General features: G+C 38.9%; 1 protein-coding gene across 2 annotated transcripts; it reads right to left on the bottom strand.

Moving 5' to 3' along the window:
* Window positions 1-59,447: 59,447 nt before the first annotated feature.
* TRIQK (triple QxxK/R motif containing) lies at window positions 59,448-117,478 on the bottom strand. Of its 2 annotated transcripts, none has more exons than XM_058814294.1 (5): window positions 117,453-117,478; window positions 115,453-115,548; window positions 99,719-99,799; window positions 72,458-72,543; window positions 59,448-62,536 (listed from the first exon to the last, which is right to left on the bottom strand). In XM_058814294.1, exons 3-5 carry the CDS (start codon window positions 99,777-99,779, stop codon window positions 62,423-62,425), a joined length of 261 nt encoding a protein of 86 aa, XP_058670277.1. In that variant the 5' UTR covers window positions 99,780-99,799; window positions 115,453-115,548; window positions 117,453-117,478; the 3' UTR covers window positions 59,448-62,422. The 2 variants fall into 2 exon arrangements, with proteins under 2 accessions (XP_058670277.1, XP_058670285.1); XM_058814302.1 differs by lacking the exon at window positions 117,453-117,478 and adding an exon at window positions 108,149-108,262 and having other exon boundaries at window positions 115,453-115,544.
* Window positions 117,479-144,179: the final 26,701 nt, after the last annotated feature.

Below are 144,179 nucleotides of genomic sequence, written 5' to 3'. Positions count from 1 at the left end.
ATATTCTATGCCATCTACATTCTATGTCTAAACCTATAAAATAACACTCAAGCCTTGGCCAGTTTTCTTCCAGGGTCCTCAAGGCTCAGCAACAGAGTGCCTCATGCTCCAGAGTAAGAAATGATCAATAGAATGTGGCCCCAGCCTTTTTTTTCATTTCACTTGTTCGTGTCAAAACATTAATATCAAATTATTTATTTCCTGTCTGTAAGCAACAAGTTAACCTTGGTTTACCTTAGCTTCTAAATGAAAAATCTGCAAAAAAACAAGTCGAATAGAGCAAATAAGGCACAGCCCCTAAGCCCAAATTTTGCTAGAGCACCAGACTTGCATTTCACAGGAAACAATGGTCAGGGTAAAACCCTTTAGTGCTTTTCACACTCCACTGAATAGTGTTCTAGTGCATTTTCTTCAGGGCTGTTGAAAAGCACACACAAGAAACAGTGTCTGGGTTTTGGAAGTTCAGAGGACAGCAAGGCTGGCTCCCTGCAAGCAGGGCTGACCTTTCTAAAGCATTTATTCTGGCATTCCAGGGGCTGAATAATCTGAGAGACAGACATAGAGGACATATAAATAAATGAATCACACAGAGGAATATGAGAATTCCCATGCAGGATATGCCTTTTGCAATGTGTTAACCCTTTCTGCAGAGAATTTATGGACAAAGATGTTGTGTTGATAGCTCCGGTCATCTCTGCTAACTCTGCCATAACTTCATCCATGTGGAGTGAACTATGTATTCAGCAATGTTTGGAATGTTCCCACATCTGCTTAATTTGTTTCAGAAATGCCAGCAGTATCACAAAAATGTTCATCTACATAGGCTTGTACAGGGTCTCAAGCTCTAATAAATACTACTACTTATGGATCAGTGACATTATTTTTGTATATTTAAACCGATTAAACACAATGAACAACAACAGAGACAAGAAAAGTATAATCCCCACTGCCATTACATTCCCATTTAAACAGATGTTTCCTTCCCTTGTTTTATAGACTGGAAGAAGTAAATTAGTTGCAGAGTTTGACAACACATTTTTTACAGCAGCTTACAAACTATTTAAAATCACTAAGCAGGAGTATTAGCATTGCATTTGCTCCAAGGCTTCTATGGTGGTGAAATAGGTTTAAAGGCACTTCCTGAAGCCTATGAATGATTCAAACCCACTTAATATGTAAAATCATATATACATGCCCTCTCTCAGATATTACATGCTATGCCTATCTGCAAAGGAATACCCACCAGCACCTAAAGTATAGTCTTTATTTTTATTGAGGAGAATTCCAGCTCTGAATGGGATCAGTTGCCAACTACTGTAGAAACATATAATCTCTGTTCACTGTTAATTTATAGTAGGATTGTAAATCAAAAGGCAAAAGGAAGATCGAGTCAGTGAACAAGAGTATTAGAAATCCAGGAGAGGCTGTAGCATCCTAAAACACTGAGATGCTTAACCACTCTCAAGATTCAGGTAGAATCCGACAGGTACATATTGATCTTGTCACAGCATATGATTATCCGGTTATGTCATTCCTGGTTGGCAAAACTAGTCCCTGCTTGTTCAGTTGATAATTATGCTCCATCCTGACATGCACTTTGTCCCCACCCAAAAAGAATAATTGTTATCATCCTGGGAACAAAATATTAGAATTTATTTGCTTTAAGGAATGCCTGTCCCAAAAAAAAAAAAAAAAAAAAAAAAGGAACTTTTGAGATGGAGTTGCACTACCAAACTGTTATAGACAAACATTGAAAAGCATGGGCTGAACATATTTTTATAAGGCTGTCCTGGTTCTTGCCAGGATAGGATTAATTTTTGCAGAGGGGCATGGCTAGGACCTGGAGGTTATTCTATACCACCTTACTTCCTGGGAATGGGGAAGACCTTCCTTCTGTGTAGGGGTAGGGTGGTGGTGGCTCCCTGTGAGACCTGGTGAGCATTTGCATGTGAATCCCTCACATCTCAAACACCTTTGTTATTAAATATCATTGCTGTTATTGCTAGTTTTCTTATCTAATTGCTGGATCCAGTAAATTGTTCTTATATCAACCTGTGCTTTTTACCTTTTGTGCCTCCAATTCTCCTCTCCAGTCTGATGCAGGGGAAGGGGAGGAGTGAGGAAGGGATGAGTAAAAAACTGGAGAGTGGTTTAGAGCAGTTTCAGTGGGAACTCTAAATTAGAGAACACCATTCCTAAAACACAACAAAGGTGGATTTCCATACTGTGAAATGCACAGGTTTCAAAGAATACACAAAACCTTGGTTTAATTCTTGTCCTCACATGCAGCACATGTTGGGTTAGGTCCTGCAGGAAACATTAAAGGTGGAGGGGCATGAGTAAATATCCAAAGGTCAGGTCAATCAGCAGAAGGAGTTTGCACAGAGGCAAACTACCAATTTCAGGTATGCATGAGCAGGAAAAGATTTGGGCTGAGAAAACACTGAAATACAGTTCTTTTGGAGATGGCTGAAGTATTGTGGCAAATTAACACTTTCTTTTCCTGAAAGCTGCCTCATGATCTTTGGTGAAGGAAGTGACAGGAAACTCTATCCTGCTACAACCTCAAACCTCGGCTGTGTGGCAGTAACACTTGCATGGTGTCAAGGACTACCTGGTCTAACAGCCTCCACACCCCTAAGATGCCAATATACTCTTAGTGCAAAAGATGGAATCAAAGATTAATAACATTAATAACATTCAATCTGCACCCATCCTGAAGCAGGGCAGTGAGGTAACCCATGGCGGTGAGACTGAGAGCTCCACATTATGGGATTGGAATCAACAGCTCTTTGTTTTTTTAAATCAGAAGTTTGCTACAATGGACAAGCAGTGCTTTTCCTAATGGCTTCTGTCTTTCCCAACTTTGCAACTTCAGCATAGTCTCAAAGAAAACACAGACAAGAAAAAAAATCTCTGTAGTGCATGTAACAGCTTGTTCAATGTAAGGGAGAGAGACACTGTGGAATCAAAAGAGGACAACAATGTTTCAGAGAAGTCTCCAGATGATGAGAAAACTGAAGTAGATTAAACCTGTTGGCAAACACACTCTTTTATTCACTTTTGCAACTGAACTGCTTGATCCATTAGAGGAACGGCATTCAATGGCCTAGCTGCCTACCTGGAGGTTGGCATTAGACCTCTGACAATATGGTTATGAGGAAGATGCAGGAGACAAAATATCTGTTCTTCACAACAGAAAATTCATATCAGAGACTGTACAACCATATGACTGAGCAGACGGAAAGTTTGGGACACAAGATACATGAGCAAAACTTCAAAACCATTTAAGACAATCTGAAGTCTGTGGAGCAGAAATTCAGGAGAGACATGAAGAAGAATACCATCTAAAGAGGAAGAATTGAAGAAAATCATGTTTGAAGTTACAGCAGGAACACAAGGACAGGAAAGTACTGGCACAGCTAATGCAAACTGTTACACTGTGTCTTGATCTAGAATAACTCTGGATTTGAACTTTTTATGCATTTAAAGAAGGCAAAGAATAAATAGCATTGAATTGGTTTGAATGAAAATATAGTACTTAGGAAATGAGAATTGAAATCTGGCTAAGAAAACCAATGGTCCCACAGAAAAATAAATGTAGATAACACACCTGTAATTTAAATTGCAATGCCTGAAGTGACTCTAGCAGTGCTGTCATGGGGTCTAAGAAACCTACAATGCAGCTGGGTGCTCTATGTGTAGCTCTCCCACAGCTCTGCAGATTTCTATGCTAAGAGAAGCAGCAGTGAAAGTAAGAGAAATTTGAAGTACACTGTGAGTTTAATTCCAAGAAAGGACCAAACAATCACCTGCAAATGATTTGGAAAACAAACAAAAAAACAAAACCCAAAAATTAAGAAAGAAAAAAAAAAAGAAAATCAAAACCAAATCCCCACAACAATGATAATGACAAAACAGGAAAACAAATTGAAAAGCAGTTAAGTGGTGCACTCTGAAATGTCTCCGCTGAATTATGATAAGTATGTATTAGCTGCAGTATGTTTATCTATGTCCACAGGAGAGGATTAGCTGCAAACATTCTTCTGAGATAAACCAGAACTATTTGGTGCTGGCACTGTTAAGTTTTTGTGATATGCAGGTGTTTGAAGTATGTGTGCAGCTTCCTCATTGGTTTTGTTCCAGGTATTTCCACTGAGAGCATTTTTAAACACTAGATGTGACAAGGTACATAGAACAATGGCAAACACTCTGTGCATCTAGCAAAAATAGCTTTATTCACATTGAAGCTTAAAATAGTTTTGTTTATTAAAGGCAATGAATGTAAATATTCCCTTGGGGTCAGTGAATTTCACCCACTTCCAGTTGGCAGGCATCCCCAGAGGCTGTGCAGTGCAGTGCTCCTTACAAATGGATGACAGCACAGCTGCCCCATTTCTGACAGGAGAGAGAGAGGGCATGGTGTGAGCAGGGGTTTAGGGGCCCTTGGGCAGAAGGGTGGGTGAAAACAGTCCTCTCCCCAGTGCCTGGTATCTTTGCAGTGCACCTGTGCTGCACCAGAGCCCTTCTCCCAGCCCACTACAATTTCTGTCCTGCTCTAAATGGCTTCACACAAAGTCAAGATCTGCAGTTTGTCACCTCCCACCTTTTCCTGTTCCCAAAGCCCTTCAGCTTAGCTAGGCTCCAAGGGTCCGATTTTCCTAACCCTCTTGAGGTGGCAGACCTGGAAGATTTCTCAGTGACTTTGAAAGTCACCTGCTTTCTCTCTCTGCTTGGTTTCTTTCTGATGTCCTCTGCATCCTTATTGCCCTAAATGCAGTAGCCATTATTTATCAGTAATTTAGGTATTTATTTCAGAAGTGGTGCTCTATGTGACATACAAAATCTAGGCACAATTCTCACTGATGACTCACACCAACAGCCTTGGTGCCAATCTAGACACCTGAAGAGGAGGTCAGTTAAACAAACCCCCTGAAATTTTACAACTGCACATTTTTAACTTCTCCAGTTTTCACCAAAAATCAATGTGTTCCAGTTAGAGGATTTTTCCAAAAAAATAACTTCCTACACCAGCAAATCTAATCCCTACTATGACTTGCAAGTATTTCATTCTCCAAGGGATTACTTGTTAATTGTTCTTCTCCTGCTGTTCCAGCTGTTCCACAACTGCTTGGTCTACACTGTGTGTACCTAAGATGTCGAGGCGGCTCTCTACCTTCAGACTGATGCATGTGTAAGGCCACTATAGACTTTTTACACTACATGTTTTAATCTTTTTTCTTTTGCCCTGCTGAAAGCCACATTCTCAACCCCAACACAATGTGACCTTTTGTTTACATGTAGTTTCCAGTGTGTTGGATGGTTTATTTTTTTAAAATCTTCACTTGTCAGTGTTCCACTTTCTAAAGCACATTATTTTGTTCTATGGTGCAATGAGACCTTGAAGTCTCCAGTTATTTGTCTACATGTACCCTTCTCCACTACAATCACCTGTCTTTCATCACAGGTGATTCCCACTGGAATTTTGAATTATCTATGAGATCACATTGATATTTCATTACTAGTAACCATAAAAGTGTTTCATTTTTGTTTCCTTAAAATCTCACATTTAACTTCTCCTTGAGTTGTACAACTTTCTGATGAAGCCATCAAGGATTTTTTGGCACTGACCATGAGATGAAAGAAGTGTATTTCCAAACATTAAAGATTACAAGTTATTGATTAGGTCCAATGGACTGTGGATCTACTCCTGTGTCTCTTGGAAGTTAATGGGATTTTTACTTCTGGTCACAGCTGGGACTCCATCTGGCTTTCATTAACTGTAATGCTAGAAGCATTAAAAATTCAGAACAATAATTTCCATTAAGTAATACACCTAAAGTGGACAAAGGTTTACCTAGACTAATTACAGGGCAAGAATATATATATATATATGTGTGTGTGTGCGTGTGGTGTGTGTGTATGACTTGAAGATAAAGTCTTGACACACTTAATCTGCTCATAATTAAAGGAACAGATTTATTAGTGCTACTAGAAGTTGAAGGTACCTATGTCCTGATGGAACTTATGGACTTATAGCTTCCTAACTTTTATTCTGAATTCTGTAAATAAGAACAAAAAATAATTTCATATGGCTTACACAACAATGTAGCACTAAAATATTCTTCTATGCATCTTAAAATGACAGAACAGAACAAAATTGCACAAAAAAAAATTAATTTAAAAAATTATCAGCCCCAAAATCTCTATGGTCTTAATTCTGCAAACTATTTCATCATGTCCTTTAGCCCTTCCACACTAAACACAGCACTGTAGCACACAACCAATTATTGCCAAGAATATCAGAACTGGATATCAGGGTAGAGATACAACATACCAGAACATCAAAAAAATATCAGGAGATATGCACTCTGCTCAAGGCTTTTGAACTACCAACCTGAACCATTCTCTCATCTTCTTCCTCTGTAAGTCTGTAGAGCATCTTACCCACTTGTTGGGTTTTACCAATGGCTAAGACTGAGAGCCACACTGTATAAAGTAATTATTACATCTCTAAACAATTAAAAACCTACAACCTTTAAAAATAAATATTTTTACGTGATTTTTAATTCCTACATTTTACATGAGGATTCAAGTTCTGTGAAACTTCAAGAATTTATTCTGAAATAATCTGACAACTTTTCATTCCATTTCTACCTTCCTATATGGTCTGGTCTGCTTATAACTATTGCCTTTAATCAGTTTTGTCATATTTTCAAATATTCTTTCCACTTTCTGTTTTTTTATTCCCCTGCTGGACAATAACATGTTCCTTCTCAGTTCTTTTTCTGTGAAGCAGATACATCAAGATCTTCTAATCTCTTTTCATAAAAGCAATCCATCATTCCTCCCAGCAACCATTATTCCAGTTTGAATTTAACTGTCTTAATATGGGTGACCAGAAGTGCAAAAACTTCTCTGTATGCTCATAATAAGTCTTTAGGGTGAGACATGAGGCTCAGCTGATTTATCTCAGGGCAGAGCCTGCTACTTTCTTGGAAACATCTCTTGGATTTCTTAGACATATCCTGAAACCAATGAGGGTATCTTGCTCCCTCTCCTCTGCCATTTCCTGCCATTGAACTTATCAGAGAATTCCTCCTAGTTCCTCCTCTAAGTGACTGCCGTTGCACATTTTGCTATTGAATTACAGCTCTTTTCTGCTATTCCAGTCCTCCAGGTAACACAGATCTTCCTGCATTATGTTTCGATCTTCTCCATATTGACAAAACCTCCAATTTTGTCTCATTACCACACTGCCACTTTTTATGCCTTTGTCATTACTAAAGGTATTAAGGAAAGGTATGAGGAGAGGAAATAGTTACCAGAGGGAAAACCTGAACACATAATTTACTGTGCAGCAACTGCCCACATGCATCCAACTACCTGAAACAGAGTAGCTGTCTCCTATTTATCTCAGCACACTGAGCAGCAAGTGTCTTGAGAGAAATAGGTACTGTGCTTAAGCTGCAAACTCACACTCTTGCCCATGATGTTCATGACAATTGATTAGGTATCCTTAATCAGTCCCTAATTATCCCTCAAGAATCCACAGTACCTCCTTCCAGCCTGATGATCCCCTTCAAGCAAGAGCTGTTGCATGATGCTGTTGTCCTCATTCAGCTCTTTAGCTTTTTTCCTAAATTCCTTTCTAACCCCCATTATCCCTATCACAATTACTAAATTCCAGTGGAGCACCATGTGAGATACCCTGCTAAAGTCCAAGCAGATTTGACCTATCCTACTTCTTAGATAAGTCAGTCAGAACCTGCAATTGCCCAGATCACAATTTTTCCTTTCTTAATATGAGTTTATACTTCCTACACTCCATCCATGCTCTCCACCTTGTAACTTATAAAAACAACAGCTATCAAACTCTTACTGTTTCATGTATCATTGAAAATGAAGTTCATGTTTACTCACGATGCATGATGAAATTAACTTTCCAGATTCTGATTTTACTTCAACTGTGGGTATTTCAGATTCTCTTCTTTTTCCCTCGGGTACTGTGGTTATTTTTGAATCTTGAATCTTGTTATTACTGAACAATAATTCAATAATTACCTATTATTGAATAATTATTCATCTTCGTCTTTGGCAAAAACTAGGAAAAACCAAAACATTTTGTGCGGCGAGGTGTATGCGGCCAACAAGGCGATGTCCAGCTAGCAGAAGGTCAATGGCTGACACCCAGCTGCATAAACAGCCAGCCCCCCTTGGCATCTGTTGGCCTAGGGCTGAGCTGGCTCGCAGACGGAACTCGCTGCCGGTGGGACGAGGAAAGGAGTCGCACGCTCACTGGGGGTGAAGGTCAGTTTATTGATGAACCGCAGTAGCCACCCAAGGAGCACCAACCAGAGAATGTCCCCAAGGGGAGGGAGAAGTGAGGTTTTAAAGGAAGGGGGGGGGGGGGGGGGTTGTATATGGGAGGGATTTACAGGGAACCAATAGGGAAGGGTGAAGGGATGAACTTAACATAACTGACATAAGGGGGAAACCAATAGATACAAAGTAAAGGAGGGGCCCCGGGACCTCAGCCAACCACAACCCCCAGAGAGAAGATTCTGGAAAGCTGGGAGGAGTGGGGGGTGATTGACTGGGCCCAGGGAGGAGGAACCAATATACATATAAGGGAAGGAGAGGGAGGAGAAATTATATAACCAAAAGAGCTGACAGCCCCAATGGCGGTAGTTGCCATGGGAATAACATAACTGGCAGGGCTAAACTGGGGGAGGGCAGAACCATTTACATTAAACAGGGGGATACAATACACAAAATGGGAGAGTAATACATTAAACTTAACAAACACACTACAACAATTTTGGGTCTAATCCATAGCTAAATCTTAACCTCATCCCCTGCAAAGAAGAATAGCTTTCTTTTTTGTTCTTTTGCTAGCTTTACTACCCATAACTTTCTGCTGTTTCATAGAATCATAGAATACTATCATCTGATCCAAGCTTTCTTGGCAAACAAATAGTCTAGACAACATGGCCCAGCATCCTGTCCAGCTGAATATCAAAAGTGTCCAGTGTTGGGGAACCAACCATTTCCTTAGGGAGATATTCCAGTGGCTAATGATTCTCATTGTGAAATATTTTCCCTTCTGTGTCCATCTAGAATCTCTGCACAATTAGAATCACAGACTCATAGAATGGTTTGGGTTGGAAGGGATCTGAAAGATCATCCAGTTCCAAGCCCCAGCTTGGCCAGGGACACCTTTCACTAGACCAGGCTGCTCAGAGCCCCATCCAGCCTGGCTTTGAACACTTCCAGAGAAGTATTCCACAGCTTCTCTGGGCAATCTCTTCCAGTGTCTCACCACCTTCCCAGTAAATAATTTCTTCCTAATATCTAACATACTCTCTTTCATTCCCCCTTGTCCTCCCACGACATGCCCTTGAAGAAAATCCTTTTACAGATTTCTTACAGATTGCTTCAGATACTGGAAGGCTGCAATAAGGTCTCCCCAGAGCCTTCTCTTCTCAAGGCTGAACACACCAAGTTCTCTCAGCCTGTCTTGGTTTAAGCCTGATTTACTTTCAATGTATCTGTACCTGATGTATTTTCTATATTTTCTCCGTCATATTTTTAGAGAGCTTTTGCAGTTTTGACTTTAGCATATCCTAGGGCTCATCCATATTTAAGACACTGAATTTTTAAATTCAGCACACTCTTCTAATTGGGTTCTTAATGTCTTAAACAGTAAATAAACCTTACTTAAGCACCTATTTTTATTTAGATTTCATTCAATTAAAAAAGAAATCACTGCTGATCAGAATAGGATGTTACTGTCTGAGACCATAATTTTTGTAATGCTCTCGCTACTCACACCAATCCATAAATTCTTGTTGGCCTGGCAATTTTGCATCAATAGGGCAGCCACCACATCCAGAACGAACTGCACCAGGCAAACCTGTCACATTAGGTGGCTCCTTCAGCTGTGGCTGAAGTCTCCTTGAACAGCACAGCCCTACAGCTCCTGGCAGCACTCCCTCTATTCAAGAAGCTGTTTGTCCGTTCTGAATCTAAGTGTGCTGATTACCACTCTTACTGCCATGTGGAAAATAAGGTGTTTATTACCCTTCTCAAAAACAAATTTATTCCAAATATGTTATTTTGTGTGCTGTATTCTTTTTGAACACTTTATTGCACTGTTAGCATTTAAAGTCTTGCACTAATTTTCTTTTATTTATTTTTCCATTTCCTCTGAGGAATTTTCTGTCCACTCCTATGGATTGCCACATTCCAAGCTCAGGTTCCCTTTTACCAGGGTTCACATAAAAAGTTTCAGGTGAGTAAGAAGTGTTCCCTGACAGCCAGGGGTGCCAACCTGGGGTGCATCAGGCACAGCATCACCAGCCAGGCAAGGGAGGGGATTGTCCTGCTCTGCTCTGACCTGGGGCAGCCTCACCTCCAGTACTGGGGGCAGTTTTGCATAAAAGCATAAAAAAGACATTAAACTATTAGAGAGTGTCCAAAGGAAGGCAGTGAAGATGGTGAAGGGCCTTGAGGGGAAGCCATGTGGGGAGTGAAAGGCACTGATCCTTTCACTCTCATGACCAGTGACAGGACCTGAGGAAATGGCCTGAATTTGTATCAGGGGAGATTTAGGTTGGATATCAGGAAAAAGTTCTTCACCCAGAGGGTGGCTGGGCACTGGAACAGGCTCCCTGGGGAGTGGTCACAGCACCAAGCCTGACAGAGTTCAGGAAGTATTTGGACAACACCTTCAGGCACCTGATGTGATTCCTGGGGTGTCCTGCACAGACACAAGTTGTACTCGATAATCCTTGTGGGTCCCTTTCAACTCAGGATATTCTGTGATTCTAGGTTTCCCTTGTCTCTGGATTGTCTGCTTTCACAATCTGTATCAGGAAAATATATTTCTCAATTTATGGTCAAATACTTATTTCTCATAAAAGGCACACATTTTTCTAGTCAAACAGATAATACACTGTATCACTCCAGCTACTTAATCTGCTTAAATGATCCTTTTCTTCTTAGTGTCCATTCTTTTACAACCTGCTATTTCTTTATCTATGAGTTCAAGAGACCTATATGCACATGAGAAGAGCTTTTATTTTTGAACTGTAGAAATGGCAGCAAGCTGTTGGGATTTTTTTTCTTAGTTGGTGTTGATCCACCAGCAAAGTGTTTTTCTCATGTAACCATTCATCTAAGTATTTGCTGAATGACTTTTAGTTTTGAATAAATGACTGCAACCCAATTTATTGTAAAACATCTCCACATTTGATACTCAGTTCCATAGTCTGAAAAACAAATTTCTGTGATCAGAAGCTCTTTCTCCAAAGCCAGAATTTTTTTTCCTCAGATGAATTAGTTATATGTCATTAGCATTGCCAGCAAACAAAATACATTAAAACAGCAGCTGAACATAAACAAGAAACAAAGTTTTAGTTACAAAATTAAAAATACTGAAAATATTTACAAAAGCATTTTCTCAGATCTGATTTTTTGTATTTATCTCTTTTTGATCCAGCCAACATCCAGAACACACTGATACTCAGAAAGAGTAATAAGAAAAAAACAAAAACATCAGTGGCTAAAAATCCCAAGCATCTACTCTTCAGGAGAAATGGCATTTTGAAGAAAAAGGCTGGAGTTAGAAACCATATTCTGTTTATTTTCTCTAAATGAATTGGACACATTTATAATAAAATAATGCAATTTTTATCTGTTAAATTAATTTAGGTAAATTAATTATAAAACAATTATCTGAGGTTTTTATGTCATGCAGGAAGTGTCATTTATATGCCAGTTGTATGCAAAGAGAGAAAAGGTTGCCCTCTTAATTTATTTTAATGCATGCAACAGTGGAACACGATTTAATTGAAACAAAAGACAAGAGGATGAAAAGAATTTTTTTCTTTTTTTTTTTCCCAGAAAAATCCAAAGCATTTGCATTCAGGGCCTTGAAGCATTTCCACATTATAAATTATATATTTATATGTAAATGGACTTCTGGCTTCTGTTCAGAATATTTGGCAAATTGAATGTTAGATTCTGCTGTCTTTATCTCCATTCAGTTGTGAACTATTCCCTGAATATTCCTATAGATTTCTAAAGCTTTCCATAACTTAAACTACCATATGTAAGCTACATGTGATAGATTTCATGACAAAATGTGTGCATCTGTGAGCTTTCTACTCCCCATTTGAAAAGTAGGGTCTCATACCTGCAAAGCTGAATCAGTTGAACCTTGAGATCAAAACAGAAGGTTTAGACTCCTCTTTTAATCGTAAAAAAATTTTCTCCACTGGCATCTCCTCCCTTCCATGTTGGCATGAATTCGTGATAGCTTAAAATCAGTGTTTTTGAGGAAGAAATGGGAAATGAGAATTAAAGAAAAATCCTGGTGTAATTACAATAGTCCAGCAATTGACAAAGAATACCCTAATCACTGAGAAAAATTGTGATCTCTCAAAAAGGGGACACAAGTGCTGGAGGGAAGGAAATTAATTCAGACTATCCAACAAGGTTTTTGTTTTGCTCAGAAATCCCAGACTGAATCTAAGAAATCTTTTCTGAAGAAACCACTTCATATCTTCACAACTTGAAGATCAATTAATTGTTTCCTGTAAAAATTATTTTGTCAGTGCAGTTCCTGAGCAGTTCCTAATTATGAGCTTTATTTCACAATCTTCCATAATGATCATACTACTGGAAAGACAACAGGTTTAAATTACTCAACTGTGACTCCACAAATTGACTTATCAAGTTAAAGGTGACTTGTTAATAGGAGCTATAACTTCAATACCAAGGAAGTGTAGGAAGACATATAGCAGAATACACTTTACCATACTTCTTAAATAAGGGAAAGTAATGTATTACTGAATCTTTTATTGTTAGTGGAAAAGCAGTCATAGAAAATGACAATAGTGTGGCAATATAAACAATAATGAACCTTGGAAAAATCTACCTTTTCTAGTTATTTCTTACCACAAATAATTAATAAAATATTTGTTTTGTTGATAATTGATGCATACTTTCTTTATAATACTTCTCATGAAATTTTGTGGTTGTTTGAAAAAAAAAAAAAAACAAGAGAAAGAGAAAAAGAAGGATTTTCCTTTGTTTAGAAAACTGTGGATCTCCATCTAGAGATGTCGAGTTTCAAAGGAAAAGCATTCCAGGTAAAGGTTTGAACATAAACCCTCTACCCCGAGGCCTTTTTAAAGAAAACAATTCAGTGGTTTTCTCTTCGGAAAACATTTTAAGTACTGCAGTCACAGACCTCATGCTGCCATCATTTGTCTGGGCTGGATTCTCTATCACTACATTTGTCTCCACCACACTACTGATAAAAAAGTAAGAGTATATTGTAGAATAGCATAGAAATATCCAAGTAAGTTTAACACTGGAATTAATTAAGCTTTATAGCATATTATAATGTACAGGATAGAATCCCACACTCTTTCTGGAGCCTGGGCCACCTCAGTTCCTGCTCCCTCTGCAGTGCTTTGTGAGAGTCCATCTGAGCACCAAGCCCACAAGAGCAAGAGAGATGGAGGTACCAAGACATCATCTCCACCTAACAAGTCCTGATGTATGCCAAAAGTTGAAATTTTCCACTCCAAAGAAAAGAGATCTCCAGCAAAATTGCTATTTCACAATTTGTTGATATAGATACAAAAATTTGACACTAAATGATAGAGCTGATACTGCAACAATGACACAGAAACAGGAAAAATGTTAGTTTCCTATCACAGAAAACTATTAAAAACAATATTTCACAAATACAAATCTGATAGAAAGTCTGTTGGTTTCCATATGTAGATTTCAGAACACTACTTTATAAAGAGCTTTGTTCCAAAAAGCTGCAAAACAAGCATTCTTGGTTGGAGTTCCATAATATAATTTTACAGCAGAATTTAAGACAGTAGCTCTACTTGTCAAAAGTTCCAAGGGAAAGGTAGAAGCTCCTGCTGATGACTTAAGATGAAAAATAAATTGTGATTTTAAACTAACACCTTCTATTTTGGAACATGTATTTGCATACAAAATGGGGTTTGTCTCATTTGAGCAAAAGCCGTTGCCTTGCAATAGAGAACAGGGGGTGGGCTGTGTCATGAAGCTCAGACAGTAAATCTGGAGCCATATTTTAGTACTGGGCTACCCACGAGCTCAGAGACACAGCTGATCTCCTTCAATCTGGAGTCCCTCCTGTAGTGTTAGTAAATAACTAACTGTTCCACTCAGGCAGGTGCTGTTACAAGGCAGATTATAATTACATCTACACTGCGGTTGCATAAAGAAAAATAAACCTTAAAATTGAAACCTTAAACAAACCTTGAAACCTTAAAATTAGAATGACTTCAGGTTCAACCAACTCTCTTTAAAATGTGGAATACAGCACAACTAGAAAGCCCAATAAAATAAAGTATCACAGCCACCTAGTATAATTAAAGTGAGTCATGCAAAAGATTTACTGGTTAACTGGTATAATTCCCCCTGGATGGGAATACATCTGATCTGTAGCCAGCCCTGCTACAAACACTATTCCTCTCTTTGGAGTCCAAAATAAATATCTCTGTTGCATTTTGTGGGGGTTACAATCTCCTGCAGGGCAGGAGGTCAGTGCCCTCTTCAGTGTGACACTAAACAGAAAAGGGGAAGTACTGTCAATGAGAGTTTTGCTATTGACTTCATCTAAGCCAGGACTTCATTCCAAGTGTTTCACCCACTCTTAAATTTTACTAACACTTATCTTATCTATCCTAAGAAATTTAAGTGGCAAAACAACATCTGACATGCATGTAAATCTAGAAGCTTGGAATCTGGGGTGAAGGAAGACAAGTTCTCAAAAATTGGTTCCACATTCACTGAGATATACTCAGCCTGCTCTGGGACTCTCCAACATGTTAGTGCTTGATCCTACCTTTCCCCAATGTCAAGGGCAACATCTCTTCAAATTTCCAAAGGAGAATGTGGTAACAGGCATGCAAAAATGAGTGAACTCTGCCTTTTTCTGGTATCCCTCATAAATCACCTTTGTTTGCATAAAGCCCAAGGCAAAGTCTATTGAAATCAGTATAAGCCTTTTTCTTTTGGATCAAGGCCATTATCTGTGTTTCTCCTGCTTCTTTCTCTTTTGGCTGAAATGTCACATCTCACTTAAGCATAGAAGGGTGGCCAACAGAAGAAATGGAGCCAGCTACAGGAGTGTCATGAGAATACATGAATGAGACATGTATATTCATAGAAAGATTCATTTTAAAACAGAGTAGCAGAGCGAAGACACATCAGTTGCTCTTGCACACTGATAATTTACACATTTTACACATTAGTACTTTGCTGTTCTACAGCAAAAATGTAGTTACTATAGCAACTGGTTTGTCATATGACCAGGATTCTATTTTTAATATCACTCAAAGGTACACATTAACATGCATAATATACGGACTACTTATGGGGGCTGAAAACATATATATTAACATTTTAAACCTTAAAAGAGACAACCCTTGCTAATTTCTTTGACTATCTTCATTGTTTTATTAGGTTACCTATCTTAAGACTCACAAAGAGTGATGGAATGAAACTGTTATTGCAGCTCCTAGTGAACTCAGGCAGTTTTCTCCTTTGTGGTACAAGAGACCAGAGGTGTCTACGAGGTTGAGAGCTCCTGAGTGCCAGGGCACTGACAAAGTCCAGATGGATGTTTCCAAGAGCTTTGGCTCCTGTGTATCTTTATCACCAGCTTATCATCTTCTCTTTCTCCCTTTTTGTACCATGCTCCTGAGCAAGCTTATGTTTTTGGATGACTTATGTTGAATGAATCAAGAAGACATCTTAAAGCATCAGTTTCTTTTCTCTGTCTCACATATAAATTGTTTCTGTAAAGATGTCATCCATCTGCAACAGACACAAATAAACTATCTCCCAGTATCAGAGAGCTCCTGGAGTCCCTTTCACAAGATGGCTCATATGACACCTTTCTCATTGCTGTTAAACAGAATTTATCAAATTGTAGATTTTCAGTCCAGTGGTCAAAATTAATGTAAAAAAGGATGTTTAAAGAAAAAATATTTTTAGAAAAGGGGTGGGAGTGAGTTGTACCTTTTTTCTTCTTGTCTCATTTGACTTTAACACTGAAAAATTGTGTTAAAGTTTTGTTGGTGTGGGTGTAGGGAGGACTCCTACTGAATTTGAAACTCCCATTCTGGGACCAGAATACCCATACAATCATTTACTGCAGCAGCCAGGGAATACACTGCAGCAGAGCTTCTCAGGTTGCGCCACTTTACAGTTTGTTTTGGAGGCCAATGCAAAGCACTGCTATTGCTCTATTGAGCCTTAAACTACTTAAAATTGTAACTGGTTAGGGAGGGGGAGGGATCCCAATTCAAATTATTTCAACCTTTTTACTCCCTGTGGAGACTTAACATGCTGTCAAGCCCCCTCTGACTTCAGCTGACGGCAAACTTAGATGGTTTCTACTCCAATATATAGTTTTAACCTTACAGATCCCTTAACACAGAACTCCATCTATACCATGCCCTATAGCCTTCAGCAAAGTTGTCCATGTTGCAATTCTGAACTCTCAAAGGTAACCTTGAAGTATAACTCAGGTTCTCTCATGCTATGGGAGGCTTACAGGAATCAGTCTGCATGTCACTGACTTATGGGTAGCAGAGAGAGGCAACAGATGCAGAGCTGCCAGAAGTCAGGAAGGAGGACTTGTGGTATTGCTCCTGCATGTCTGAGCCCAGAGAATCAGGTCAGTTCTCAACATCCTGCAGGAGAAAAGTGCATCTGTCTCTCAGCATGCTCATGTCATCCATGGAGCCTTCGGTCTGTGGTTGATGCTGCAGCTGACATTCACTGGCTGTGGGACTGTGTTGCTGGTTGTCTGGTGAGGCTGAAATTATTCTCACATTGACCCAAACTTGAGCACCAAAGGAAAGTGTCTCTCTCCTGGTGTCATACTGCTGCAACAAGTGGCTTCTAGGGTGCCCACCAGTATTTTTCACATGAAAAGACATACAAGCAGCCTGTGCAAAGAGCCCAAATTAAATCATCCCCTTTCCTGACTGAAAAAAAAGGTCCAAAGGCCAGCATCTCAAAAGGTTTGGGATCACAAGGAGTGTCACAGTTAAAGAAGGTTTGTCGTATTCAGTGGCTAAATGGTTCCAACAAGTCAAAAAGACCTTGCATTAGATGGCAGCTCTGGTATCTTGGCAGGAGGAATTTGTATGCAATTATTTGTGCAGGAGGAGAGAATCATGAAGAATGTCTTATATAAATCCCAGTAAATAAATCAAAACTGCTATCGCATGCAGCTCTGTTTCCATTTCTTTGCTATTATCATGGTATACAACAGAAAGCTTCATTATCTATTTACATCAACACTCTCATAGGCCAGAATGCTTTTTTGCTTTCTGTTGTCATTATGTTGTATTATGTGTGGCAATGCCATAGCAACCCAAGATAACACAAGTAGTGTAGGGCAACAGTGTAATATTTTCTGGCTTTTGTTTTGTATGAGACAGAACACAGCTACCCACTCTATGCAAGCTATACACAAATACCAAAGATTTAGCAAAATAAGTAGCAATTAGCAAACCAACAGTACTTATTGCAAGCTAGCATTTGTCTCCCTTGTGTTCTAAAGGTTTAAAATCACTGATGGGTACCACTACAGCATCTCAAAGGACTGAGCAACACATACAGCAGTTGTTCATAGGTTTGGTGCATGTCACCATCCACTGATACATGTTTGATCTAATTGAACATACCTATGAGATGTCTGGGCATCCACATTGTATCCATCCCACCTGAACTGGGTCAGTTCTTGAATTAATAAGCTAAAGGCTGAGGATACCTTAGGATGTGTTTATTTGGCAATCACCACAACAGTGCTATTTGTAATAGAACTTGTTGAGAATAAATAATCAATATGTGCAGGCAGAGTGAAATGACATTTTCAGTCTCCTGGGACAATGAGTTCAGAGTGCCTTCTCTGAAACATGCACTGATTACCATGCCATGACCTTCTGTGAATAATGTGTTTGAGCAATCAGGCACAGGAAAGTATAGAGAGTATGATCAGCCAAAGTACCAAACTTTCCTCCTGCTTGTTTAGCTTGTGCCCAGAAATATCTCTGATACCCTGGGGATGATGTAATCTGCAAGAGTTTAGCTTTTCAATATACTGGGACATTCACCATAGATTGTCCATTGCTAGTGGTTTGGTTTTGTGTGTTCTTTCTAAAAATGACACACAAGCCACTTCACACAAGCAACATACACTCTTGCAGTAGGTCACTTTGCATTAATTTGACCGCTTTTTTCCCCCTTCATCATTAGAGGGTTTTTTCCTGTACTGAACTAACTTAGTTACATTGGACAGGGACTAGATGACAACCATTTTGCAAACTCTGACCTATAGATGCTATGCACAGAAAATAGACATCTAAAAAGATTTAAATATGTTTTATATGCGCCAATAAAAATGGTCTTACTGCCAATGAACAATGCTAAAACTAATATACCATTAGAGTTAGTATTAAGCATTGTTAAGGTTGACTTAGGTAGCTACTGAGCTGATGTTCAGATGTTTGGGTGGAAGCAAGAAGCATATTTGGGCAAACAGGTAATGACTGAAACAGCTTTGTAACCCAAAATACAGAAGTATGCAAATACCCACAGGAACCTAACTTACATGAATGCCAAAGCTTTTCTGACCTCTGTGTGTAGGAATGGATGAGGATGAAAGAGAAAGAAATGTTCTTGGAGGCAGACAAGGCAGATTTGGTTGGTGCCAGAATTAGGATTACAGTGAGCCTCAATGGAAAAGCCCATCTGGAGCAAAGGGTGCTGTCTTGGATAGGCTTAAAGACACAGATAAAAGAAGACAAAGTAAAGCCCCTAAGCAATCTGGAGTAATTTGATCTTCCTGTCCATGGAACAGGATATTGATATTTTCTTGTAAGCAAAAGTAAATGTACCTGACGAATATGACCTTTTTCCTTAACTGGTGTGATCTGTAAAATGTTCAAACTACTGGATAGTTTCTTGGGTTAAGAACGGAAATACACTTTATAAATATAGTTGAGTCACAAGATTATTCCACAACCATTTAAAAGTGCTCATTTTCATAGTGCAGGTGAAGCCAGAGTTAATTAGCATTAGTCACTGGAGAGAGCAGTAACTCACCTAATTTTTTTTTTTTGCTTTTGCTAAATGGATTGCAATTACTCCCCCAGTAATACTGTGATAACAAAGTTTAATACATAGAAAAAGTATTAAAAGCATCAAGAATGCATCATGGGAGAGTAGTAACTAAAGAACAAACTGAGTTAAGCTTTTTTGTTCAAATCTGGAAAAAAATATTCCTCCTAATAAAGACAGGTACTTTCAACATGGTTTTCATGGTTTTCTTTCAACCATGAAAGACTGCAAAGATTAAAAACAAGAAATCTTAAATAAGCATTAAATATTTCTATAATTACATCCATCTGTATTATTTTATACAGATGTTTACAATTGGGAAGGCAACATTAGAGCAACCAAAGGTCTTTTCTGTGTATAAGCAAGCAGGGCCACATGTTCAGGAAACTGAATAAAACCTATTTATTGTCCCTGTAGGTTTGAGGTTTGGGGATTTTTTCCCGTTGTTTTGCTTTTTAATTCTGGTATTTCATTTTAATACAGTTTGTTAGCAAAAGTTTAAAATATCCTAGTTCCATCCCATCAAAAGTTAATAACACTGTTAAAGAATTGGATATCAAACATTGCTGATGGGATCCCAACAGTCATGGAAATGGCTAAATCGTTCCATAGCAGCACAGTATGGACACTGCAAGTACAAGGCCGTACAAAATCCAGGGTTTTCATTATTGTCCCTAGAAAACAGTGAGTAATGCCACCATTGTCCTCCAGATCAAGCTGAAAGATGAAAGTAGTTTTGCAGTTCACTCATCATTAAATTTTTTTATGTCATGGAAAGATAGGTTGCTCTGTTTAGCTCAACATGCAGAGCAAGCCTCTCACAAACCCTGCTGTAGGTAGAAGTTGAAGTCTAAAGAATACAAAATGCTTTAGATCTGTATCTATTTTGCAATATATAGTATTTTTTTCCTAAGGACTGTGTTAGAGAGACATGCTGTAAAAATCCAGAGATGCTGCCAGCAATTAGGCAGTTGGGCGACCTGGAAATCTTCTCTGTTTCACTTGTGTTTGCTTGCCAGTTCTTCATGTTCTGTCCTGAAAGACTGTTTTGTTTTTGTTTACACAGCTCTTGTAGGCAGAATGAGTAAACCTTTTTTTCCCTGCATTTGCCAGGTTTCACTGATACAGTATTGGCTTCTCAGTTTAGAGGCTTTGGATGGGCATTTCAGAATATTTGGTTTGACCAGAAATCAATTTTCATATCACCTAAAAGAAAATGTCTTTTTAGAGCTGAAAATATTTGGAACCATGAGTCAGGTAAAGCTGACGATGGAGTTTACATGTGGTTTAGAAAAGAGATCCAGATGTAAACCTTAGTTAATCTGAGTCAGGATCAGTAAGGCACCTGCTGAAAGGAAATTCCCTGTGGAAAAAAAACACCTTTCCCAAAAATATCCCAAATTTCCCATCTCCCTCCTTCCTTCTCCCACTATGTTTTCACTGTAGGTGTTATGTCTGTTCTGCTGAGATATTTATAATCTCCCCATTCAAAGCCCTCCTTTGGGGTTCTCAGGCTGAGCAAGGAAACAAGGCAATGGGAACTCTCAAAGGAGAAGCAATTTTATTTGCTGCCTGAAATATTTTGGCAGAGACTCATTAAGTGTGCATGGGAAGAGCTTAGGCAACTGCCTGAGATGTTTGTGTTATCTTCTGCTCACACTGTCCAAGTATGTGGTCCTCAGTGAAGACAACAGTTCAAAATTCAATAATTTTTCTTGCTTCTTGGAGTAGCAATGATTAAAATTGTACATTTTTGACATATGGAGCACTTTCTCACTTGCTATTGTCTGAACTGATAAGAAAACAAAAAGGAAATGATTATGGGCTTTATTTCTAATTTCTAATTCCAGAATAACTATTCTGGAAATTTCTATTTCTAATTTCCAGAATAACAGTGTGTTCAGAGTAAGGGGAGGAAGTTTCAGAAACTTACAAATTCCAAACATATATTTAAAAAATACATTAATTTTTCTCTCAATCAACAAATATTAAAGCAAAATGTAAAAAGAAATAGTTACTAAAAGTATAGATATAAGTATAGCAGAGGAAGTATAAATTTAAACAATTATAAAAAGCAGAACTCATATAGCAAATTTCACTAGAAGATCCTCAAAATATTTTAAAGATTAAAAAGCTTAAGACTTCAGTTGCAGTATGTTCTTACACTGAATATTCAGAAAACTTAAAGTTCTACTATTTAGAATAATATGCACAACAAAAAATAATGTGATGCTGCTACAGAAATGTTAACACTTTCCTTATCAGAGCTTGTCATTTAACATACTCTGCTAAAGAGTACATTTTTATAGGCACCTGGAGCAATCACCAGAATTACCAGAAGAATCACAACAGGTTTTTTGACATTAGATGTTTTATTTCATATCACTTCTTGCAGATTCTGTCCACTATTGAACATTTTTAGACATTTCCAGCTCCAAAATGCTCTGAACTTCCTTCTCTGCTCTGAAAATTTCTGCAAGTCTGAAAACAAATGAAAATAAACTATTTCACATTTTTGAAGTGGAATAGATTTTATTTTGTAGCAGATTAAAATTAAATACTCCAAAGATAGTACTTAGTTTGCCACAAGCAACCTACATGACTATATTCAAGCCACTGAGTCTATTTCTCTGTGTTCCTATAGATAGCAAAAGATACTTCTATATTTGCCAACTGCAGTGCTTTGTGCATATACTTAGCTGTCATCTCACAGTTCTTCCGAAACCCATGAAAACCTGGAAAGACACTGAATGCATAAATGCTAACTCTCCATTTCCTTTTGCAACCATTTTCAAAATGCACACAATCCATATCCAAAAAACTTAAGGCTGGAAAGAGGACATGCTCTAGGCACTAGTTTTAGAGGAACTTGCAAGTGGACCATAAATTTTACAGCATATATGAAGCAGAAGCCTGCAAATAGCAGGCAAACGCTTGCTCAGTTTAAGACCAAAATATTTTTTTTTATTTCCAGATGTAATCTTTCACACTGCTGTGTGTACCTCCAAGACATATGAGTACAACCCTTGCACCCAGCACAACTGAGGCTTCCCTCATACTGCAGTCATCCATCCATCCATCCATCCATCCGTCCGTCCGTCCGTCCGTCCGTCCATCCATCCATCCCTACCAGCAGGACCCAATCTGTGCAAGCTGCCTTCTTCCACACACGGATGTGCACTGCTTTGAAGCAGTTCATCACCTGGGTAAATAATGCAGCTGTTTGTTTTGACAGCTAAAAGCCATCACTGTATCACTGACATGCCACTGAAGATGTCAGAAGCCAGGCCATTTCACTGTGCTGAAGTGCTTTTCCTTTTATTGCCAGGCCTATAACGAGATTATTGAAATGATTCAACAATAGTCAAGCTGCAGTTATAGATACTTGTTGAAAGTAAATAATAAAAGCATTTTATCAGAATTGCTGTCATTTTCCTGTTGAGGGATACATCTGTTTCATAAGTATATTTTTATGTGTGCCTGCCTTATGTGAACCTGCTCTAATTTAGTTACACTGATAGGTACAGTTGTAGCTTTCTTTCTAACAATATTAACAGATGAATAGGGCAGTCATTTTCAGACAGCAATTTGCCACAGCTACAGTCAAAGTGGATTGCATTGAGACTGCAACCTAGGAAGAACTACGATTTTATTATTATTGTTGTTGTTGCTTTGCTGTTAGGTTGCTTTTTTTCTTTTTTTTTTTCCCTTCTTTTTTCCTTCTTATTTTTCTTTTTAAGCAGGCTACTTGTTTGGTATGCTTTAATTTTAGACAAAAATCCATTGCAAGGAAAACTAAATGGGGATCAAAAACAGTCTTCTGAGACCACCAGTGGTAAAGTGCAGCCTATGGATAGGAAAAGGTACCGACAGCATCACCTTTCCTAGTCCCAAATAATGTCCAGAAATGCAAGTCCTGATCACTCAATGCAGCTGTCCGAAAGACATGGAAACAGTCAGGGACATTCTTAGCAGATGACAGCTAAGGAGAACTGCAAAGCAAGTGGATGCATTTCTGAGGAGAGGAATCTGTACCTGTACTTGGAGATACAGGGAAAAAACATGCAGTTTTGAAAAGCAAGTGCTTTTGTACTCAGATCTAAACCTCTGAGCTATGCACTTGATAAGTCTAGGTGCTGCTGTTCAAAATAGCAATCCTACAAATCCTGCCCAAGCACCTAAAGGTAACTAACCTTCTACCCAGAAGCATTTGTCCACATTTGCTGCCAAGAATCAACTTGACCACTTCCAATCAGTTTTAACTGACAACAGTCTGAAACCTACGAAGTTCCACCCAGCGTCAGTGACCCTACAGGAGAAAGACACCTGAACCAACATTTCCCCTACCTAAAGAAGTGGGGTTCAAGAGCATAGGTTCCCCTTTCTGCTTGACTTCCTGGCTAACTTGCCAAAACACTGCCAAGTGTCCTGGGCACGGGTGGCCTGGGGCTGCCAGGATCTCTTACCTCAACTTTCTAGATCCTTTAAGCATCGAACCTGTGGTCCTGCAAACATAAAGATAACTCTATCTAATTCCATGTTTATGTACTATAGGTTTTCAGACCTCTCCCTTCCAGGGCAAGTAGGAAAGCCTTGTTCTTTGAACACACACAAGGAAAGCCCATGGAGCTTTTCTCCCTGTGCTTTCCTCACAGTAAGCTTGTCAGGGAAGAAGACATTTCACCCAAGTCTTCACCTACACACATTACTCCATCGTGCAATGTTGCATCAGGCAGCAGCATCCACCTTGCATCTCCTTCCAGTGGTGAACAAGGCAATGAGTGATAACGAACAGCTCCAGGAGATCATCTGCCTCTCCTCTTCAGTGAAGGAGTGGTTACAGTGACACCCCTGCCCCACCACCCCACCCCTCCTGTGTGATGAGGCACAAGGAGAAAGATGGGCATAAAAAACCTATTTTATTGTTAAACAAATAATTACTTCTTCCTGAGTTCAGAGGCTCTAAAGGCTAAATTTATTGGAAATTAAAATGAGCCAATGAGCCAATAAACAGTAAGATAAAACAAACACTGAATTAACAGCTTTTCAGCATACAAATTTCCACTGCTATGAGTTTATAGACATCAGTGTTTAACTTTCTTCTCTCTAATTTTGTAGATGCCTATTCTTAGCTAGCAAAATCTGTGAAGTGGGGAATTCTGTTGAAGCCCTCTTTCCTTTAATTTGCAAGGAAAGAAGAACAAGAGCCCAGTCAGCCTCCAGAGACAGTGGATTCTGAACAATATTGCAACTTGGCAATAATGAAATCCTTTCATCCTCTTTAATGTTTGCACCTGACAGTTAAATTCAGAAACTCTCAATTACTGGAACCTAGAAATATCAAAGAGTGCTTCAATATTGATTGCTACTACTACTCCAAGAATATCTATTGGGAGAAACATGGGCATAGGCTACCCATCTCCTCCTCTGCTCCCAAGAGATATGGGGCAGTAAAATCTTACAGGGTGAAGGAAATTGCATCATTGCAAAGCCAGCTTGGACTGTGTCAGAAAAGTTTCTTTTATCAACTTTTATTTTTCAATATCCTTTGTTTTGCTTAGAAGAATACTGCTTTCCCTCACATTTATCTCCATCCTCTTCTCCTTTTAAATAATTTCAGAAGAAGAAGGTTAAGCAATCAACAGCCCTGAGGGACCACCTAAGTCAAAGGTTACCTTCAGGGTTATTTTCCTTAAATTTATTTCTATAAAAATATGCAATGGAAACAAGTTATCTATTCCACAACAGAGAGGAAGGGAGAGCTGCAGCTGCATGAGCTCAGAGACCTGGCATGATGCAGGCTCTAGAGGAAAGCCCCCACAAACCCCACTCCAGAGCACGGAGGAAGAAATGAGCTCCTCCCTGCTCCTGGGAGTCCTGCTTCTGCTTGACTTCACAGGAGCTGGCAGGAGCACTGATGGGAGCTTCCACAGAGCCAGAACTTCTCCCCAGGATATGAGAATCAGCACAGTGCTGTTAAACACATCCTGAAAATCTGCCACGTCTCATGAAAAAAAAAATTGGAGGTGGTTTCCCCTTCTCCTCTGCAGAGAGGGAAGCTCCTCACGCTGTTTGTATTACATCCAAATATCTTCTTCAAACAAAATATTTCCCTTGTGAAGCAGTGCAGCCAAAAACCTGGAGGAAACCTTGGTACAACTTTTCCTCTGAGATGACAGTCCTTACTGGGAAAAATAAGAGCACAGTTCTGTGGCTGGGGAAGACACTGACATCAGCAATGTGGGGTGTTCGATTAAGAAAGGGAAAATATAGTTGAAATCCTATTGTTTCTAAAGTAAAATCTGATCTTTTTGCTGCTTGGCCTATTTTAAAGAACTGAAGACACACTCAAATTTTTTATGCATACACATGTATAGATAAATAGTTAATTTATATAAATATATTATGTATGTTAAGCATTAAAAGCCTGACTAATTGTGGAAGTTTGTTTATTTTACCCAGAAAAAACAGATAAAGATCCTTGAAGATCTTTGCCCTTGAGGGCATTTTTCTTCTCAGTCATACAAGGATCAGCACAAGGAATCTTGGATAATACCAGAGGTTCCTGGACTGCACAGTTGCATAAGAGGTAGGTTACCTTTCTTGTTCCATTGCATTATTTGCTGTCACTTGTGTTGATAAAGATACCCCCATCTTTTTCTTCCTAGTTACTTCTCAAAGCTTTGCTCCTCAGCATTTAAAAAGAAAATTTCAGTAAGCCAATAAAGATAATTTGCTGTGCTTTAGAAATCTAACTTAATTGGGGTCCCTGTTTACAGTTGTTGTACAGACAGCTGCTTGTTGTCCTTTTCTAACTGAAGTGATAAGACTGAAAAGACAAATTTTGAAGCTTTCCACCCTTCTTTTAAGTCATCTGGCCTGTGAGGTGCAGAACCAGCAAAGCCCTAAACATTACTTCCCAGCAACCCACACTTACATTCACATCCAGCACAGATCTTCCCACTATACCTTCAGCTCCTCCTTCAAGTCCTCCCACTTGCTGGGTCTCATCCCCATCAGAGGGACAAATCAGTAGTAGCTTGTGTGGTGGCTTTTTGTGGAACAGGCATCCAGCAGTGTGCTGAGGAAAACACATCTGTTCCTCCACTGGTGCAGCTACACAGCACACAGCTGCTGGGCTCATGCTGCAGACACACTCTCAGCTGAGGAATTAATTTTGTCTATCCACTTCTATCCACTTAGTAAATGTTCATTGATTTGGTATATTTACATCTTTGGAGTCAGTTTTGGTAGAAAGTAGAAAATAGGCTCAAAAAGATAGGGAAGATGAGAGGACTAAGATTTTGTGATTGCTTAAATCTTTTCACATAGAGCTAAAAATTACTACTCTCAAAAAACATCCTTTAAAATATATTTCATCCACCAAACATTCCATGCAAGTGGTTAATGTGCCACAAGGAACAGAAAATCTGGGAAAAGATGTTTTCAGACTAGTTTTCTTGGGCCCAGCGTCTATTTTTTTCATTTCCACATTAAACAAAAAAGCCAGTCATATGTAGGTTAATAAAGTGAACACAAGGGAGATGTACCTCTAAATTGGAGCCAGACGGTGAATAACAGAGCAGGAATGTACTTAAACCTCGGTACCAGCTCGTGACAAGGTCTGCTCTCTGTCTTAGCCCGTGGATTTTGGAAAAAAGCTTCAGGAGCTAAGAGAAAAACTTTCAAGCTGACAAATACTCCTTGGCTGGAAAAGGCTCCTGTTTTAATTCAGCACAGATGTGACTTTTAATGAAAGCATTATGGCTTTGCAGCTGCATGGATGATACAAACCTTTTTAAAGGAATAAATGACTCAAAATGCTTTATTTTCACTGCAAAATTATGCTTGACCTTTTGCTGGGGTACAATCCTAAAACCAACTACAATGCTGTTTATGCTTACCTGCCTGTTATCCAGCCTAATCTTGGGAGAAATGGGGCAGCCTGACTCCTGCTAGATGAGGAAAGAGAACAGCCCCTACCTCCCATGTGGGATTTAACACTTTGCAAGATTAGGTGTCTGGTGAGTATAGACACCAAAGGTAAACAAAAAGGAAAAAAATCTAAAGGCACCAGACAGGCAACTGCAAAGAAATACTAGGTCACATTAGCACAGAGTCACCAGATAACTGAAAACTAGGTCAATGTGAGGAACACTGGGAGCTTTTGCTGCAGGATTCTCCAGAAATTAAGCTGGATCCAAGGGCTGGCTATTTGGCTCGTATTCAGACACCTGCTTCACACAGGCACAGGGGTAAATTGTAAACCTAATTTCTTTCCTTTGTTTCATGTCTTAATTCTGCTGGGCAAGAGACAAGACAGACACCTGTGTAATAAACTTTTTTTCCTATTTAGTCAGGTAGCATCTTCTTTATCTCACCTAGCTTCTGTCTGATTAGAGTCCAGTAGTTTCCTTCCATGCAGCAGCATCTCTGGGGGTAATTAACCACACACCTTACAACAGGATAAATCAGCTCCTAGAGAGAGGCTGTCTCTTTCCACCTATAGAAGCTCAGACCAGACAGCTTTCAGATAGCCATTAAGGTGCAGCAAATCCCACCCTTATTATATACAACCCCACTGTGTAATTAAAAAAATAATACTGAAGTCAAGTGTATCTTTCCATCTCACAGAGCGAGCACTGTTGCTCTGAACATACAATCTAAGGTTAATTTTAGGTAAAACCTTTCAGTCCATCTTCTTTCCTGCTACTATTTCGGTACATTTATTTCAGATTTGTTCCCCTACAAGGAAGAAATCAACCCCCTGTGGTCAACATTTTCTTTCACCCAAAATGCCCTATATTGACACTGCACTAGTCTGGCCCTGAATCAGCAGAGCACTTATCCTTTTATTTAAAGACTGCTGAATCAAGGCCAGAGGTACCATCCTGTGCTCAGCAGTGAACTAATAAGCCAAATATTGTGGAGTCAAGTTCAACATGCTGAAAAATTCACATTTATCAACTTGGATTCCTGGAAGTCTCCACATTTCTGAAAAAAATTTGGACTTTCACTGATTATACTCTCTGGAGGTTATACTGATTATACTCTCATACTGGAGGTACAATATGTTGCATCTTCTTACCTACTCAGTAAAGTTTTAAAAGTATTTAACAATGCTCCAGTAAATCATTGGTACAACAGCCTCCAATAATTGACACATAAAATGTGTGTAATATGCAGAGCATATGGAAATAAAGAAAGCATTGTAAGAGACCAGTTAATTTCTAGGGTAGCTAGAGAAGGAAATAAGGAAACCCTGGACAGCTGATGAGACAGCCTAAACAATTCTGTTTAAAGGGAGAAAGTTAAAAGTTATTATTCTTTAGCAAATCATCCTGAATGAATTTCATCATTCTTGATTCAAATGTGTTTTTTTGACACTTTAATTATAAAGAAACCATTCCTGAACTATACAATATGAACAGAGATGCCATAAGTTTAAGTAAAATGCTATTACCAACTCATTTTGCAAAATTCACAGCCTCATTCAAATTAAACAGCATTTCTCTACAACAGATGAAATGAATATTACAAAAATGAAATTGTATGCATGGGTTCAGGAATATTTTAACTATTTTATACTTTCTATACATATGCATGCATGCGTGTGTGTGTATGTGGCTGTCAAGAATGGCATGCTGGCAACTTGCAGTTTAATAAGTATATTTTTTTCCCCACAGTAAGATATACTCTTATGTTCTTGTAAATTAGAAACATTCACTACAGCAGTATAATGAAGCAATGTTTATTAAAACAGGATATGTAGGTAACACATTTCTATTACCACATTACAGCATCCACTTAACTAAAATACAGACGACTCTATGAATTCACCTAATTTTTTTTGCTTGTATTCTCCTGCTCTTCATTTATTATTGAGCTACCACATTTATATACATTTGGACAAATTTGCTCCAGAATAAAGCACAACCAATCTGAACAATACAATGTTTACCTCTCACCCCTTGTCTTTTTTTTTCCTTCTCTTCCCTTTTCTAGTCACAAATCATTTTCACGAGCTCTGACTGATTAGTTGTCAGTTTTCTCCCCATTTAAAATTCAACAAAAAACCAAAGTTGAGCTCAGTTTGTTTTTCTTTAATAAACACATGCTTCTAAATAATGCAGGGTAAGCAGTTACTTCAGATATTACATAACACTGTAGCTCAATTGATAACATTTTCAGCCTGTAAATCACTTTCTAAATTTGTATGACAAGCACGGTTCATATGACATTTAAGCTAGTGACTTGCTTTACAAATTTATGGACTCTTCTCTTCCTATAATGCTAGAAGAACAGGAAGCTTTAGTGCTAAAGTATTTTGATTCCCAAATGTTGCAAATTCTGTTCACACTTGCAGGATCTATGTCCCTCTGCCATGCAGTGCATATTCAGGCAGCAAAAGGGCACTGCAGAGGGTACAAAACATAACAGGAGACAAACTCTAAGAAGCCCTTTTCAACACTATCAAGTGAATTGGAGGCCTTTGCTCTACCACATATAAAGAAAAAAAAAGAAAAACAAAAGCAAAAACCTTAAAAAAAAATCTTTCCTTAGGGAACAGAGCAAACATTTGTAGAACCTCTTTTCTTATAAGGTGTCCTCAACTCAATATTAGCTGAGGGAAAAAAGCAAGATGATAGCTGCAAACAGAAGCAAAAGCACAGCAACAAATCTAATGTCCCATATTACCTCATTTCTCCATTTTCACATTCAGGGTCGACAAACATGCAAATTTAAAAAACTTGTCTGGTTACACTGAAGGTAAATATGGTGATATTTTTGTCCCATTGGCATTAAGGCAGCTTAGGCTTTCCCTGAGTTACTCAATTCCTTACTGTACCTCCTTTGTCCAGCTCTATTAAAATACAGCACATGCAGAAGCATATTAATTCAAATTGCAGTTGTATATACACAGACTGACCTGATTTATAGGAACAGTCTTCAGTAAGTACTTAACACCTTGAATCTCCAGCTCAGCTGCACTCAAATAACATATATTGGACTCAATTCTCACCTCAGCTTGCTCAAATACAAAACTCCCTGTGGTTTGGGGGGCTGGTGGCTAATCAAATGCCAACCAATTAATGAAAAATAAGAGGTAAGATATTAGCTACACTGAAAACCACCGGCCAGCACAACAGGAAACAGGGCTGAGTGAAATTATAATTTAAGAATGCTATTAATTATTTGCAACTGAAGAAGGAAAACCAGTCTTGTGGTTATGAACCTGTAATAGGACTTGGGACCAGACAAGTGACTTGCTTCTTGGTTGTGTAGAAGTTTCTCTGAATAACTTTGTGTTGGCCAATTTCTCTCCCATACCATTTTCTTATATGTGACATGATAATACCTTTCTGCTTCTCTGTCCTCTTTCCTCACCTTCACCCATAGAAACAGTGGCACGGGAGGTACCCTCTCCTAAGTGCCTGTCACTTTTTTTTTGTAAAAAAATACCCCATGGGGTTTAGGTTAAAGGAATATGAAGTGCAAAATTTTACAGTAAGATTGTTTTTTTTTTTTTTTAATGTCTGTTAGACTCCGTAGAGAAAAATGCTGAGGTCTCAGTGAAACTATATCTATATGCTATTCAAAACCCACAAATTTTATGCATATTAAGATATTACATATTTCAACACTATTCAACCTTACCATATCACAAGTCCTAAACTTGATTGAAGAAATGCTATTTTTCAGCAACATTGAACTGCACAAAACCTTCTGCAAAATAAATAGAATCAGCTATGAATTAAACATTATTCAACCTTAAACAAGTCTGCATATAAAATTTTACTATAAAATCAATAAAAATTTCCATTTTTTATTAAACAATATAGTCAGCATTTTTCTCTAAGCAAGACTGTCTTTTGGTGAGGTTCTAGGGCTTATATTATGCAAAACATCAAAGTCCAGGGCCCATGTCATGAATATATATACCTTTTCTTCCAGCAACCTCAGCAATTATAAAACTTGCCTAATTTTTTTTTATTCTGCACTGAAATACATTAATTGAATGGATGATATGCCTGCTTGTTAAACCACAGGGGGTTGAGTGACCAGATAAAAGCCTTTTTTACCCTTATCAGGAGGCCATACCAATTGACTGAAAGACTTAGTTATCTGCCCACAAATATAATCAATGAAGTTTAAATTTAATATTACATAAGACAAAAAAATGCAGAACTGCTAGAGTACACAGGAAAAATAAAAGGCTTTTAAATAGTTTTCCTCTTTTTCAGCAGTCTGTACAGTGTGACATATCCCAACACATTGACTACATTAATACATGTATGCCTTAATAGATCAATACCCAGAACACACTTGCTCATAATGCATTACAGATGGTTCTCTGCTAATTATTTACATTTTGCTGTATGGAGGCTATGCTGCTTACTGCTTTGATGATACTTTGAGTTACTGTTTTGATGACTCCAAATAACTTTGAAGACTTCAAGGTGATGCTGTGTTCCACTTACAAGGCTTCTCTTGCTCTTTTATATGTGCTTAGCATGCAAATTGGAAGATTTCTATTTACAGGCCAGACACTAAGTGAAAAACAATCTGTATCAGATAATCTAAAGAATATAGTAACCTATGCTTCTCATCCATTGCTTCTATACTTGACCAGTCAATAATTAAAAATCTAAAACTTATTTCTCTTATTGCAATGTTTGTGTTGCTTTCTTAAGTCTTGTGAATAACTACATTCAATATCTATTCCAAGTTTTTCAGGAATAAATCTCCCTTATTAAGTGTCATCCTCTGTCAATTAGTTTTCTCCATTTTATTAAAATATTTGTTATAAAAATCTTATTTTTAATAACAAAAGATACTTTTGAGGGAGAAAATTATATTATTTAATGTAATTGAAGAGAGCAATGCTATATTTCTGATTCCAAGCATGTACATTTTTTAATATACCATTTTCATTGTTTAGCTAGAAATATGAAGTCAATTTGAATTTACACATTCTTTTCTGATAAGGATGAATTATATAAATCAGAAGAGCAAAACACTTCAGAAGCGGTCTTGTAGGAGTGGAAGAAAATACTTTTTTAGTTTAAAGGTGGAAGAAGGCTTCTGCAAAAACTTCCAAATTACTTTGTTCCTCTGAGTCACTTTAATCTCTTGCAGAGAATATCTTCTGGAGTGACCTCCTTGAACCTTTGTGACCAAGGCAATAAAACACCAAAAGACCTAGAGATTAGAAAAGAGAGTCTTGAAACTAAAAAGGGTGTTCCTCAGGGCTATAAGTTACACCAACAGAGTGAGAATGAATCCCAGTGGGAAGGGAAGATCCTGTATCCCTATCATTAATTATCTGCTTAGTAATCTACTTCCATTATAATTGCAATACTTTCCAAATGCAGCTCTCCTTTCTCATGCCTGCAGCAATGCACATTGTTCCCTGTCTGACAAAACCAGTCTTTGTTTGGGAATCACAAGCTATGTAAACTGCAGACTAGTCTTTAGGAAAAGAATCAGATCTTTGTGGTGTTTACACTACACATTTCTCTTCAGTGTTTTATCCACATGATTTGCCCACAGAACCTCACTGATATTCCGATAGCATAATTTAAGAAATATTGATTTACATGTCTAAAGGCTGCTTTGTTCTTTGCACAGCTTTACTCACCCCATGTGTCTTCATTATTTGCTCGTTCTTCTCTATTATGCTTGTTCTTTCCTGTTATTTAAAAATAAAGAAAACCAATTTTATTCTGGGGCACAACTGAGGCCACCAAAACCTTGCTCAGAAGAAGCCACGAGAATGATTTGGACCACAGACAAGCACAGTGCATGTGTTTAAGAGGAGGATTGTGTTTAATCCTGCAGCTCACACAAGCCGCCTGCACCGCGCGCTCGGAGCGCTGTCCACCCGTCCGGCACGAGCTGCACTCCTGCACAAACCTGCCAGAGGCACCACAGCCTGGCCCCCACCCTCTGCCGACCACCCCACGCCACACTGCCCCTGAAGGCACCGAGTGCTGTGCCCTCATCTGCAGGAGACCACCCTGGTCTTGCCAGGGCTGCTCTGGCTCTGTTACTGCTCGTGCGCTGATAACAGAGCATCTCTCCCAGGTGTGGTCCTGGGCCTTGAGAAATACAGGAAAGAAAGCTCTCAATGAAGACAATAAGATATGAAAGGCATGCCTGCAATTTCACAACAATATTTAATATTTATGCCAATATTCTATATGGCCATATATAGTGTAGACAGATTTGAGAGGCTTTTATAATTTTTTGCTCATGTTTTTTTCCTTTCCCAAAGAGTGCAAAATTACTGGAACACTCACACTTTTTCAGTTGGCAATGTTATTTTTGCTAAGGCTAACTCCTGATTATATCAAGTATAATTCAGCAATGGCTCAGCTGTTAATGAAATATAAGAAAGAACATTTAAAAAAAGAACAAGGCCTGTGGTTTATGAAAGGATTTGTGGGAATTGGGGAACAATTACTATTCACAAAAACACTTGCTTTGCCAGCTGCATACATATATTGTATCTCCTAGAAGACCCCTAATCCACAAAACTGAAACAGTCTTTCGGGAAAGGCAATTGTTTTGTGAGGTACATTGTTACAAAGGCAAGCAAGATAATCAAGCACTGATCATTTATAATTGTATCTTTTAGTAATAGATATACTGGCTTGAATCTGGAATGTTTCTAAATTATATTTTAGTTATTCTATGTCCTTTTTGCTTCTTTGTTTGAATTTTTTTTAATAACTTGGGACATATTTTATCTTTAAAGTTTGCTGTTTAATTTTCTAATACTTTTAAACACAGAAGAGAGGTGGCAATAAAGTAATCATTTTACATTAAGCATCAGGACAGGAGTAATGAAGTGGAATCACAGTGTTCAAGTCCTTCATTTACAAAACACTCTTTTATCCCAAGCACCTGCATCTGTCCCCAGGCTAAGGGAGTATTTTGACTTAGAATGTTAGAAGCTGTAGTACATTATCACTTCAGATCACCTACAGCCAACTGATTCTGGATGCCAATTAATGTTATTACCACCTAATCAAATGCTACTTAATGCAAACTGTGGGCTATACCCTTGGCTTTGTATACAGCTTGAGATTCACAGCTGAAAAGAAACCATTTGCCAAGGGCAATTTACAACAACTGCAAATATTACACTAATTTCTAAACCAAGACAGAGAATTAGAAAGTTATATTTATTTCAAGAGGGACATCTTATTATAATTACTTTCAAGGTATTATATGCAAAGGTCATACTGTCAAGAGTATCACAGGTTTAGAGGTTTCAAAAGCATAAAGCTAAGTAGGACTCACTCCCTGTTCTGTAGGAATATTCCCAAAACTGGAGTGGGGGAAGGGTGGACTAGGTAATCTCCAGAGACACCTTCCAACCTCAGCTGTTCTGTGATTCTGTAATAATTAACCTTCCAGGTGGTGGGCATGCAACTGTGATATACAACCAGCTATGGTACACAGCCTTGTGCCCTCTCACAGCCATGTGAATGGCTGTTCACATACCAAATCCAAGGCATCTCCCTTTTCACCTTCATCTTCCTGAGAAAACATCTTAATCAGCAGCTTGTAGTCTAAGGTGGCATTTTCTGAATTTCTCCTATCTTCTCTGCAGGTGTTACTACAGTATAAATGGTAAATGAATGACACAGCAAGCTTGGGCTTCCTGTGCTCAGGAGAAAGCCCAAACACAAAAGGATTAGCTGTAGCTTTGCTACATTCATGTTATCATATGAAACACCAAAATATGCACTGCAACATGTTTTGGAACTCAGGAACTGAGGAAAAACTTTCCTGGGTGATGCCAGAACCACCGAATCTCCTTGTTTTTTTGTCCCAGGAACTGCCAACAGCTCGCCTCCAGATCCCATAAGGTCCTCAGACACTTGCAGCTGTCTCCTGGGAGTTTGCTGGCAGAGTGTCATATCCCTGCAAATGAACAAAGAGGAAACTAAACCAAAGTCAATATTTCCTTGCAGTTATTCTCCAACTCCTGACGCTGACAAAGAAAACAGCAGCACCAACTCTCTCCACAAGTATAAGCACTGGTTAGCATGGTCTTTTCCACCAGATCAAAGTTCACAAAACAGAACATGCACAAGCTATAAATTCTGACGGGGCAAAACCTGCAGTAGTCATATGACAAAAAGAGCTAGTCAAGCTTTCACTTTCCCAGTACAAATTCACGCAAAAGTTCTGACAAAACTTTCTGACAGCCTTTGTCCTATTCTTTGTCCTGACAAGGAATGACATAAAACCACGAGATCTAAACCCTAGTGCATGTTTGGCTAATTTATCAGGATTGCTCACATACTCGGTTTTGATCCAGATCAAATGCGTACTGTGCAGCCACCACCTTCCTGCAAAGGGGAGTAAGTGCTTCTCACATTCCCAGCAAAGACCATCCTATCAACATGCTTTCAGGATTTTGTGTGTCAAACACACAGCACACTTCTCCTCTTCTGACTCAATTTCAGAAAATCTTGCACACAGATTGAAATTTTCTGATATCTTCCCAGAATGCCATTCAATTTGCATGGGAGCTGGGCTTCAGTAGCTGGGCCTGTAAAATGTGTTGGGTTAGCTGCAATCCATTCACAGAATATGTGATCACTATCTGATACATTATTTGAAACCCTGCCAAAACATACTTGAGAAATAAGTTATCTCACAAATTATTTCTGAAGAATTTCTTTTCTATTATAATTAAAAGCCCACTTTATATACACTAGGCATCTTATTTCCTTAATTATTATCAAACAGTTCCTGAATGGTTTATGCATTCATCCTCAAACACCTCAGCCTGTTATTCCCCACTGGAATTTGACATATGCTGAATAATAATTATATGAATATCTAAATGACAAATATTCTTCTCCAATATCTGTTTGGTGACCAAACTTTTCATTATCAATTAGGCAAGACTAAAGAAGGCAGAAAAGAGCAGTGTCATCCAGCAGATATGCTCTATGTGCTCTGTGATGCCTTGAGTATAGGCACACTTTGGACAATCCTGTAGCTGATTTACACTTGACATCATTGCCAAAGGTTCTCCAGCTGGAAGGGCAAAGTCCACCAGTAGACCACATTGGGTCCCCAGGCCTTGCAGAATTAATTCTTCAAGTTGTGTTTGATTCAAGTTCATCATGCCCAGACCTTAACTGCTGCCACCCTCTTAGTCTGTGTGATCGTCTTTGCTTGCCTTTCAGATCCAGAGTGAGAAATTTCTCTCAGAGTTGATCACAACTCAGTTTTGATGCCTACTGCTTTTATTCTTCTCTTTACAACTATTTTCTAGTGAAATATACACACAACCATATGCATTCAAACAAAATTATCATTATTCTCTTTTGATGAAATGCCAAAAAACTTTAAAATTAATGGCATCCAATCCCTTAATAACATGTTTCTGCAATCCCTTAATAACACTTTTCTGCAAACTTGAATATGGCAAAGAAACTCTGAGTTTTCTGGTTTAACTGTTTGGATTTTATTACTGTGTCACACATGACAACAATCTTAACAAACCAGGAAAACAATATTTTATTATATAATGACTTTGTTTATTAACAAATTAAATTATTTTTTGTAAAGCTTCATGCATCTATCAGAAATCCTAAGATTCTGTGCTTGAAATGGCATAGAAATATCAGAATTATAATCTTAACAAAAGAAAAAGGCAATAAAAGTCTGGGATCTCTGTGTACTCCAAACTCATATTTAATTCTCAGTCTAACTTCATGAGATCAGTGCCTTGATTCTAATTCTCAAAGAAGATAGCAGGTAAAGTCATTGCCATATTAATAGCTGCTTCCAACTCAGACACCACCAAAGTAGTTGCAACTCCATGTGCTAAAGTTTACTGTAAATGGTTGCAACCATAATGAAGGCTATTGAAATTTGGAAGTAGAATATTTTAAGAGGTGGAATCTGAGAAACTAACTCCTAGAAATAGGTCAGAAAAATGCAAAGTGCAACTATTTTGGAATGGGATTTCATATTCAAGGTCCTTTTGACTTAAGCCTGCTTTTGCTGCAATGCTTCCGAATAATTTAAGAGGTATAATTGTAAAATATTTGTACCAGAAAAACACAGTCAAACTGAGAAAAATGTGAAAGTAAAAAAGGGGTTTTATCTGGCCAGTGTTTGAACAAACAATAAGTTTGTTAATGCAAATTGCAGACCTAGTGTAAAGATTTCTGTAGTTTTGGCTTTTAGTCATCGGGGCTTTTTTAAATTTTGTTTGTTTCTTATTGAATTTTTTTTAGGCTCTTTTTCTAGCCTATTAAAGAAGTGTGGTCTTGCTGTAATTACAAATGAAATTTTAACTCTCACTTCGATGAAAGAGCACAGCCAGTTCTTTTTGAAGTGATATAAAAGACAAGTCCATGTAAAAGAAAGGAGTCGTATGTTGATGTAAGAAAAATGTTGGCTACAGAGTTTCTTTAGAGAATGCTCAAAAGCAAACAAAAGTTGCTTGGGAGTTAGATTAATTTTAATGAGCTTCTAGGAACATTTATGACATATCCACCCCAGTGACCACAGGTGGATATCCCTGCTGGGTAACACTTGGCTGCTCCTGAATAAAACAGCAGAGAGCAAACAAACAGAAGAGACAAAGGAAAAAGGAAGATATTTGTGTCAGGCTACACTTAATGAACACCTGCACTTCACAGGCATGGGTAACTATTTACCACCTTCTTCTCTCCAGATAAATATCTACTAAGAAATTAGTCCTCTTTCTGTATCAGTGACAAATTAAATGAAACCCTTGAAGACTGCTTGAAGGCAAACTACTCATAGGTTAATTTTCCTTTTCTGTGTGCCAGGAAAATAATCATCAAGGGAGCACGTAATTAAAAAGGACTCAACCCTTTGAGCACAGTCATGCTTGTTGCTTCATAACAGAATGACTATTTACCTGGACATGGAGAATGCAATTAAACAGAACTTCCAACTTTAGTGGTCCAGCTGCTTGGCATCAGAGCACCCTAGCAGGTATCCATCAGAAAATCGCCTGTGTAAACTTCGAACTCGCCACAGTAAGAGAAACCACAAGGTATTATTACATATGGAAGAAAGGTCTCAACATCCTTTGCATCACTGCCAGTTTGAGACCTTTTCCCATTTGTCTGGGTCCGCCTCCCTCCCTCTCATTTGCAATGGTGATTTATGCACTGGGGGACTGGGCTTGTGCAACATATTTATGAGCCCCAGACAAGTCACCCAAACAGGGCAGCAGCCTGAATACAAGCTGTACATGTGGTCCATGTGCCACAGCTAACAGGGGAAAACAGACTAACAAACAGCAAGAATGCCCAAAAACTAATTTCACAGATAGTGTAGAAGGGCAGCAAAAAAAGCAGTACATTCTAGATAGTGCTAAATAAAAGTCCTGATCAAAGCATGGGAAGCAACCACTCTCCGCTGTATACTGCAAGCAAACTAGTGGCAATTCAACAAGGGGAAGCCATAAGTTCCTCCAAAGCTGCCCAGAGCAGAAGCTGAAATTCTGGCATGTCCAGCACACTATTGTTCACAGACTGACATCTGTCCCCAGCAGCATGTGCCATCCTGCCCATCAGGAGTGTCTGTAAAACACCAGTGTCCTTGTGGTGTGACAAACGTGTATGCCAATACAGGACAGCGTGTTTTTCAAAGATGCTCAAGGACTGACAGGAATCTGGAATAGCTGAAGAGTTGATTTTAAAGGCTAGATGTAGAAGTCATCTTAGTGAAATTTACTTAGGTATCCAATACAAATTAGCCACCTAAGCACATCCAGAAATTTTATTCCCACTTTGTTTGAAATCCTGACCACTGATTGGATGTCATTTCCTCTGGAGAGGACTGTTCATATTCAATGAGCATAAATGGAAATTAAACATGGTCCAGAATAGCCATGGAGGGCCAGATGGTTTAGACTTGTTTTGGATTTAGACACTTGCATTTAGGTACTCAAGTATGGATGTCTTAATATCAGACTGAACACTGCCCTGAACTTCTGGCCTGGCCTAGGACAATATTGTCTTCATGGGTTGAGGAAAAGGCACGTCCACAATAAACTTCTTCAAGATCTGCAATCAAGCAGAAGTGTGTGCAGGAGTTTTTTGGCTCCTGACTAATCCAAATGGGTCATTTTCAGACTTTCTACTTTATGAGCAAAGAGCAGCTCACAGCAAAATCATAGAGCAGTTCTTCCTCAGGTATTAATCCCTTATTACTTTTTGTTTTGCCTTTAAAATATTCTAGAGGAAATAATTTCATTTAAGTAATATTAGCACCTCTTTCCTTCTATTCATCTCGGTCCCCTCTTTATTTCTGCTACACCATAAATGATAGCATTTTTGCATCACCTTCTCTCTCTTCTTGTTTCATGGCCTCAAATAATTCTTTTTATAAGTGGTTACACAATCTTCTGCTGCACTGACCTGGATCTGAAGAAAACAGACTTTGTATTCCATGTTTTAAATGCTAAACAAGGAGAAAAAGAATGAAAGTTTCATTGGCAAAAGATTTTTCACTCAGATCCTATATTGTATGTACTGAGGGTTTTGCATTCAAAAATTTTGGATACACAGTAAGAAAAAAATACTTACAGAAAGTAGCAGTACTGGTATTATTGCATTATGTCAAAACAAATGTTCCACACTCTGATAGCAAGCAAATCAATCCATCATCAAGGGTCAATTGCTTTTGCTAAAGGTGGCTTAGTTGTCATTAAAACAAATACACTGTTGTGACAAAAGCATCATAGGAATTATGCTCTGTGCCCCTTACAAAAGGAGCCTTGACATCCTACAACAAAACTGGACCTTTGGTACAAAAGGCCAAAAGCTTCAAATACTCTGTGTATGACAGAAGAGAACAGGAGAGGTCAAAGTGCACCTCCTGGTGTCTTATGTCCTCATAGTAGCCGCTAGTGAAAAAATGGATTATCCTAGGAAATTTGCCATATCTACAAAGGCAGAGAAAGTACTCTCAGTGTTCTTTGCCAGCCTGTCAAGGGAAATCCTGACCTCAAGTCCTCAGTGATTGAACAGCCAGGTACCCAAACTGCTTCAAAATCAACTTGGGACACCCCCTGTGCCTTGCCCAGTGTCCCAGTTCTGACTGTGGCCAAACTCCAGTGCTACTGGGAAGTATATTACAGAATTTGAGATTCTGCCTCATTTGGGAAGTGTGGATTTGCAGATTCTTTCAAAAATATTGCAAGATGTTTATCTCACAGTGTGTTGATACCAAAAAGATCCCTGCTACACTGTAGTCTTCATAAACAAAGCATATGTTGTCTAAAACTAAAATAAGACAGTAATTCAATGCAGAAATTTATAGATAACATGTGACACTTGAGTTAATCTTAAAGACTGCACTTACAGTCCCCCTTGGATTAAAGCTTTTCTAACACATCAGGAGAATCAAGCAAACAAAGTCTATGTTTCTGCACAGAGTATTTTATGTTCAATACTTCAATATTTATGTACAGCATTATTTACCCTACACAAAAATCCAGGTTTTGTGCTTTTCATTTATTCAACACTTTAGAATTGCTAATACCTATGGGTATATCACACCCACAGGTTTATTCCTCTGACAATGCTAACCTCAAGAAAATGAAATTTTACATTTTAAATTAAAGGTAGCTCTAATTTGCAATCGTAATGCACTGTAAGAGATTATTATACAGTATGTGTGCCAAAGGACTACCTTATGCTGGTAAGGTACACCATGGTGTATGCTGCTGTGAATGAATGTGACCCATGAGAATGAGGGAAAAGATACATCAAGTAGCTCCAGCTTCTGACTATAACAACTCCACACTGCTAAAGTAATTTTAGATGTGGCTGATAATCTGTCAGAACCCACCAATCTCTCCAGCCTGGCAAAAAAACATCACTCACACACTACTCACCTGCAAAAACAAACCATGTCTTTGTAACTATGCAGAAAAAGTGATGTCCCCAGGGTATCTCCCTTTTTGAATGGCCTTGGTGTTAACTCTTCTGTCGATGAACATTTTGTCAAGAGATCTTTCTGATTATATTGCATGAGCAGGAAATTCTCAGTGTACTAGTTATTCATATTCCTACTTAGCCTAGATCTATGCTGGGTGTCCATGTCAGTGATCCCTATTCAAAGAAGCCATTCTGAAACAAAGTTGCTAAGGGTCTTCCCAGACAATTAACAACTGAAATGCTAGCCTGCTAAACTACCATTGTTTAATTCTACACCCACACCAGGGAAGCTCCTGGTGCATCACTATCCTCTTCCTTCAGAGCTAGGAGCAAGAGACCCCCAAAGAAGATGGCTGTACCTTCTCCTGTACAGACTCGTATACTGACAGAGGTGTAAAAAGGCAAGGTTCACTCAGGATGATGCTGCACTATCTTATTTAGAGCTGCCTAATATATATCAAGCCTAAATTGCTCCCTGAATCCCAAAGATCACTCCCACAACCCTGCTACAGCACACAGTAGTTAATAAATCTTCAGAGTGCTACCATTTCTCAAGGTGTCGTTTGTTGTCCTTAACGCAGCAGGAATAACAGAGTTCATGTTCCTTGACAGCCTTAAGTGTCCTGCAGGAAGAGACTGCCCATCCCTCATAAACAACCACAAGGGTTCGCAGGATTTGTGGCCTGAAACGGGCCAGATGCTCCCTCTGAGCACTTCCAGAGGTCAGAGCCAGCGGTGCCAAGGGTTCTCTTACACTCGTTATGTGTATTGGCTGGTCTTATATCAGAAGAGTGTCTTAAAAAGCCTGTATGAAAACAGACCCCTTTGCCTTCGGGCATTGTTTGCTGCCAGTGATCGCAGCATCAGAGTTACTCTCCCTGATGTGGTCTATCGAGTATTTCCTGCTTAAAACTAATAAGCTGTGAGAGTGTTATTTGTTCCCCCACCTCCCACTTTTTCTAATTTTCACTGCAAACACAGCTTATTTACACTCTGTCTCTTTTAAAAATAAAGTGTCAACCAAGTGCTAAACTGCTGCTATTTGCCAACGTTTCATTAACACCTTATTAACTTCCAACAGCTGAAGGTGACTGGACCCTCACCTCTGTTTATTTCCTCAAAGTAACAGTTAAGTGAAGCATCAGGATGGAGGCACCCCTGCAAATATGATTGAAAACAAATATGCATGCGGAATATAATCAGGCACAACTTCAGCCAGATCTGCTGACACATCTAGTTAATTTTATGCACCGTCACATACTATCGAGTTTGGAGCTCAGATTTTTATTAGAGATGATAATAAAGATCTCTGCTTTTCTCCCCTAGTCCATATCAGAAACGGGCTAAAACAGAAATACAAACTTTGTCCAAATTAGGCCACGAGTAGTTTGCTATTTCAGTTTAAATACCAGGTACAAAGGTGTGATCCTCTTGTCATGTAAATCAGCATAGCTCCACTGATTCCCATAAAAACCGTAGTGGTTTACACAGCTGAGCCTCCCCCCTGTGTATATTCTTCTATATTGAATTCCAGTCCATGTAGATATAACTGTAAAAGAAAGGAGGGGAGAAAAGAAAAAGCAAGCCCCAACAAACAGGACTCCCAGAACAGGAGGATGGGAAACATCCTCCTTCAGAGGTATCTCTGAATAAAAGGAATTAAATCTTCAGCTTTCCCCAATTACTTTGCCCTAACCTTCCTCTCCTAACACCCACTTCTGTGTCCTTATTTAATTTTGAAAGGAAAGGGGCAGGAGAGCTTAGATATGTATGTTTGCTATATCAATCTCTTTCTCTGTTTTTCAAACCACAAAAAAATCTTTCCTACCAGTATTTTTTTTTTTGATCTCACCCTTCTAGACTATAATTTTGCACACCTGGAAAAAGTAACTGGAAAGCAATATAGATATTTTTGTTCCTCTGTCCAAACATGCAGGGTCATTGAGCTCCAGTGATGCTGGAGGAGCTGGAGCAGTTATGGTTGCTCTCCAGTTCATACTTTTATTTTTGAATGGCATATTGTTTTCTACAACTGCATCACATAAATATTAACTCTGGGAGCTCAGCTGTCAGAGGGCTAGTTATCACTTTTCATTGTCCAAACAGGAAGAATACAGATGTTTCCAATAAGCTAAAGAGGGGGAGGTCTCTTCTATGAATAAGCGTTCAAGAACTTGAACTAATTGACAATAAAATTTTCATGCATATATTAAAAAAAAATCACTTTCTGAAATAATCACTGGAAAAGCTGGTAAATCACAAAGCAGCTAAGGTGAGAAGAGTAAAAGGAAAGGAATTGGCCAGTATTTAGTCAGAAGTCTGAAGTCCACAAGTACAAAGAATCATATGGGTGATTAATAAAACATGGATAAAATGACATTTAAAAAAAAAACATGGATAAAATGGGATGCTGGTGCCACTAACAAAAGTAATGCATGTAGTTATTTCAAGGGCGGATCCTTGAATTATAGTTCTCATCTCAAAATATTGTGTTAAACTAGAACATTTAAAAATATTTTCAAGCTCATATGAAAATTAATGTAGCTCATCTGATTTTTTTATTTTGCATCTATCCAGGAACACTCACAGGTTTTACTAGTTTTGGTATAAGCTAGTGGATAACTTTTAATCTTTTATTCTCTTAGTGTTCACTTTGTTTATGCTTAGTGTTACACAGAGACTTGTGTTCAAGGATTTCAAAAAGTCTGCAGGGTGGTATTTTTTACTTGAGGATTGAAATGAATGCTTTGCTCTCAGATCTCTGCAAGTACATTGGACCGAATTTTGGTCTCATTATCACCAATTTAAATCTGGAATAGTTCCACTACTCTCTGTAATGTTACTCCCAATACATGCTGATTTAACTGAGTTCACAAGCTGGTCCATTGACCTAAGTGGTGTCAGTGGGAATGTACTGTGAAGAAAATTTGATCTACTAAATTCAAATCCTCGAGGTGTTGTTCTAGCAGCCAAGTTGTTTAGAAAGAAAACACTGAACTTGAATGTTGACCCTTTATCCCAGCTGGATCTCCACGTAAACTGTGCTCCTGCTGTAGCCTTTTAAATAGATCAGCAATTTACATTTTAAATAGATCAGCAATTCAAATTAGTGAAATGCCAGAATGTAGGTGGTGTGTAGTGAGGAGATTTAGCACTACCTGAAATTTCACCAGTGTTCAGCAGCATAACTCTGCACATTTTCTGAGAGCAGGGACTGGATGGGCTGTGAGGATTTGGTGATTGCATGTCTGTACCCAGGAATGGCAGAGGTGGCTGTTAGATAAGGGGCAAGCAGAGATGGATATAGTGTCCCAGATTGTCACCAGACCTCAACTGGTGATAGCAGGTGGGATGAAGCATGTATTTGCTGGGGAGAAACATGCTGAAGAAGCATTTTGGACAACTGTGGGAGGCACAACCATGTTCTGGCCTAGCTTGATTTGCTTATGTGGATGTGTTCCACAGGTATTAAGAGTGTGGGGAATGTAGTATATGGAGCAGGCATGCCACAAGATGATGGCTCTGTGTTCCAATTTGTACTCCTTCAAATGCCCAAATATTTCCAAGAATAGGAAGCATTTGCTCCTGGGAGTTCTGGGATCTACTTAAACGGATGTGGGTGCCTCTAGGTTTAAATTACAGTGGCCTAAAGGTTTTTATATCATATTCTTGAATTTTAGTGCCACAGTAGGTGGTCAAAATCACACCAAAGATAAATGACTGGTTGTGAGAGCACTACATAAACAGAAGTAAATGGAAAGGCCAGCGTAAAAGTGTAGCTTTGTGCTGTTTTCTTCTGAAGGTCCCTGCCCACGTCAGTCTGTGTCACACAGTGGCTCATCAGGCCCTGCAGACAGAGATCTGCCTTCCCACAGAGCCACACACACAGCAACAGTCCGTGAGGGCCAAACGCGCACTCCGTACAATAATCCTGTGAGATTGCTTTTAAGGTAGAAGCAGCCATTTCTTCTGAATTAGTGATGGGAAAAAATACAAGCATCACAGAATGAAATTTTAATGAGATGTTTTGTTTGCTTGCTGCTTTTTGCAGCGCTTCCTAATTTATTTGTCCCTCTCTTCTCATATTTAACCATGCTGCTGGGCGGTGAAAAGCCTTGGAGCTACATTATGTGCACCTTTGACCTTCAGCACTAATCTTACTGTGAATGGGTCAGATGATTTGGGGCTGATAAAATGCTGCTGCAATTCTCAAGCCCAAATAATTTTCCCCTCAAAGAAATGGTGAAGCTTCGGTACTTACGCTCATCTACATCCCTTCCTTCACACACATAAAGAGAGTTTAATTGCTGCCACCAATTAAAGGCTGCAGAGGCACGCAGCCCTCACCCCCCACTGTGCTAGGTCCGTCTGTCCTTGTGTCGAGGAATTCCGCTGCATTCTATCGGCCTCCCTCACGGCCTGACACACAGGCAGAGCAGTGTCACACACCTCCGCGCCTGCCTCGAAAAGCATCTGCGCCAATCACAGCACAATTATTCTTAGTCCCTCCAGCTCTGGCATTTGTTCATCTCACACCAGGAGGAAGAATAGAGGGCATTTGCTTGGGATAAACACGAATGACTGTGGGAGATCCTCTCAGGAGCAGCTCTGTCAACGAGGACATTTCCCTCCTTGACAGCCCCACGCAGCCTGCCGGCTTGGCTGCTCTCTCCACAAGAGAAATGGCAGCATTTCAGGCTCTTAAGGGTGTGATTGATGGGTGTTGTCGGTCCCTACCTGTCAGCTCATTGCACTGACAGGAGCGAGATCCCCCAGGGGAGGCAGCCTTACACCATACAGCCCAGCCGTCCTGCTCAGCAGGCCCCGCTGTCCCCGTGCAGCGCTTCTGGCAGGTGGCAATCTGCCTGGCAGGACGGGGGAAGGGCAGATGAAGAGCTGGGAGCGCAGCTTTTGCTGGCAAGGGCAGTGACATCTCTCTCACAAGTACCTGGAGACGCTGGAGCGGGGCTGCCAGAGCAGCTGAGGCAGGCTGGCTGCTGCAGAGCGCTGGTTCAGCCTGGGGTTAGGATAGATCCTGCTGCTGCAGCTGCAGCTGAGGGGACGTCAGTGGGAGAAGCTTGTGGGATGCTGGCACGACTCCATGGCTTTGCATGTGCAAGATTAAACACGTGCAGAGGGTTTGCAGAATGTGCTCCTGAGCCCAAGGGATGACAGAGGTGATAGAACCATTTACCCCCGCCTGGAGGAATGCCCCACAGATGCCCGTGGCAGAGCTGGCACACGTAGGTGTGAATTCCTCACCCCTCAGGAGCAAGGCTCAGTGTCATCTGACTGTTTCTCTGGTTTTGCATCTAACTACATAGAAGAGGCTGGTCAGAAAAATAACTCACCCTAGGAACCAGGAGCTTTTTTTCTGTTTTGTGTTTGACAAGCAGGAGGTTTAGGGCTGTTTTTCAACATCGAAGTTTAAAGAGGATCTTTTCATCCACAAGAATATACAAAACCTCAGACCATTCAGCCAGTGTTAACAGGAACAAAGCAACCGCAAGAAAATCTAGCTGCCTTTCAGCTGTCCATTCCCTTTCCAGCCGTCCCCTTATCTTCCCCACCCTCTGCCCCTCCAAACCAGCAGTGGTTAACCTTGAGCAGCTTGACCTGCCTCTCCCTGCACCTGGCTCAATCAGCACCGATGCTTGGGCCAGGAAACCCCAGTGGGGCCATCCAAAGCCCAGTGAAGTCAGTGGAAATACTCCCATTGGCTTCAGGGGAGGCTGCGGCAAGCCCAGCTTGAAGCAGAGCCATCTTTCTTTAAAACTTTTGCTCGGCAGTTCGGAGCCCGCAATGTCTATGCATTAATACTTTTGGGGACTTGCTGTGGTGCCTGCAAGGCAAGCACTGACGTCACAGCTGGATTGCTCCTTTCAGCTGGTGCCTCGGATAACAGCCTCACAGCTTCCCTTTCCCCTCCAAATCAAAGGCAGCGGCTGCAGCTGCACAGACCAGCGAGTCTGTTTAGTTTCTGTGGGCCAACAGCCACCAGCTGTAGAGGCTGCTGTGCTTTTTGCTGGATGGGAGCTTTTAATTCCAATAGACAATGTGTACAAATATTTCCCATACCAAAATTGTTCCATATCTTCCTAAGTTAATTAAATGCTAATTTTCTAATGAGGTGGCAACAATGGCAACAACCTGTTATCAACATGCTAGCTAGTGCCCATACCCAACCGGTGCACACAGAACCCTTGTGCTGTTATTAAACTCATTCCTATATTAATTAATTACTTTTGCAGCTGTATTATTCTGAAGCTGGACACAAATGTGGATAGCAATTAAATGAAAAAGAACATTTACATCATTTGTAGATTCCAGGGTTGCTTTGTGGAATTTATTATTTCACAGTGTTGTTATAGAAACCCCTCATGTGTTTTCATGTCTGCTGTATGCTAGTTTAGCAAGAAATGGTGAAAGGAAAACTCAGGATGAAAATGCTATTTGTTGTGGTCTAAATCCAGCCAGCAGCCAAGTCCCACACAGCTGCTAGCTCACTCCCCCACCAGCAGGATCAGGGAGAGAATCCAAGGACAAAAGGTAGAAAACCCATGGGTTGAGATAAAGACAGTGTAACAGGGAAAGCAAAAGCCACGAACACAAGTAAAGTAAAGCAAGGAATTAATTCACTTCTTCCCATGGGCATGCAGGTGTTCAGCCACCTCCAGGAGAGCTGGGGCCCATCACACATAATAGTCACTTGGGAAGACAAATGCCATCAATCCCAACATCCCCCCTTCCTCCTTCTTCTGACTACTTTGTGTACTGAGCATGATGCCACATGGTCTGGAACAACCCTTTGGTCATTTGGGGTCACCTGTCCTGGCTGTGTCTCCTCCCAGCCTCCCATGCACTCCCAACTTCCTCACCGTTGTGGCAGTACAAGAAGCAGAAAAGGCTTTGGTTCTGGGTGAGCCCTGCTCAGCAATAACTAAAACATCTCTATATGATCAGCCCTGTGTTCAGCACAAATCCAAAACATAGCCCCATACGAGCCACTGTGAAGAAAATTAACTCTATCCTAGCCAAAACCAGCACACTCTTCAATATACATTCAGCATAAATTAAGGTGTAGAAGTTTCCTGAGTTGTGCAACAAGAATGAAATCTTGGAGTTCAGATGGAAGAGTGTGGATGTATCTGTCACGGCTTTATACTCAGAGGACTTAGGTGCTTACAACCTGGCAGAGTTGGAATTTATGTGCTTACATCCAAAAGAGAGATTCTGCTGTCTGCTTCAGGAGGTTTCCAATCTCTAAGCTCAGCTGCCAGTACAAAAGCTTCCCAGGCATCTTGAATTTGGGTCATACTCAACAGCTTTTTGGTGTTGGAAAGATCAAATTGCCCAGCAACCACTTCAGGCAGACCACCTTAGTTCAGACACAAAAATATTTTCTTCTGTTTATCTTCCTTCAGGGCTGGTTTGAGCACTCCAAGAATTTCTACCAAGGAGCTCTGAAACTGGATTTTTCATAAAACACAATGGCAGCTATGATTTCTTTTGAAATATGGCTGCTGGAGTCCTCCCCTGGTCTAAGCTACTGTAGTATTTGAATGGGATATCAGAGATGCAGCTCAATGTCTTACTATGCCCAGTCAGAGCTCATAGAACCACAGAGGGTCCTGAGTTGAATGTGACCCTCAAGGATCATCAAGTCCAACTCCAGATCCTGCACAGGACCATCTCCAAGAGTCACACTTTCTGCTCGACAGCATTGTCCAAACAATTCTTGAACTCTGTCAGGCTTGGTGCTGTGACCACTTTCCCAGGGAACCTGTTCCAGTGCCCAACCACTTTCTGGGTGAAGAATTTTTTCCTGATGTCCAACCCAATCTTCCCATGACACAAATTCAGGCCGTTCTCTCAGGTCCTGTCACTGGTCATGAGAGAGAGATCAGTGCCTGCCCCTCCTCTTCCTCTCATGAGGGAGTTGCAGACTGCAATGAGGTCTCTCCTCAGTCTTCTCTTCTCCAGGCTGAACAGACCAAGTGACCTCAGCTCCTCATGCAGCTTCCCCTCAAGACCCATCACCATCCTTGCTGCCCTCCTTGGCAGCACCTCCTCCCTCTCTAATAGTTTATTATCTTTGTTCTCTTGTGGTAGCCAAACTGTCCCCAGGATTCAAGGTGAGGCCACTCCAGTGCAGTAGGACAATCCCTCCCTTGCCTGGCTGATGATGCTGTGCCTGATGCACCCCAGGACAGGGTTGGCCCTCCTGGATGCTGGGCCACTGTCAACTCATATTCAACTTTTCACTGACCAGGACCCCCAGAGGAACATACTCCTCTTGGGATAAACTCTAGTGAGAGAAGATTTCATCTCGCTGGAAGTCATTGTGAGATTTTCATCCCTTCTCATAGAAAAAGATTGGTAATTTTCATCAGGACCACAATTAAGAGATCCAACAGGTGCTCCACTTTTGACAGACCTGGCACCTACCGCCATCAAGAGAGCATTCAGATGGTGGGGACATGGACAAGTCCTCTTAATGGCATTGAAATTAAAAGCCTGTTGAAAATTCCAAAGTGGAGAAGGGCATGGGATTTCAGACAGAGTCCTGACTTCCACATATGTGTGTCCTGTCATCAAGTATGCTCCACCCTCCAGCACTTCCATGTGCTGTTCATGGGCCCTGGACACCCAATCAAGGATCAGGGAGTGAGAAATTGCATATATCAGTGGTAGAGTGTTGTGATGGCTAAAATGCACTGGTTCTGAATCCTCTTAAATCCTGGAATTTGTATTTGGGAAGCTCCAAATATTTTTTTGCCAGTGGCCAGCATGCTACAAAAGTACAGAGGACAAACTTTGCACCCGCGGTTGCAAAACAGACTATGTTTATAATGACTAACAGATTTTATTAGGAATGAATTTTATGCACTATGTTTAGATAATGAGGTAATGCACTTCCACATAGAACATGTTACAGCCATTCTCTTAATGGTATGAATTTCATCACAATGAACAGCAGGTGAGATGCACCTGTAAAATATTTATTTGAGGGCTTCACACAGCCAGGAAAGTGCATGGGCTTCACAAAGCCAGTGTCCTACAAAGGAATAATAAAGACATAATGTAAAATTCATGTTAAATCTGTTTAAAACAACTTGTTTGCTGAACTCAGACAAATACCTCGGAATTGTTTTCATTACATTTACTACTACCTGAGTTAAGTAAAAAAAACCACAAAGCTGATAGTAAACTGTGTTTACTATCTATCACACTAAGGAATAGGCAGACAATTGCCTCCTCTGTATTCCTGTGTGTTGTATTCTTTTCTACTCCTAATGTGGATAGAAAAATTCTTAGTATTCACCCTAGTAGTTGATGACAATGACAGTAATAATAATGATGATCATGATGATAATAGTGAAATAATTTACATTGAAGTAAAATGTTTCCATTAAATAATTCCACAAACTTTGCAAAATGATGCAGTGGGACCACTTTACTCCGTTACTGAAATGCAGCCACCTCTGGAATGAATCACAACATCTGCTCAAATATGGGTAAGGTCAATCCTCTATGACAGATCAGGAGAAGGAATAAGTACTATTATGTAACAATGAAAGGAAAAGTATTTGAGTTCAGGTTTGTAGGAAAACAACAGCTAAAATCCCTTTGCTTCAGAGAAAAGTCCTACAAGGTGTTTAGTAATTATTATGTTTTTGAGTTTTACTTCAACCTAATGGCAAAATCTTAAGCTGTGCAGTGATCCCTACACTATACTGGAGGAAGGAAAAAACCTGGCTGTGACATACCAGCATTGTAACTTCCCTGGCTGTCAAACATATCCTGAGGAGGTTTCAGGGGGAAGCCTGTTGGCATCATGCACTGAATGAAGTGAACTGCTTTTTAAGATGACTCCTTTCATCCCAACCTATCACTTTCATCTTAATGAATTTGGTATTATTCAGCACAGTGGATTTAATTAAAGATATTTAAAGTATTTAAATTATTAATGTTTTAATAATTAGAAATAAGTATTTTAATCAGTGACTAAATAATGTATATAATTAAATTCATTTTTTTTGCAAATAATGGACTAGGTTTATTCATTTCTCTGTATTTTGCAATTCAGCACTATTCAGAAGTTGCAACTCCATTATATGGGCTTGTTGCAAAATATAGTGAGTGCAAAACATCTTATTTAATGCAGCCCAAGAAAACACACATACATGTGGGAGAAAGAATATGACAGTCTACTACAGCTCTGCTAAAATCTCAGTGGTGATTGGATACAGTGGTGTGAAAAACACTGGAAAAAAACAAATCACAAGTCATAAACAACAAGGTTATAATTATGCCAGAGAAAATTTACAACTTTTATACCATTAGAGATAGGACAAGATGTAATGACATTAAATTGGAAATGGACAATGGACAGGTTTTCATATTAGAAAAAAAATTCTTTACTGTGAGGGTGACACTCTGAGACATTGGAACAGGTTTCCCAGAGAAGTTGTGGATGTCCCATCACTGGAGGTGTTCTAGGCCAGGTTGGATGGGGCTCTGAGCAACCTGGTCTAGTGGAAAGTGACCCTGCTTAGGTCAGGGGGATGTGATCTAGATGATCTTTAAGGTTCCTTACAGCCCAAATCACCCTATGCTTCTATGTGTCCGGAGTCCTACTCAGGACATGCTTAACGTGTATTCATCCCTCATACAGGCAACAAACATAGGCTGGCCTGGGAGCAGCCCTTCAGAGACCACACACCCAAGCACACCCACAAGTAAATTTAATATTGCCATGGCATGAAGTGGGTCAGACAGGTTGTTGCAAAAGTCGCCTGTGGTTCACCTGTGGTTCACTGTGGACTGGGAGCAGACATCCTGGGGGATGGTGGCCCTTTGGTGTCATATTCACACATCTGCAACTCCAGACTGCCTTCTGCTCTACAGAGACTTCTGGTGTGTCCAGTTGTTCACTGCACACTCAGGATCAGCTGAGAATCAGCCTTTAACCAAACCAACCTCTAAATTCTCTTCATTTCTGACCAGATTGGATTGGATTTAGACACCAGCCTCCTGACAATTCAGCAAATCTAGGTTCTGTGTCCCCTGTGGCTTCTGCTCACCCTGCCATGAGCATTCCTGACTTGGTTTTGTCTCCAGGATATTGCTTGCTCAGGTCCACTGCAGAGACCAGCCCTGCCAGTACTAAAAGTGCCTGGAAGGCTGATGCAGCAGCAGGGAACACATCAGCTGCACTGGTCCTGCAGGGACTCTGCTCTCCCAGAGCATGCAATACCATTGGGAGAAGTGTGTCATGATGGCATAACCATGAACACACTTCTGCCTTCCCCAAAACAAGTTGCCCTGCCAGAGGCACTGCACCCATCTCTGTGCCAGCCACAGTGAATCAAGCCACTATCTGCGTGGGCTTTTTTCCCACTTTAATGCAGCTGCCGTATAGGCAAAAAACAAGTAATTAGGAACATAGCAGTATTAGTCAAATCAACTTTGTTTTTCAGAGGGATGAAAAGCAGTGATACAGTTCACAAGTAGGGAGTGTCAGTGGGTGGGAGTATTACACAGTTTTCCAGGCTATTTTCTTCCCTGTGAGCAAATTTTCATTCTTGCAGAGACCTCCTGCATAATTGCTGCTGGAGGTCACACAAGGTTTGTTTTTCCCAAGCTCCCAAGCAGAGTGAACTGGCCAAAAGCTTGGGATTCAGATGTAGAGGAAGTGCTGCTCCTCCAGGCCATGGCAATACTGTGGATTTGAGGCTCTGGAAGAAGAGCATGTTCTGCTTGCTGGTTGCTTTCATTTCAATACCATCTATTCAGCCACATCACTGATTATTCTTCCACTGGGACATAGATGGCCCAAAGCTTTTTCCACTGGACTTTTCATAGAGGAATAACAGTGTCTTTCCCGAAATACTTTATTCCAGTTCCGCCTCCAAGGACAGCTGTGATATCTGCCTTCAAATATTAAGACTAGCATAAAGTAGAGGTTTTTACAGACTATCCTCTTTTTCCTCCTCATTAGCCTGCCAACTTCATCTCTCAGCCATGCTGAGGTCAAGAAACACCTTGTGAGAGGACCAGCATATTACAAAATCTCTCACAGAGTCTCTGTATTCCTCAAGACTTCTGAGACACAGAGGAACTTGACAGAGCACGAATATGTTGCTGGTGGATCTGATTTGATATTTGTCTGTGAGGGATGTAATAGTGGGGTATCTATATAAGCTATTATTGAATGAACTGAGAGCTTTATTTCCGCAGGTCTCTAAACCAGGGCAGTGAGGTAGCCTGGTGTTTTCTAATCCTGTTTTACTCAATTAAAGTATTCCTGTTGGCTGGGTGGAAAGATGTGTTACCCTATGACTACTACATGATGAAAGGAAACATCAGGAGCATACATGACTCTTTCCTCAGACTCCATCAGAGCTAGGGCCCCTGTAGTTCCTCTGGAAGAGAATTAGCATACTTCTTATTGAAATATTTTTGGGGTTTGGTTGTTTGGTGGTTTTTTTTTGTTGTTGTTGTTGTTTTGTTGGGGGTTTTTTGTTTGTTTTTGTGGTGTGTGTTTTTTTTAATCTCATATCCAGCTGCATCAATTTCCTGACTTCAAGAATCAAATTGTTTAGTTATCTGTAATGTGCATAGACTTCTGTGAAGCTTTACGAAGGAATCTTTGCTGTTAGGCTAAGAATGGTTTATCATAGCACCTGCAGTTCCTCTAATCCTGAATTGTTAATGAACTGAACAACTTTTCCTCCTTCTTAGCATGAGAAACACTTCTCATGATCTTACTCATCAAAAGACTGCATTGGGGTCCTCTCATAAGTTTTCTTGGGTTTCTGCCATTGGAGGAGGGAGTCCATAAGCAGCAGCATCTGGCAGAACATCTGCATCTAGTCCCTGCTGACATCTCGAGATCTGTCTGCCCAGGCTCACTCCTCCCTTGATACAGAACTTGACACATCGTGTACCCCACTGCCAGAAAACCTCAGCAAATATTTCTCTCTAAGGGGGGCTGAGTCAGTTTTTCAGTGTGTTCATCCTGTGTTACCTCATTGCTCACCTGACGGAAGACTACTCAGACCCTTTTCAAACTGCTTAGGCTCTCTGGAAGGAACCTGATGAAGAACCTTGATCTGAGCAAGCTAGAAAGCCTGATCTAGGTGCAAAGATCAAATCTAGCCTTCTCCAGACCAATGACCAAGGAGTTTTAATTTTTCACAAATGACAGGAAACCTCAGAAACTAAGATAAATGTCAATGAGTGGATGTGACCAATCTGTTCCTCAAGGCTTTGCAAGGAAGCGCAAGGAAGTGGTGAAGGTCCCCACGCCAGCTCTGTAGCTGTTTGGTTGAAATTCAGTTATATTTTCCCCCTGTTATTCTACATCACTTTGAGTTATACATTATTGTAAATACTCCCTGGTAGACCCTTTCAAAGCAATTGAATAACTCAATGTTTAACAAAGATAGATTAATTTTCTTGTTTAAGTTTTGGGAAATACAAGATCATTTTTCATTCTGAGTTGGCAATGACAATCCTTAAACCAGTGGTGGAATAGGGGGAATAATAGCTTTGTGGAAATTATTCTAGAGATCTTTACTGTAAGGAATGGTGGATCAATGAAATCTTCCTTTCTATATTTGTATTCTGTTTTAAATTGAACATGTTTGATGCCTATGCACAACTCCTGTGCTGCAGGAATGATTCTTATTTCTAAATGTCCTTGCTCGCGGGGAACATTTTTTCTTTTTTCTATCTATAAAGAGGTATAAAACAGAATCTATCTTTTTATGTAGATAGGAATTAATTTAGTAAAAGATATTTCTTCTGTGTACAGGAGCCTAATATAGTGTAGAAGAAATGCTTGCCACTGTGGCTTTGAGGGCACTACATCCAGAAGCCAAGTGGGCTGTCTCAGATGGGCTCCCTCTCCATCACCCCATAACACTGACAAGCCCAGTCACAGCCTTGTGTACATGAGAGGTTGAAAAATGCATGGCAACAGTCTCTTGAGCATTTATTTTAGTCCTTTCATTTGGCCTTCAGGCATTTCCCACTCCATCCTGATATCAACTTGAAAATTTCCTAGGACAGAAGGTAAAACCCATTGAAGGAAAAATTTCAAAGCCATTACTTTTATTGGAGTCATACATCTGATATTTCTGTGGAGAATTTACCAAATTTCATCATCACAGTCTCCAGAAAAAGTCATACATATTACAAATAATTCTTATTTTGAGGTAGCCCTTAACCAAAGGGATGTAATTACCACTCTGTAACATTTCATATAAGAAGCTATATTTGACCAAACTGTATCACTGAAAAATAACGGCCACTCTTCTATTAATTAAAGACAGCTGATTTATGAGAGGCAGTTAATGAGAAAATAAAAAATTCAGATGTATTCTCATGAATAACACAGTCATGTTTGCAACTTATTTTAATGTGAACTCAAAAACCTCCATGCATAAGTGCAAGGACTGTCAAATATAATTCACAAGAACAGGCTGCTCTTCAAAATAAACATCTATACAGTGTACTGGGAGAATGCCTCCACATATATTGACTAACTTTAAATTAATCTGTGGCTTTCGTAATGATCTAAAAAGTACTCTACTCTCTTTTCTGTTTAGTGCATCCTGTTATTACTGGAGAAGCAGAGATTGACTGGAACAAAGGCAAAGTACTGCCTGAGAAGAGCAGTTCAAGAAAGGCTATGATTAATGAACACATAAACATGAACATGGTCACCTGCTGTCATGAGCTCTTTAGGGCAGCAAAAACCCATGATACTGTTGTTAAAACAGCCCTGCCTTAAGTAGACAAGCATAGCACCTTAGCTCATCTTGAAGGAAGTCATCAAAAGGGAAGTGGGGAAAAACCTGAGTTTCACCATGCTTGTGGCTCTAAAAGTTCCTCAGGCAGGAAAGACTAAATAAAGCTGCCCTGAATTCACAATTTGCTGTCCTCACCAAAACAGAAAAAGTTTTACTACATTACACAGCAATAGTGACTTGAGGCCTCTTCAGCTCCAGCCAGGTGAGAGCAGGGGAGATGGCAGGTCACTCCCCAGCCCCTCCTTGCAAAAGGATAAGGGCTCATACTACCAAAGGGCAGTAGGCATCAGTGTGGCATTCTTTGACTGGAAACAAGTCCCACAGACAGTAAGCAAAACAACTATGCAGAACAGTTTCAAAAGAACAACAAATGACAATTTATCTGGCACCTTCCTGAGAACCTAATAAATAAAAGTGAATTTACTTGTGGTAACAAATCAGGCATCAGTAATTGTAGGAGATTCACCCTGTAGATAAAGCTCTGCTCTATTCTTTTTGTAGCCTGTCCAAAGCAACCCAGGACTGCAGTCCTATTCTAAACACCAGCAGCTACCCACTGAGCAGGAGAGATGCTTTAGGAGTGCAGAATCAGCAAAAGGGCTCCCCTGCCATTTCCCTCCACATCCTCCCTCTCTGCTAATAGTCACAGGAGAAGGTGTCTCTAGAAAAATGTGGACATTGCCAGTATCAGAACATTCACATTTAAGTCTGTAACAGACACACAAAGCTACTCTGTCTTAGCATAACACGACTTTTATACACATGAAGGCAGCAGCAACTACTCTGACCTATGCTTTGTGTAAATCCCCAAACCCTGTTTCTTTCTTACTTAAATAAATGACCCATTGGTCCAAGAAGAAGCTGCTTTGCTCCAGACACCTTTATCTCCTTGTAGCCCTTTTATCGTCCTATGAAAAAGAAGAAGTTATGGTAGCTCTGACTTAGCTCTTCTTGAGCAACATGAGTTGTGAGGTGGTTGGCTCCTGGAAGAACTGGCCATTTTGCTTTGATTTTAGTCCAGTCTTGTTTCTGGAGGACGTGCAATAGAACTGTGACATCTTTTTGTCACCAAGCTCCATACTCACCTCCCATGGCTGCACTATTTTATATTTCTACAGTATCTTTGTGAAATGGCAAAAAGAGTACTAAAGATCTTTATGCTGCTCAGTTTTTCCATGGTCCAGCAAAGCCCTTTGTAGCTCATATTTGTAACTGATGTGGACATACACTTTTTAGGGAGAGTTTGGGCAAGGCATGAACTGTGGTCCAGGGTGGACAGCTTTTCTATGCTGTGTGTAGCTATGGAGAATAAGACAACAGAATCAAGCCCATTGATTGACTAGTCAGGTATTTATTTGTTTTTAACATGCAAAACCAGTACAACAATCACAGAAGCTAGAAAAAATGTAGCACTGATAAAAGTATTCATGCAGAATGAGTATTGTACTTGAACTATCCTCCACAATCATCAGTCAGTCTGTCCCAATATTTATAGTTCATCATTACAACTGCCAAAACTGGCAACCACAAGGATTGTTGTCTCAATTAAAGACAGTAAACAGATTGTCCCATTTTTTTTTAATGAAAAAATCTAAAATGTAATACTTCACAGTTTAACATGTTTATTCATTTAAGCGAGCTAAAAAATAGTGGTGTGACATCTGCTTGAGAGACACTGGTACCTAACATTTTGGCTGTCTCCCCACTAATTTGATTGGGATTAAGGGGAGATAAAAGGATGAGTAGAGAATTCTGTCAATTAAATTAATTGATGAATTGCAAAAAAAAAAAAATCACTCTTGGAAATGTGTATAAAGAAATTCATCTACAAAAATGCATTACCGCAAACTAAGAGGATGATGGAAAAAAGTACTGCAAAATATCTCCACTGGCTCTTTCAGGAAAAAATATTGTAAGCATAAGATCACAGATAATCTTTGCCAATTTATTCATCTCATGGCTTCACTTCCCAAAGTGCAGGCATAATCCACTGTAAAATCTTTTAGGATGCAGTTCCAACATCGCATTTCTGCTGTCTTATTGATGTGCCATACTGTTATTTTCTTAGTCATAAGCACCACTAATTACTATGCTACTGTAAGTAGAACTTGAAATGCAATCAAGATCTGTAGTATCTCTTTTGTTGGCACTGTAACTCGCCTACTATGCTTTTCAAGTATAGCTCTCTGCAGAGGATTGTCCTGAATGCATTTGACCTTCACAAGTGGCTCAGTTGTGCCTTATAGGGATGACAATCCCTTATCAATCATCACTCTGCTGGGAGCTCCTAGCAGCGTCTTCCTTCTGAAAATGGCAGCATACAAAACTTGGCCCTAAGTCAGCAGATGAGCCTTTTCCATGGTAGCAATCTTCATGGAAGAGGCATGAACCGTTTTGTAGGGCTTTCACTGTGCTTTCCTTTAGTAGACTTGTTTAAAACCTGCATTTTCAAACAAAACTTTTAGGTCAGCTGCTCTAGAGGACACCTAAGTAAACAGATGAGTTTGCTCTTGTAGCTACTTGCAGTTATGTGTTGCAGCACAATCTCCCAGTCTACATGTCCTGCTACAGCTGGTCTGATGCATGGAAGGAGCTGATTCTGAATCACATGGTGTCTATATGATATGCAACAGAGAACATTAACTACAGCATTCTTCAAGAAAAGTTTAAATGTTTCTCTAGGGTCTATTAGGGAAATGCTTAACATGCCTCCTAAGCTTCCAGTAAAATATGTTTATGGACTCTAGCTAATAGAGCTAGAGCCTTTCCTTGGCAATGTTCACTAGAAGCACTAGTAGAAATACTAGACTGAGGCTTCTGTCATGAGATGGTCTACATGCTGGTTCTGCTTTTGAAGAATCAAAGAAAAAAGGAAAACCACCTAGGAAGATTTACAGAACAAAATCACTTCTGGAAGACTGTTATGCCTTCCTAGGCAGAGATTATTCCAGACAGGACATCTGCTCCCACCCACAGCACAAGGACTCAGTATAGGCATCTCCTCCACAACATCTGCTAGAAAGAAATTAAATTTACGACAGGATGTACTCCATTACTACTGATGTCTACCTTTTCCTTCAGATGAATATTTTTGAAAAAACTATCAAGCCAGGTGTGCTATGTAAATTATTTGATCAGCAATCCTTCTTTGAAACAAGCATATAAAAATACTAATTTTATAGTCTTGTACAACTGAAGTGATAGAGCTGCATGGATCAACTCCAGAAAGAGATCTGATCTATTAGTATTGGGTAGGATGTCAAAGGAAGTTCTCTTCATTGTCTTTTATGCATTCATAGGCCACATTTAGTTTTATATGGGTTTAGTGGCTAGAACTGCCTAAAGTGATTCAGATATTCTAAAACTGACATCAGTGCTTACTTTTCAACATTGTGCTGTTTAGATGGCTTTAATGTCCTTTCAAATGTATACATAGTTCAATGTGGTCAACATCAATAAGAGAACCAAATAGAAAAAAAATCATTTATTAATAAAATAGACACCAAGCAACTCATACAACGATAGATGGTCCAAAATCCAAAAGGCATATTTCAATCTCAGATATAATTAAGGGCAAAATAAGCCAAATGTCCCATTAGGAATTATTGTACAGTTAAGAGATGTGTATTTGCTGCAATATTTACTACATATTTCTACATACACTGAACAGAAACTCTACCTACAAAAAAAAAGATGGACTTTTTACAAAAGCATGAAGTGACAGCACAAGAGAGAGTTGATTCATACTAAAAGGAAGTAAGTTTAGATTAGATATTAAGAAAAAATTATTTATTCTGAGGGTGGCGAGGCACTGCAACAGGTTGCTCAGGGAAGCTGTGGATGCCCCATTCCTGGAGGTGTTTGACACCAGGACGGGGCTTTGAGCAATGTGCTCTAATGGAAGGTGTCTCTGTCCATGGCAGAAGTATTGAAATTGGATGATCTTTTGCATCCCTTCTAACCCAAACCATTCAATGATTTCACGATTCTATGATCTTTCATGCAAATGAAAAGACCTAATCCAAACAAAGTAAATAGACAAACAGCAAACTGTGGGCAATAAGGACTCATAAGCTACACATCAGTGAAGCTGATAGAATCACATATACAAGCACTTCAGATTTGGTCTGATTCACAGTTTTAGGAAATGGAATATTCCTGTTCTAGGAACTTCATGTTCACAAATTTGGCAGTAAGTAAGTAATTGCTTGCTTTTTAACACAACCAATTGAGAGAGCAGGTTATGAGAGAGAGAGAGAGCAAGAGAGAGCAGATCATTGAGAAGGATGACCTGCATGAAGGAAGTAACTACGTATCTTTCTCAGACCATACATGACCCAGAGAGCTATGTGCTGACATTAAGGAAGCAATCCTTCCAGCATGTTATAGAACATGAAAATTGCTAGTGTAAAGTAACAGGAGAGGAGTAACAGGAGAGGTCTGCAGCTTCTGTGACATGCGGTTGGGTGCTGGTGGAGTGAAAGGCATGTCACATGCAAGGAGACGGCTTGTCATATGCTTTTCCCTCCACTGGAAGTTGGGCCATGTGTCAGATAACGCTTCACCATAAATTCAACATGTTGCAAGGTGTTTGGTCAAGTAGGTGATTAGTAGCAGACTGTAAGTCATATACAGAAATGTTAGGATTTTGTGCCTGTAAGAGTCATACATAGAAAATGAGATATATTTGCATATATAATTTTCTCTTTCATATATTCTTCGGAAGACTGTTGTACTCTGAATTTCTAGAGTCGTTGTTTTGCATGGCATAAAGTGAATGAACACTATGACAAATATGAAGTGGATCCTTGGGGACTCATAATGTATATGGTCATAGTTACTACATGGTTTAAAAATTAACTGTATTGATCCAAGTTTCTTAAGTGGTGATAATGGGACTGTGTCAATTTAAAAGAAATATATTTTCCATTATAATATTTGCTGTGATTTGTATCCCTTTGTATTCAAAATCAGTATAAGAAATCTTAGCCAGGCATCTCAGGAACAAGACAGTAAATACCTCAGTTGCAATTAAATCTAACATTCAGCTCTGAAATTTATGTCAAAGGCAAAACCAAGCCTCAGAATTATGAAAACTTTTCTGAAAGTCAGCCTGTCTAAATTTTCTTGTGACATTCAGCACCAGTGGCTTTACACATTCTTGATATCAAACGGAATCGGAACTGAATCTCAGTCAGAGAAAGACTGACCACACTTTTAAGAGGACCAAAACTGAGTCTTTACATCCACAAGCTCAGTTATATGGCAAACTCAAAGCAGAACAGGATAAAGCCAGAATTTTAAAGCTCCCTGCAGCTGCTCTGACACACCAAATTCTTCAAGGGGCTTTTGGCTATGAAAAGGAAAAAAATGCTATCTACAGTGCCTAATTTGAAAGGTATTTTGCAAGAACTGAAGGATGTAATGGAGCCAAGATTTACCAGTTATTAGTATGCCAGGAGAAAAAATGTTTCCTTATTACTTACAGCTTCTCACATTAGTTAGATGATTAAAATGATTGTATAGCTGAAAAGGAATGTTTTTATACAACATGCCCCTAATAGGTAGAGCAAGTTGATACCAAAACCATCAGGAAGAGCATAATTAAAACACAATTTTGACTTTATATTAATAGTAGACCAATACACTAATTAAAACCAACATCAACTAAACTTTCTATTTACACTAGTTCAGACAGCACAGGAGGCAAAGAACTGTGTTTCAGAAGCATATGTGAATGTTAGAGCTTCTGTCATCCAGGTGCCATTTCTAACAGAACACATGTGTGCTGAACAGTTGGTAAAAGAATGAAAAAGATTACTGCAGATATATGGGCACACAGAATCTGGAATGACAGAAAATTAAGTCCATATAGAAGGTGACAGACTGCTTGTAAGAATATATTCTTTTCCTACAATTTCTTCCATCTTCATGCATGCGCACACATGCACAAGAAAGATTAAAAGGGAGAGAAAGGATGAGGGTGTTTTGATATATTATAAACACAAATGAAGAAAAGACTTTTTATTTGGTATTTCTGCTTCCTTTTCAGAAAGGAACAGAAAACTAATTTGGTTATTAGGAAGCTCTGATTCCTAAATTCAGTCAAGGCAGACACTCCTGTGAAGTCAGCATCAATACCCATGATAATAGTAGCACCTGTCTTTTGACATCAAAGTTTTCTGCCTGAGAAAAACATAATGTAAACAATAAACTTCATGTATTGTACTGTTGCTCCTGGCTTTGATGTTAGACAAATACACTTGGCCAGGCATAAGTGTTCTTATGTTGGAGACCTGGAATGTGACTGACGTAGTGCAAAACTTTCTTATGAATTTGGACTGAAGAAATGGTATATTTACTGTCTTACAGTGAAGGGACTGTGTGTTCCTATGTAGTCTTGTTGAAGCTGAAGAAATCTTGATGATAGATTCATTGCATCTGCTAGTTTTCATCTGGATCCAGATCAAGGTCCACTTCATTGGAAACATTAAGATAAAAAAAAGCATAGAAAGCCAACAAAAATACCAGTATAGCTGCAAGGACAAGGGCAACTTCCTGTAGAAATAAAAGAAAACAAAAACCTGTTAGAAATAATAACATATTTTCAGATTAATCAGGATTAAATGTTATTTCTCTTCTACAATGCACATCAAAATAACATCAGACATAATATAATTCCGTAAGGCATTGATACTTTATTGATTTCTCTATTGTGGTTACCATTCGAAGTGTTGTAGAATCCATTCACTCACCATTTAGTGAGTCTGATATACCATCAGAAAGAGGATATTTAGCTTAAAAATCTTTAGTCTTACCTAGAAATAGGAGCTTTTTATCTTTTTATTATTCAATTCCTTCTTTTTTAAGGAAAAGACAGAATTCACAAACTACAGTTTTGAACACAAATTTAAGTTATGAATTTACACTGTGAATTTTGATGTTTTCTAGCAATATGTTACTGCTTTTTGCCAACAAATTTGTAATTTTTTAATGAAGCAAACACAGTATGGTGGAAGTCAATGAAAATTGCTACCTCTACCTCCCAACCTCCTGGCATGCAGTACAACATGGAACTACATACTCCCTCAGAATTGGATGAAACTTTTCTTTCTTCAGCTCTGCAATAAGGCAAAAAGCACAACAATTTGCACTTGCCTCTCTTCCCATAAAATATTGCAACTTGCTGCATCTTCCTTAATTAACATAAAAGAGACTTCCAAAGTATACATGATTTATAGCAGCTTTCAGAAACAGAAAAATGTTTTTATACTACATATTATACTCATTATGTGACCGCCTATCATCTTAAGGCTGGACTCTGTAAAAATGCAATTATAGTTCAATCATCCTCTTAATATTTCTTCTATTTCCTGTATTTCTTTCCTTTTAATTTCATTCAAACACACCGTATTACTAATTTTTAATTTTTTATTTTTTGTAAGGCACAGCACACTTTCTATAGTTGACCCTCATTTTCCTAGAAAATGAAAGATGAAAGATAAATTTGAGAAAAATCCTTATGTCCCTTCAGCTTTCAGGAAGTATGACACTATAGCTAACAACTTCTACTGCTTGACTCCTGATCATCATGATGAACTTTCAAAATTGTGCACTCAAGATGCTCCAAAGGTTAGTTTGTACCTCCAAATCCCACTCTCTCTCTAAGGAAAGAAGCAGAACTTCCCCTCAAATTCTCAGCTTCACATTAAGCCACAAAACAATTACATCAGAATGATCCCAATGTACATTTAAAATGAGAGAAGAAAAAAAAGTTCAGTGATTTTATAACAACTGATCTGAATTGGTACAGAAGATGTCACATAAAACCTATTCTGTCAGTGAGACTGAAAGGAGATGCCTACACTGAACCAAGACAACAAGACACCCTTTACTGTCCAAGGAAAAAAATCTGTCCATCTTGTGTCCTCTAAGAGGCCAGGTGAATTCTTCCCAAAAATTACCATTTCTTCCCTTAGACTAGAAGGGAGTGCAGATGGTACCTCTTGTGTGCACTGCGGGATTAATCCTACCCAGCATCTCTAGGTCGGTGGTGGCTTTGTGACCAGCATTGTGTTCACTGACATGAAGGAGTTAAAACTGTGCATTTCATTTTTTAAAGTCTAGCCCATAATCTGGCATTCTTCTATAGAGCAGCATTTAATTTGCATTTACATGAATGCATTATATAGTTTATCAGAATGTTGGATCAATAATTCAACATATGCCATCTAATAAATTTTGAAATACTACTGCCTAGTTGGCATATGTTCTATAGGAGCATATTCTTTATTCTATAGAAACCTTTGCTTTCTATTTTATATGGATGATTGAGATGTATTTTAAATTTGTTTTACCACATTAAAATTGCTCCTGCAAATTTGCTGAGGCTGTTGGCTACAGATTTCAACTACATTTCCCTCTTAGAATTGTACCATCCTCTGAACTTCATCCTCCTGATTTCATGATTTGATTTTTAAAAAGTACATCTAATTCACTCATACGTTAAAGGAAAGTGATTTTTGCTTTGTTGCAGTTGCAACACATCAGTATCTCACAAAAGGGCATGGCAGCATCAGACAGGTTTCATTTATTTGCTTGTATCCACAGCTGTGCTCCCAGACCCATCTGGCCACACAGCTACTAATCTTAAGAGGATGTAATAAACAAGTGACATACAACTGCAGGCTCCATCTGCTCAGGAGAGTGGACAACAAAACCGCACAATGCAGGCACCGTTCACACTTGACACAGAGAGCAAATTCATTCCAATTTTAAAAAGTTTTTTCTGTGTTTGGATGCCACACTTCCCACGCTTTCTGCTTTACAATAGGTTCACCTTTCCCCTCCCTCCTCCCCAGTATCCCTTATGAAATGCTGTGAGTAGCAGCAGCAAATTTTCAGGAACCTTTGCATTAAAAATTTTTTTCAAAGGAAGTGGAATTGGGAAAATCTTGAGTTTTACTCTCAGGCTGCCCAGTAACTGCTTGACAGAAGCTGTTCTTTAATTCCTCTGCCTAAGTTTCACAGTGAGTAACACTGTGATAACAATACTATTTTCCCTGCACAGCCATTAGGAACTGTGTGGGTGCATCAGTATTTATTATCCCTGGGAATGAAAAGTCTTACTAAAACTCCAGGTTCGAGAGTTATGCAAGAACCTCAGTTTTGAATTACTGAAAAAGGCAGAGTAACAAAAATATAAAATAAATGACCTTACAAAGGACATCTGGCACACAGCTAGGGATATGCAATCTCTTAAGAATTGCATCCAGGTTATGGACTTTTATAAACATAAATTTTGCAAGGTAAATAGCAAATGAGATGCTGCACCACTGTACTGTATTTGCAACAACAGATATATATTGTCATTTTAATTTGTTTTATACTTTTCAGGCTTTGCTATTTGTATTTTAAGTCATGCATAGAAATGAAATGTTAAAATACTCCCTGCTTGGCATATACAGCTCCCTTTCTCTTGCATTTTATGGATCATCCCCATCATCCTCTGCAAAATCCATTTACTCAAAGGATTTTACCATGAATAATTAAAGAATAGATAAAAAGTTCTATAGAAACAAACTTAACATGATCAGAGGGCATTTTCTCCTTTTTTTTTTTCTTTTATATCATGGTACAGAACACTAGGAAACAACATTACTACTCTCAAATCCCAAAGTACAGTCATAGAAGCCTTTAAAAAGGAACAGAATTTTCTATTTTATTCTCTTACATGTAGAATAGCATATGTAGAACCCTACTGATTTCAGTTTGGTTAAGTTTTCCAGAAACTTTTCATAAAGGAAATGCATACCATTACAGCATGATGTAGATTTAATTCTCCTATCATTTTTTGTTAGTTTTATGTCTCTCAAGCCAAAATGCTTGGATTATGTCCTCAAATTCACCTAATGGAGCAAGTGGCAGAGCTGGGATCTAAACAAGATTAATCAGGAGAGGGGGTGAGGAAAAAATGTTGGCTATGATAACAAAAATCTGGACACTATGTATGGCAGCATCCTATCCTACTCATATAGAGAAATATCATACTTCCAGGAAATGTCAGGGGGGTTTTACATGTTTTTTAATTGTCCTTCAAATACAATCACACCATTTTTACCTGAAACCTGCTTAAAATTAGGTGAAAGAGTAGCACAAATTGTTCTCTTTGAATTGCTAAATTCTCCCTAGTTCTTTCTGAAGAGATGAAAAGAAGATCATTCTGACCAAGGACACTTGTGCAAATAAATGTATAGGAACTCACAATCTTTTTACCTCATATAGTTTTTAACTGAAGACTTTAGGTGGATATTCACTGCAACCATGTTTTAGAGTTTCAATAAAATTGTGTTTATAAATGAATGTTTACTTCCTTAATGCAAGACATTCTACAGCTAACAGAAGGCAACAAAAGTAATTTATGAACTTTAATCCACACTTTTAGATTCCAACTTTTTACTGTGAAAACTTCAGATGGAAGAAAGATCATTGTTGTCTTAAATAATGAGAACAAGGTACTATTAGAAAGTCATCAAAAACACCTGGCTCTGTGCCTGCAAAACAACAGGATTCATTTTAAAACAGCTAGATGCAAAATAGTGTGTACAGGTATCAAAGATGCATACAGTACTTTAAAGTGGAGTGCTCTGCCTTGAAAAACTGTGACTCTAAGAAGGTCTTCGGATTTCATGGGTAACTACTCCCTCAGTGTGATTTCTGGATGCACAAAGGTGGAGGGATTTCCAGCAGGGAGATGACCAGTATTTATTTTACCATAGAGAAGAATGAGAGGTAGTTTGGTTACAGCATGTAACTATATACACCTTTAAGTAAAGCACCTATTTAAGTAAAGCATTTCACTGTGTGGGGTCCTTTTATCCTGTTTACAAGAAACTTTCAAGGCCCAGCTGCAGTTAGGTCAGTCTTGAACTAACACGCCATTTTCTAGGAGCATGAATGATTGAACATTCTTAAGGAAAATATGGACTTCCATATCTGTGAGTCCTTAATCAGCTGATCTCCCTCAAAAAAAAATGTTTTTATTTAGCAATTGGAAAGAATACTTCAACTTTGGCTTGTGTGAAAAGAAGGACTTGGCTGCCAGGAGTCAGCAAACTCAGCACTCCTAGCTGCTCCTCTCCTTCAGGGCCCCAGGAAAACTCAGATTACTCCAACAGACAGTGCTACATTCTGAACCACACAAGTATCAGGTTATTAAAAGTAATAGCACCCTATGTTTAACTGCTCAGACTTTTTTATATAGCATCAAAAGTTTTCTGATGTTGACATTTTCCTCCAATTGTATTGATTTTGTTTCCAGGATTTGAGGTTTTGCTGTTGTTGATTATTCTTTGAAGTGCTACAGACTGGTCCTAAGTAGAGACATAAGAAGGTTTGAGAAAGATGGTCTACTGCTCCAAGCTGGTACAGGAAATCCTCCTAAGATTTTGGTGGGTACAACCTCTTCACATCTCAAACCACCATGATTACAATACTTATGTGTTCAGGTGAGGTAAGGATCTGATTTTGTTCTTCTCTTTGTTGTCTCCCCTCCCTTTGATTTCAAGGTCAGGGATCAAAGTCTGACTAAAGGGATAGCTGGGAATATCACACTTTATCCACTGCTGGCACATTAATCTGCTCTGCATTTTGTGAGACACATAAGTTGGTTTGAAGACCCACAATACAAAGTGCTTGGACTTTGCAGAAAGTATTTGGATGAAATTTTATGATCTGTAACATACAGAAGTGCACATCAAATGATCTAATAGTCTCTTGTGGCCTTAATTTCTACAAAGCTATGAAACTGTATCTTGAAAAATGTAGTTCACTAATTTAGCAGATTATGAATAGCATGAAATTGGAGAATATCTTTTGCTAAAATACACCAGGAATGTGTTGTTATCTATTCCTATCTAACTTGTTCCAGATGAAAGAAACTCTCCATAGTGAGGATCTAACTACACAACAGATGAAGAAGATATGTAAAAGAATGACAGACAGTAAGCTCTCACTTTGTTTAGGAAACATTTTTTCCTTAGCTGAATCGATGTACTGTGTTGCTAATAATTCTCTGTGGAGTGATATTCTGCAGTCAATAATGTCTTTGCAGGTACATTGCAAATACTACTGTTTTGTGCCTACCTTTCAAGAAGAGAGAGAAAACTTCATCACTTGTTCCATGGACTACTAATTTGTTCTTGCAGCCTGTGAAAAAAATCTCTCCCCAAGAACTCCCATAACTTTTGGTCTCTGCATACTAAACTCCAGCTATCTGGGGGCCAAGCTTCCACACTTCTCAAACCATTTTCTGCCTGTCACCCTCCTGCTGGCATGTTTTCCTCACCCAATGAGAGCAGATCTAGCACCAGTGGTGGAAAGGCCTTCCTGCTCCACTTGGTAAGGATGAACAGCTGGGCTTCCAGCAGGACAAGCCCCATGCAGGGGGCCGACAAAATGACCCAAAGAAAGCTCAGAGGCTCCCTTTTTGGTACTGCTACAAAGGATTTTGTCTTATCCAAACACCAGGAGACATACAGCACATTGCTTTCTCTTGGAGCTGTTCCTTGAGACTGGGTCCTGCTTTTCCAAGAGACACAATATATTTTGGCACTGTCTACATTAGTGTCACACATACGAACAGAGCCAGTACAATAGCTCTGCTACAATATTTAATCTTTAAACATGTTTAAAGAGCAAATATGACACACCAAGTACTAGCATGGTCACCCTGCTTGAACTAACTTTGGATAGTTATTAGTACTCAGCTGCTTCTCTGACATTATCAACACAGATAAAAATCCCTCATTGGGGAAATTAAAAAGTACTAAATGCCAGTGACTGGAAGAAACTTTGTTACTTTAAACCTTGCATTAAAATGACAAGGCAATCAAAGTTTGACAAGACAAGCTAATTAGTATGCCAGCGATGAAATGTGAAGAATCTCCAGGGGATTGGTTCTGAAAAGTTTTATGTCATTTATAGGGCCTTTTTTTAAGCTAATGTTGTCAGCTTTCGTGGTGAAATACACAACAGTTGAATTTCATTATCCTCATTGAAATTAAGGACTAAAATCCCTTCACTATTTTCTAGTCCTCTATTTTTTCTGCCCTAAATACTACATTAAGTCTTAGTTTACAGCATGTAATTTCTTCAGGACACTAATGCAAAACAACCCTAGAGTTATCAATGACATAAAACAGCCTATTGTTTTAAGTGGCTGTATGGTGCTGATTGTGTTAGCTTATTGTGTGTATGTATTTCACAGAACTACAAACATATACCCCTTTCCCAGAAAGTTTATACTTTTACATTTATCCTTCCTCTACAATATTTTTATTAGCTTGAACTTAGCTTTTTTTATAATAAAAGGTTAATTTATTTTGAAATGCTGCATACTGCATCATGTACTGAATAAATACGCATAAAGACAAAGAACATGCCAAATACACATATGTGTCTGGTTTCTTCTCAAAGATTTACAAGAACTTTGGACATTTCTATTTAAAATGCCTACTTATTACAATGCATTGTAGCTCTATCACCTTTTTTTTTTTCTCAACACAGATTTAAGTTAATCAATTGCTACATCACAGAATTAGGGCCTACATAATAAAAAAAGACTAAAATCTCTGCCTTTGGAAGGTGAATCATGTTACTTATTAGCATTACTCATCCCAGGGAAAAGGAGGAGCTCTTAAGAGACAGTGGGGAGTAGAAATGGTTTTCTGCTTGGGGTGGCAGGTGAATTCCCTGCTGACCTACCTCACCTCTCCAGGTGCCCTTAAACAACAGATATGAGACCCTGGAATCTGAGGACCGGGGAGATGAGAATGTGGATGAAGATCCATCCAGGTTAGAGGGGTTGCCTAAGGCAGGGCAACCTACCCTGCACATCAAAACCTCCTCAATTAAGAAAAAAATAAGGGTAATAGTCATTGGTGACTCCCTTTTGAGAGGAATGGAGGGCCCAATATGCCAACTGGACCCAGCTCATAGGGAGGTGTCTGAGCCTTTGGAAAATCACCAACAAACTTCCCAGCTTGGCATGGCCCACTGACCATTGCCCACTGGTTTACCAGGTGGACACATACAAAGTTCCAGCAAGACTAAGGATGATCAAGTGGGACCTCAAGGCATTGAGACAACTGGTCAAGGGATCTGAAGAACAAATTGTGTTCTCGTCTGTCCTGCCAGCTGCTGTCACAGCAAACATAAGTTGTCAAGAATTATTTCAAAAATTATCCAGAAAACAAGAGAGGAGGATTTCGGATAGGTGCGGAGGATGGAAGTAAAAAGATGGCACTTGGCAGCTGGAGGATCTTAATGCCGGACTGAGCAAAACAAGTCGTGCTCCAGAGAGGGGTTATGGGGCTTCACAACTAAGCAGCCTCTCCAGGGGTAAAGGAGATTTCCCTACAGATGCTCCAGGAGCATCTACTGCCCATGGTGAAGTTCTGCTGCTGGAGGGATTGAGCAGGGTGAAGAGCTGTCACTGTGAGGTGGGAAGAAGTGCACTTTTACCCCAAGACATTAAATACACTTCGCTTCCATGCTGAGCACTCTGGGCTCTGTAAGCAGAAGTGCAGAGTTTACTCTACAGAAATTGCCCACGTTCTGGTAGAAGTATTGGAAGTATTGTAACATTTACTAAGCCTGAAGTTGTTGGCATTAAGCAGGCTCAGTGAGAAGGATGCATTTAAAAGCCCTGCCTTCCTTCCCCTACAAGCAGATCCCCAAAGGGAAAGGTGCCCAACTTACCTTCCTTTTTGCTTCAGTTCTGTCAGTTTTTCTCAGCAATTTGGAAACAAAAGAAATTACTATGATGTATTTGGGAATGATCCAGATTTTTTTTAAGGTCCAGAAGCACAAAAAATATTACAGCCAGAAGAAAATATGTAAAATATTTTTTTTTTTAAGGCAGAAGCAGAATTGTGAACCTCAGACATCACACAGTGCAACTAGCAGAACCCCAGAAACACATCCACTCAGGACCAGGAGAGCACATGTGCACCTTAATAGCAAAAGTCCTTTATTCATTAATCCTCAATTGTTCATTATTTATATCACTACACATATGCTTTCCCATTCACCCTCATTTTTAGGAAAGAATTACTTAAGAAAATAAGGAAATTAAACAGGTTTTGAAGGACTAAATCTCATACTCTTCTCACTTGTGAAAGACATGCAAAAAACATGTTCATTTTAAAAGAATTAGGCTGTACACTAAGCCTCCAAGTAGAACATCACTTTTAAAAGGTCACGCCATTGAAAGAAAAATGAAAAGAAAAAGGAAAATTTAAAAAGAAAGGAAGGAAAAGGAACTCAAAAGGTTAATAATTTATCCTTTAAACAAAAAAGGCAATCTACTTTTTCTCATTAAAACCTGACACACAGCACTAACTGAGGAGATTATGTTGTGAAAACATACTGCATCACACGGTAATGCTTGATCGAGATCAGCAATCAGGAGCAAAAAGAAAGCACTGTTTCGTGATTATAATAGCAAATTCTGGAAGACAACCAAATACATCATCTGGCAGCCTAACAGCTGTTGCAGCTTGGTAGTAATACCTTGGCATTTGCTATAAGCTATAACTTGAAAAAATTGATTTCTCATCTGCCAGAAACAAGAAAATGTTCTCCTTTTAACATTTCTGAAGTTTCTTTTACTAGAATACCCAGAAAATGGATCTACTTTTTTATTTTCCTCGGGTTTTACTCTTGCTGTTAACAGTGTATCAGTTAGATTAAAAAAAAAAACAATTTGAGGAAAAAATACTGGAGGCAACATAAATAATGTGTGTTCAGACAGATCCTGTTTTGATGACATACTGGGTAGTAGATAACAGAGAATATTTCTAATTGTCCTCCTTGCTCATATTCACAGCTGTGATCCAAAGTAATTGTTATACTTCATACCTGCCTGAAAAGGGAACACTTTCAAAATAAAATTTAGTACCTTTCCATATGCTTTCCTTTGCTCTTAGTTAAGCCTTCTTTTTCCAAGTCAGAAACACTTCACAAGGATGCAGACTGAGACAATAATGCTGAGAATTAACAATACTTAACAAACCCACTCTAATTACTACTAGCATAGGATGAGAAGAGGAACATGAGAAATGTTTATTGTAATTCGTCTAACTATATGAAATAGTAAAGAATTTGTTCTGTGTGTAGACAGGCTCCCTGAAACCATCAATTTTCTAACCACACAAAAAGGTTTACTTTTTAAACCTTAAAGTAAACATGCATCATAACAAGGACACAGACTACGTAAAATCTTTCAGCACTTCAAATATTCAAGTCATTTTAGGGTTAAGTAAAAGCAGTTAATCATAAATATTTCAGATTCTAGTATTCTACTTAGATTTTCAAGTGTCATAAACAATATCTCTCAGAAATCAATATTCACACAGTACATCTATGGGGAAAAGAAACAAACACAAAGGTGGTTTGAGCTATCAAAGAAGTCTCTACCTTTACGCCTAGTGCAGTTTTCTTGGCCTCTGCTTTTAATCTTGTAGCTCTTAACATAGGCCTGGTTTTCTTATAATCTTGTTTCCCTAGAGTAAAAAAGCATATTCAATGAAAACAATGTAAAAACAATGCAAAGAATATGAGCATTTATTTCAGTTGAAAAGTTAGATACAACATATTAAAAACACCTCACAGTCCAGCATTTTAAACAACAGCTACTCTGTCACACAGGGATTCAATCTGTGCAACAGCCACACTTAACACAGACAGTGACAGAAACAAGATCTGACAAATCAGAACCTGTTACTACAGAGTGACATTGAAATACATCTATGGATAGATACCCACTACTACAATGTTTAATAAATTGTTCCATAGGAATCAGTTAGCAAATAAGTTGATTAAAGGTAGATTATACTTTTCCCTCTCATTGAAATCAAAACAAAAATTTCCATTAGAATTTTTCTTGCTTAGTCATCTCTAATGCACATATAAATGTGGAAGACAAGACATTCTGGTAAATGTAAAGGTTTGTAGTTCTGAACTGGAACATTATTTGCAGGTATCAGAACTCAGAGATATGGAGATCAGTCTAAGTAAATGCTAATAAAATCATTGCTTGACACCATCTGCTTGTAGAAACATGTTACACAAAATCTTCTAGATTAACTTTCTTCAAGTTACAGGAACTATCTCTTGAAGACACAAAGAGTGCAGCCCAGGGCTTGATCACACTGAGTCAATATGAACTGAGTTCAGAGGAGGACATGTAAGCATTCAGAAATGGTATAAATCATTTATCTCAACTTAATAATAAAGCATAAAAAACCTGATATCTCTCAGGGATATTTCTGCTGTCTGAAAGGCTTGTTAGTGTTCTATCATGAACTATTAACCATAGCTTCTTTAGGTTAACAGAAGTCAAGGTACAGATACAGTCACAAAAGGAGAAGAAAAAGAAGAATCTGTGAAGAAACTGCTCAGAGGCATACAGCCTCAGTACAACTGCTTTGGCTTTTTAAAAAAGTCCTTTTTATTTTTTCCCTCCTAATGCATACATATCTTTTTTTTTCTTTATGCCTAATTCCAAAGCTAAACCATAATGCTTAAAGTAATGTTTGGCCTTTTTTAAATCACTAAGTTCACCTATTTGTACATTAGCTTTCATTACTGTTACAGTCAAATAGTTTAACCTTTCCTTTAAAACTTTGTCCAGTGGTTTGTACACAAAAATCCCATTTATCCAAGCAGATGTGATTTTATATTCATAATCAATAATGCAAACTTCTCATTTTATGGCCACCTTGAAAACTGGGATATTATTGTGTAATGATGAAATACTGAAATGTGTCTCTTTCTAGTAATATACTGGATTCATGGAAACCCACTTCTGGCTTTGTCTGCTCCTTGTATTACCCTGCTCATACTCAATGCAGAGATGGTCTGTGCAGTATAACATGAATCCTGAACTCACATTACAAATTTGCCTTCATTATATCATCTCTCCTCAGCCCTACGGATTATATATTGGGAAGGTCTCCATACTGTTCTTTGTTCTTTGGTCAGATATTATTCATTATAGACTTGAAATAACTTAAAAATACTCAATAACAAATGGAAAAATAACTGAAACCATATGCATTAGGAATTAAAAAGAGGCAGCATATATCCAAGCAAACTCAGAAGACAGAGTGAAGAAAGGATGACAGAAAGATGATTTATGTCAGAGGCTCCAAAATATTCATCCAGTCAATACATCTTACTAGCAGGAAAGGACCACTGCACCATTATTTTTCAGAAGTCAGTAATATCTGATAATAGGATGCATCAGGAGTACAGTAATCTTTTAGAACAGCTGGAGAAAGACTTGCAGAAACCACAGAAATGGCTAAATCATGAGATTACATCAGCCAAAGAAACAATGTTGTTCTTCTCCCTAAAGTCTCACATTCATACTTTTGCCATGAAATAGTTAAAAGATCTTTCAGAATTTCCATTACAAATGGCAGGAGTTTATTACTCATAAACATACACTCCAGGCTGAAACTTGGCATAGACACACCCCAGCCTTGAATTTTTTGTTTGTTTGTTGGGAGCCAACTTTCATAAGTGATGCAGCTATTCTTACTTACTTACTTGTGAACAAACTATAGAAATGTATCAATCTGAAATGTTTAAGCACGAAAAATATCTTCATTTAGAACTATATAACTGACAAGCACTAAGTTCAATCTCAGTTCTCATAATTCAGGTTTGCTGCTATTCAGGGGTAAATGAAACAAGACGGTCAGAAATTTCCCTTCCAGTGATGCAACAGCATTAGCTAATGAAAATTAGAAAGCCTGATAAAGTCCACCAGGAATGGGACAAAAGTCAGCTAGTAAAACCCACCTCCATTTCCTTCCATTGCCCATTCTCCCTCCTCTTCTCCGCAGCTCAAGTGCGAAGGTGACGTGAGCAGGGGCAAATATTGCATAGCAGACCCAGTTTGTGAAATACATGTATTGGTAGAACCATGTTTATTCATCCAAAGCTTACCGGTGCTCTTTCACTTGGTTTCTGGCACCCTGCTATTCCTTTTTCCAGTATCATGGCTACAGCTAAGACTGAATTCTATTTACCTAGAAGAATACTTCCAGATTTATATTAAGTCTGATATGAACAACTAACCCTCCTGTAACAACCAGGCTATTTCAGTGATGACTCTGGAACTGGTAGTTCTCCAAATCCATGCACCTGCCATTAATTTACCACTCTCCTTGCTAAATGTAATAGCCAAAAGGAAAAAAATACAGTAGGGAAACAGTCTGAGTCCATCAAGTGCAAAAGTTTAAAAAGGGCATCTGTGGACTTCTTTGTAATGAAAAACAGATTCAGCAATCATACTAAAAGACTCTTAAAACGTGAACTTTCTGAGGCCTTGGGAAAGACATCTGCACTACAGGACTACAAAGAACAATGAAATGCAAAGCTCCTATCACGTGAATACTGATCATTACCACCTGGAAAACAAGCAGAAAAAAGTAATACAGGCTCCCTACAGCCTCCCTTCTTTTGGGCTTGCAAATTCAGCCAGTTGGGATAAGTATATTCACACTCTCAATGTCTTCTAGTTTTATCTCACTTATCCTGCAAGCTGTCTTGTACATTTATCTGTCAGAGTCATCAGTTTAAGCTATTTCTTCTTCTCAGGAAGCGATCATCAAAGCCAGTTGAGACAGACCCATCAGACAAAGCCCCATTTGTCTGCTTTATCTGATGCCTATCTGAGACACCAAGTTTTCCTGATGGAATATACGAAGGCAAGAAGAAGCCAAAAAGATACCACTGGAAAATTTCCAGACCAAATCTTACTTTTCGTATTAAACATAATCCTTACCTCTTTGACTAGTCATTATTGTTATCAATTTGTCATCTCTTCCCTCAAACTCCAAACTCTAGTGCCAGCTTCCCTAAACTTTTTTTATAACTACCGTTATTTATTTGTTTATTTTTAAACAAATGCACTACTTCTTTCCTTTTTCAGGTCCACCACTTCCTTTCTATTTTTAAGGCCAAAGACTTTAAGTACTCCATGATAAGGCAACTCTTTTTACTGACTGCAGTTCTCTGCTTGTCCTGCTTCCTGACAGTGCCTCCAAAGACCATCCACCTTCCCATCCAGTGCCTGAAGTAGCCTTTGCCTGTCAGAAACTCTACAGAGCTTGCCTGGCACCTCCTCTCTTCCTTCCATCCTTCTTTTCCACTCCTTTGGTGGCAAAGTGACCTCAGTGGCACCTGAAGTGAGCTGTGCCATGTTTACAGATCCTGTTTGGAAAACTTTCCTGGGACAGAAATGAAGACTATTTTACTAGCTGTAGGATTAGAACAGCGTGAAGATAAGGGAGCTTTTTGGCTACTAAAACAGCTATATTGTGAAAAATTACAAAGGGTGCCTCCTTCAGAGTGGATATTAGAGATTCATACAATATGCAAAGTGAGTTTGTTTCTCTTCATGTAACTAGGAATAAAAATCTACACATTTTACAAGATTTTTTAAATTTAACTCTGCTTACAAGGGAAATTGAGATCCCATAATATATTATGATCAGAGATGACCTGATCTTGTATATTCAGTATTCTTTTTAATTAAAACCTCCAATGGCATGACGATAAATGCAAAAAAACCCTAAGTAATATGTATAAATTAGGCAAGTTATTTAAGTTCTGGATTAATTTTGTTGTGCAGACTATCTGGCAGTGTCACAGAAATATTGCACAACACTGTCCCTCTGCATACATACCAAGCTCCTTTATACATGCAACTGAGAATGCAGGATGTTGAGCACTGTATTACAGAAAACTGACCACATTTAGGATTGTGTTTAAAGATGCTGCTGTTTAAGACACAACCTGAAAAAAATCTAGAGAATAACTTCAAGGAAAAAAAACCCTTGTATTTCCAACCCTTCTAGATATTTACTCTTTCATTCTAACAATAGCTCATTACTGGAATTGAATAACAGACTAAAGACTGCCTCTCTGCTTTTCAATTCATCAGGCTTAAGCAGAAACACGACTGCATCTTTGGCCTTTGTTGATGCTGCTGTCCAAGCTTATTATCATATGAATATCTAGTTATTGTTTTATAAATGTTCACATTTCAGGAGCTCCCCGCTTTCTTTTCTCTCAGCAGACTTTACAATATCCACCTTCATTATCATCATGTGGCAGCATTGCTCTTCGCCTGCATTTGCTACTTTAAAAATTAATGCACTGCTATTTTCTGAATACTGTACTGCGTAAGCTGCTTATGAGTACATTATGCTATCAAGCAAGCACATGCAGAAAAGCTTCCTAAACTGTTATTCTTTCAATGAAAATACAGCTGGTTCTGCTTCAAAGGCACTTCTTTTCACCTGCAAATGGACTTGCTTCTACACTTATTCCTCAATTCATTGTCTTTTATTTGTGTCTGCAAATCTTTAATTGCCTTTAATTAGAAAGAAGTAAATTCAAGCTTTAATCTTGCAAATACATTCAATCATAATTCTGTCTGGGATGAATACCAAGTTCTATTCACTGACTGATCTTTATAACAAAGGTATATAAATTTATTGTCCGTTTATATAGACCACATCAATTAAGCCACAATGGAAAACCAAATAGATAAGAGTCAAAATATTTGAAATGAGAAATGTGCAATCTAAATTTAATTACTCAGACAAATAATTTGAAGATGAGTTATTTATAGCATGCCAAAAAACCTGACAGATAGTTAAATTTTTTAATCACACTACAGATTTAAAATTCCTTTCAACACTTTCAGTATAATTTGTAACAACCAACAAACTGCTGTCCTGAATCTTTCTGTGCTGGTATTATAGTCATACTCAGAACATTAGTAAGATGTTTTCCATACATTAGCAATCCATTTCATATGTTAAAATACTGCTTAAGGATCAATAAAACTACAACTAGAGGGTAAATTTTAGTTACCAGTACCAGTTTAACTAAAGTACTTTACTGTAACTGATACTGAAAACCATACTAAAATACATACATATCTAATTAGAACTAAAGAGAGATTGTGGCAAGACTTACTGACAAACTGCAAGTGTGAAATCACACGCCTAGTTAAGCTGAAATCAATTGGTTTATCGTGATTACTGATATGAATTAGTGAAGGTTCCAGGAACCCTCCACAAAACCCCACAGAACAAACAGAACAAGAAAATGGACTTCTGGTCTTTTCAGGGTTTGACTTCAAGCATCCCATCCTTTTACCTGCAGTAACAGGGGTAAGGGAGAATTAGAACTCATTAGCATGGAAAAAGGCCCAGGATGGAGGAAGGTTCAGTCACGCCATCCTCCACAATCTCCCTATATGCAAGACAGAGAATATCACACCCATTACACCTGAGTTCAGTTTTAGGTAATTGCAAGTTTAGGTCTCTCTTTAACTCCCACAGAGAGACTTCTCCAAAGAGTCAGTGACAGCAGCCTAGCACAACCTAAAGAGCTCCCTGTGCTGTCTGTTTCACTGTCAAGAACAACTAGAGATGTTCAGAACCCAAGTCAGGTGGGTTGGCTTAAACTCTAAGGTTAAGGAGAATAAATATGAACCAGGGAAATAGCTCTAAGCGATAAACAGAGAAGAAGAACCAGTTCCTACATGACTTTATCTTGATTCAAGACATTAAAAACACAGCCAAATTACCTTTGAAGTAATTATCTTTGGTATTATTAGTACTATAGAGAGAAAATCCCAGAGCGTTGAAGGGACTGTGAATTGCATTGAAAACCACAGCCTGAATTCCATCCCTGCCCAGCTATGAGGTGCTGGTTCCCAAGCCAGTTAGCTATGCCTGTGCTACAGAGCCCCTGCACTCTCTACCATAATTAGCACACTGCCTCTTCAGAACCGCTCCCCTGTACCACCTATGGTCCTCCTTTAAGCCACACTCTCAGGGGATAGGCTAGAAGACATTCCTGGGGGTCACATGATCAATCCCTCTGCTCAGAACAGAGCCAGTTTTTAAACTGCATTCAACCTGAAAGTCAGCTCCAGTGAGTCTGGGAGCAAGTCTAGCTGAGCTTATCCAGCTGAGCTTTTAGTATTTCCAAAGGTAGAGATTCCACAACTTCCCTAAGAAACTCTTCCCAACATTTGGTCATCCTTTTAGTAAAAATATTTTTAACCTACCTACTGAGAATATTCTCTAACTTGCCTTTTGTCCTACCATTGTGCACCTTTGAGAAAAGTTAGGCTTCACCCTGCCTGTGGCCTCAATCTATTAAGTACTTGTAAACAGCCGTAACATCTCAGCTTTCTCTTTCTAAAGCTGTAAAGATCACTCTCTCAGCCTCTTCTTGTACATGCTGCACTCCAGATGGACATCCTGACCCTTCACTAGATGTATGTCCATGTCCTCCTTGCTTCTGCATGTGCATGGCACTTGCCTCTTTCAACTATCAGGGAATCAATTCCATACAACTAGCTGAATGGCTGACAGCTGAGAGAATTTAGCCATAAAATCATGTTGCCTGAAGTACCTTAATGCCACCATTGCAATGGAACTAAAGTGCACCCAAGGAATTCAGCAGGGTCTGCAAACAGCAAGTCAATGGACTAAAAGGTTCAAATCAGTTTGCACTACTATCAATTCCCTAACTTTAGAGTAGTTTGTGTTTTAGTAGGAGTAAAGGCAAGCATTTATTTTCTTACATGCCCTGGGATGTATGAAAAACTGAGCATAAGCTCAAAACTGAGCTCTATCATCTCATACATCATCATGCCTTAAGTGCCTTTCTAAATGCCAGCAAGTTAGGTGTCTGGCATGGGGAAAGAAGTGTTTTCTAAAGTGCTTTGTAACACCGTTGAAAACCACAGAAGCACCTACACATCTGCCTCCTAAAGTGCATGAAAAAGTATTTAATTCTATGATCTCTGAGAGATTTTAATTCAGTCATTGTATACTCACTGAATAATAGAATTTATTTCAACCCTGTGAAACTCTACTCTCACAGAACACATCTTCAACATGCCTGCTTCATTCTGAAAATAACTATTTATTTAGAATGTTGAGGAAACTCAGAAAAACAAGGTTCCATGGGAATTTCAAGCCTAACTTCAGTAAAAATCAGTTGGCAAACCACACAGCAGTAAGAGTTTCATAACCTCTATCTGAGAATTGGCAACACAGCCCTAGCTCACACCTATGGAAACAAGATCAAGCTCTCAAGTATTTATTATTGTGTTTTGTGTTATGAGTGTCACACAGATAAATTCAATGACCATTCTTTTCCTGAGAAGCAGAAGTAAGATTTTCTTCTTTTTAATTGCTGTGATTCCAAAGGGAGTTTTTAGAGTCCTAGGTTAACAGGAAGATTTTTATATGTCTTATGCCTACACAAGACTGTGTCTGTACTAAGAAAAGGCATGAAAACCCCCCACAGCCTCTCTATTTTATTCAGGTTTAATGGCAGCTCAAATCACTGACCATTTTTCAATCTTGAGAGACGGAACAGCTTGACACTAATAATACATTTGCAAAGGACACATGATCATTTAACACAACATTAAGTGCTCAGGGACAACTTTTTACTGTAGACACAATGTGCTCTGAGCTCAGGGTTGACATTTAATGCTACGAAGATAATCCAACCAGTCATTCATGAGGGGTAAATTAATTTTCAAGCAACTATATTTCAGCTTTAAGCCAACAAGAAGGACGCATTAAAGTGAATAGCTTCATTTTATGCTGCATGCAAGATTTAAAAATCCCAAAATATACTGCATTCTTAAGTACATCAAAATATACCCATTTAATTATTGCTATCTTTCCCTGATTCCAAACCAGAAGTCTGGTAATATTTGTTAAATATCGTATTCTGACTGGAAGCAGAAAATCCCTCAAATTTTCTATGAGTTGCCATGACAAGCAGCTTTTCATTAAAAATTGGTTTACATTTAAAATTTTATTAGCCATACTTTGATTGTAACAAGTAATTAAGAACATATATAAATTAGCACCTTTTCTGATACTTAAGGAATATTTTAAAAATCTATATAAATATTTAAGAAAATAAATTCAGGAAACCAATTATTAATAATGTACAGTCAACAAACAAAAACAATGAATCAGCTAATTATTCAGGAAATTTGTTTTCAATACCTGCAGAATATACTCAATTAACTTTAAGACTATAATGAAAGATCTGAGGAACAACACTAAAATTATTGATGCTTACTACTACTATTCGATAGGCAGTCCTTTTTAATGCCTTTCAGTGCTAAACTATCTGTTGCAATCCTGTGCTTAAGTCCAACATGTGCATACCTACAGTCATTAAACAGCACTGGCTCCAAGTAAAAGGAGCCTCCACACACAGGATGCAGCTCTTCAGTTAACCTCTCCAACAATCTTGTTAGCATTTCCTACTCAAACAGACAACTATGAAAACATTAAACACCTTTCTTAAAAATAAATGAACACAATTAATTTGAAACAGAACAACTGAAACTGGGTGGGCATTTAGCTTCTTTCTTCTCCACCTACATAATATATACATACATTACTTCCTACATGTTGTTTTGAGTACATTTGTACAACTTTGCTATGGAACAACTGCTTGCAGTTACACTTGCATATAAGCAACCACATTTTAGTATGAATTCTGAAAATGCAGAAAGCAAACCAAAACTACTACTGCAGAGACTATTTACAAGAGCACATAGTAACAGGTCAAGAGAGAAGGGCCCCAAAATTAAAAGAGAGTAGGTTTAGATTAGATATTAGAAAAAAAAATTCTCTGTTGTGAGGGTGGTGAGGCTGAAAAAAGTTGCCCAGAGAAGTTGTGGATACCCCATCCCTGGAAGTGTCTAAGGTCAGGTTGGATAGATCACTGAGTAACCTCATCTGGTGAGATGTATCTCTGCCCATGGCAGATGAGATACATCTCATGGCAGGGTTCAGAACAAGATAAGGTCCCTTCCAACACAAACCCCTCTATGATTCTGTGAAGTATTCACTATCAATGCAATTAAAAGCCACATTTTTATCAAACAGTTGATGAGATGATTTTTGGGGACCAGCAACTATTGTATTGTTTTTTTGATTATAAGAGGTGTGGAAAAGGCAGCATAAGGTGTGGTAGGAGAGACACGCAGAATACAATGAGTCTTCCTGCCTCTGATTCAGGCTGTACCCAGCTGCAATTTGGCTTACAATGACTTTATTAATGGGTGTCTGCAAACAGAGGAAATGTGATATAGCCCCCTCAAAAGTGGAAGCAGATCTTCTTGGTATCTTTTATCTTTTCTTACACATTCAATCACATTCAATCACACTGTAGAGTCACAGTCTGCCTGTGACTCTACTCACTGTTATAAAGCCTTTCTCCAAGATTATTGCATAAGCATTTCTTACCCTTAGTTTGTAGGTTGAATATTTATGCCACAGTTAAGAAACTTGCCCTTCTTCTGTTAAATTTTATTTTATTTTTCCAAGACATTTCCCTGATTTCTAAAATTTAGTTTGAATTTACCTCTCATACTGGTATAATTCGCAGACTGAAATCATCGTCCCACCGCCAATTAAAATACTGGGTCCAGGCCACTCTGGATCCACTAGTAACTACTGAGAACAGCTTTCATATCAGTTTGGTACCCATCTTGCAGTAGCTTAATATTCATATTTCTCTAGTTTTTTACCAGAATACATTGACAAGGTCAAGGTAAAAGGCACGTCTTCCTCTTCCCCATCAATGCTAAGTTTGCTACTCTATCAGAGAAGAAAACTGAACTGATTTGACAAAACACATTGGCTGTTGCTGATCTCCCTGTTGGACTGTGGATCCTTACAAGAAACTGTCCCTACTTTGAAGAGCTTACTGTGAAGGATGAGGAAGCTGCTATCAATAATTTATGAATATTATATGTTCCATCTGTCTGCTTGTTACTGTGATGTTGGCTTTATAATTACCAGAGGTTAGCTCCAATAAACACTGGCCTGTGCTTAGGCAGGAAGGTAGGAAAATACTACTCACAGTTCTCTATTGACAGCACTTAAAGACAAAAAAGGAAAATACAGAGACTGAAAACCAAGTCATCCTATTCAGTTGCCCCACAATCAAGCACATCTATGTAACAGATGTTCCACAAAATATCTTCTCTGCTCTTCTTATCTCTGCAACTCCAGAGACAGAAATTTCTACCATTGTCTTATATTAATTACTGTCTTTTGACCTTGAACAGAACAGAAACAACTAAAATCACTAAATCAATAAAGGAGGTCAGATACTCACTGGGTTATGTTTTTAGGAAAAAAATCAACATATATATGATTCTATATGTATATGATTCTAGCACCAGGATCAAAAGGATCCTGGTCAAAAGGATGTCGCCTTCCTTTATTCCTCACTGAATAAAATCTGTTCAGCAGCCCTAGCCTAATTGAACTGTCAAGAAATTCTTCCAGACCACATCTCTGGCATTAAGCAAGACCAAATCAACCAGTGCCTGAAAAATTTCTTCACTAACAGTAATTTTAAACTTCTTCCTAATTACTCTGGTGTGTATTGTGCTACTGCCAGACAACACTACTAAGTCATTCCAAAAATGGTTACTGAATAAGCACCACATCACCAAGTACTGTAGCAACACTGTTAAACCTTCTGGCTGAAGAGTCACTGGTGTTTCAGGAGAGGAGGCTGTCTCTCTGCTGTAGCTGACAACACACTACCTGACATGTCCAACCTTGTTAGGTGACTAGGGCCAGTCCCTGGGGCATGACCCAGGGACTGTGTCATGAGGGACTGTGGCACCACAGGAACCTGAAGTCATCCTTTCTCCCATGTCTGATGCTTCTCCACAAGCACCCTCCAAGGAGGCACAGATACCCCCAACAATACCTCACTAACCTTTCTGCTGTGGGGCTTTGCTTAAAGGAGGGATGGTGACAACTCGTCCAGGAAGGGAATGACACAATCTGTCACCCACAGCTTCTTTTTCCCAACAGGAACAGAGAGGTCTTGGAGGTGGTATGGAAAACCTGAGCAACTCAGGGAACAGATGAGGCCACATGAAACATAAAGAGGACTCACTGCAAATACCACATCACATCTGTTTCTATCAGCTTCAGTTTTCTGTTCTCACACACAACAGGATGGCACTATTTGAACAGTATTAAAGAACGTATCTGACTATGAGAAGCAAACAAAGCCTTGCAGTAAACAAAGATTAACAAAGTCAGATGATGAACCAGAGACAGAGCACCAGAGACAGTACAGCTCAGGAGAAGCCAGGGCCACTTCTCTGTAACACCTGCTTTGTTGGGCAGAAATCCCTTTAAACGTTAACCTGAGACTTCACTGCCAAGTTTACATTAATTCACCACTGGTCACAACTTGCTAAAGAAAATCTTCCCAGGTCTGAACCAAACAAAGCCTGGACTGGAGCTAGAACTTGTGGGGAACAGACTAAATTTCTCGATTTAGTACAAGGGATAGGATTCATGTGGTTCACCCAGAAGCAGAAGACCTGCAAGAGCTGAGGGGGATATCCTATGAATAATCACAACCATGCTTGGAAAGTGAAAGGAAGAAAACATCTGAGTAAGGAGACCTGCAAGAAGTCAGGCACCACAAGAATAGCAAAACTGTGATCCTGAATACCTTAACTTCTGATCCAGTGTCTTATCCAGTGGATAATGCTTTTCTCAGAATTGAAAATAAATAGAATACTCTCTGCCAAGATGCAGATTCATTTCTTACTAGTAAGTCATATCATTCTGGACCAGCTGTATATAACAAATCCATCCCAAAATACAAGGTGTAATTTATTAATTCTGCTTAAGGAAAAGGTTTCCAGTAATGCTGCCAGCATTTGCAGTTCTCACTTCAATGAAGCACATTGCAAAGGACGCTTCGTCAGACCTACATATCACTGTCACTCCAGAAGCCAATGCACTGACAGTCGTAGCAGAGGTGGATGTCACAGGATACTGGGAAAGTGATTATGCAAGATAGAAAAGCAGATTTTTGGAGTCTCACTCCAGCAATGCAGAAATCAGAAGCTTTTAATGGAATTAGGCAAGAAGGGAACATCTCTTATACACATCACCATTATCCCTTGGGATCCTAAAATTACTTGTGAGGAATAATCTCTACAACTCACTCATAATTTTAGCATGCCTAAGAACTACATATCTTCAGTTCACCCATAATTTAAACTTCTTTCCTTCAACAGAAACACCACCTGACAGGTCTTAACTAAAAGTGAATGACAGCAATAGCAGCTTATTTAAAAGTGTAAAGGAAATGCATATTTATGAGCACCTAGAATAATGGTTTATGGACCTGAGAACTAAAGGTGTAATAATGTCTTGAAGGCATATTAGGAGACAAAATTTTACCTTCAAGAGCCAAACCAGATTTCTGTCAGTGATGAGATGGGTGTTAAGATAATAGGACAGAGGAGCCTGGCTAACTTTTAAATTTAATTTTTCAGACCTTCAACTCCATCCTTTTACCTTTCTGAAGGCTCACAGAAAAGGAACTACACGTGTGTATAGTTAAACAATGACATCTTACTCCTAACTTTGGGACTGGACTTACTGCCTGACAGGTGAATGTCTGGAATCCTTCACAAATACTGCAGTCTAAAATACACAGTGAAGAATACCTAGGCTTTACTTCAAACCTTCTCTTTGGAAATACAATTTTGTCAAGTAACCGATATGTTTCATTTTTTTCAATAACTGATATCACAGTGATGGTAATGATTTTATCTGAAACCTTTTGATTTTGTTTTACCATTTGCATCAGGATCACTGCTCTGTTGATATTTTAATGAATAAAATCAGTTGGTTTCAGTAATAGCCTTACTTTGAACATCACTATATTATAAATTATTTAAATGGTGAAAGGCATGTATTAGGGCAATCTATTCAAAGAATCAAGGGTTGCTCCCAGTATCCTGTTTTCCAAACCTTTAGTCCACAGGATGATCTTTTAAGTATGATGTCTCTTGTAGGAAACAAACAAAAGATGGAAAGACTGTTTAGGAAAAAATTCTACCGTCTGGAAAACTATTTGATTAGATCAGATAAAGCATGGAGCTGTCTTCTATTCCTGAATCTTTCATAAAACTACTGTATGACCTTGGGAAATCTCTTTTCCTTGCAAGACTTTGGTACTCATCAAAAACTCTTGAGATCATAGTCTAATGGTATAATAGAAGTAAAAACCACACATGAATGTTATCTATTGGAGATGATTATCTGATGGCCTACATTAATTTATTTTTAAAGATTTTAAAATTACATTTACAAATATAATGAGAAATAATTAAACAAGTACCTGAAAAAGTAACTGAATCTGCTACTGACCCTTAAATTCAATTTCTTATTCATTAAAAATGTGTGTTAAATATTTATAAACCTATGGACAAAGCAGTCTCAGTTTCTGGAATTAAAAGCATACAAAATTAAACAGAATTAAACAGACAATTAACTTTTAGCTATGTTTGGTTCTTCACAAACTGTATGTGGACACTGCTCTGATCACAAAGGTCCTATGTGCCACCCCCTGCATTCCCTTGATGAAGTCCCTCTGTCTAGAGTCACCTAATGTGGTCTAGCATGTGACACAAGACACAGAATATCAGCCATGCACCATTAGGTGGCCAGTGACAGTCTCAGTTCAACTCCTGTGAGAGAGCCCTGATGCAAACCATGAGCACAGAGGAACCCCCATCTCCCAGCAGACAGGACAGGCAGTGATCTGTGCAGATGAGAGTTTATTTGTAAACTCTCTGAGTGGTCCTCTATTGACATTCCTCAATCTGGCTGAGTCTGTTCTTTAAACACACCAGAAAGGACACTTTCATTATACATAACATCCAGAGTGAAAAATAGTCAATATATTTCTTTTACAAAGTAATTTTCCAGTTCTTTGCAACCTAGAGGTTTGTCTCACATTTGGAATGAAACGTTTCTGTTAATGTCTCATTTTGCAGATAGATAAATAGGTAGATACAAGAACACATAACAACAACAAAAAAGCCACACCCCCTCCCTATGGTCAGTTTTTCAACAGCTCCATTCTTCAGAAGAAAAGAGACACAACGTCACTTTCAGTAACAACACGGTCCTTGTGACAGACATGCTTTTCCTAGAGCCACTGAATCTCATTATGTCAGTTCTAAGAATTTAGCAAAGGGTTTTTGCAAATGCAGAGCAGACAACACTAAATTATTGAAACAGTATTACTACAACATTTGAGTTCAAACACTGCTCAAATGGCAGTCCAAGTTGACACACCAGTGTGATATGTTAGTGACCAACAGTCCCCAGACATACATGTGTCTTCACTTTCCATTCCAGGTGTTTACTCTGCTATAACCCAGTCTAGCCAATATATTAACCTATTCCAAGATTTACTGAGAACAGAGCTCTTCCAATGTCCCCCACACCTCTGTACACTTCCAAGATATGAGCAATTCTGTGGGGAAGATTCCAGTAACTGCTGCACACCTGCATGAATTTCTTTCAAACTGTGATAAACTAAGTTAAAATAATACTTGGCAAATTGCTGGCTTTGCATATGCTGTGTAACAAACAGGTGGAGAAAGAAAATTCCACCTAAAGAAAGCACCTCAGCCAGTGATATATGCAGTGGAGATAGAACATATTACCATGCCCTTATGCCACCACCTTTGGCGCCTGCTGTAAACTGTTTGAAAATCTTCCTTTTTACTTACTAAATAAAATATGTTCTTAGGTTCCTTGTCAACCTACATACACTATGTGTTTTTCTTTTCTGTCACTCACTGGAGATGAGCTAATTGCTGGAAGTATGTGGTTAGGAGCTCCTTTTAGTTTCCTACTGAGATTTTTTGTGACAAAATACCCGTGTCACATCCTGCCACTGGGACATGCTGTAACAGCTAGGACCAATGGGTAACACAGGAAAGTCCTGTCTAAGATGTACAACTGGGGATCCTCTGATAAACTGAACACTATACTTACCACTAGACTATTAGGTACTGCACTTCTGTAATACAAAGAACAAAAAGTGCAGCAACACCAAACATACACTCAACAATTTATGAAAAAGTCCCCAAAACAAACAGAAAAAAATGATGCTGTGGAAATATCGTGATAGCTTCACCACACTGTGTTGAGAGCACAGGCACTAAAAAACAAAGTTTAGTGTTATGATTAAAATGTGTTCCTTCTCCCTTATCTCTCTCCTTTCAGCATGAATTTCATATTCTCTCCAAAGGAAAAAGAAAAAAGAAAAGGAAAAACCAGTGAAATTCAAGATTATGTTGTCAGCTCTCCTGAAATCTTGATTTTGGTAAAAATATTCAGTATTAATTTTTCCACAAGTAAAACTTCAGTTAGAAAGTTATGGTAATCCTTCCAAATGCATTCTCTTGCTATAAATATCTATGAAAGCTGCTCCACTTCACAGTGAAACTTTGTCCATATGGAACATATGACTAGGAAGGACGTGGTGAACTACTGAAATCCAGTGCTTTGCTAGAGAAGGCACATGTATCATTCTGTTTTCTTTAAAACTGATCATAGAAGATGATCAGTTGGAAAACAAGTTAGAACTTTTAGTTTGGGAGTTTTTTGGCAGGGGGTTTTTTGGTTGTTTTATCTTATATTTTTTTCTTTAGTCTACCAATAGGACATTACCCAAGAAACTCAATCTCCTATTGGTAAGAAACTGCCTTCTGTTTCCTGTTATGTTTCTTTATGAACAATTTATACAGTTATGGACTGGATATATATGGACTGTGTCTTTCCCATGTGTTTACTTTGGAAGTTCCAAAAGGAACCATATTTGTCTTAATTTGTGTTCAGCTCTTCTAAACAAGGCTCTTCTTGGTCTTCCCTAGTAGTTCTTTCAGCATTTCTTCACTTCCAATTCATCTTTCTTAAACACAGATGAGCAAAACAGTACTCAATACTTCAAACTCAGAGTCCCCAGTACCCTATTTAATGGCTTCAATATCTTTAATCATTACTTTAAATACATACAAGGATGAAATACACTTTTTTCAAGATCATGAGTAATCACTAGGAGCAAGGGAACCTTTCCACTAAGATGTCCAGCCAATGAATTGATATCACTGGTTGTGAACTTGCTGGTCATCAACATCCACAGTTGATACCACTTTGGCCATAAACAAAAAATTGTGAAGAAACATAATTAGCTTTTCCAGCACCAAAATGTTATTCATTTTATCTTCACACTTATGGATTGGATTTTGCTCCCAGTTACAAGGATAAGCATCTGAAATAACTGCTAAATTCAGTAGTGTGATACCTGTCCCAAATTTCTACCACGAGAGAATCCAACCTTCCTACTCATGGTCTCTTGACTGTAGGAAGTGTTTCTCTGCAGACTAAAAATTACCTGAAAGGTAGCTGAATAAAGCAAAAAAAAAAAATTATCATTAAACTATACTTTTAATTTCTCTTTTTTCATCTGGGACACTAATAAGATGAGGAAGACAACCCTCTGTGGGATACATTTTTTCTGCTTTTGTAAGAGCTAAAATGTTTTATTTTCCCTCTCTGAGGAATACATGAAAGCATTTCCTTCTTTGTCTTTTCATGATGATTACTCATTAGAATTTGATAATTTTCTCTACACGAACATGAGTTATATTTTTTTCTTCCATTAAATCATTTGGATAGAAGCTCTTCCATGGAATATAAATGCTACAAGGTCTGTGGTTTTCAAAGCTGCCTATCAAGACACACAGAGCCTCGTGTATCACAGACATGAGTCTTTCTTGTAACTTTACCAATCTTTTCCATCTGGTATTGTACTTAACAGGTGGATTTTCTGAGACACTTCACACTATGAAGTATGTTAAGGATTGTACCTTCAGTTCTATTTGATTTGCAATTTATTCAATGTTTCTCTCTCTGCATTCTAGTTTGCACAGTCCTCATCTATTCCAGAAAAGACAGAGAGGAGAGCAGCTGATCTTTTCTGTAAAAGTATTTCTTCAGAGACAACCCCACTAGTTGGGGGTTGCCATTTCCCTCCACTTCTTTCCACTGCTTAGCAGGCAAAACACCACTGCACTACGCCTGAATGTTCTGGAAAAGGCTGTGCCAAAAACAGGACTGCATTCAGGTTTTGTTATGCCTTCCACATGTAGGAAAGGCAACATCATTGCTTACTGAAGACAGTGTAAAATACCTCTAAAAATATGTGGATTTAACCTATTGTAGTTATTATTCATAAAGTAACATGGCCTGTAGGCCTGATCTGACCTACAGAGGCCACTGGATTGAGATCAAAACTGATTCTGAGAAAGCGAGGGAAATTAACACAGGGCACAAATCCTTCTTACGCTTCCTAATCTGTTCAATCTGCATGTTATATGGAATAACAACTCTTCCTAAACTCAGCTGACATGTGGCTCAGCTTTGCAAAGTGTTCAACAGCAATACTGGCTTATGGCACTTGCTGGCCTGAGTTTTGCCACACCAGTTCCTGCAGTGTGCTGTCCTGGCTTTGATGTGTATTAGCTGGTGCAAGCAGCCAGATGATGAAGCAGATCAGGGAATTCACTCAACCTCACAAACTGCTCAGCACATGTTTTACTTAAAGCTGGATCAAAATGGCATACAAACAGCTCTGCCATCCCAGAGGATGGTAGACTATACACTGTGACATGGTGGCAGGAACAAGGAGAGAGAGGTAGGCATTGTTAAAGGTCACTTTGTAATGTTGAACTGTACCCTCTGAATATCAGGTTGCAGGTGCACCAATATATTTAGACAACGGGAACTGGAATTAAAGGGTACGCTCACTCCAATTGTTACAACAGTCTCTGACACGTGTCCACTGTCACTCTCTCCCAAGTAATTCCTACACGTGGCTTAAGTAGGAACTGAAAATTGCCTGGAGCAATTTTCTATAAGCAGAGTGCAAGCAGCCCCTCGGTTTTAGGGATAAAAGAGTTTAAGGTTATTCGATCTCTATGCCAGAAAGCAGTACAATTCTTGCTTAACCTACAAGCGCAGAAATGAATCATCAGCCCAAAACTCTCACCATTCACCTGTTAGAACAGAAGCCTGTAGAGATTATTCTTACACATCTCCACTCAGTGCTTGCAAAAGGCCCTGCTTACATTCTACTTTAACTTAAAACTTCTCCCTGCTCTTCAGTTCACAGTGACTGCAGATCCCTCAGGCCAGGTCTAAACTGACAGCTCAGACTCATTCTGCCTGTAATGTGAACTAGTAAGGTGCAAGCAGGAGATGCATTGCCACAGTACACAGCATCATGGCCAGGTTAATTAGTGCTGATAAGAGACAGATCAAGTCAAGGATTGTGCTCAAGAGGCCCAAAGCTGAAGAGTTTAATGCACAGTGTGAGCTCAGACTTGCTCAAAACAGCTTCACTAAATCTGGGCCTCTTACCAGTATGCTGTAACCTTGAGCTGAAGGGACTAGTCTATTGCTGAGACACTGTTTCACTCCATATGCTAGTTCATTATCCAGCTCCTCTCTGTTTTGACTGCCAACAAATAATGATGTTTTTCAACACTTCTCCACTAGGAACTGAATGCACAAACATCACATCATAAATGCCACCCAACATCTGCCAGGCAGTTACCAACTTCCCATGACTATCACCTAGGCTGAACCTGAGCAAGTGATTTACTGACAATCTGTGTCACATCCTCTTACCTATCACACCCTAGATCATCCAAACACCAATGCTTATGAATGGCCCACAGGTATTCGGTTAAAATATCACAAGAAATTATTTCTAACAAAAAAACTCCCTATGTATTCTAAAATTATTGTTACTTAGGTTATGTAAAACCAAATATTGCAACTGAAAATATCAGTTTTGGTACAAATCTTACATCACCAATGCAAATATGCTGATACTGATAAGATATTCACAGAAAATAAATGAACGAAAAGCCAGGCTTTTTCACTTTGCCTATTTAACAGGCAGTTAAAATTCTTGAAAATACTATTGCTTACTCTATGAGTTATTCTAGAACAGTATCAGTAGCTTAGCTGAGCAAAATCCCTCAGCTGGTCCCATAGTGAATAGGGTATCTATGTAACTGAGATAATGACAAGGACTAGATTTCAAGTAAAGTATTTCAAAAATTAAGCAACAGATTAGTGACTTGCTTTAGATTATCTGCAAATTTATTAAGCAAAACCAGAGTGCTCAATCAGGGGAAATTATTTGTTTTCTCACATTCCACTTATTGTAGAGCTCTTCGTGCACTTCACGGTGCTTTTCTGTACTGATTCAACATACTACACAAATGAAATATCTGAAAATAACTTTGAATGTGTGAATACTTTCAATAGTGCTTATTTTAATCAGCCTTAACCATCAAATAAAAGCTAGTCACATTATGTTTGAGATTTCTGTAACTGTAATTCAAATCAAGCAAATGCCTTTTCTTATTTTCATTCTAGCAGTTTGAGCTTCCTAAGACCATTCTCCTTCTGCCCTCTAAGTTCTTTTCTTATCCAACACTTTAAGCCTGCAAGCAATATGTAGAGCTGAGCAGACAATCTCATAAATAGTTCAAGACCTTGAAAAGCACAATGCAGCCCGTTCCTAATTTTCTTCCAAAATAAGGCACAATACAAGCAAAAGCTTCCACTGAAAAGAAAAATATTTTTAATGCAATCCAGTTACAGAAATCCATGACAACACGCAATTAATGGACTGCATGATAGCAATCGCTAATGTGATTCATTACATTCAATTCATTACAAAAGCCAGATGACTATTCTGTGGTCATGCTTTTCCTGAACATGGACATCTAACACATTCTTTCAAGGCCATAAATAGGTGCAATACCTGATGAACTATGTAATGCATGTGGTCACATCCTGAAGCATGAAATACAAAAATCCCTTCAGTTAAACCACTTGACTTGATCCAAGGTGACTTTTATGTCTTTCTTCTTAGACCAATGCCCCTGCAAAACTTGTCAGACTCTGCTGCCTTCATTCCTGCTAGCCCAGACAGGGAGGAGCAGCAGAGACCACCACTTTCCATGGTAGGACAATGGCTGGACAAAACTTAAATGCACCCAAAAAACCCAGAGCCACTTTTCATAGCATTGTAGCTAAAGAAATGCAGTTACAACTATGAATTATGTTCACCTTAAATATCTATTAAGCACATCCTGAGAGATGTATCTGTGCTGAGCAGTTCATTCTCATGCCTGTTCCACTGCTTTGTTATGATGAAATGAGAGGAAATCCAATTTGTAGTTCACTGCCCAACTCTCCTTGCATTTATATTAATGCAATAGCACCTACAAATATAAGCACATGCACCACACACAGAGAATGTGCATATGTGAACACTGTACACACCGAAAAATTATGTCTGGGATTTTTTAGAAATGGGTGCCTAAAATTAGATTTACATATTCACACTGAGATGAGAGTACTTTGAAGTCCAGCTTTCACACATGAGCTAAGATTTTCAAAGCCTGGTGAAAGAATTTCTAAAAATGTTAAACTGCTCTGCCTCTGAATGTAATATATACATGCTTACATGTGTCTATAGTGAAAATGTTATGTATTTTGTAAAGGATTATAAGAGTTTTTTCTCGGTTGACTTTGACTACAGAAATGAATTCATTGAAGAATTGAATGAAGGTGAGAGTAAGTACAAACACAAATATATAACATTGCAACAGCCCTGTAGACACCGCACACCTTACAGGAATTGCAAATGCTTTAAGTAACACCATGCTGAAAGCCAGTTCAGCAACTGGAAACATGTCAAATTTCACTCTCATTTACACCTATACCAATTTGTAGCAACTCCATTGAGTGAAACAGTGATATTGTTGATGAGATTAAAATAAGAGCAGTCTATGAGCCTCCATCTGTATATGAGTACTAAACAAGTGTAGTCTGAACATATAGTAGAAGTAGTATAATCAAACAAGCTCAAAGAAACTTTGCTGTGGAGAAGGGATGGGAGCCAAGAGTTTAGATACACAACCCTTCTCCTTAGCTTCTCTTCAAGGTGTGTGAACACATTTCCACAGTCCTCTGGATCTGCAGCCACCCCTCCCACTCCTGCTCAGACTGAGTCTATGTCTGCCCAACAAATGAAAACTAAATAATATCCTCACATATGTAAGTACATATCCAGATCTGCCATCACCTTCTATGCTCTCAGCCAAGGCAATAAAACACAGCTCTGCAGCTTTGGACTTACAAAATATGTGATCACAAGCTGCATGTGCTTAAAATTCGTCATCAGCCTTCACAGAACATATTTAAAAACATCCCAATCATCACAAAATGTGGATTAAATTAGTATAGCCAGACTAGGCTTTGCTTCACAGCAGTGTTTTCCTCAGCTTCTCCTGCTTCAGTTTCCAGAAAGTGATTCCACTGGCATAAAATTAAAATCAAAACAGCACTAACTGACCAAAGGATATAGTTTTTTTTTTTTGACACCTATTTCATTCTTCATAAAATCTCCTCCCAAGAAAAAGGAACTACACATGGTATCAGTGGCCTATTGCTGTGAAGTATACAATTCAAATTCCAAAACTTGCCAACAGTCACACATAATAGCAAAAGGAATGGGTTTTTTCCCTACTTTTCTTTATTATGTGCTTAGTAATAGATTTTTATTAGAAAAATTCAAGACAGCAAATGTAATGTTCCATATGCAAAAAAAAAAAAGGTACACCAGAACTGCTATTTCTGGTTTTCTTTTTTTTCCAATATAAATAAACAGTAGGAGAAGACTTTCTGAGTAGCCAATATTTGTTTCCCCTCCTTTCCTTTCCCACAGTAAAGAGGTGACTGACATTAAAAAAAGGGAAAAAAACTATGACTAGTTAAAAAAATAGACTGGAGAAGTTTTATTCCATTGACATCTGTCCTGCTACATCTTTGCTTATGGCAGAGGAGAGCAATCTCAATGATGTAGATGTTGCCTTCTGGTTCCATCCCTTTTCCTAACAGACAAAAGATAGGGGAATTGCTGTTTTGTGAGAAATGGGGAAATTTTGAAATTTTCCGTACACATTCAAAAATGTCCAAACATTTTTTGCTGTTGCTATTATTTCAGAAATTATATCTAAAATTTTCATTCTGATAAGCATTTCCTGATCCAAAACAACCAAATTTCATGTCAAAGTATGCAACATATTTCAAATAAAAGCATCAAAATGTAACATTTTCCCTCTTTTAAGCTGAAAAGGAAGGCTGATAGTGGCCAGGTTTTTTTGAGTATGCAATGGCACTACTCAGGACAAGGAAGATAGAGGCACACTACGTTCATAAAAACACAGAGAAGGTAAACAGTAAAAGAAAACAGAAAAGTTGAAGTGGTAAGAGTAAAGACAACTCTTCACTAGTAGGGTAGGTAGAAATGGCAATCTGCCACAAGAAGGGCTTCTCTATGGAGACAAGAAAACAGGTCCATGCTCCAGCTGGTAGCTGGAGGTGGAACCCCAGAGATGTTCGGGCCACCACTAGTCCCCAAGCTCTTCTCCATCTCAGAGCTACAGTGACATCACAGCCTCAGCCCTAGGATGAGGCACCTTTCTTCTGGACAAGTCAGTGTTCTCCACACCACAGACCTATGTCACAGCATATGTCACAGCTGAGACATTCACGATACACAGAGCATCACCATGCAATGTCAGAAGGCTTTTAGCATCTGCCCATACAGACTAACATCATATCACTTCAGAGGGCTGCAAGTGTCTGCCCTTCCTGTTCTTTAGCCCAACCTTTTATACTTTCACCTTACATGCATTGTACCTGTGTGCCTTCTGTTCCCTTTGGTGACTGGTCAGTGCAGCTCAGCACTCCATGGCTCATTGCTGTCAATGCTGTTCACCTGCTTCTCACAGCTGCAGCCCACTGGGGATGAGGCTGGCTGCAGCCCCACTCCCAAATACCACAAACTGTGTGCCTACATACCTACAAAGGCCCAGCTTTACCCACAAAGTTTTATCTGTTAGTTCAGGTGGGCACTGCTCTTTCTCCTCCTCCGCTGCCACAGCAGGACTCAGGAGTCCTACCCAGTCCCCTTCCCTGCCCCATGGCTCCCCATGCGTGATGCCAATGAACACCACCTCCATCACCAAGTCACCGCTCTCACTCTACCAAAGTGAGTAGCTTTGTGCTTTCCAAAGCAAAAAGAGAACACATTTTCATTCATAACTTTTACTCCTTCCCAGGGGATTTGCTCCAAAGAACCCCCGGGCTATGCCTGTATAAGCTCCAGCTCCAGATCAAGCTGGCAAGTCAGGAGATATAGAACAGACAATAGGCAGACCTTTGAGTCTACAAATTGAAGGTTGAATGATTGGCAAACAACCTCTCCTCATGAAAAATTATGCTACAGCAACACAATAGTAATGGGAGCCAAAAGTATGTCTATTCCTGATTTGTAGACCAGGTTTTAGTTATGCTATAATCCTCTCAGTATGCCTGCTTAGGATCCCACAATCACACAAGTCATGAACACTACCCACAAATCCTGCAGCTTCCATGCCGAGCAAGTGACACACCAGATGAAGAGGGATGGAAAATATACATGTGGAATTGTTCTGGGAACTTAAAGCACACATAACAGTAAACAAAGCAAATATGGTACAAAACCTGTTGCTATTTTCACAGCATTTGTGGAGCTAAGCTGCATAAATGCAGAAGGATGCATACTGCCTCACACCTTTCCTCAGATTCCAGCAAATTAAGCACAGCAGCACAAACAGCAGCAGGGAGAAGGAAACGCTCTGCAGAAGAGCTTCCCGTTTGCTGCTGCACTACAGGTACATATTTGGGTATGTGAGTGAGAGATGAGCAAGAAGTATTAAAATTACTTTTCCTCACGGTTTCTTCTACAGCCTTGGTTGCTCGTGGAGATTTGAACAGGGAGAGATCCCTTGGTGCCATCCTCCCTCCTCCAGGTAGAGCTAAAGCCAGTTTGAAAAGGTTGCTGTGGTTGTCCCCTGTCCACCTGGGGCAAGGCTTCACAAAGCCATTGCCACTTTGGTCTGAAATAACTAGAAGGCTCTCTCTGCTCCCCACTGAGAAGGCAGTGCCACTGTCAGATACTGGAGCACTAGCTTAAGTGGCACTACAGACAAATTTTGGCTGGTGTCAGGAGAGATGGCTGAAAGCCAGTTGACAGGGAAGAACAGTATCAATCTCTGTGCTGGGGGAATCCTCTGAAAATGCTACTGAAGCAAACAGCAACTGCTAGTGGCATAGAGGCAAACAAAACACGAGTGATCCTGTTCTCATGGAGAAGAGAAAAAGGCAAACGGCTGAACTGAAGTAATCAACATGAACTTGAACCATGGCACAGGGCAAACATGTGGCACACCGTATGGAAACTCAGAACAAAACAGAAAGCTTGGAACAAAATGAAATTAAAAATCTGCTTCTATTTCAAATTACTCCACTAAACATCTAACTGAAAATTGTGTTGGAAGTTGATATGACTTTGTGACATGTTGTTCCTTGAAGGCTGCCATTTTCCATCAAAAAAAAGGTATGAAAAACGTTTCAATCTGGTTACCTTCTATCCAGCCAGGCTAGAAAACATTAAGTTGTAAGCTAAAAAATAACATCACACCATTAGTCAGCATGAAATAGCTGTTCAGCCAGCATCTATCATAATGTTTTCAACAATTCATAGATACCAAATGCCTGGAAAAGAAGGCCAGTAATCACTCCAAGCATGGATTTTGAACTTTAAATGCATTTGATGAATAAATTTTTTTTAAAGACAGGCCCTGTGCAGCCTCACTTTGCTTACTGTTTCTAGATATAATCTACCTTAGAAAAGGTGACCAAATGTCCATCTCCAAAACAACAGAGCCTGGGTGCTCTGTGTTCTGAGGGATCATCTGTTGAACAGCTTAACACTAAAACATCCCTGCAAAAGTACCTAAGTGTCAAATCTAAGTCATAAAGAATGACTGCATTTAAAACAAAATCTTTCTGTGTAATTTCTAATAAGTATTTGAATGAAATCAGGCCAAGGAGAATCAGGAAGATTTAAAATGAAGAATCTAGAGCATCTCTCCTGTGAGGAAAGACTGAGAGATCTGATAGTACTTACCTAGGAGAAAAGAGTAGGTTCAAAGAGGATTTCATCAGTGTATAGAAATACTTGACAGGAGGGTGCAAAGAGGACAGAGCCAGGGTCTTCTCAGTGGTGCTCTGTCACAGGACTAGCAATGGGCACACACAGAAACACATAAGAAAAAAACCTTCTACTTTGAGGATAGTCAAATACAGGAAGAGAGGTTGTGGAATTCCTATACTTGGAGATATTTAAAAAACATCTGAACACTGATCTGGGCAACCAGCTCTAGGTGGCCCTGCTTAAGCAGGGCAGATGGATGAGATGACCTCCACTGGTCTCTGTCAACCTCAACCATCCTGTGACTAATGGATGAATTATTACCAGTTATGCAAAACTACATAAGAACAAAAAAATCAAGCAGTAATCACAAAAAAAACCCACTAAAACCCAGAAAACAACACCACTTTTATATTCATTAGGGCAATATTGGATTGTATTTGTCAATAATACACCTATTTGTCCTATAATACACCTAATGGCATAATGAGACTACAGGGCTCACTCCACCAAGCTCAGCTACCAGGCCAAAAGACAGCCCAAAATGGTTACACATAAAACTCAAACACACCTGCAAAACTTGAGTTTTAAATCATATCCACACATTTTCAAACTCACCTTCTTACATCAATTAAGTTCAGAGAGCTGATTTCCATTGGCAAACGCTATAGTGCTAACAGTGAATGACCAGAGTAGGAGCTGAAACAACCATTATCAGAGCAAAAGGCAGAGCACTGTCTATTCATGCTCTCTGTTCTCTAAGGAGTATTACAATCACAGAAACACCTCCTAAGTTATGTAGTTTATTTGCCTGCCAGCATGAGATTCTTCCCTACAATAATTTTTAACACTTGTTTTCACCAACTTAAGAGCAATGTGTCTAAAGAAAATGAGTTTACTATGAATGCACCCCCATAACCCTAGCTCTTTCACCTTGACAATGTATGTTGTAAACAACCTTTTTTCCCCCAGACACTTGTTGTTTTCTGCATATTTAAACAGATGTGTGGGCTTAGTAACTGTAAAACAAAGTCATTTACTTAAATAACTGTGTACAGATTAAAGTATTTCATTTTATATATAAACTTTCAAAATACTGTGACTCTTTTATATTATTTAACATACAGAGACAGAATCCTCATATATGGATTTCAAAAATAACTCACCTTTGCGTTTAAGCAAAGAAAGAGGGATTTGCATTTGCAATGTATCTACATGAAGGTACATGTGTGCATGCACATATTTTGTATACATTTACCTAAATAAGTATTAGTCAAGGATAGAAAAAGTCCTAAGGAAAAAAATTACCATGTTTAATACATCCATTAGTGTGAGAAATTAAACAGGAGAATCAGGAAAGTTCCAACAGGTCAGAAACATTGTGAAGCCACTTTGCTGCAGTATTTCCCTAGTGTTTCCAAACACACAGCATATACTTTATCTGAAGTCACTTAAAATACTGTCTTCAGAAAGCTGAATGACTTACTCAACAGCATTTATAAAATGAAGTTTTTAAAGAGGAATGCTACGTTTTGTTACTAATGGGCCTTGCTGGGAAAAAAAAAAAGTTATGTTTTTATTTTAAGCACACAAACTTTTCTTTCAAACTCTTACCTATTTGTTTCCTGTACTGGTCAACGGGAGTCCTTGATGTGGAGGCATCTTTTCTACCCATTGTTTTCAATCCAAAAATCACTGTCAGTATCAAAAAAACCAAACAAACAAACAAAAAAAAAAACCAAAACAAAAACCACAACATTATTCCTAAATAAATTACTAACAAAATCAATTGCTTATAACATCAGAAAAATGGTAACAAGCAACATTTACATGATTACACACAAAGACATAAGCCTTCCCAGAGTACAATGAGACACTGGAGTTAATCATCACTATTCTGAAGACCATTAGATACATTCTAAACATACCTTTTTCTCCATTGCATGGGTTATTAACATTATAGAATGCCTGTTAGTTTGAATGAAAATAAAGAAAAAAGAAAGTATTTAAAATTATTACACTGTAATTCAGCATTTGGTACCACTGTAATTCAGCATTTGGTACCACGAATTATATTCCTATATAATTTATTTCTTTAATAAACCAGGGAATGAATGTAGTATTGTGAGCTGTTTCCATTATTGAAAATACATTTACACCACACTTAGGAGTCGGAGGCAGGATTAGTCTGTGTGCATCCACAGGTGAAATTGCTCAGGAAAACCACCTGCAGACAAGCAGATACTTAAAATACAGCAACCCCACTCTCTCTTATTTTCCTGCCATGGGCTCTAGATATCTGTGAATGAATAGAAAATGGAGAACAAAAGTGAAAGCTGGGGCTGTATGCATTTTACACCTCTCAGGCATGGTATTGATAGTTTAAATTACCTTCATTGCATTTCAGTAACAAGCAGCCAGATTCTTGAATGGGATTCTCATGTTGCACAGCCATGTTGCACACATCCTCACAAGGAGGTGACACTAGGACTGCACAAGGAACTGCATAATCATCCATACAAAGATGTTCCTTCTGGTATACTGGCGTTTCCACACCATTCTTGTAACTGAACAAGCATAATCTGAACACTGCTCTAGTAAATTCCTGATGTATCTTTTACCATTCAAAACCTTATGGTTTTATATTCATCCCTCACAGAGCTGCCTCTCAAGTGGCAGATACTACAAACACACTCATTTCACCTCTTTTTCCCTGGTTATGAACTAACTGGCTGTTACAGTCATGCTTATTGCTCAAAACACTGGGATCGAACCATTTTAGCTGGGCTGGAGACATTACTCACCACAGTGATGATAAGCCCCACCATCTGACTCCCTCTACAACACAAGAGTCCAACATAAACACCCACACTCATGAGAGGCCTGATGTTTTCAAGAAGTGTCAGATTTACTGTTCAAGCACTGAAGATGCACAGCAGCCAACCCCTGCCTTTTCCCAACTGGCCCTGGTGAGAAGCATGCCAAGGGCAAACTTCGGCTGAATCATCCTGGGTAGCCACAAACCATGTGCAGATCGTGCACATATGGCCATGGAGTTATCTGCAAGAGTTGTACTTTTCTGTCAGGCATAACCAGCTGTGCTACAGCAAGACAAGAGTCCCTGGTTGCTGCCAAGGCACACTTTCTGGGAAGTGCAACCCTGGAAGGCACTGAGATGCCAAATCACGGCCCAAAAAGCATGCCATGGCACTGCTGAACACTACTGCCAGCATCCCAAATTTATTTTCTCCATAGCCTCAAACATGATTTAAAATATAGCCACAGAAATGATGCCCACTAGTTATTTGTGCATTTTAACACCACAAAGTTTATTATTTTATTTTTATCTGTTCTTCTATTATGCTTCACAGGATTGGGATGTATTTCATAACATTCACATCACAATAATTAGAATGGAAAAATAAAAGTACAATTTGAACTTTCAGCTAACTGAGGAGGTAACAGATACATTTTTACGCTGCAAAACTAGATATTGGCTTTTTTATGCCACTGCTAAGAGACTGTTTTGACTTGCCTTTTGCAATTTCCATAGTATACTAATGGTTTATAACAAAACATCAGCTGTGAAAGATGTTTGCAGTTTTAGCAATGCCAATACAACAGAAGAAGAAAACACAGGCAAAGATTATTTCCTGACTTAAAATAAGCCACAGAGATACTGGCATTTGCCTGTGTGGCTCAGTGTCACCAACTCTGGCATCTAGAACCTTGAGTCCTCTTTGTTCTTCAAAGGGATGCAATCATCATCATTCATTCCCACTGCTTTGATGGTTACATAGCAAATGCCTGAGAAACCCATGGAGACACTGGCACACAGAGCCCAGGGTCTAATAAGACAGCTATTTGCATAGAAGATCAGCCACAATTTAGAATGTGTTGTGATAGATGTGGAAAGGGAATAACAGATCTATACTAGCATGTTTGAAACAGATTTTTTTCACAATTTAATTCGTTGGGGACTACGGCTCATCACCTTCTCTTGTAAAGAATCCCACATTCTTGGGCAACTTGCCATGAGGTAGATTTAAACTAAAATATGGATTAATAAGAGGTAATATTTATTATCTATGAACCTTGCTGTAGGAGTGGTTTTCAATGCAACTTTCTAACCATTTTTTGATTTTAAAAAAGCCTGAAACCTTTGCTGAGTTACAAAACTAATCTTCCCCATTTAAAATAGGAGTGGTCATCCTACAATAATTGGTGATCTTTACTGTAAAAGAAATTTACACTCAGGTCTCTGACCCTTTTGCTGCTTCTGACAGCAGCAAATGGAGGATCTTCTGGAGATTCCTCCTGTATTTCTTTGCCAAACCAAAGGGGTAGGCAGCACACCATGCTGCATCATGCATCCCAAGCCTCAAATCCCTAAAGTTTTAATGACCACATAACCATTTAAAAAACCATGTAAAGGAGCTTATCACTGCTTTTACTGAAAATACTTGACAAGTAATTTCAGATAATATGAAAGCAATGTGAGCTGTCCTCAACTTTCAAGCTTTTATAAAAGATGGTCTTAAGAAAACAAAGTGAGGCCCCAGTGATTTTTGTTTACTTCTGCTTCAGAGATGCTACAAGATTAAAAGACATCATTGTTTTTGTGGTACCCTTCACAATTTTTTCACCCCCTTTGGCTTTCCCTCTAGTAATTCACCTTTGAAAATTACTCATTCTGAAAAACTGAAAACTCTTCTTTTACTCTTAAGCAGTGGCTGATAAATTGCTTGTTATAACCTCTAACTGTCAATAGCATTTGGTGAGATAAAAACCAGTCCTAAACATCCACTCAAGGTCTGGCTACACTTTAAATCCCAATTCACTGTTCTTGATGTATACATAGCATTTTCTGCACCAGTTTAAAAAAATTGAAGAAATTACATTAATTAAATAGAAACTTACTATAAATTACTTTAGATATACTAATAAAAAATAAGAATAGGATCTATATATACAGAGATTGCACTTTGTACATTATTGGTGCAATACAAATGATTAATAACAATGATAAGTCTTAAAATGTATATCAGTGCACACTCACAAGACATGCATATCTGCATGTGTATAAACTTTCCCAGCATGATATCTGACAGTATGTCTGCACTCTCCCACTAGGTTGCCCAAATATTAACAGTGGGCACATTAAAGAAATAATCAATGAAATTACTGGTTTTGTAGCTGAGATAATGTTAGTCAGCTGAGAGAAAAGAAATATAACTTCAGGACAGGAAAGAACCACTACAGAATGTAAAGCTACTGAACCAAGTCTTTGGCATCTGTATATATGCAGAAGTTCCTCATCTTTAATTGCAAATAGATATCCACCTTAAACATAATTCTTTTTTTATTTGGTTTGTTGGATGTAATGCAGGTTGATCATCTGAACTCATAAACTGATTCATTTTAAACATGATTCAAAGATGCCATGAAAACTTACTGATATTGAAGGAACTGGTCTTCTCCGAGTTAATTCCATAGCTGATAGTTTAATAACTAATGGATGGTAAAATATTTGCAAGTTACAAGAAAGCAAAAATAGCCTTTTATCTACCTCAGGTAAAATTCAAGGAGCACATCAGATCATCTGGAAACATCAAGTTATCTCAAAGAACTGGTAGCACTACATTTAAAGTGGGAAGCCATCTGCACATAGGTATTTTGGAAATTGTTGCTGCTGGTTATTATAATTGGCTTTTTTGTTATTGTACTGCTAAAGTACAGTAACTAAGGTCTGTCTACACAGCAGTGGAAGCAGCCTAGAGCTGCTAAGATAATGCAGATTAATTATTTAGCTATACTGTAGCCAAGAAAAAGAATTTAAAAATCTTTACTACTATTACTACCTTAAAAAACAAAACTTCTACAAACAAAATACATTCATGTTCTCTTGGTAAGCCTTACAGTAGTGCTCCATTCCTCTGGAAAGTCTCTCTCAAAGAATGAGACTATTATTTCCAAGGAAAGAGTCCCCTGCCCATGCTGCTTCTTGCAGAATCTATCTCTGCTTTATCTGGGGATTTATTTATTCTTCTGTTAATAAAAGAAATGCAATACTTCTTTACTTAATTTAACCTTGAAAGCAGCAGAGGTGATTTAAATTTAATTAAATTTAGGAAAATTAATCAAAAACACAGGATCCATAACTCCAGTCAGAACAGATATTAAAATAATTTCAACATTCTACACAAGGAGAAGAAACACTGTATCACATCCCAAGATTCAAACCATATAGGAACTACAACTTTTACTCAGACATATATGAGGCTGTTTCATAGCTTCATGTAAACACTAGGAACAAAACACACATTGTTACTTCCAATTAGTACCCTCTGCACTACAGGGAAAGGAGATGCTCTGTTGTTTTTTAGCTATACAATACCTACAAACTGCATGAAATAAGCTCTGCATTTATTTAACAAAAGTAATAAACAGGTAATAGTTCATAGGAATTTTGAGCATATCCTCATGAATATTTCCAAATCCTAAAGCAATATATTCTGAAAAACTAATTTAATCAACAACCCAGATTAGTCCCTAAATTTCAGGAACATAACTCAGACACACAAGCTACACAGGAGGTCATCTCCACTCCCTCTGCAATGGGCAAAGAAAGAAATGCAATAGTTAGGAGTCCAAATCACCTCTGGCAATCTTGCTTTCTTGTTATGTTCCTAATTCTCTTCAGAGTGCCTAAAATTTGGTGGGATTATTTATACCCAAATATGTGCATTTTCTCATCTAGTGAAGAGTCTACATAATTTTGCTAAACATGGAATGTTTTTAAACATCTGAAGAGTTGAAAAGATTATCCTTAAATGTACTCACAGCTAGGAAAAGAGTGAACATTTCAAGGGTGGCAAAACCTGAATAAGATTTTTTTAAAAGGACTTCATATTTATGTAAAATTGCTTTCTTAAGCAAAAATAGGCTATTAAAAATGTTAAAAGGTTCCTTCCATTCCCAGAAGATTATAGTTTGCCTCTGCTTCTACAGGATGAAAATGCAGTAGGCCAAAACACACTTATAAAAGCACTACTTACCCAGAAGAGATCTATTTCGCAATGGGTATTATTCTTACTATAAAAAATAGGAAATTTTGCAGAAGAATATTCCTAACTGTAGTGATTCTATACACCTTACATTTTATTTTCATTATTAGGTTGTTATGCTTTCAGAAGAAGATTCCCTACTTACTTCAGAGATGTGTAGAGCTATAGCATGTGTGAAACATATATTCAATTTAATATGAAGATAGATCTTCATCTGAATGAATTTAAAATTTCTAATGTCCAAAGAGGAACTTTCCCCCCCTCATTTTTATTAATCTATGATAGCACTGATGTGTCAAGAAAATATCCTTAAAGAATTTCACGAAGGGGAAAAAGCACACACATTTCTGCCTTGCCAGACAGTTCAAAATGCAGTACTTCACAGAGAAAAGAGCAATCTCCACTAAAGGGAAAATTACACAATAATTGACACCATATTTCAGAGAAACATTCTTCAAAATAATGGAATCTGTCTAAACATTTTTTGGGGGAAAGAGAAGGACATGGGACTATGGTAGAAATCAGAGCTAAAATGGATAGAAGAATGCACACCTAGACCACCCCATTGTCCAGAGGCAGATCCACCAAGGATGGATACAGCTTCCATGGGAGCACCTGCAGACGCTGTACAGACACCTCTGTGGCACGAGGTGTAGGGAGGATGTCACCACCATCACCCCACAAAACAGAGTGAAGCACAGCTCTCTGCCTCAAGAGTCAGAAGTTCATAGAGACAAGAGCAACAATGAGAAACAATTATTTGCCCTGTCTCAGTAATTGACATGTCAGCAGAGGACACTTCTGCAGTTTAGTTAAATCCCAGGAATTTTACTCCCTCTTTGATCCCCACCACATACCCCTTCAGCACTCATTTCCTTTGATGAAGTAGGGACTAACTTAAATACAGTATAAAGCTAGAGGTTAAAGACCTTAAATTTCAAAATCAGCTAAGTCTGCCTAAGCACTTCACTTCCAGTAAGTTATGAAGGTGCCATTCTCAAATGCAATAGTCCCATATGGTTTTACTGAAGTCTTACTCCAAAGTCTCAGAGACTGTTTTGCCCTCCTAGGTGTTACAGCAAGGGAAGAATGACTTCTTTCCCTTCTTCAAATGTGAAATTAAGCCCTCTGCTCTCCCCTCTTTAGTTGTGGGAACTGACAAAAGTTCTATTTTTCCTAAACGCTACTTCTTTCCTGGGACTGCCACAAGCCATGGCCTTGCTATAAGCCTGAATGCTTCAATTACACACACTTGTTAATTTCTCATTTGTAGAGTTTTAAGCTTAGGCTCATTTTTGATGGAAATTAAATTCTGATTTCTTCCTCCAGTGAGAAGAAGTATTTAGGGATTATCCTTCCCTTTAGTATATCCATCTTAAACTACAGTTCTCAACCATCCAGAGAACACTGATTCACAAAGTTTTCAGTATTGCAAAATGGGGTAGTGACCTTTATTGAAAATAAATCTTGTAACTTGTAAAGTTATTCATACACACAAAAAATTTGGAACAGGTAGCAATTTCATATTTATCATGCTTTCATTTCTATGTTGCCTCTCTTTTCACTTGCCTTACCTTAAGACTACTAAAACCAAAATATTTCAGAGCAAATTATTTAAAAGCTGAAATAGTTTTTTAAATATATCCGAACAAGACAGTTTGAAACTGCTGTAATTTTTCCTTTCTTTTCATGCTTACACTGTTTATAAAAAACCCAAACTTTTTAAACCATGTGAGGTTAAGTCTCCACCTAATTTTTCTCCATTAATTCTAACATTGATATCCACTTTCCTTGAATATGCCTATCATTCAAGCAGAAACGCAACTCTTGGCAAATAAAATTATCTTAATAACTGAAAACCAGAAGAAAAACTAGTCACAAATACATCATGCAGGCACAAAGCTGGCAGGCACACAAATGTGCCCTTCTCTAACATATTTCACTGTATTATCACACCATGTCCCATCATACGACTTCAAGTCATAGTAATTGCCAGAACTGGTGACCATGTTTAGGGCCAAATGAGTGCTTCCCTTCTTACCCTGAGCAAGCCTGAAAAAGTTGAAAGCACTCTACAAATGACAGCAGCAAGTAACACTTGAGTCCACATAAAGCTAATCATAACACTTCAGCAAAACCAAATTATTAGTTCAATTACTAAACCTGGTGTACAACACTACTTAAAGGATAATCCTGGAGGCCCAAGGGCCAGCCACCAGAGCTGTAACGCCTCGGCCCTGGAGAGGCTGAAGCAGGCAATGAGAAACTCCCCTCCAAGATTAGGGTCAGAAGTGCCTCCCTCCCATAGGCCTCTGCAGGGACATGGTAACGTCTCAAGTTCTATTGGTTTGTACAGCTGTTCCACCCCAGTTCAACCCCCGTTCTCACATATCTGTCAGAACTGGCCCGTTTGCTGCAGTTTCCCTACTGGTTCCCCTGGTTGGCTGCCCCCCGCTCCCCCACCCCATTCACCTGTTCCCACTGGTCCTTGACGCTCAGATAGACCCCTTTCCCCCATATAAAACCCTGTGCCCTCAGTCCACATCTGTCTTTGTCCCTGGACTCCCTTTGAAGTAATAAGAAGCTTTCAGATCTCCAAAGAAAGACCTGTCCTTCACCACTTCCATCAGCCACGGTGGCAAGCATGCTCTGGGCCCCGAAAGCGCTGCTCACTCTCAGAAGAGCCCATTGAAGCTCACCACTTCAGGTAATCTCTCCATCCAGCATTCAAAACAAATGCACATTTTTTTCCTTTCTCTGAAGCTACTGCAGCTCAATAAGTATTAAAAAGGCTGATCTATGAATGAAGAAAAATAGTTTTATGGCAATTTTTTTCTGTTTCACATGCTGTATTAAGCATTCAGGAAAGCAATTCAGCTTTAAAAAAAAAAAACAACAACAGCAACATCTAATCTAGTCACCAGGCAAAAGAAACATGAAGTATAAGGAGTTTTAATTTGGTGGGTTTTGTACTCACGTTTTCCTCCATTACTCAACAGCTCATTAAAGACAGAGCAATCACAGAATCGGTCAGGTTAGAAGAGATCACAGTGGTCACCTGGTCCAACATCCCTGACTGAGGAGCGTCTTCCTGCAACACATGGCATAGAACTGCATCCAGATGCAGATCTTCCCCAGAAAGATCAGAACATAAAGCTGGCCTGCATTTCATCAGCCTTAAGACAATGTATCTTTTTTGTACTTTCTTTCTTTTAAATTGAGACAAAAACCAGTAAATAACCAGTAGCTAACTTAAGTGTTAACAGAAAAAATGTAAAGTTCACCCCAACAATACTTAATAATGAGCTTAATAGTCAGCCTTAGTGAATACAGACCCATAGATGTTAACAGCAGCATCTTCAAAACCGAGTCCTACTTGGTGTTGAAGGATTAGGCCGTAAGTGGGTGAGAAGTTTAATATGGCTTAAATAACATCAGCTCAGTAGTTTCCCAAGTTGTTCAAAACAATAGCCCAAGCACACTCTCTGCAGATTTTATCTAAATTGCTCAAGACTTGGCTCTCCTGAAAACTACCTAGAGATCCCATTAAAGGCAATGATTTTTAAGATAGAGAATAAAGTAATAGCTTATATGATACCATCTCTTTGGGAGCTTTATGTTGTATTTGGGCAAAAATGGGAGTGTAAGATCATTGATATCTATCTACAATCTGAACTTTGAATAAAGATTGAATTAAATGAATGGATTAAATCAGGCTAATACCTTTATATGCACCAAATGAAAAAATAAGCTTTGATGATCATCAGAAAACCTGGTAAACTGTTTCCTTGCCTCATTTTAAGGCAGAGAAATTTGTGGAGTGCAGCTGGGAAGAAAGGCAGCAAAATGAAAACCCATCAACCAGCAGAAAACTATCAGTTGAAATAGAACGTCATGTGAACAGCTGAAGATCTTGGATGAAACTATTTGTGGAAATGCCTGTTTGGGCTCTTCTCATGGCTCTTCCCACTAGTGGGAACAGGGTGGGAGGAGACTACAGCCCCATCTCTTCCCTCTGCTCCTGAACAGCATGCAGGTGTGTGTCATAAGGAAGAGATTTCGCTTCAGGGTTCATTGTCCATAAGAATGCCAAAAGAAAAGATGACACTGAGACAGAAACATTAAAAAAAGTATTCCTTTTGTTTTGAGTCATTCAGCATGAATGAAATTTTATTTACCATAAAACTAGTAGTAAAATACAAAATTAACACTTTTTAATGGGTGGCTGCTTTAGAAGATGGCTCATTTTTAAGATCCTGAATTCTAATGCATTAAAGGTTGGCCTTTTCTGGCCTAAAAGATACCTCTGATGAGAGATTGCCATATGTCAAACTAGTTACAAACAAGAGAGTTTTGAGACTGCTAAAAGACATTTCTTACAGAATCTAGCCTGAGATAAAACGGCAGATGACAATCCACTCCATTTGCTCACATTTCCTGAGTGCATCTCTCTAAGCACTAGGGAGTCCTTGGGTGACAGGACAAGGGGTTTGCACATGCCCTTGGCTAGAGTCAAAGCAGGATGTGTGCTTCTGCCATAAGGTGTTATTAGGAGAAGCTGATTGCACTGCCTGAAATCTAGCCTTGTAAATGACATACAACAATGAAAAACCTTCTAGAGCATACAGTTAAATGAGTTCAGATCGATTTTCTTAAGAACACACCAGCATCACAAGAAACTGAAGGTCTGTTCCCTTCCTGCTACAATTGCCCAGTCTTGTCACTACTGTATCAACAGCAGTACAGCTCTGTAAGTAACTATAAAAGTTTAAGGAGAGCTGGGTCAACTCTGAAAATGCAGCTAAATTGCCTCCTCTTTTACCTTTCAGAAGACTTTATCCCATGCACTCAGCTTTGCAGCTGCCCCAGTTGTTTCCACACTGACCTATAGATTTATTTTAATAAGATGAGTAAATAAAATGTGTAATAGTATAGTACAAGGGAAACACCCTTCCAGCTCTTCACTACTTCCAGTAATGTGTGTAAATGTGAAGGCTCAAAACCAGGAAAGAGACAAGTTTGGTAAGAGAGTCATCACCCTGGGCTTTTTCCTACACACATTACTCCCTCTCTTTCAAGGTCCCCTCAAGGTAGAGTACATATTCTATAGTGCCCTTCTATGGTCACGATACAGAATTGAACCAAGCTTATACAATATACATGACTTGTGTGCAATAAATGACAGAATACAAATGCTTTGAATTCCTTACTCTGCATATATGGCTATGTTTTAGTACAGCATCCACATTTACATCATAATTTCCATGGGTCTATATAAACAGGCATGAAGATAAACAGGCACTCTTCCCATGCAGAACTGTAAGAATTCACCCAGAAGCCTTGCTCTGTAAATTATTTCAGATGTATTTTAATGAAGCCATAAAAGATATTAGCAAGTGTGCCAGGAACTTTAGTTTTAAATTATTATGATCTGTTACTCTAACAGAAGTTATTAGTATTATTTAACCCCACTGGTGTACTTAAAATGAAAATAGTTTCAAGTTTTTTTCAATAGGTTTTGTCTCTATAATATTTTTTCCAGAACACCCTTCCTGTTTAGCCTTCTGGTCTCTAGCTTTGTATACAGAGAAAGACACCAAAATAACCCAGGCTTTCAAATTATCCTATCTTTCAGAATGAAAAGTAAGCATGAATCTAACAATGCTTTATTAACCTTTTCATTCCAAATTACAGGAAGATTAATTCATAAATTAAATAGCATGTAAAAAATTGCAAGGAAAGCAACATCCACCCTTGCTTTTACCATTTCATGATTTCAGAACAAAAAAATCCCAGTAAACTATTAGCTGCTGCAATTCTTAGCAGCACCATAAAAATAATACTCAAATTTGTTGAAAAAACATATTCTTTAAAGCTTTTCAGGCTGCATATATATATATATATATATATACAAGAAAACAGAAACAATGCTTTTTATGTCCTCTGCAAAGGGAAGAAATGACAAATTCAAACAGATTCAGCATAGCCTTGCCTGGGACACTAAACAGTAGGTATGCAGGAGGGCCTCTGCAGCAACCAGGCGGGAGGGAGAGCTAACAGAGCTGGCCAAGGTAAGGCAGATGTGTGGTCAGAAACACCACGGCAAGCGTGAACCCAATCTCAAACCCACCTCCCAAGGGCAGTTCTATGAACAGAACTAAGTCTGTTCAGGACCTTCATCATGCTTTCAAAATTTTCAGGGCATGTTTTCCATCAAAATAAAACTAGATGCAACATTCCCACGGTCTTATTATTCAAACTATGCTTCTACCTCTCCTAGGCAGCACGTTCTTGACACTGCCCTGCACTTGAATCCCCTTTGTCTACAGGACCTTCCTCACAAACCTCTCAGTCTTTCCTCAGCCACACCTCTAGAAGATAAGAATTTTCCATTCTGCATACACATCCAGCATTCCTTGCTCCTTGGCACATGCACATGAATTACATTCTAACAGACTCATGTTAACATGATCTCAGCCATGCTCTATCCTTTGCCACTATGCCTGTATGTTTACACACAGACAACTGACCAAAACAACATGCACATCACACCTGATGCGAATGCTGGGACAAGTCCCCACAGGCTCTCAACCATTGCCAGTGGCCTCCCAGCCATTACTTCTGAGTGCTGGCAGCTCAGCAGTTCTTTATCCATTTTATTGTTACTGTACAGTTTGAATTTTAGAATTAATTTTAGTTACGTAACAATAAATCAAGGACCTAACCAAATGTTAGCTATATAAATAGTGTGCTTTCACTTTGACAGCCAAGACACAAAAACCAAGCAAGTAATCCACTGCTTCAGGTTAACAATTTCCTTTTGGCAAGAGTCTAACTAATACAAAACTGGTCTAGCAGCAAAGTAAGTGATGCAATCTTAATTGGAGGCAGTGTAACCATCTCCTCACACAATGAGAACACCACACTACTACTAAATTATTTCTATAGCATATATGTTACGTGAGAGATCTATGGTTTTTAATATAAGCTTTTAGGCATGATCACTTCTAAAAGCAGACAAAAGTCAGAGTTTAAGCAGAGGTGGTGATATGGTAAAGCCAAGCTTGGAAATATCCTCCACACTGACTTGATACAATGACAAATTGAAAATATAGGTAATTTAAAAAAAAAGTTTTAAACATACTCAACTCAAAACCATAGAGGAGTCTCTTCAACAAGCCCTGGGTATCTGAGAGGCTTTAAGATGTTGCTGACCCAGGTGCTTAATCTCCTGCCACAGTTTAGGAGGCTGTATGGAAGGACAAGAAAAGGGGATATGTTCTGTGCCCAGGTCTCAGGATCTGATTCCCAGCCTCCACATCAGCACACAGCCCCCTAAAAGGAATGTGAGCTCAGGTGAGAGAAGTGAACTGAGGTGCAGGTATTGCTCCTCCATACAGACTGCAATCTCAGGGGTGGGGAGAAGCGACCAGCTGGCACCATCTTTAACTACAGCATTTAAAGCTTCTAGAGTACATCTGTAAGAGCCATTTGTGAATAAATTTCAGCATAAGAGTTTGTAGAATTGAGAACTTCATACGTAAAGATTACAATGAAAACACAATAGATAAAAGCACAAAAAGCTACACAGGCTGATTGATAATGTAAATGTGAGAGGGAATTATCATGGGTAAACGTAACCTTTTCTTCATTAACACCACACACCACAGCCAGGGAGAAAACAACTGAGACTTCGAAACCTACTACACTTGCAAGCCAATCTGTTTCCCCAATATAAAAAACAGCTCATGACATAAAAGGTTATTATTTTGTTTCACTATTTATTTTAACAGAAATACATGAGAATTAATTTAGCTTTCTGGCTAGAGGCAAAAAACTACAGACAATGCAACCCCATTTTTAATTTGTTGTCTTACCTAAAACTAGAAATAACAGCATTAAAAAGTGACAACAAATTTGTGTAGAAAATTGTGTGCTTCAGCTTGTCCTCTGGATTTTAACTTTCCAACTATCATTCCCAACACTAACCTACTGCCATCATTTGCTCTTTTCCCCTCTCATATTTGTCCTTTCTGCCCGTGACTTCTCCACCATAAGTTTCTGCTGTCAGAAGGTCTTTCCTTATTTATTCATTTTACCAGCTCAACGTCTAACCCTGGATTTCTACTACAGCCTTCCTTTCTTATCTCCAATCCTTCTTTACAAATCCTTCTGGGTTTACATTGGCTAATTCATCAGCCTTTCTTCCCAATTCTGCCTCTTTTTTGATTGTAAATCACACTCAGTGAAGGATGATGACAAGAACAATCACAACGTATGAATGAACAATATTTTGATGATGCATATATTATATTTAAAACTGCAAAAAATCTTGGGACACAATAAACTGTATTGTGCAAAGCTCCACTGTATCACTGCAGTGTGTGTTTAGAAAGCCAGAATCAAACTTAAAAAAATCACTAATGATGACTTTTGCCCTGTGGCTAAAAAAACGCAAAACAAATGAGAAACAAAGGAATTAGCACTGTCCCTGTCAGGAATGCCTCAAGTATTTACTCAACTCACTGATTACAGGGGTGTCTGTGCACAGCTAGTGATATAAAAGCACCTGGGATTCCATGACATTTTCCCATGACCTTCAAACAAAATTCTAAAGAATAAAAATGTATTAGGAATCATAGGCTGTTGCAGATAATTCTGCATTATTAAAGCTGCATTAATGCAAGTTCTATTTGAATGACCATCTATGTTTGTCATTACAGGCAACAACAGCTGCTTACTCTACAGCAAACACATTTTTTCTAGAACTACCTTTCTTTCCTGTTTTCTTTTCAAAAGGAAAAAAAATTGTTACCTGCTTACTTTGTGCGTCAAAAAATACTTCAAGAATAAACCTGATAATTAAAGAGTTATAACAGATACGGTTTCTTTATCTCCTCTACCAACCATGCCACAAGGTTTATGTTTTACATAATACTGCACTGATATATAGCATCATCAGTTAGTTAACTAAAAGCAGTTTCACTGTGCCTATGATTGATCAACTATGGGACTATTAAAACATTAAAAATGTTAATCTTTGTAATAATCTCCTGAATTTTTTTTATATTAATTTAAACCATGGATCATTTTAATATTTAATCATTGCAGACTTCACTTGGAATAAGGATAGCCATTCACTGAAAAGCACTTCATTTTTTATTTTGAAAAATGATCAGCTAGTATTTATTTTGTAAATCTCTTCACATATTTTCCTCAAGCAAAGTAAACCTGCAAGCAAATGAAAAAATCCACAAGAGCAGAAAAATTTAAGGCAGAGTTTGGGTCAGAAAACATTGACTCTCACACTCCTGTTTCCCAGGAGTAACTGCATTACAAGAGTCATACTGTATGAGAGTCAGAGGACTGGGGGAGACTCCTACTGCAAATGGAAATGACTGCCTTCTTTGTCTACATCTTACAATCACCTATGTTGCATTCTCTTCACATATCTCATAACATGTAAACATAATAATTCACTTTTTCTTCACACTTAACAGAGAGATTTTTAATAAGCAATCCAATTCTGGAGCATTAGCCCAACTCCTATCCTCTCCTGTAAATCACAGGTTGTCTTGCTTAATGTGAAATTTATATTAATATGGAAATATCCCAAAGAAAGAAACCCAACAACTTCCTAGTCATGATAAAAACTCAAAGAAACTCTAAAATTCTAACTGTGATTAACAATAACTATTCTTCATGATATCAATTAATTTTGAAAAGTATTTAAAATTATCTAACCAAAACTAATTCATGGTCTAGAGAAACAAATTTCACAGAAAAATTCAAGAACACTGCACTGCAAAAATAGAATCCAAAGAAAACACCTCTTGTCTTGTTTTCTGGATGTTCTCTGGAGCTACTGCCATAAAGTATACACTGAGCTTCAGGTGTGCTTTAGACTGGGCGGCAAGAATTTGGCTGAAGTATTTGAATTAAGTAAATCCTAACAATAGCCTGAGTGGTACCAGAGGTTAATGTATTAGCTTACATGACTAGATTTCATTCTGTATTTTTGACCAATAGTGAGGTAGAAGATTTTCAAACTGGCACACAAACTGGCTTCCTAATCTGAAGAGGCTGCAGAGTCTAAGAGCAACAGCTACAAAATCCAGAACGGGCAGAAGTGAGTGTAGCAACTTCCAATGCACATAAACTTACTCTGCATAGTTCAAATTCATGGAAAAAAGCCCACAGCTAACCAAGCAAAACCAGTAGTAAAGGCACTGCCTTTACTCCCCATTTTATGAAGAAAGTATTTATCTCCTTGTGTATTACCTTTCACTAAAGTATGCTCTTAAGGAACAATGTATGGAAAAATCCTGGTCATCCAATGTGATACAGTAATAAACTCTGGAACTCAGTTGCTTGTACCTGAAATGGAAGATATAATCCTGTTTATATGACTTTATAAAAGCCACATATATGTCCTTGTATAAAATTCAGTGTAAGACTTAAAGCTAAACACATAAGGAACTCTACCACTGTTGAAAGGCATCTCTGCTTTAGTAATCTGATTTGAAGTAATCTTTCAAAACCTAGATATCTGAAGAGATCGCACATTTGCATTGAGAAAGTATTTTCTGTATTGTTTTTGCAAATACAAAATACTACTTTAAGCACAGTAAATTAGTTGTAGGACATTGTGGTAATCTCTTCTTGGCTACATAAATTCACAGAATTCCTGAGACTGTTGATGGACCTTCTGAGGTCATCTACTTGTGCTCATCTATTCCTGCTCAAGCAGGTTTAGCTAGAAGACTTACTCATAAATAATATCTGAAGTAGACTTACATCTTTCCAACTTTCACAATGACATATAAGTCCTAGAGGATAAATTGTATTAATGAATGATGAAAGACAATCATGTGAACAAAAAAACTGGCCACATTTTTCTTTAGGTGAGCAGACAAGCTATTTTCTGAACAATGGCTTGTCTCCAGCCAGTTTTGTACCAAAGAGTGAAGTGATTCAGCCAAGGGTGACGTGCCAAAATGCAGTACTTAAAAAATGGTTCCATTTTCCCCACATTTGTAGAATTTAGTCTATCTCTTAAACATCATTTTATACAGTTTTCCACTACAGAAATACATCTTTAATGGCAAGTACGCTTCCATTCTGATTAGCTCTTTAGCAACGAGCCTGGGCCCCACAGGAAGGAACTCAAAACCTATAGCATGCAATTGAATTACTGAGTGTGAACGTGTGTGCTGCATATACAGCCCAATTACACCATAGGCTCTTTCAGAGGGGGTTTCTGATACTACTATGATCTGTCCTTGTAACTGTGTGGGGATGGAAGGTGGAGCAGCTTGAGAGCCACATCAACAGTGTGGCAGAGAATCCCCGGCCAACACTTCACATTTAGAAGCTTTTGCAGCTCACATATTCTCACACATTTTTGTCCAGGATTTTCTGAGCACAGCCATGACCAGAGCCCTCTGCAGAGAACACAAAGACGTCCAATGTACCCGGAACACATCACGCCTATAAGGCAAACACAGCCAGCTCAACACTCCGGGTTGGATCAGATTTACTGCACACCCACAGCCAGCCGAACACATCCAGCAGCACGACACGGCCCGCTCTCACTGCACGTGGGCGGTCAGCACACACAGAGCAGCGGATTGTCCAGCTCCAGACACCCTAAAACCTCACAAGACAGAGTTTCGCACAAATACCCAACAAAAGGCCGGCAGCCTGTGAGCAGTCGTGCTCACGATGGAAAACCGTGAGCTATCCTCCCATGGAGGCACTGCAGGCTTCGGCCAGCTCGGCCCCGCTGCGTGCCTGGGCCAGGCCTTGATCACGTCCCCGCCGAGGACAGCTCGGTGAGGGGTTTGTTTCCCTTCAGTTTGGCTGCCTGGTCAGGGTCGTACTTCTTCGAGCACGGAAAAGCAGCCCCGGCAGTGGAGGGGGCCCAGCACAGTGAAACGCAACACCGAAGGCCACCGCAGGACAGCGCAGCACGGCAGCCATCCCGCCCACGCCCAATATGGCGGCCGCACGGCCGACCCTCTCCCACGCCAGTCCCCCCAGCTGGCGCTCCGGGGGCGGGGCCGCCCGGATTGACAGCGCGCTCCGGCCAATCGCGGGGCCGCGCGCTTCCCGCCGGCCAATGGCAGGGCGGGCCCGCGGCGGTCAGCGCTCGCGCTCCCTGCCCGCGGGCCAATGGCGGCGCCCCCGCGGCGCGAGAGGGGCCGGGGCCGGAGCCAGGGCAGCCCCGCTCGGGCCCGCCGGCCGCGGCCGCTCGCCCGCCCCGGGACGCGGCGCGGTACCTCGGGCCGAGCGGCACAGCTCCGCCTCCTCCCTCCTCCCTCGCCGGGGCGACTTCCTGTGCTAGCGGGGCTCCCGCCACCTCCTGCCCGAGCGTCCCCGCCTCCCAGGCCCGCCCGCAGTGCCCCGGCCCCACTGCGCTTGCGGCGGCTCCCGCTCGCCTGTGGTGCTCAGTGTGTCGCAGGGTTTCCCAGGGACGGTGCTGGGTTCCTCCAGACTTGTAGAGCGAAAAGCAATTAGCCACTTTCACATTGTACAATCACAGGATGGTTTGGGTTGGAAGTGGCCATAAAAAATCATCTAGTTCAGCATCCCATCATCACAAGCCAAGTGGGAACTTAGATTAGAAGTCCTAAAAACAAAACACATGGAAAATTATGAACTCCCTACAGGTAATTCTGCGGGTCCCTTGAGATGGTGCTTGGTCTTCTGCAACAGATAATTCTTTTATTTCTGTGCAAGAAGCAAGCCTCTGACTCTCAACAGTTTACTGATTAATGTTGAAAGTGCATGCCTTGGTTCTTGCAAAATGGCACTTGATGACCAAGTGTAGCACTCCCTTGTAAGGAAAGATACACAGAAAAAGAAATACTGGAATTTGTTTACCTCTGCAGCTTTGGAAGTCAAAGCCGTACAGAGGTGAACTTTCCCATCTTTCTAGATGACATGCATGTACAGTGCAAAATGAGCTTGCAGAGAAATTATTACTCAGAGTGTGTGTCCTGCATGCATACCAAACCACCGTTTTCTCCAGCCATTTCTATAGCAAGATTAATAGATGCTTTAAATGATACGGCTTCCATAGAAGAATAGCCTGTCCTGATTTTGAGTCATGAGACAAAATACCTTTTTTGTAGCCTTTTCTTTTGTCAAGAAATCTCACACTGAAGATGTTCAGCTGCTTCGAATGTGGCAATTCACTGGACACAACATTACGTATTCTTCCCAAGAAATCTTGTGCCTCTCTGGAACTGGAGTTGGCACAACCACCGTGGGCACCTTCTGATTTTTCAGTGTTCAGATTTTTCAACAATAATTTTATTTCATCCATACTCCTGATGGTAGGGCAGAAACTCTATATGTGTGAAGTATTTTAATATTTAATTTTGATTCCATGATTGTTCTAATATGATTTACTTAAACCCAAGTCATGATTATGCTCATGGATTTTTGCATATGGTATTATGAAAAAAACAGCAATCATATTCAAACAGGCATTACATGGGATTTTTGACGGTAAAATCACAACCAGAAAAATTCCATGAAGAAATATCAGAATTAGTGTTCTCGGCTACATTGTTTTGTATTATCTGAACCACTGCTGAGGACTTTGTCCATGTGAGTCTTAGTAGCAAAATACATCTGGTTCTAGTTCAGTTTCACCTAATTTGACCTAATCACAATATTAATTTCACTACTCAATTGTTCTTCTAAGTAATAAACTGTGTATGCCCAGCAGCCTCAATACTTAATCTGTAAAAAAGCCATAAGGAATTATGACTTCATGAAAAAGAGCTCTATAAGCACTGAGATGTTTTCATCATTTTAGTTTCACTTTTTCATGTCTTCATTCTTAATCCTCATTTTATGGGAAAATTGTTTGTTTCCCACTGCGATATTTTTCTGCAAGAAAAAAATTATGATTCACACTGGTCAGAATGGAAAAGTTAGAAGGGCAGTGACTTTTAGACAACGAAGTGCTACTGACAAGCTTGCTGTGTTTTGTGGGATTAGAAGCAGCCTGGGTGGAGTATATGTGTCCTAGGATGTTTTTAATCTGTTTCTCACAGGTAGTAATAGAAGTACCATTATTGTTATGTGACTGCAACTGCAATGTATGTGAATCAGAGAGGATTTTTTGTTGATTTTGCCCCACCCATCAGTTTGCTGTCATATCCCTGGATCAGATTAGAGTAAAACTCCAAATGTATTTTTAAATTACATAGTTTTATCTCACAATTTTTTAAAGGAAATATATCAGCCATTGTTTTCAGTTACTGTCTTGTTTTCCTCCTGGTTTTCCTCCTGTTTTCATTCTTTCATAAGATCTTCGGCTTCTTCTGACAATTTGACAGGAATCTGTCCCTTTTTCTCCTCATCGTATGCAGTGATTTTTAAGTTTCTGATTTGTGAAACTTTTCCTAACAGAAGCATAGTTGAGCCTATTGAAAATAGGTTTCCTTTTTTTATTTGTCTTTTGCAAAGCTCCAAGAAGCCATTCCTGAGCTTTTAGAGTTTAGTTAGTTTAGGTGAAAGGTTGGGAAATGATGCTCAACATCTTTGTTCCAAGTTGACAACACAGATTAAATTAGCATACAGGAAACTATCTCCCTGAAGTGCAACAACTTGTCTACTGTCTAACCTGATGTTTCCTATTGTATGTCTAAACACCAGGTTAAGTTCAAAGGTGGGAAGCAATGTTCTTAATTATTTTTGTTCTATTAATTTTGCTATCACCAAGTAAGCGTTTTTCCCCATCACTTAAACTGAAGCGTAGCCAGTATTGGCAATAAAACTTCTATTTGATTTGGGCTACTATTCAGTCTAACATTGAAACTTTCAGGTAATACCTTACTTCAGACCTTCTACAAGGTACAGTATTCCCCATCTAACCACAAAGCTAAAACTCTCTTCCTGCTCCTGTCACTTCCTAACAATGTCATTTCTGGTGTCTTTGGCAGATACAGTCTTCATCTCATTTCCAACCAGAGCTGCTACTGAAAGAAATAATCACCTTAGCTCATCCCATTATCCATGTAATTCCTTACTTTGCATCTCTCCAATGTCTCCTTATGCTGGCTCTGTACACTCTATGCCTTCATTTTCAAATCCTTTCTTCCTATCTTATCTTGTTTTCACTTAGCTTTTGTATGTCATTTCTCACCTCTGCCTAATAAAGAATTCTGAATTCTGCTACTTTTTTCTTTGGTTGGTTGTTTTTTTTTTTTTTATTACCCCTGTTTTGCTTTCCTCACGTGCCACTGTTTCTCTCAAATCTATCCAAAAGAGAACTACTGTAACTTCATGCTGCTGGTATGCTGTGCCTACTCCTATCAGGCTTGACACCACTATCCCTAAAATCAGGCATTCCTAAAATTCCTGCAGCACAGCCCCAGACAACTGTCCTTACCCATGCTTCCTGCAAGGATAGGAGGGTTGTGGAGCCCATCTTCTCTCCTTCCAGCCTTCCAGCTGAAAATCTCAACATGATGTCAGTCATGATAGATGGTGCATTTTGTGACACAGGCAGGCTGCCATTAGGACAAACCCATTTCACTGGACCATCTGATGGTAATGACTTTCAGTGACAGACTGACCTAGGCTGGTCAAGTCAGCATGCTGGAGGTGAAAGGCTTTGTATTCCATTACCAGGATTCTGAGCCATCAAGTCTGCTCCATCCCACCCCTACTTAATCTGTATTGATAGACTTGGTAGCATTTTCCTAAATGCTGTCATCCATACAGATGTCTGCCGTTGTTTGGTTGATGCGGTCAATCAATACTACATTAAATGTTACCTTCAGTTTACCCTTAGTTGTCTAAAGTAGATGTGATGTTTTCATTATTCATACAACTATGCCATTAAATTATGCATTCCAAATTAAAAGAATAAAAGACTTGTTTACATTATTAGTATTATTGCTCTGGCATCAATTTTTGGATTTCTGTGTAAAGAAATTAATCTCCTATCGGAGGAGGAAATGGGGACTGAAAAGCTCTAGCTCCTGTTGCCTCTGGGACGTAATTATGCTTGCAAATACAAAACCAGAAAAAATCATAAGCTTAACACAGTAGACACTCTTGAAAGTTTCATCTCAGCATGAAGCTATGTTTTAATTATTATTTTTGTCTGCATTGTTCAAATCGACAGTGCACCAGCTAGAGTAAGTGCTTATCCTAGTTAATTCTTCATGAGACTTATGTCACTGGAAGATGCATTTAAATTATTTCCTTTTGCTTTCCTTAAGCTGGCATGGACTAAGTGGTTATCTATAAACATTCCACAAAGGTTTTACTACTTTACGGCCAGATCCAAAGCCTGTTGAGTCAATAGGAAGCGTCAAAGGTCTTTGGAACAGGCCCTATTACAAGACAGAAGTAAGCTGTGATTTGTTTGGGAACCTTGAAGAATAAAAAAGGAAAAACTCCTTATTTGTATTCTACAATATGAACACATCTCTCTATATGATAGAGATTTTCCCTTCTTATGAAGCAAACTTGGATGCTTAGACATCCCCACTTACCTGAAAAAAATCATATATGTGATTTATACATATAAATGTATATAATAAATAAATATATATAATAAATATATAAAATAGATATAAATATATATTTATGTATGTAAATAAATAAATAAATAAACAAATAAATAAATAAACATCCCCACATATCTATATATGTAGGTCCTAATTCCAACTGAAGATTGATAGCATTATAAAAAAATCTTTTTCTGCTACAATTTCTGCTTGCAAATGTTATGCTACATAACACATAGAATTACCTACACAACACATAGTTGTTATACCCGAACCCATATCATCTCTGTTGTGGAAGAAGATTTTCTTATTTGCTGATTTATTTAGGTAATTACAATTATGTATTTCATATTGGGGGAAACAGCATGTGTTGAAAGTAACTGTGACACTAGTTTGATTCATTTTATTTAAAAAAGCTAACCTGCTAAATATCAGAATAATAGCTATCTATTATAGGATCAAATAAAAAGCTTGGCTTCCAAGAATGAATGTGGATTTTTCAATTGCAGAATTAACCTAAGAAATGAACTGCCTCCAAATATTAGTGTCGTCATCTAGAAAACAAAAATCTAAATACAATTTTATAAATTATTTGTAATATATTTTCAGATCCATACTCTCCAAATTGCATGATAGTCCCAAATTATTAGGCTGGTACAGTTAAGGCTACTTGGAAATATTTCTTTTCTCTTAAATTTGTTTAATGTGGACAGTGTTAAACTTTTGTATAATCAATAAATTTTATGGACAGTTGGCAAAATTATTCAATTAAATTATTACATATACAGACCAAAGTAAGTATGGTTCCTACAGAGTTTTTTCTCACTCCTCCTGACATGTGTTCCAGAGAAAGTTTAGTTTGTCACAGACATAAGTTCAATGGTGTCTGCATTCTCCACATTCATAGTGTACATCAGAAGTGAATGTTCTTCTGTCTTTATCTGTCAGAGAAGTTTTCAGCATCTTTTCACTGGGAAGGTGCTTATATACTGTAATCAGACCACAGACTAACTCTACTTTTAATAAACTGAGATTTGGGAAATTTTGCTAAGATTTCTTATCACTAGGAGTTTCCATCAGCTCTCACATAATTCTTACAGGTGTCTCAGGCAGTCTGCCTAATTTATCAAAATGCTTTCCAAAACACAGATGATAGGAATGCATGATTTATTAAAAAAATTATCCCATCAGTGACAAATTCAGAATTAAAGCATGTCATTAATCCTGGAAGTTACTTTCTTATCCAACAAGTAAGCATGTGCTTTGTCAAAGCTTTGCGTTGGCAAACTGCATTGAATCATTTGGAAGCAGTGACCATAGTAGTTTCAAAACATTAAGTTTTGGAATAAAGCTTTCCACCTTTCCAAGTATCACTTGTAATTTTTTGTTTGGCTTCATTTAAAAATGATTTAATGATTCCAGACCAACAGTGGATTCTTAACACTCTTTTAATTCTATCCCCAATGTTATTTGCCATTGGCCAATATTTTTGTTCTCATTTTTTTATAAAAAATTAGTTTCTCTTCCTAACTGGAGCTTTGGCAAAAACCTTAAAGCCTCTGTGGCTCACTCTCATTCCCAGAAAAACCTTATTAAAGCATGTCTTCAATAATAGCTATTTTTTGGGTTCACTGTTTCTTAATATCTTTAATGTGTGCTCTATTGGTTTGTTACTAGAAAAGTCACCCTTCACCATTTCTTCCCACAAACAGAAGTGGACTGACAAAATTCTGTAAAAAAGTCTAATAAAATTCACAATTAGAAATCAGGTCTTTTAGCTTGGTGGCCTCTGCCTGCTTATGGCTTGTGCTGTGACTACAGGCCACTGAAGTGTGAGAGCAGCTTCAGGAGTGTCCTCTTTGCCATTTTTGCTGCTGGTCCTTTTCCATGGTTGGGAGGGATGACAGCAGAAGTGGTGGCAAGAGCTCTTCAGCCATGCAGGCACCAGCTCACTCGCTGTGTGTCTGGCATGCTGTTCCTGGCAAGGCTGCCCATCCCAACACCTTTTCCCTTTGGTAATGATTGACACAAGACAGAAGGATCCTTCCTAGAAAGATCCTGGCATCACCTGTGAGGGAAAACAGATGGGATTTTTACACAGCCTGAATTCAAGAATAATGTGGATGCTTTTTCTGTCAGCACTTCAAACCACTAAAGTTAGTACAGAGATAACCCGTGTTTCCTGGCTGGCCACGAGTCCAAAGATGTAAGGTGATGTGGTCCCGAATTCCCCTTTACTGAGATGTGGCTTTGTGGGTGTCATTCTTCCCTGTGTCTAAATGTTATCAAACCCAGAGTTCAGACGCTGAATCTTAACAGCAGAGTGGTAGACAGCATTCATGGAGAGCATCCCTGTTCTCCTCCTTGCTTTGCAGTGGTTGAACAAGATTAGAGCAATAAGAAGCTGGAATTTCTCAAACCTTACAAATAATGGCCAAGCACTGTTCCAGTTAACTGAGACAATACTGAACCAAAGTGATGCAGCTTTGCACTGCAACGTTTTACTCTATCTGCTATATATTGAGGCTCTTCTTGACGCTGCCTTGCTTTAATAGCTGCATGGATTTTTTTAAAATAAGATATAAATCAGAATGATCAAAATGTAAGCTAAAATTACCTCAGAAGGATATCCAAGATTAGTACAGCCGAAGTGAGCCATCTTTTCAATATCTTTATTCAAATAAAACATGTACCAAAATGAAGGGCAGCCAGATCTGACTGGAATTACTTCAACACATTTTGTAAATATATTGTTACTAATACTGATAGTACTAATGAGATGTTGAATTATGCCTTATATAAATATGCAACAAGAAAGATATTTTTTTGCCTAAAAATGTCTAAAAATGAACTTTGTATAACACTATGAGCTAGTGTCCAACAACTAAAAAGTGGGTCATTTCAAAGGGGTCATTAGCTTTCAAGAAGCTGTAAAAAGATGTTAACACCAGTGTAGGATAAAATACAAAAAAACACCCCATTGCATAATAAGAAGGTATTTCTTAAACATCAGGTGTAAAAAAATTCTTGAGTAGCTGAAAATAACTGTAAAATTCATGGTTCAAACCCAATCTGTATTTATAAATAAAAAACTGGTTTCTCAAAAGATCTGGAATTAGGATTAACTTTCTACTGTGAGACCTTTTCCTGGATAATTGAATTCTGTAGTGACAAAGAGAAAGTACATGCCGATAATTAGTTAGCAATAATTCAGCATGGAGAATTAATACTTACTCCACATAATAAGGTGAAAGGTAATATAGCTGAAAACACTATTATTCTTAATTATGAATATTTTTGTGCATATTATTCTTTCATCCAGTATCAAATATTTTCATTCTTATTGAAATATTAATTCCTGAGTTATATGCAAAATTTCTCATCCTGCAAACATTTATGTATATGTTTTATATTACACGATCTCATGCTAAGTTAAGAAAAGTTCTAGCTTCTAGGGACTTCAGTTTTCAAGCATTTCTTTTAAAAATCAGTTTAAAATAAAAGCTTTTCCTTCCTAACAGACTAAACATTTTGATGTTAACAGAATAAATAATAAATTAATGTGACAGGAAGTAGAATAAGTATGAAGACTGAAATGCTGCATTTACAGCTTTAGCATGTTTTGAGAAAAATCTGATCAAAGCCATTTTATGAACAGAAATTTTCTATTTCCCTTTTGGGGTAAATTGTCTTTACTGTGAAAAGAGGTGTACTGCTGGGAGCAGATAATCTTTTTTTTAAATCTGTTTTTCAGGAATGAGTGCTTTACTTTTTCAGATTCATAGCCTGAATCTCAAAAATCATTTTCTAACCCTAAGTGGTCATGCAAGTGGTATCATAAAAAGTAACTTTTTATATAAGTTTTAATCACATATATTTCAAATCTCAAGTAGGCTGTTCAGACAAAACACTGTTTAGAAGACCCTATTATACCATGCAGTAGTGTGTGGTGAGGAGATGCTACATTTATTTTAGGAGAGAAAGAAATCTGTATTTCATTTGTTACACTGCTAACTTCACTTTAGGTAATTGCATTCAGCTTTATTATTGCCCAGAGCAATAACTGATTGTTAGTTATTGAAGTCTGAAATGATTTTTCTCATTTCCCAGGGGAATCTGGAGATTTACATGGTGCACAGCAGTAACTAATAGATATAATCTGGTCATAATGTAGCCCTATAATGTGTTATTTACTTGTTGAGAACATGGATGTTGAACATTTTAACATTTCCTCAAGAAGTGTTGCAGATTTTACTCATGATATGTGAGCTTTAAATGTGTACTACTCTTATTTTCACAATAGTTGCAATGCTAGCAACCATTAGAAGGTATATAAAACATTGGGATCACACCCCTGTACTTACCCAGCTGCACAGGAACTTGAACACATTTTATCCTCAATTTCTAAAACGTACACACGTGACTTAAAAATAAACTATGATAAGTAAATTTCATCAACAAAAGGCGCTCATGAATTTGGCTTGGAATACTGTGGGAGGGTGATTACATTGGGACAGAGAAAGGTTTTTATGGAGCACAGCTTGCTTTTCTTGCTCTCCTCAGAATTCTTTGTATTAATTTCAGTTCCAGTGTATGTGCAGCCTGGAGTATTTTAAGTAGCTGTGTGCGTTGTTTTATGAATGTCTTGTGCTACACTGTAGCCAAAGGACATTGCGGGTGTGCAGTCACAAGCAAAATGTCCCTGGATGTATTCTGGAAGCATCAAATGTTTTAAAGTTGGGATTGAGATGCCTGAACTTAGGCATCTAATGCTATTTTGCTTGCTGTGGTGTGTTAAGAGCCTGCCCCCAGGACAGTCATATAAGGCACAGAGCCTGCAGGATTTTTTGCCTTTGGAAGCAGCCAAGTGAAGTACCTGAGGGCATTTCAGGTGTCCTGTGACACACCTTTGTAGTCTACAAACTAGTCCTCTGAAAATCTCCTGCATTTATTCATGCCCACAACAAAGGACCCCAAACTGACTGAGGTTTTTTTAAGGCAGTAAAATAAACCTTAAGCAGCAATTGCTTCAAACTCATCTGTTCTGTCTTCCTTTGAACCACATTCAGAAATAGGGTCTTAGAGAAAGAAGAAGAAACTGTTCTGTAAACTTGGGTTCATTCTGGCTTTCTTAAAATGCTGTTTTGAGGTTACAGTAGAATGAACTGTTAATGTTACATAAACAAAACAATAATATGAAGTAAAGCAATCTTAGCCTAATAATATATAATAACCATGCAAGTATGTTATACATTATAGTCAAGTAAATAAAATACCAACTGCTGATTGTATAATAGTGGTAAACATGTTTTATTAAAGTAGGTTTTCCTTTCCATCAAATATGAATGTTTTATGAAGGTTTCAAAGTATTCCTCATGGAAACATTAAGGAATCTGTTCTTCTCTCAGTCCTCGGGGGATTTGTGACTGTTATTCACATTAAATCTAATGAGAATTACTGACATAAATACCTGGTGCATCAAGAGGCATCCAGGCTCTTAATCCTTAGCGTCTTCATCATCCTTTCTGCACAAGCTCCACCTCTTCCCAGGTTGCTGCTTCCATTCCTAGTGCTCATTTGCTCAAACAAAAACATTCCTGCTAATGTGGGAGCGAGCACTTTCTTTAGTGAGGAAGATTGCTTGAGGAAAATTCCCCTCCTTGACGAACTGTAGTGTGTGCTTTATTTTGTGCTAGAGACAGACCCCATTCCACACAGCAAAGATCTGGATGCCATTTCAAAGTTTTATTGGGATCTGTATTGGATGGGGAGGGAATCAGAGTTATTTCTGCTCTCTGGATTCAGCTCCAGACTGTTTATTGTCAGGCTGGGAGATGAAAGGCAAGAGAGAAGGAAGAAAGCAGTAAAGTGAGGACTACAGGAGAAAAGGAGGGGGAGTGGGAAAGGACAGGATGGGTCTGTGCTCTGATAAAAACAAAATATACAATTAAGAGTTCAAAGCCATTCCTTCCCAAACAGCAGTGAGAAAGAGCAAAATAAATTAAATACAAGCAATACCATCCTCCTTTGAAACACCAACACTTACTATACTCCCTCTCTCTCAAAACACAGAGCAAACACCCAGATCTGTGTCCTGGAGTTAAATGTCCCTTTAAAGCTTACAATAGCTGTTCAACATGAGATGTTCAACTGACAGTATCCCCTCTATCTCAAAGCACAATCCAGAAGGAAGGTGCTTCTTTTTTTGAAACCTTCCAATGCCAGCCTAGTTTCACTGCTTCATCTGCATCTGCACAAACTATAAACAAAAACACTTGAAGACAAATTACTGGGTTCCAGTGGGTAATCTTACATCTTATGCTTTGATGGATCACTGCTGATAACATGTACTAAAAATGTCACATTTCACACTAAAGCCGTGTATCAGGTAACTCCTGCTCTGGACCATCAGCCAGGGCCACATACATAATTACTAACAGATTATGGCTTGAATTTTTTAAAAAGGATTTCAGTCAAAATTGAAATTACTTAATCTCTCCAAATCTTGTAGGGCCATTTATTTTCCTGTATCTTCATTCTGATCTATTTCTTCATTGTGCTATGTTCTCTGCTAGTTCTTTTTCCTCTCCCCAGTCACCTCCATTAAATTCTTCTCTCCATTTTGTCCCTGCACTTGCATATTATAGATAGGTGCTGTATTAAACTTTCAAACTTCTGATGCTGGCTGTTACAGCATTACTTCTGCCCTCACTAATCCAAGCTCTCACACATTGTCCCTTTTAAATTCTGAGAGTTTTTTTTTTAATAGGACTTTTTTCCCCAATAAGTAAAAAAATCTATACAGAACTAGAAGATTTTGAGAACTTGTCATACAATAGCTTACCTCATAAATTTACTTTCTCTAATTGTTGTCCTTATAAATTTTTCCTATATCCACACCTATGTTTGTCTAGCTAGTTCAGAACAGCAGCTCTCAGTCTTTAATCAGAGCCCTCTTTTCTATTCTGATTACAAATATACCATTATATATTTGTCATAGCCCCCTGCACACCAATTTTGAGTTCTCTTCTGAAGACACTCTTCTGCAAGATTCATCAGCTGTGTTCTAGAAGAATTAGGTGAATATGGAAGAGACAAGGAAAAGCTTTGGATACTCATGTAAATAAGATATATTTTTTTATGGCAGTGGAATAGAAGACTTGAAGTTTGGTAGGATATATGTCCAGGAAATGGGAATGGCTGGTAGGAAAACATTTAAGCCAGATGATAAAGCTAGTCAAATAGGAAAATGAGTATGGTAATACTTTTATGGAAGAGTAATACAATGGTAAAATTTACCATAGATAACTTATATTTTTTTTACTAAGAAGATTTCTAACCATTTGAGAGTGGAAGGACTGGAATAACTTTAAATGAAAGCTTTTATAACAAGAAATCTGGCTCTTTTAAAGACAGGCATTAAGAAAAGGACCTGGTGTGGTGCTTGGATATCCAGGACTTAGTGATCCAGGGATTTTTATTGTTCCTTGCTTTTTTTTTCACTGACCTTGAAAATGTATCTGTGAATTGCTAGATCTCTTTCTTGGGTGCTGTATGAACAATTATCTCTTCTATATGGCTTTGTGCTGGCGCCTTCCAGTTTATTCAAAGTGCTGATAACATTTCCTCCTCTGAACACATCTACCTGATAAGACTGAAGTAATATTTTTCTATTTCAAGTGTATTAGAAAAATAGCCTTAATTTAGTGGTCTTTGTTAACTTCATTACTAAGCAATGTAGGAATCAAAATGCATGGTTCTTGCTAATGTCTTAAAGATCTGACACTCTAACTTGGTAAAACCAATTTTATTGAAGCTCCAACAAACTGTTAGATAAATATGTCAATACTGTACATACCCTCTTTGACTTGCAACCATGTACCTGTTTTGGACAGATTACCTCAGCAAATAAGGCAAGTAAGTACACATTAACTGTATTGACTGTCAAGGGAATAACATATCAAGTACATATACAAAAATAGATTACATTTTCAGTAAAGAAACCAGGACCTATTAAAATCAGCTTCTAAAATTAACTGTTTCAGTGCTTACTGCTGTTTGATACTCTCTGACTGTGTGTTAAAAGTTAAGAGCAATTATTGGTTCCTGCATTTCCAGAAGACCCTTCATTAGGAAAAGTGTTTTCTTTCAGAGGTGATGGAAGTCTCCACCATTCTGCTTGTCCATCAAAGGCTGATAAACAGGTCATCATGATAAACCTGCTTGTGCAGCATGGGAGAAAGTCCTATTGAATTATTATATTAGTAATTTTTGCTGCAGTTCTAATTTCTCAGAAATTGTTTCATTATCTCCTCACATCATTTTCCCAGACCGTTCTTCAGGGTTTGCACAGGGTTTGCACTCTCTGTTTGTTTCCTAACATACTCCAAATGGACACCTATAGTCAGGACCTTTATGAGAACAGCCATAAAAATTTCTCTAGATCTTGAGACACAAATTCTAACACCCTATCTGAGACAAAGCCTTTGGTATGGTCTTCCATTAAACAGCTCAGGACAATAAGATATTTTGATGGTGATGGTAGGGAAGGCACTGCGATATTCTGGTAATATCTTACACATTGGTAAGCTTTATTAGTAATTAGTGGTGTGTTTGGCAAGGTAAGAGCCACCACAGCAGGACACAAGTGCTTCCAGGGTAGAAATATCACTGTCCCTGGGTACATGTGGTAGGCATTCTGAGCCATTTATACACAGGCTGTTACATAGTCTTCCTCCTGTGTTTTACCTCTTAGGCTGCATTACTTGTTTAAAGCAGGAGATTTCAGTTCTTATGACTATAATTTTTAATTGACCACTTTACAAATAAAAATGAACTACACAAAAATTATGTTTTTTCCACACTGTAAGGGATTATTAAATGACCTTGTCAATTCAAAGAGGATAACAGCACTCAATGTTTTTCAGTTAGATTTTTTTCCCTGTTGAAAATTGCCTGTTGTTTTTATTATTGTAAAAGCTGGTCCACTGAACTTAGCACAGCCTCTGAGGTCTCAGTTAGAATCCTGTGATTAATGAGGTAGCCATTAATGTCAGTAGATTGAACAACTGAAATCTGATTATATTAAAGTGCTTCCCAAACATTAGGGTCACATTAACAGTTTATTGAAACAAGCTGATAAAATTTAAAATGGTCATCCAATTCCCAAGGGTTCCTAATTGTTGCATGATAAATCACTCTGTAGAGAAATCTATTACAATGTTCCAAATGTGAAAATGTAATTTACTGTACCATTAGTGGGGTGTTTGAAGCACACCAGTTCTTTCATGGGGGAGTTTTGCCAGAATAAGACAAAACTCTGTATATGGAGGGTTTTTTCTTTTAGATTGAGATAATGCACAGGCCTTGAGCTGCTTAAATTATATAAGAAACATGAGCCCTCTCATGGAAGCTAATCATCTGGCAGTGACTTGCAAGTCTATTGCAAAAAGTACAGCATGAATGAGTATTCATCTATGTTTATGGTATTATTCTACTTACAAGCATATTTTTGCAGAGATTAAAAAGTTTTCATGGCTCAGTTATGGTGGCTTCTTACAGAGGAAGAATCAACTGAAAATTCACATATTTCTGGTTCCAGAACTTCAGGTGCTGAAAAAAGTTTTGCACGGAAGGCCTGAGTTATTCAAACCAATATCCACAGAATCTGGGTCTCTCTTGATAGTGTTTTTCCTTTCAATGTCAGAAAATTCCCACGCACACCTGTATTTACATCTTTCTTTCCCCAGTTTATTTATTGTATTTTATTACTCTCAGTCTGTGCCTAGATAGAATTTGAGTTTCTGAGATTAATACACTTATTTCATTGTGTGCGTGTAAATAAGTAGCTGAATGATGAGCATCTCAGAATGCCCTAATTTAGTCTCTAGTTCGGTGGTAACCCCAGTCAAGCAGTCACAATGACCTTAACTTCTGGCAAGAATGAAAAGTGGTTTAGTACTCAGCAGAAGTATTTTAAAAGAAGGAAAAGTATCTCAGCTTCATCCTTTTCATGAAAGGAGAGCTAAAATATTGTAAAAATGAGGGATAGAATGAGAGAAAAATCATCGAGTCAGAGAATGGCTTGGGCTGGAAGGGACCTTAAAGATCATCCAGTTCCAACCCCTCTGTCATGAGTGGAGACACCTTCCATGAGATCAAGTTGTTCAGAGCTCCCTCCAACCTGGCCTTAAGCACTTCCAAGGATGGGGCATCTATAACTCCTCCAGGTAACGTGTTGCAGTGCCTCACCGCCCTCACAGTAAAGAAGTTTTCCTGTGGTCTAATCCCAACTTTCCCTACTCTGTTTCTTTTTCATTTGAAGCCCATTCCCCCCCTGTCCTGTCCCGTTTTTGTAAAATGTCCCCCTCCATTTTTCTTGTAGGCTCCCTTCAGGTACTGAAAGGCTGCAACTAGGTCTCACTGAAATGCTCTCTTCTCCAGCCAGAACAATCCAAATTCTCTCAGCCTTTTCTCATAGGAGATGTGCTTCATCCCTCTGATCATCTTGGTGACCTCCTCTGGACTTACTCCAGCAGATCCGTGTCCTTCCTGTGCTGGGGACTCCAGGTTGGACCTTACCAATGCAGAGCAGAGCAGAGCAGAGCGGAGCAGAGCAGAGGGGCAGAATCCCCTCCCTGCTCCCCATGCAGCTTTGGGTGCAGCCCAGGACACATTTGCCTTCCTGGCCTGTGAGTGCCCATGGCTGGGTCATGTCCAGCCTCTCACCCACCAGCACCCCCAGTCCTCCTCAGCAGGGCTGCTCTCAGCATCCCCAGCCTGTGATGACACCACGGCTTGCCCCAGCCCAGGTGCGGCACCAAATGTTGGTTAAAAATGTTGGCATTTGTACTTAACATCCTCCCGTAGGTACCTGGCTTTATTCGAGTGTGCTGTTCTACCTGTGACAAAATTTGAATCACATTGCATGTGAATTCAAAAGACTGATGGCAGGATGTGAAGTTATTAGTACTGCTTGCAGCTTGGTAGCATCTGGGAGTCTCAGCTGCACAGCAGAGTTCTGTGTATAAGGAGAGGCACAAGCAGAGGACAAAAAACCCCATGTTTCAGTAAGTTTCAGAGGATGAAAAAATATATGGCAGATGGATGTAAGGAAGTGAAATGGAACATTAAAACAAGCTGCAGTCTTAGCATTGTGTGCTGTAGGTTTCACACACACACAAAAAAAATGGAGAATTCTAGGCTGGCTCTGCAGAGAATAATAAGGTGCAGCTTTGTGAAAATTTGCTTTTCCCAGAGAAAGCACATCTGGAAGAGGAATTAATGCCACTTCTTTTTTATACAGTGCCTCAGTGGTCAGAATAGTCTCCTGGGAAATTCAAATGCAATTTTCCAGGCTTAGTAGTGTAGAAGTTGGATTGAAGAGGATACAGAAAAAAATTTTGAACAGGAAAAACTCAAGATTTTTGAAACGGAAAAGACAAGAAGGAAATACAGTTAAAGTTGAAGAGCAGTCTTTTAAAATTGGAAAAACGTTTAGATTTATATTCAGATGAAAGAGGAAGATGAGATTAACCAAAAGCTGAGAGTAAGAGTGACTCTCAGGTCACTGTCTTATTGGGGCTTAGGAGAGATCAATCAGTGGAAGTAAAACAAAATATATAGTTCAGCTGTGGAACTCATTGCTACATGATTGTAAAGACTAAAAAGTGGTGCAATTTTTTTCAGGTGTTTTGTTGTTGTTTTTTTTTTCAAAAGAAATTAGACTTTTATGTAAGATTGGTTCATTCATACCTATTAAACATGACTGACCCAATGGGACTTTCAACTTAAGTCAGTGAACAATGGTGTATTTAATTTTTTTTTTCTTCTCACCTGCTTATTACTTTGATTTCAGATAGAAGCCCTGTGCAAAAAGAGTCCCTAAAGATGATGAACATACCAGTTTTTCTACGATGCTGATGAAAATACCAGGCATTCAAGGGCCCTTTTGAAACCTCTGGAATGAGTCTGCCTGACCTTTCTGAGAGACTGAAGCCTGCCCAGACTTCGAGGTGAGTCTGACAGGACCAAACACATTCCCTTTTCAACTTCTCAGATCTTCCTGGGTCGTGATGGAGCTCAGGCGTCCAGCTGCCTTTCCCCAGTCACTAAGCTCAGGATTGAAACCATGTGAGATCCAGATCACTGTATTAGATCTGCTTTCTCTTCTCTGGGCTGTGCCGCTCCTTGTTGTTTCCATTCACTTTCAGTCCCTTTATTAACTTTGCTCTTTTCAGCTGATCAGTCAATGTACTACTTTGGGGGATTGGGATTTTTTATTGGGGGTTTTTTTGTGGGTTTTTTGGGGGGTGATTTGTTTGGTTGATATTGTTGGTCTGCTTTTTTGTTTGTTGGTTTCTTGATGAAGAAATAGGATGGAAAACTGTAAGAGAATATGCAGAGATGACATTAAATGCTTCACCTGAGGAAGGAGAAAACAAAGACAAGGCAAGCCAAGAAAAGGAGACAAATAGAGGGATGTAGATCAGCATGCTTCTGGGTCAAGTTCAACTGTTACTATGAAGTCATTCCACCGTAGTTCTGATTCAGATCAGCATTTATTATTCACTTTGGAAAGTCCAGCATAGTTTGAATGAGCTTGGAAAATTCGTACCTGTAAAATGTGTAAGAGTGACAGGAGCTAGATTACATGGCAGGGAGAAGCTTCTGCTTTTTTCTTCTCATCCTTGTGCATTTCTTCTCTCTGTCTTCTGTAGTCTGACACATGGGATGAAGGATATAAGAAAGAAGTAGAGCAGAACATGTGAAAATTGTCTGGTGCCACAGCCATACCAGCACCAGCACCAGAAATAGGGAAGAAAACAAAGAGAAGGTTAAAGTCTAAATTGAGAGTGTCAAGAGAGTGAACTGGGGGGCTTATTTTGGGTGTAAATTTGCCTTATGCCTATACATGGAGCAATACAACATGCATTCAGACACACTATTACACTTCCATTTTTACTGGAAGCATTTGAAGATGCACAATGACAAAATTTGTATGGTCTACCTACAGTGTGGCTTGAGAGTCCTCCACCAGTTTGTCCTCTGTGCACAGCTAGTGTGTGCCCAGACTGGAACCTCTTCCAGACCTCCACACCATTGAAGTTATAATGTGGACTTAGAGTACTGGAGCTACTCAAGGCCCCAGCAAATCAAACCTCAGCCCTTCCTACCCTGTGCCATACTGATGTATGGTAATCACAGAATCACAGAATGGATGATGTTGGTCCAACCTCCCTGCTCAAGCAAAGTCATCCCAGAGCACATGGAGTGAATTTGAGCCAGAAGTTTTGTGAGTATCTCCAGTCAGGGAGAATCCACAGCCTGTCTGGACAATCTGTTCCAGTGCTCAGTCACCTACAGAGTAAAGTTCTTCATCATATTCAGGTGGAACTTTCTGTGCATCAGTTTCTGCCCATTGCCTCTTGTCCTATTGCTTGGCACTACTGAGAAGATCCTGGCTCCACCCTCTTCATACTTTCCCTTGAAATACTTAGATATGTATTGATGAGGTCCCATTTCAGTTGTCTCTTCCTAAGGCTGAACAGACCTAGCTCCCTCTCTTTCATGTCTCTGTAAACCCACATGGGTCAGAACACAACACAGAGAAACTGAACAAACACATTGATGAGATGCACTGGTAGAAGTGCTGAGCCCAGTTGGTGTCACCAATGGAAGCAATAGTGCTCAGCATTTTGGAGGACAAGTTGGAAGATCCAGCCACCACCCCTTATCTCTGACCAATTTTTTTTAAGAAGTGGGAAGAGAGCTGAGGAACTGCCTCATCTAGCACAAACATAGAGTTTCTTTGTGCTAGGTTGCCTTGCTGGTTACCTTTATGAAGCAAAGCAATGTAGAGTCCTGAGGCAAGTGCAAAGGAGAGCCTTGTCGCAGACATCTTTTCATAAAAATCCTTTCTTTAGGATTTTCCCTTCTGGGAAGCTGAGGCCCCAGAAAAAGAATGTAAACAATGGTTATCTGCTGCTGTGGAATGCAACATGTGCACCTGTGATTGGCCCATGTTGGATGTGTATAATTAATGGCCAATCAAGGACCGAGCTCTCTCTGTGACAAAGTTGGAGAGAGCTCCTTTGTTATGATTCTTTTCTATTTTATTCTTAGCTTAGCTAGCCTTCTGAGAACCTTTCCTGCCTTTTCTTTTTAGTATAGTCACAATGTAGCATATATATAATAAAATAATAAATCAAGCCTTCTGATCATGGAATCAACATTCTCGCCTCTCTCTTCACCTGCAAACCCTTGTGACCACTGTCACAGAGCCTCTTTATTGCCAAAACCAGGCCTTTTTAAGCAGTTAGCTGGTTACCAGTTTACACAGTTTTAAGGCACAACAAGCCCAAGTCATCCAACCACGCTACAGGACGATGTGAACATGCGGCAGTCATGCAGCTCATCTCTCACATCTCTCACATCTCTCACGTCTCTCACGTCTCTCATGTCTCTCATGTCTCTCATGTCTCTGTACCCCATTCCAGCAGTCATTCTCCCATAGTTCCCTTCTACTTACCCTAAGCAGCAGGCCTGAGCCGTGATTTAAAGGCCCTTTTTTTATAAGGCTTTACCTATATGCAACAGTTACCTGAGAGGCAAAGGTCTGCCTCTCAGACCAAAGGGGTGCTGCTGGCATGTGCATTATACTCACTGCATTACTGAAGAATTGGCAATAAATAAATAAATAAATAAATAAGAAAATAGACTAATAACAAATTGATAAATTAGCAGACTCTTTCCATGACAGTGACTGATTTCCTAGACCGTATGATATTAATTCACTGCACAGCTATTAGTTTGGGAGGCACAGGGCTGTACGTCACTCACATGCTTTCACTCTCCGTTTTTATTCTTAAGGAGTTGGCTGACTTTGAATTGAAGACTGCAGAGTCATGGTGGCTGTGGATGTGCCCCACAGAGTTTTTAAAATACACTATTTTACTGGGGAAAGGTTCTTCAGATGTAACTTGTCTGTCAATTTTTCTCTAATTATTGTTATTGCTGCAATCTATGAATGATATATATGAATTTCTGTGGATTTATAATAACTATGGATTTTTAGGTTTTGGCATTAGAAATGTGAATGTTGCCGTAATGTGCAATTCAGCTCTTCTGAAGTTGCTGAAGGGTTTGCATGCTGGTTTGGAAGAACTGCTTGCACACATCACATTGCAAATTGGTGCTTTAAATGGTTGGCAGTAGAGGTTTTTTGTGATACCCTCTGTGTGAAATTGCCTTCCTGGTTTTGGTAAACTCAACTGAAGTCAATAGAACTACTGCAGAGATGAATTTGGGCCTTTGTATTTTGTTTATTCTAGAAAAAGTAAAAAAGAAAATTTATTGCCTTTATGGAATAAGAAAACATACATAGTATTTACCTGAAAGCTCTGAAAAGCTTTTTCATAAATACATGTTACATTTTCATTCTTGTAAATGTGTATTTGGATTTTCACAAAAGTACTACTTATTATTAGCACAGTTAAATAAGTGTTTTGGATGTACAGTAGGAGTTTCTTAGCTCAAACATGATTTACCTTATCAGCTATAATGGCTACCAGGATAAATGCATATTTTGCTGTAAGTTAAATTGCATATTATTAATGTTTTTATAACAGTTTACATTTATACAGCATCTTTCGTCCCAAATACCATAGTGTATTATGTATGTGAATAATCCCATTGAACTGGTGTGAATAGTCCATTGAAACCAGGACTATTCACACAAGCAAGGCTATTCACATGAATTAGAGCTATAGAGTCTGGCCTTCATTATATAACGCATTTTTTTCTCCACAAAATTGTCACTCACCATACATGTTAGTTTTAAATAAATTAATTGCAGAGGAGGTGAGATTGTAAATGCTACTTCTTTCAATATATTTTCAGAAATTTACATATATGAATAAGGGCAGGAGGCCAAATAATTTAATCTTTCATATATTAACATAATAGTTTAGTGCTGATTTAAAATGAAGATGTCTCTTGCTAATGGCTCATCCCAAAAAAACTTGCTACAAATAAGGAGCTTAATCCCAGAATTTTTTACTTCAGGAAGTAGGTTTTAATCATGTTAAGGATCTTATTTCATTCAGTGAGTTTGCTCATGAGTTAAGATTCTAGCATCAATATCAAGGCCAGATAAACAAGTGGTTAATATCATTGATTGCTCTTTAGTTTATATTAAGCAAACATTTTACCCTGAAACAGCAATTTGAGGAATCAAAATTGGGTGACAAATGCTTTCAGTTCTACTTTTCATTTTTGTGTGTTAGACATGTTCAAAAAGCAAACTTTTTGTGAGATTTGGAATTTATATGATATTTAATCAGCTCTAATTAAACAATATACCAGCAGTACAGTTCCCTGAGAGAGTAATAAATTTGGCTCTGTTTCCAGCGAAAGGATTCTTGCTCTGCTCTGCCCGACCTTGTTTGTTCCTGCCTTCTCAGCCCACCCTGCCCTATGTCTATGCCTTTGTGGAGGCATACATTGACCATGTCAAGGACCAATCTGGCTGAAAACTAACCGACTAATTTTTTTTTTTGAGCCAGTTTATCCCCACTGTTTGTCCGGATGAAGTCCATGACTGTATCAATAGCTGTTCCAGCATCAGAGAGAGGGTGATGCTCCTCTTAAAGTACAAAATGGGGAATGACCTTTCTTCAAAATTGCCCATGAAACTACAGCATTAGGGCTGAGATCATCAGGGGCCTGAGTATTGGAAAGGCTTTAACACTTAGTAACAGTTGGTTTTCCCTCACACACAAACAGAATGAAGTGTCTTGGAAAGTTATCCCAGGACACAGAGGTAGCAGTGGTGGTATTCAGGAGAAAATGGCAACTTAAGTTTGTATGGACTCTCAAGAGGTTCTTATCCACCTCTCTTATCTGCCCAGGACAGCCAGGGTTAAAATTTGAGAAACTATCTGGCAAAGTGTGAAGATCAGAAAAGGGGTGCAGCATGGTTCTTGAACCCTGGCAAGGTTCTGGTAGCAGAGGGGCTACTGGGGTGACTTTTGTGAGAAGCTGCCAGAAGCTTCTCCCATGTTCAACAGAGCCAGTGGAAGACAGACCAGCCACAGGCCAGTGCTAGGCCTGTCAGCAACGCCGGCAGCACCTCTGGGATGATGTATTCAAGAAGGGGGGGAAAGTTACTGCACAGTTGCATCCAGAGAGAGAGACAGAGTGAGAATATGTGAGACCAACATCTCTGCAGTCACCAGGGTCAGTGGAGAAGGTGGGAGAGAAGCTGCTGCAGGTGCCAGAGCAGAAATTTCCCTTCAGACTGTGGCACAAACCATGGTGAAACAGCTGTGCCCCTGCAGCCCATGGAGGTCCACGGGAATGCAGAGATCCAACTACAACCCCCATAGCAGTGGACTCCTGAAAGGGACTGTGACCACAGGGAAAGCAGGAGGATTCCTGAAAGAGACTGAATTTCTGAATTTCAGAATTCAGAAAAGAATCCTGAAAGGATTCCTGAAAAAAGAGTCCTGAAAGAGACTTTTCAGGATTCCCGAAAGATTCCGGAAAAGTCCTGGCAGGACCTGTGGCCCCGTGGTGAGAGCAGCCCATGTGAAGAACATTTGCTGAGAGGACTTGTGACCCTACAGGGAACCAACACTAGAGCAGCCTGTTCCTGAAGGACTGTGCCCTGTGGAAGGGACCCACTCTGAAGCAGTTTGTGAAGAACTAGCCCATGGGACGAATTTACATTAGAGAAGTTTGTGGAGGACTCCTGTGGGGGAATTCCATGCTGGAGCAGAAGCAGAGTGTGAGGAGTTGTTTCTCTGATGAGGAAGGAATGAGAGACAACCTGTGATAAAGCTCCATTCCCTATCCCCTTGCACTGGCAAGGGAAAGGAGGGAGAGAGAACTGGGAGAAGCCTAGGAAGAAGAGAAGTGTGAGGGGAAGATACAGTTTTATTTATAAGATACAGTTTTATTTCTCATCCTGCTGTGATTTGATTGGTAATTAATTCAGTTAACTTCCCTAAGTCTTCTTTGCCTGTGAGAGTAACTGGTGAATGATCTTTCTCTGCCCTTATCTCAATTCATCAGCCTTTTATTATATTTTCTCTCCCCTGTCCTGCTGAGAGGCAGAGTGATGGAGCAGCTTCGATGGTCACCTGTCACTGAGCCTGGGTCAACTCATGACAACAGCACAGGGCCCAAGTCATTGGGGAGGCACAGTCCTTCAGATCCCCATACTGCCTGTTGTGGAGCATTGGCCCTGTTGTTTTGGAATCTTACATGAGGTGCTAGCACATGGGCTTAGGAAGACAGGCACCTCCTTTTCTTATTTGCCTTTACAGTGCAGTGCAATGCAAAACACCTCCAAGAGGGACACTAGAGGAGACCCACTCCAGAGGGCACCACACCCTGGCAAATGGGGGACTTCCTTGCAGATGTGTGAGGTGATTGTGCTTACATTCTTGATTTACAGAAGGCAGAATGATGATGAGAAAAAACAGGAGAGCCCCATTCACTGACCAGTATGGTAAAACCAAGTATATAGAATCATGGAATTATAGAATGGCTTGGGCTAGAAGGGACCATAAAGGTTATCTTGTTCCAGCCCTCTGCACCATGTGCAGGGGCACCTTCCACTAGGCCAGGTTGCTCAAAGCCTACCACAACCTGGCCTTGAACACCTTCACAGATGGAGCATCTACATCTTCTCTGAGCAACCTCTCCCAGTGCCTCACCACCCTCACAGTAAAGAATTGCTTTCTAATATGTAATCTAAACCTATCCCCTTTCAGTTTAAAGCCTTTCCCCCTTGTCCTGCCACTACATGCCATTGTCTAAAGCCCCTCTCCAGCCTTCTTATAGGTTTCCCTTTAGGTGCTGGAAGGTGTTATAAGGTCTCTCTGGAGCCTTTTCTTCTGCAGGCTGAACAAGCCCGGCTCTCTCGGCCTGTCCTCATGGGAGAGGTGCTCCAGCCCTCTGACCATCTTCCTCTGGACTTGCTCCAGTCTGTCCAAGTCCTTCTCATGTTGTGCGCCCCAGCGCTCAGTGCAGTATGTATTTCCCAGCTAGACCCTAACATTTTGAGTCCTGTCAGGAGGCAGGTCTGGGAATGAGCCCTAGATTAGGGTTTGCATGAGAGATCAGTGTTGCTGCTCTCCAGATTACCCAGGTGTTGGGCACACAGCTGGTCAGTAAAGTTAAATTGCAATCTCATGCTGGCAGGTGAATGGGTGATACTCTTGGTGCCCAGGGAACTGTGGGCACTTGGGGATTTAGTTGCTTTCCTGCTATTGAAGCTAAGCAGTTCAAGTGGCTGAGCAATGCTTGGAGTTCCTTTGCAGATGAGTCCTAAACTATTAGAGGAAGTGTAATTTATCTGTATATAAATGTGTGTGTGTGTGTGCACGCGTGCGCTCATGTGTATATATATATATATATATATATATATATATATATATATATATATATATATATATATATATATAAAATATTCCATGTAAAGCTTCCTTGTTTCCTGGTCTAGAGGTTCTGTTACTCCATGTCAAGTAAAGGTCATAACCATAGGAAGCACATGAAACAAAAAATTCACTTTTAAGTTTTGTACCCATTATATGGCATTGTTCATTAGTTCTGAATATCATAGGACCAAAACAGTCTGATCCCCTCTCAAAAAACAAAGATGCCTTCAAGGTCATTTAAGAATCTCTGAAGGTCTCATATGAAATCATAGTAAAGGATTTTTTAGCAAAATTTTTAAGAAAACATATTTAATACTTTGTGGTTTTAAGTATTTATTGCAAATATTTCAGATTTTCTATACCTTTCATACTAATGTCATACTTAAAATAAATCACGATGTGTACTTCCTGTGATCTTTTCAGAACGCAATAAAACAGATTGTTTTTAATGGCTGTTCCAGCAATGAAAAATATCTGTGTTAGGTGGAAACAACAAATTGATGCTTTTTCAATTCCTTTTAATGGCATGAGGATCTTTGCAACATGCTGTGAAAAATATTCTCTTAATGATAGGCCTGTGGCACAACTTAAGGAGTCATCAAGAAATAAATGCTCTGCTGTCTGGCTGGCAGCTTGGTGTCCCTTAATTGAAGTATTATAAGATTCTGTGCAGAGTAAAGCCTCCAGGGTTTTGTAGCTAAATGGCACGGACACCTCTGATGAGACATGCAGATGAAGATGTGTCAATACAATCTTCACCAATTTGCTGTAATAGCAGAGACTGATTAATTTTATAACCATGGGTGCTTCTATTAGCTAACCTAAGGAATGATTTAGACTTTATTAAGCAACTTATTTCTATCTTTTTCGAGAGACTTCTGCAGCATAGTTTATCTCCAACTGCTAGACAGCAGCACTTTTTCTAATAAGGATTCTAAATTTATTATTTAAGGACAGATCATAAGCATAACTCAGTTATGTGCAGCTTAGTGGGGGCAAATCTTCGTGACTTGGCAAATCAGCTGTACTTAGGTTGGTGTTTCTCAAAAAATAAAGTGGCTTGATATCCTATGCAACTGAAATGGCAGCTCCTGTATACATTTTTAATGTACAAAAAAGGAAATTGAAGCAACTAAATCAAAAGTATGTGGCTCTATATTTTTATCTCTTTTTTTGCTAGACTATAAAACTATTTTAATATTTTATTATAATTGCTTATGGACATCTAGCATGATTTGGTTACCCATAATCAACCAACACTTTATATTTTAGGGCTTTCTTCAATAAAATATGAACCACCACAGGGACAATGCATTTCACAATTGCTTCACACAGTGCTGGCTGTGCAATCATGCTTTCTCTCAGGACTCCTGTACATTCTGGACACAGCAGACAGTCAGGAAAATGTCATATCCATTTTTTGGATAGCAAAACCCCCAAATTGATGGCTGTCATCAGTTTCCTTACCCATTCAGCAGGAAAACTGATGGCCATATTTTTTCCATCACAGAATGCCATCATGCCTCCCACTGAGGAACCTCTATGTCCTTCACTGCTGCCTCCTGACACAGCACTATGTTGAAGCAGGTTTGTCCAATGAGTGGAGACAAGTCCTTCCTTAGTCTTACTTACCAAGAATACTAGAGCATACTGACCTTATATTTTTTATTTTTCTGTTGGCTTTGTGCTATTTTCCAACTAGTCAGCCTCACAGACACTATTAAAGAATATGCTGTTTACAAAAGTCAAGTTCAAACATGTTAAATTATAGCCATCAGCATAGATATGGAGTAACCCTCTTCCAGACCATGGTCCAAAGTTTCACTCATGCCCTAATGGCAGAGAGCAGTTACTCTTTGCTCATCATGGTCCCAGGATCTCAACACAATTTAATTCAATCTTGTCGTCCTTTATTTACAGTCTGATTCTGGGATGGACACTCAGTGCATAAACTCATCTGGTACAAGGTAGGAGAGCTGCATGTACAGTCTGAGGTTCATATTTTTCCCCTACCAGAGGAAACATGAATGTGGGAGGGTGTTTCTCTGGATCAGGGATTTTTCCTGGTTTTGTGTTTTGATTTGTCTTTTTTTTTTTGGTAAATGTGTGATTCATCATTTTTATATATTCATTTTTCAATTGTGGCTGAATTCATAACACTATTTCAACATCTATTTGTTTGAAAATTTTTTATTACTTGCTTCATAATTTCATTTCTTTGACAAACTGTTGAAATTTGGAAATAGTAATAATTAATTCCTCAGTGGTGAACAATAAATTTTACTTTTTTTTCTGCATATGTGCAACTCACTTTAGTAGCAAGATTCTCCAGAATTGCAGTATTTCAGTAATTCATTCTTACTACTATCTGAAAGTTCAGTCTTCAAAATTACAGGAATCTCTGCTTTTTGACTTGCCTGAGATCTTCTGAAAGTCAAATTATTCCTGACTTTGCCTCTTGTAGGTTCCATATACATTTTCCTCATGTGTCAGGTGCAAGTTTCATGCCAGTGGTTGTCTGATGTGGCATAGCAGATCCAAGTGCTTGTCACTGCAGACATGTTCAAAGAAATCATTCTCCAAAGGCTTGTGGGAGCCAAGGGCAACTTTCTTGTGAAGAACAGAAAAAGCATCCCTTTGGAATTGAAGCAAACATTGGTGATCACCTTTCATCATACTTGCTTTGCTTTTTCTTTCTTCCCTACATCCATAGGCTTTGTTTTTTTGTCTCCTTTCCAAACTGGTTTCTCTATCATCGCTGCAATTTTAGAGCTTCTGATCAGAAGTGGAGCAGCATGTGAAATATGGATGCTTTATTTCAAGCACGTATATGCCAGCTCTATCCAATCTGCTTCCCTCAGTACTTCAGGCTTGTTCCTTCTGCAAAGATAAATTAATAGTGCCACTGATTCAGGTTGCATTTGTGTAATAATGCATAAGAACCTGCTCTGATACTTGCATTTCTCACTGAATGCTGCTCTGGCAGCTCCATGATACCCCGCCTACCAATTAGTTTTCCCTTGAG

Source organism: Ammospiza caudacuta, chromosome 1, assembly GCF_027887145.1.
Source record: "Ammospiza caudacuta isolate bAmmCau1 chromosome 1, bAmmCau1.pri, whole genome shotgun sequence".
Lineage (NCBI taxonomy): Eukaryota > Metazoa > Chordata > Aves > Passeriformes > Passerellidae > Ammospiza > Ammospiza caudacuta.
Note: the sequence above shows the minus strand (reverse complement) of the source record. Positions and strands in the feature narration are given on the sequence as shown.

Bases quoted from the DNA above. Each gene is read 5' to 3' on its own strand.
- TRIQK (XM_058814294.1), bottom strand. From the start codon at position 99,779: ATGGGTAGAAAAGATGCCTCCACATCAAGGACTCCCGTTGACCAGTAC. The intron at 72,544-99,718 runs GTAAGAGTTTGA...TTTTTACTCTAG, and splicing joins CCAGTACAGGAAACAAATAG to GGAAACAAGATTATAAGAAA. The intron at 62,537-72,457 runs GTAGAGACTTCT...TTATTTCTACAG, and splicing joins AAACTGCACTAGGCGTAAAG to GAAGTTGCCCTTGTCCTTGC.